Source organism: Pongo pygmaeus, chromosome 20 (assembly GCF_028885625.2).
Source record: "Pongo pygmaeus isolate AG05252 chromosome 20, NHGRI_mPonPyg2-v2.0_pri, whole genome shotgun sequence".
In the NCBI taxonomy this organism is placed as follows: Eukaryota; Metazoa; Chordata; class Mammalia; order Primates; family Hominidae; genus Pongo; species Pongo pygmaeus.
Window position 1 is genome coordinate 15,125,592 of NC_072393.2, and position 115,977 is coordinate 15,241,568.

A 115,977-nucleotide genomic window follows, 5' to 3' on the forward strand; every position below is an offset into this window, starting at 1 on the left:
AGCAATTTTTGTCTTCCTTGTTTTTACCAGGGAATATACGGGGCACTGTAGACACCAAGCAGAATAGAAGACAGGATCCTAAGGAAGAGAATAAAATTCAGGAGTAGCTATAAAACACATTAGTATATTAAAATTTCCATTGTGAGGAGGACCAGTTAAGGCAGTGATAGAGAAAGAAATAACAAATGGAAAAATGAAAATCTGTGGTCTCAGCTAGGCACCCACAGTAAAATTATATTAATGACCTTAGAGTGGCCATTCTTGGTTATTTGGGCTAACACAACTCATTACTGCATGAGACCTATAGGAATCTCCACCTTGTTTCTGACCCTAGTCTGGGAATAACTTTGCAAAAGTTGGAAAATGACAAAGGACAAAAAAACTGTTGGCTGTTTGAGAGCTGAAAGCTTTTAAAGAAAAGGCATCCATTTTACGAAGCAGTTAAGATCATACAAATCCCAAAAAATTACAGAACAAACCACTTCTATTTTCACAATCTGACTAATAAATCACAATTTTTGGGTCTGGGGCTTAGAGCTCTGGAATCACAGACCCTTCTTGAAAAACGGCTTTAGAAAATTTATTTATTTATTTATTTTGAGACAGAGTCTCACTCTGTCTCCCAGGCTGGAGTGCAGTGGCATGATCTCAGCTCACTGCAACCTTGCCTCACCGGTTCAAGCGATTCTCCTGCCTCAGCCTCCTGAGTGGCTGGGACTACAGGCGCATGCCACTTTGCCCGGCTAATTTTTATATTTTTGGTAGAGATAGGGTTTCACCATGTTGGCCAGGCTGGTCTTGAACTCCTGACCTCATGATCCGCCCACCTCTGCCTCCCAAAGTGCTGGGATTACAGGCGTGAGCCACTGTTCCCGGCTGAAAAATGGCTCTTTTATTGTTTCCCTCTGAAGAATTTTGTCAGAGCCTCCTTTATGTCTTTATTCCTCAGACTGTAAATGAAGGGGTTGAGCATGGGGGTGACCACAGTGTACATCACCGAGGCGACAGCAGTTGAGTGTGAGTTTTGAGTCATAGTAGAGCTAAGGTACACCCCTAGCCCCGTACCATAAAATATGGAGACAACTGAGAGGTGAGATGCACAGGTGGAAAATGCCTTGTACTTCCCCTGAGCTGACGAGATTGCACGTATGGAGGAAACAATCCTACAGTAAGAATAAAGGATCCCAACAAGAGGACCACCATCCAGCAGCACAGCTGCAAAATACATCACCATGTTGTTCACAAAGGTGTCAGAACAGGCAAGGTGGATCATCTCATTAAGTTCACAGAAAAAGTGAGGGATTTCCAAGTCTGTGCAGAAGGACAACTGCAATGTCATTAAACTTTGTAACATGGAGTTTAGGATGCTCATGATCCAGGACACCAGAACCAGCAGTCCACAGAGCTGAGGGTTCATGATGACTGTGTAGTGCAGGGGGTGACAGATGGCCACAAACCGGTCATAGGCCATCATGGTCAGGAGTAGGCTGTCCAACACTATAAAGAGTACAAAAAAGCACATCTGGGTGATGCAACCTGCATAGGTAATGACTTTGCTCTGTGTCTGGATGTTCACCAACATCTTTGGGACTGTGGTGGAGGCAAAACAGATATCTACGAAGGACAGGTTGGAGAGAAAGAAGTACATGGGGGTGTGGAGGCAGGAGTCTGAGATCGTGGCCAGGATGATGAGCAGGTTCCCGAGCACAGTGACCAGGTACATGGACAGGAACAGCCCAGAGAGGAAGGGCTGCAATTCTTGTTTTTCTGAAAATCCTAGAAGAAGAAATTCTGAAATTTGTGTCTCATTCCCTGCTTTCACGTGGTTGATGTTTCTACCAAAAAAAACCCAACCAAACAAACAAACAAAACAAACACACAAGAAAGAAGAGAACATGAGAAAAACATGCATTGCAAACTTGCCAGAAATGCTGTCGTACATATTCTACAGTGAAGAAGCTATGTTTTATTTTATTTTTTATTTTTTTTTTTTGAGATAGAATTTTAATCTTGATGCCCAGGCTGGGGTGCAATGGCGCGATCTTGGCTCACTGCAACCTCCGCCTCCCAGGTTCAAGCGATTCTCCTATCTCAGCCTCCTGAGTAGCTAGGATTACAAGCGCCCACCACCATGCCTGGCTAATTTTTGTATTTTCAGTCAAGACTGGGTTTCACCATGTTGGCCAGGATGGTCTCAAACTCCTGACCTTAGCTGATTCACCTGTCTCGGCATCCCAAACCGCTGGGATTACAAGCATGGGAAGAAGCAGTATCTAAGGTTATGGTTTCATATCATATAATGATATAAGGATTCCAATATTTAGGAGAAAGGTGGTCTTTAGTCAGATGATAAATAATGATTACAAAATGATGGTCAAAGGTGATGCAACTTCTAAGAAGAGATCTAATACAAAAAGCCAAAAAGCACAATAAAAAATAGGAGAGAAAACAAGTTGGAAATGCATGCAGAAAAGGCAATTTATTTGTCCAAATGATGCAGAGGAACTTTCTACATTTACGTAGCAATGAGGGGAGCACACTACGATCAATGGATTTGGCTACACAATACTTCTAAGCTTTCACACATTTCCCTCAAATACATTGAAAGTTACATAACAGTAATAAAAGACATATGCCAACATTGATGAAGAACTCCAAGCCTTATATTTTGATAAATGAAATAAAAACAGGATTAAAAATATTACAAACCCATTTTACAAACGGAACGTTCATGTACAATTTGCAATAGCTGTAAATGTCTAACAAATACACAGATATATTTAGCTTCACTAGTAAAAAAAAGTGGCAAAGTAAAGGTTGCTAGTATTTCAGTTTTTCACCTATTAAATAAGTTTTTGATTTCATTTGAATACTTAGCATGAGAGAAGATATTACAAAATGTGTACCTCATGACTGCTGTTGTCAGGTAGTATTTGAAAGGAATTCGTTGGTCTGGATCTTTCTCACCAATATGGAAAGGCAGTCAAATATGCATGACCCTTCTTAAAAACAAACAAACAAACAAAAAACAAATCCCTCTCTTCAGTGTATATCTCTCCACAGGTAATTGACAGAGTAGGAGCACCATCATCTTGGACAACCGCCACTTTAAGTTCCAGCTCCTTTTCTAACCTCATGCATCTTAAGAAAATCACTTCTCTTCTAACAACAAGCAGCCAGAAAGAGCAGACGGTAAAACACAGATAAGACAGCTCAGGCACAGAGGGAAGGGGAAAGTCTCTTGGGTAACCACCAAACCTGGCACTCACACAGTGGGCCCCAGAAAAACAGTGGGCTCTAATAAGCACATTCCTTTCCCTTTAGGTGCACTAAGATAGGGAAGCTAAAAGCAGACTTGGGGGATATGCCTGCAGCTGCAAGAAGATGTATGGGAACAGACACAAAAACTCTGTCTCCAGATAAGCAAGACAAAGAGGCACAGAAACATTCCAAGCCGGTGATAAGCTCTCCTGCTTTGAACCCTAAAAAACTCTTAGTCTGTAAGAGAGTGCCTTGGCTGGTGCAGTGGCTCACGTCTGTAATCCCAGCACTTTGGGAGGCTGAGGCAAGCAGATCATGAGGTCAGGAGTTTGAGACCAGCCTGGTCAACATAGTGAAACCCTGTCTCTACTAAAAATACAAAAAATTAGCTGGGCGTGGTGGCAGGCACCTGTAGTCCCAGCTACTTGGGAGGCGGAGGCAGGAGAATCACTTGAACCTGGGAGGCAGAGGTTGCAGTGAGCTGAGATTATGCCACTGCACTTCAGCCCAGGCAACAGTGTGAGACTCCGTCTCAAAAAAAAAAAGAGAAAGAGAGTACCTCTGACCTAACTCAGCCAGAAGCACCTCTCAGGTTTGTTCTCCAAAATAAACCTGTGTTTGACCGTTGAGCTGCTTTTCATGTTTCTTTCCTCTTTCTTTAACTATTACAGTAGTATCCTATTTTTCATCTTCACTTAATTGTAAAGATCCTTGGGCACGGATGCTACTTTTACTGGAGCCACTTTAATCCTCTCATTTCCTCTTCTAATTGGGCTTCTATTACTATGACTTCATTGTCAACAATCATCTTCCAATGCTGAATTCAATGTTCATGTCTCTTTTTAGTATCCTAAGTAAATACCTGAATCAATTAATTAGTCAGGCAAGCTAGCAAACAACCACAACAATCTCTCCACTCTAGCATTGGTTGGTTTGGCTCTCAGGTGACCTTAGGTTCACGTTCACAGCTCCCATTCTCCCTGACCCTTTCCCGCAGTACCTACTGGACTCTTGGACTTACCTTGACTGGTTTTCTGAAAGAAAAGCCTCCATGTAGAAGTGTGAATTCCTCCCTGAATGGTTGGTGGTGGAGACGGAAGCTCTGTCCCGAGACAAGACAGTAGGAGAAAGGAAAGCATCAGTGCCCAAGCCAGCAGATTTAGACTCCAAAAAACACAAGCATGTCCTATCCAGCCCAGGGTTGCATATGCTAAGTGACAACAGCCAAGGAGGTACTTACAGATTTGTATATGTGCACATTAGGTGCATTTCCTCTTGTTATTCCAACCCTGAGCAGATCATTTTCCTTTGGGATTTTACCCTGCACTGAATTGATTTTTTCCCTGCATTCTCTATTCCCAAGACACTGTATTAAGCCTGCAGTGAATCCAGTCTTTATTATTCCTTCTCCATGGACTTGCTTGCCTTCCAGAGTTCTAACTTCCTAACGCCTTACTCTATTCCTCATTCCCAATGGAAGGTTTTCTCCTAAGTCTAAACTAAGGAACTTGTCTTAACTATGTTCCTTGCATCTCCAAGGCATTCACTTGTGATGGGAACACAGCCCTTGATATCTCCAGAATTATCACTATTTTCCTCTTTAACAAAGGAGTGAACTCTGTTCTGATATAAAACCGTGAGTCCTACATTTCTTGAAATCATGATGCTTTTGCCAAACAATGAGAAATTTTGTACTTCTTAAAAAGGTTAAGAGCTGTCATTTAATTCTTCATGTATAAAACATCTGGTTCCTCTTAAGAGATATATTTGGCTCTTTTTATGCAAGTTGCCCTGAGAATAGCACCTTCTAAACATTATTTAATTTAATTTTTCAAAATTTATTTATTTATTTAAATTGACAGATAAAATTGTATTTATCACATAAAACATCACATCTTGAGGTATATATATATTACAGAATGGTTAGGTCTAGCTAATGGATGTATGTTTTACCTCACATAGTTATCATTTTTGTAGTGAAAACACTTAACGTCCACTCTCTTAGCATTTTTCAGAAACACCATGTATCAATCATTAAATATAAAATCTTCATGCTATAATATAGATCTGGTGAGCATATTTTTCCTGGCTGCAATTTTGTATCCTTTGACAAACATCTCCCCACTCCTCCTCCCGCAACAGCTGTAGCCTCTGGTAGCCACTGTTCTACTCTATAATTCTATGAGATCAACTTTTTTATATTCTGTATGATTAAGATCATGTGATATTTGTGTTTCTGTGCCTAGAATATTTCACTTAACATAATGCTCTCTAGGTTCTTTCATTTTGTTGCAAATCACAGTATTTCCTTCTTACACAGGGCTGTATAGTATTCCATTATGTACATATGCCACATTTTAATATCCATTCATCCACTAAGGTACACTTAGATTGACTTCATATCTTGGCTATTGTGACACTGCAATAAACAGGAAAGTGCAGATATCTGTTTGATACACTATTGTCATTTCCATTGGATAAATACCCAGTAGTGGGATTCCTGAGTCATATTCTATTTTTAACTTTTTGAGGAATGTACATACTGTTTTCCATAATGGCTGTACTAATTTACAGTCCATGAACAACGTATAAGATTTCCCCTTTCTCCATATCCTTGTCAGCATTTGTATTTTTCCTGTCTTTTGATAATAGCGCTGTTAGCTGGGATGACATGGTATCTCATTGTGGGTTCAATTTGCATTTCCCTGATAATTCGTGACTTTGAGCACTTTTCATGGACCCTTGTACACTTGTATGTCTTCTTTTGAAAAAAGTGTCCTCAGGTCGTTGCCTATTTATTAATCAGATTATTTTTTCCCACTATTGAGTTTTAAAATACATTCTGGATAACCACTTTTCAGATGTATAGTTTGGAAATATTGTCTCTCATTCTACAGCTTTTCTCTTGGATCTGTCAATTATCTCCTTTACTGTGCAGAAGATTTTTTAGTTTGATGTCATCCCATTCATCTATTTTTACTTTTGTAATCTATGCTTTTGAAGTTTTATTTTGAAAAGTCTTTACCTTGACTAATTTTAAGAAACATATCCCATGTATTTTCTTCTAGTAGTTTCATAGTTTTTGGTATTCCATTTAAATATGTATTTCATTTAAAGTTAATTTTTGTGTATAGCAAGAAACAGGAATCTAGTTTCCTTTTTCTGAATGTGGATATCCAGTTTTCCCAGTAGCATTCATTAAAAAGACTGTCATTTCACCAATGTGTGTTCTTGGCACTTTTGTCTAAAATCAGTTGGCTGTAAATATGTGTGTTTATTTATGGGTTTTCATCTCTACTCCTTTGGCCCATATGTATGTTTTTATGCCAGCACAAAGCTGGTTTAGGTCCTATAGCTTCATAATATAGTTTGAATCAGATAGTGTGATGTCTCCAGTTTTGTTCTTTTGGTTCAACATTGTTTTAGCCATGTGGGGTCTTAGGTGGTTCCATATGTATTATACAATTTTTTTTTTTTTGTATTTCTGTGAAGAATGTCATTGGTATTTTGACAGGGATTGCATTGTGCCTTTTGATCACTTTGGATATTATGGGAATTTTGATAATATTATTATTTAGTTATTTATTTATTTTTTGAGACAAAGTCTCACTCTGTTGCCAGACTGGAGTGCAGTGGCACGATCCCCATTCACTGCAACCTCCACCTCCCAGGTTCAAGTGATTCTTGTGCCTCAGCCTCCTGAGTAGCTGGGCCATAGGCATCCGCCACCTTGCCTGGATAGTTTTTGTATTTTTAGTAGAGATGGGGTTTTGCCATGTCAGCCAGGCTGGTCTCAAACTCCTGACCTCAGGTGATCTGCCCACCTTGCCCTCCCCAAATCCTGGGATTATAGGCATGAGCCACCGCACCTGGCCAATTTTGACAATATTAATCAGGAATACATGTTCTACCTTCAGTCCTTGGCAGAGGGCATGTATTCTAAAGTTTTAATGAGAAAATCTTTCATGCATTTGAGGAATATAAAGTGGATTTTAGCATATTCCAGGCACTGTCCAGAAAATGAATGTGTGATGTTATAAAACAAAAGAAGAAAAAGGTAAGAAGGAAAGTGTGGATGGAGTGTTATTTTTTACTGGGTGGTCAGGTAAGACCAGCAGACAAGGTGACAACTGAACAGAGACCATAATGAAGACGGGGTGGAGTCACCATGTTCCTTGCAGAAGCGTATGCAAGGCAGAAAGAACAACAATGAAAGACCCCGAGGCATGTTCTTTCAGGTGTTGAAGTCCAACAAGGAAGCCAGTGTGGCAGGCAAACGAGCAAGAGGAGAGGAATGAGAGATGGTTTCAGAGGATGTTGAGGAAGGAGGTGGCCTGGAAGCTGCTGAAACCTGAAGACACAGGAGTCCTTCTGTCCAGATGTTGCATTTGCACTCTATTAATTTGGTTGCAAAGGCGCCCCATGAATTGCAACGCACATCCTCTTTGTTTCCTGCTGTGACCTTGAGTTCTGATGTTCATATGATGAGTTATCTTTTGGAATACATAGCCCAGGTTCTCTTTGTCTGAAACTTCTCACCCTAAAGAAACATACACACACACATACACATGGAACACGTATATACATCTGACGTTCATATTTTGAGTTGTCATTTGGAATATGTAGCTCAGGATCTCTTTGTCTGAAACTTCTTCTCACTCTAAAGAATCATACACACACACACACATAAACACACACACACGTAGACACATACACACATACATACGGAACACACATACACATCTGCTGTGGCTTCCTGGGTGCGTGTTACTCCTATGCCCTTCTCAACACCAATTACAGCATTAGAAAGGAATGGATACCAGGTAAGATTTGAATAATGAAAATCTAAAACAAACTTACGAAAGAAAAGATATGAAATAAATTACTGACATGAGTCAGAAATTCAAAATTAAAGTGGCAAACATCTGCAAATAAATGTTCAACCATTGTGGAAGACAGTGTGGCAATTCCTCAAAGATCTAAAGACAGAAATATCCTCCGACCAAGCGATCCCATTCCTGGGTATATACCCATAGGAATATAAATCATTCTATTATAAAGACACATGCACACATATATTCATTGTAACACTATTCAAAATAGCAAAGACATGGAGTCAACCTAGATGCCCATGAATGATAGACTGGATAAGGAAAATGTGGTACATATATACCATGGAATACTATGCAGCCATAAAAAAGGACAAGATCATGTCCTTTGCAGCAATGTGGTTGGAGTTAGAGGCCATTATCCTTAGCAAATTAACACAGGAACAGAAAATCAAATACCAGATGTTCTCACTTACAAGTGGGAGCTAAATCATGAGAACACACGGACACAGAGGAGGGAAAAACACACACTGGGGCCAATTGGAGGGTGGAGGGTAGGAGGAGCGAGAGGATCAGGAAAAACTACTAATAGGTACTAGGTTTAATACCTGGGTGATGAAATAATCTGTACAACAAACCCCCATGACACATGTTTACCTATGTAACAAAACTGCACAGGTACCCCTGAACTTAAAAGTAAAAAAATTAAAATATGCTTCTTTTAGCAGTAGAAGAAACAGTATTTAAAGTCATAATTTCATTCCTATCTAAGTATAAATGGATCCAAATATGCTTTCGAAAAAGATCTTAAGTTGAGTGTAATTTTAGTTTGTATTCAATTGTAGGTTGTGAGTGCAAAAGAATATCTTCCACAAGATGGCAGTAGATTATTGCTTTAAAATATAGATCTGCATATTCTTATTTATACGCAGAATCTAAATAATCAAACTCATAGGGATAGAGAGGAGTAAGGCGGTGGTTACCAGGGACTGGAGTATGGGGTGGGGTAGATGGGGAAAGGGGAGACATTAGATAAAGGATATAAAGTTAGCAAGAATGGGTTCTAGTAATCTACTGCACAGCATGATGACTTTAGTTGAGAATAATGTATTATATATTTCCAAAGTGCTAATATCATAGATTTTAAATGTTCTCACCACAAAGACATGACAAGTGTATGAAGTGACCGATACATTAATTAGGTTCCTTTAATCATTCTACAATGAATACATATAAAATAACATCTTATCCTGTGTTAGTTTGCTGAGAATGATGGTTTCCAGCTTCATCCATGTCCCTGCAAAGGACATGAACTCATCCTTTTTTATGGCCGCATAGTATTCTATGGTGTATAGGTGCCACATTTTCTTTATCCAGTCTACCATTGACAGTCATTTGGGTTGGTTCCAAGTCTTTGCTATCGTGAACAGTGCTGCAATAAACATACCTGTGCTCGTGTCTTTATAGTAGAATGATTTATAATCCTTTGGGTATATACACAGTAATGGGATTGCTAGAAAACCAAACACTGCATGTTCTCACTTACAAGTGGGAGTTGAACAATGAGAACACACGGACACAAGGAGGGGAACATCACACACCGGGGCCTGTTGGTGGGTGGAGGGCTAGTGGAGGGATAGCGTTAGGAGAAATACCTAATGTAGATGACAGCTTGATGGGTGCAGCAAACCACCATGGCACATGTATACCTATGTAACAAACCTACGAGTTCTGCACATGTATCCCAGAACTTGAAGTATAATAAAAAATAAAAATAGAAATAAAAATAAAATAACATCTTATTGCACCCCACAAGAGTGCAATGATTTTTGTCAATCAAAACAGAAATTAAAACATTAAATTAAAAATAAAAATAGATCTAATTACAAAAGGAAGCAATAAGCAAAAACAGATGTGAAATAAGATGGAAAAACATATAAAGGATGATATATTTCTAGCAATGATGAAGAAGAATTTTCTAAGTCAAAAAACAATTGGAGAGGTGGGAACAAATTATGACAAACAGATTTGAGCACACAAAGCTTATAAACTTTCACACATTTTCCTGATATACACCTCTACATACATAAAAATTAAACATTATTCAGCAAAGTTGGTGAAAAAACTACAATTTCTTGTTTGAAAGAATGCAATCAAAAGAAGGAAAACATTCAGATGTCAGAACATGAAAGCAGGGAACTTGCATAATTTGCAATAGAGAAAATAAAAAGCAAACAAATCCAGCCTCACCAGAAGAAGAAAATAATTGCAAGCAAAAACTCTTTAGTATTCTCATTTTGACCTATTGTATAACATTTATTTTTCATGTGAATATCCAACATGAGAGAAGAGACTATGAAATGCATGTCTTGTGAACTGCTGTTGCAAGATGGAATTTACAAGTAATCCATTGGTGTGGATCTTTGCAGTAAATACAGAAACATGCTCAAATATGCCTCTCTTAAAATTTGTTCCAAAGTCTCTCAATTCATTCACATCATTCCACACCAAATATTCTACTTTCCTGCTTCTTTCACTGCAAAATTTCTAGTATATGTTGTAATTTACTGGAACCACTTTTTGTCTTCCATTCCTTCTTCAATCTCATCCAAATCAACTTCCTTTATTATCACTTAGTTGTCAACAATGATCCCTGCATTGCTTAGTATGACAAACACTTCTCTTTTCAACATATTAACTATATTAAATATAAATTAGTCAACCAGGCAAACAAACACACATCAATCTCTCAGCTTGAGTTAGGCTAGTTTGGCTTTCAGGTAACACTAGGTAAATATTCTTGACTTATATTGCCTCTGAACCTTTTCTGCAGTACCTACTGGGCAGACTCACCTGTATGGGGTCTCAGAGAGGAAGGTCTCCATATGGAAGTCTGAGTTCCTCCCTGGATGCTGATAATGGAGAATGAAGCTGTGTCCCCAGACAAGACAGTAAGAAGAAGTGAAACATCAGCCCCTTAGCCAGACATATGTCTACAAACCATTCTCATCACATCCAGTCCGAAGCTGTTACAGTCTTAAGGACAATAGCAGATGAAATAGATTTTTACAATTCCCTATATCTATACATCAGACAAATTTCCCTTTTTTCACTCCAATCCATGAGCACCTGATCTTTTTTCATCTGTTTACTTTTAAAAAAATTATTTCAATAGTTTTTTGGGGAACAGGTATTGTTTGGTTACATGAATAAGTTCTTTAATGGTGATTTCTTTTTTTTTTTTTTGAGACAGACTCTCACTCTATCACCTAGGCTGGAGTGCAGTGGCGCGATCTCAGCTCTCTGCAAGCTCAGCCTCCCGGGTTCACGCCATTCTTCTGCCTCAGCCTCCTTAGTAGCTGGGACTACTGGTGCCCGCCATCATGCTCGGCTAATTTTTTGTATTTTTAGTAGAGACGGGGTTTCACCGTGTTAGCCAGGATGGTCTCGATCTCCTGACCTCGTGATCTGCCCGCCTCGGCCTCCCAAAGTGCAGGGATTACAGGCATGAGCCACCGCACCCGGCCGGCCTTTAGTGGTGATTTCTGAGATTTTGGTGCACTCATCACCTGAGCAGTGTACGCTGTACCCAATGAGTAGTCTTTTATTCCCCATCCTCCTCCCACCCTTTCCTCAAGTCCCCAAAATCCATTGTATCATTCTTATGCCTTTGCATCCTCATAGCTTAGCTCCCACTCATGAGTGAGAGCCTATGATATTTGGTTTTCCATTCCTGAGTTACTTCATTTAGAATAATGGTCTTCAATTTCCATCCAGATTGCTACGAATGCCATCAATTCATCCTTTTTATGGCTGAGTAGTGTTCCATGGTGTATATATAACAATTTCTTTATCCACTCATTGTTTGGTGGGCATTTAGGTTGGTTCCATATTTTTGCAATTATGAGTTGCATGAGCACCTGATTTTTCATTGGACACAGGTCTGGAAAAGAAGAAACATTTTTGTGCTGATTCTGTTCCAAAGAGACCAGGCTAGAAATCAGGTGAATCCAGACTTCATTACTTCTTCTCTGTGAAATCTCCCACCTGACGATGGTCTAACTTAGCACTTTTGCTGAAACTTGAGTTAAAATTGTCTCCAAAGATTAAGACGAGGAACATGTCTTCACCAGGACCCTTGGAAACTCAATGCATTGACTTCTGGTAAGAACATAGTTTTCTTGACATCTCCAGAAAATTGCTATTCCCTTTCCAACAATGGAGATAATGTGTTCATTTGCTATAAAACCATTGATAGTATAATCCTTGGCTTCCTGATCCTATCGACAAAACAATTAGGAGTTTCATGCTTGTATACACAAGAAAGTGTTGTCGTTTAATCCTTAATTTATGAAACATTTGGCTATTGCAAGAGATATAATTACACATTTTATGCACCATGGACTGAAGTTGGAATCTTACATGGTTTGTCTCATTTAATGTCACATGTAATGTGTCTCATTTTTGCACATTTCCATGCTGCGAGGAGCCTCTTTCTACATTTGCAGAATTGGGGCTAAGAAGGGTTAAGTGATCTGCCCAGTGTTATGAACTGAGGGAAGGATGAGCTTTGATTGGAACTCCATCAAGATGTTTCTAGTTCTTGGTTGCAGGCGGTGGCTCATCCCAGCACTTTGGGAGGCCGAGGTGGGTGGATCACGAGGTCAGGAGCTCGAGACCAGACTGGCCAATATGGTGAAACCCCATCTCTAACAAAAGTACAAAAAATTAGCCGGGCATGGTGGCACATGCCTGTAATCCCGGCTCCTTGGGAGGCTGAGGCAGGAGAATCGCTTGAACCCAGGAGGCAGAGGTTGCAGTGAGGCAAGATCACACCACTGCACTCCAGCCTGGGTGACAGAGCGAGACTTGGTCTCAAAACAAAACAAAACAAACAAAACAAAACAAAAAAAACCTGTTTCCAGTTCTCGCAGTCTCGGTCAGTGGTTCTCAACCAGGGATGATTGCCCTTCCATGAGACACTTGGAAATGTCTGGATACATTTTTTGTTGTTGTCACCTAGGGAGGTGCTACTGAAACCTAGTGGATTAAAGCCAGGGATTGCTGTTCAACATCTCACAATGCACAGAACAGTCTACACCAGAAGTATCCATAAAAATGTTAACATTGGAGAGGTTGAGAGAATGTTTTGGAAAAGAATATACCCAAAATTGAAAGTTTTTATAATTCATTTGGGATCTTATTCAAATGCAGATTCTGATTTGGGACATTGAGTGTGGGCGCAGATGTTGTGCATTTGTGGCTGTTTCCCTGTTGATGTTGATGCTGTTCATCCTGTTCTGTGAAGCACTCTTTGAGGATCCAGTGTTAGAGTCAAAGAAAACTATTTTTAAACCTTTTTCACCAAGAATCCTACCACATACCTCATGTCTGCCTTTAGGAGGTCAAATGTTGCCCTTAGTGGCTCAGCTTCTGCAGAAACAAGTTTATACAAGCCTCTTGAGTACTTCCCTCACAGTAGGATGTAAAACTTTTAGAAATTCCACCCACCTTGTAGAGTTTATGTGAGAAGTAAGTAACAGTTTTTTAAAATTTTACTCTAAGTTCTGGGATACATGTGAAGAACATGCAGATTTGTTACACATAGGTATACATGTGCCATGGTGGTTTGCTGCACCTATCAACCCGTCATCTAGGTTTTAAGTTCCGCATGCATTAAGTATTTGTCCTAATGCTCCCCCTCCCCTTTCCTCCCCAACCCCACCAACAGTCCCCAGTGTATGATGTTCCCCTCCCTGTGTCCATGTGTTCTTATTGTTCAGCTCCTACCTATGAGTGAGAACATGTGGTGTTTGGTTTTCTGTTCCTGTGTTAGTTTGCTGAGGATGATGGTTTCCAGTTTCAGGACATAGGCATGGTCCAAGACTTCATGACTAAAACAACAAAAGCAATGGCAACAAAAGCCAAAATGGACAAATAGGATCTAATTAAACTAAAGAGCTTCTGCACAGCAAAAGAAACTATCGTCAGAATGAACAGGCAACCTACAGAACGGGAGAAAATTTTTGCAATCTATCCACCTGACAAAGGTCTAATATCCAGAGTCTACAAGGAACTTAAACAAATTTACAAGAAAAAAACAAATAACTCCATCAAAAAGTGGGTGAAGGATATGAACAGCAGTAACAGTTTAAAGCTCACTGGAAATTCCTTGGCACAGAGGAGCTGTTCAATGGAGAGCAGCTATAGTGACTAGGTTCCAACTCTCCATTTCCTAGGCTCATGGTGACACCAGAATGGTGTTTGGGGACAGGAAGTGAGTCTAGCATTGCCCTGCTCCTGGGAGACAGCAAGCTGTGATCATGAAGGAGGACTTCTACCTAGGGCCCTGTATAGGGAGAAGAGAACTTGAGAGGCCATCATTCTATACTTTGTTGAATTCAGGGACATCATCTGTGTTACTCTCATGTTGCCTCCAAATAGTCATATTAAGGAATTTTTCGACTCTTTCAAGCTGTTCTACTATCTTCTTCTCTTAGGAATATCTGTAAAGCTGATGTTTCTTGGTGCATCATATTAATCCTCTGACTCTTCTGGGAACTCTTTCAACTCTTCATAGAAATCTTATCTTACTTGTTGAAAGTCTATAGAATGTAATTCATAAACACTTAATGTCAACAGAAGTGCACAATATTTGCGTGTCTGTTTCACCCCCAGATAGATAATTTTTATTTTTTACTTATTTATTGAGTCCTCTATTGTCTTTATAACAATTGTCCTTCTCCATCCTTGGCTCTGGGTCTTGATGATACCTCATTTGGGAAGAATCTATGTCCCTGCAATGGTTGACATTGAGCTTGAACGTAAGACTGCTTTTTCTATCAGGATTTGAGCAGTCCTGAGATGTTCAGTATTAAGAAGAAATAAGAGTTATTGTGAGATCCCACCACTTCTACTCATCTTCCTCTCCATTCACCATGTCCAAAATTGAAAAAACAAACTAGATTTGGATGGTCCTATGGACTGAATATTTTTGTCTCCTCCAGTATTCATATGTATTAATCCTTATTATAAAATCTTCTTTAGTATAGCTCCCTATGTGGAAATAAAAGCATGTCATTAAACCATTTTCTATTAGTACAGCTTGTTATGCAGCAGTAGCCTACTGATACAATCAATGCAAGCAGAACAAAATAATTCAGAATAATTTAATGCCTCTTATTTTTGGACATTTGTTCTGATATTTAAAGGCAGCATTCATGTTTATTTCAGATAACTGTATAGAAAATGAGACTACCTATTAGATTTCCTTCTAGGGAGCTAGGAGATTTTGAAAGAACGTGTATGTATTTGTGAATATAAATTGTGATTCTGATTCACCAGTCTCTATTCTCAAAGCCAATGCTGGTCAGAAATTCAGGTTCCTTTGTGAGTCATCATTTGATTATAAGGGTTGAAGAGAATTTAGAGTATAAAAGAGACAAATGAACTGATGATAAGTTAAATACACACATTGTTCACTTACCTACACTTTAATGGCTAAGACACAATATTTTAAAAGGAAGATATTAAGCAGGACAATAGAAGGAGTCTTATTTGTGTGTAGCACTGGAAATTTTTAAGCAGAAACAGCAAAATGATATAATGAAATTACATAGACTGTGATTCCAAATCCTTCCCTTGGATGAACAAACTTCATTACAAATGGGCACCAAGCCTCTATAAGTAGATGTATATCATCAAATCAAATCTCCCAATGCAATTCAATGTATGACTGATTTTTTTTTTTTTTTGAGATGGAGTCTCTGTCGCCCAGGCTGGAGTGCAGTGGTGTGATCTCAGCTCACTGCAACCTCCACCTCCCAGGTTCAAGTGATTCTCTTGCCTCAGCCTCCTGAGTAGCTGGGACTACAGGTGTGTGCCACCATGCCTGGCTAATTTTTGCATTTTTAGTAGAGATGGGGTTTCACCATGTTGGCCAGGCTGGTCTTGAACTCCTGACCTCAGGTGATCCACCTGCCTCAGCCTCCCAAAGTTCTGGGATTACAGGCGTGAGTCACCACGCTGGGCTGAAAATTTTACTCCATCTTTTTTTTCTTTTATCTTTTTGTGGGTACATAGTAGGTGTATATACTTATGGAGTACGTGAGATGTTTTGATACAGGCATGCAATACATAATAATCACATCGTGGTGAATGGGGTACCCACCCCATTAAGCATTTATTCTTTCAGTTATGAATAAATTTTTTAATCCATATTCTTTCAGGTGTTTTTGTAATCTAAGTCCAAATGAAATCAATTGATTCACAGAAATTTATTTTTCTGTGCAGACTACACTTGAAGTGTGAATTTGATAGGCAATTTTTTTTTTTTTTTTTTTTTTTTTTTGAGATAGAGCTTCGCTCTTGTTGCCCAGACTGGAGGGCAATGCTGTGATCTCAGCTCACCGCAACCTCCGTCTCCCGGGTTCAAGCCATTCTCCTGCTTCAGCCTCCTGAGTAGCTGGGATTACAGGCATGCACCACCACACCCAGCTAATTTTGTATTTTTGGTAGAGACGGGATTTCTCCCTGTTGGTCAGCCTGGTCTCCAACTCCCTACCTCAGGTGATCCGCCCGCCTTGGCCTCCCAAAGTGCTGGGATTATAGGTGTGAGCCACCTTGCCTGGCCTTGATAGGAAGTTTTTACCTTCTTACTCTTTCCAGGGAATTGAGCAGGAACTGTGGACACTGAGCTGAATAGAGGACAGGACCCTAATGAGTAGGATAAAATGCCATGATGACAGCACTTTGGGGGGCCGAGGCAGGCGGATCCCCTGAGGGCAGGAGTTCGAGGCCAGCCTGGCCAACATGGTGAAACCCCTTCCCTACTAAAAATACAAAAATCAGCCGGGCATGGTGGCACATGCCTGTAATCCTGACTCCTTGGGAGGCTGAGGCAGGAGAATCGCTTGAACCCAGGAGGCAGAGGTTGCAGTGAGCTGAGATTGTGCCACTGTACTTCAGCCTGGGTGACGGAGCGAGACTCCGTCTAAAAAAATAAATGCCATGATGAGCTAAAATGCACACTGGTGTGGGGTAAAGTTTACATGACCAGGAAGAACACCTAAGGTGGTGGTGGAGAAAGGAATAACAAACTCAAAGTGAAAAACTGTCTTCTCAGATATTTATCTAAAATAAAATTATATTAATGACCTTATGGCTGCCAGGTGCAATTGATTCTGCAGGACTAATGCAACCCACAAGTGTAGGAGAAAAATAGGGATCTCCACCTTTTTTCTGACCCTAGTTTGGGAAAAACATTGGGAAAGTAGGAAAATGACAAAAAAAAAAAAAGATTGGATATCAGAGAGCAGAAAGCTTTATAAAGGAATACATTAAATTCTATGTCAGTTGAGATCAAAGAAATTGAAACTCTGGGAAAAAATAGAAGGAGCAAATTCTACTTTCACAACCTGATTTGTGGATCGCAATTTCTGACTATGAGACTTAAAGCTCTGAAATCACAGTTATTTCTTGAAAAATGGCCCTTTTATTGCTTTCCTCTGAAGGACATTTTCAGAGCCCTCTTTATGTCTTTATTCCTCAGACTGTAGATAAAGGGGTTCAGCATGGGGGTGGCCACAGTGTACATCACCGAGGCTGTTGCACTTGTGTGTGAGTTGTGGGTTGCAGCAGAAGTAAGGTACACACCTAGGCCCGTACAACAAAATAAAGAGACAACTGAGAGGTGCGATGCACAGGTGGAAAATGCCTTGTACTTCCCCTGAGCTGATGAGATTGCATGTATAGAGGAAACTATCTTAGAGTAAGAGTAAAGGATCCTCGCAAGGGGACCACCAGCCAGCAGCCCTGCTGCAAAATACATCCCCATGTCATTAAGAAAGGTGTCAGAACAGGCAAGGTGGATGACCTCATTAAGTTCACAGAAAAAGTGAGGGATTTCCAAGTCTGTGCAGAAGGACAACCACAGCACCATTAAGCTTTGTGACAAGGAATTCAGGGCAGCAATCATCCAGGATGCCAGAACCAGGAGTCCACAGAGCCGAGGGTTCATGATGACCGTGTAGTGCAGAGGATGACAGATGGCCACAAACTGGTCATAGGCCATCGCAGCCAGGAGTAAGCTGTCTAACCCTCCAAAAAGTACAAAAAAGCACATCTGGGTGATGCAGCCTGCATAGGTGATGACTCTGCTCTGTGTCTGGATGTTAATGAGCATCTTTGGGACTGTAGTGGAGATGAAACAGATGTCTGCAAAGGACAGGTTGGAGAGGAAGAAGTACATGGGGGTGTGGAGGTGGGAGTCTGAGATTGTGGCCAGGATGATCAGCAGGTTCCCGAGCACAGTGACCAGGTACACGGACAGGAACAGCCCAAAGAGGAAGGGCTGCAATTCTGGTTCCTCTGAAAGTCCCAGAAGAACAAATTCTGAAATCCCTGTGTCATTCTCTGGCTCCATCTTATTTTATTTCTTTAACATAGAGAAGCTCTCTCACTCTGTTGTCAACACTGGTCTGAAACTCCTGGGCTCATGCGATCCTCCCACCTCAGCCTCCCAAATTGCTCAGATTAGAGGCATAAGCCATTGTGCCCAGGCTTGGTTGCATCTTTTCAATGTGACTACCAAAAAGAAAGACAATATTACAATGTAATTATGCATTACAAACCTATCAGAAATTCCCTCATTTATATTCCAGAGTCAAGAACTTATTTTTCCTTTAAAAATTATTTATTTCTATGGTGACAGATAAAATGGTATGCATTTATCATGTATAACATCATATGTTGAAGTATATTTACATTGTGGATTGGCTAAATCTAGCCAATTAACATTAGTATTACCTCATATAGTCATCATTCTTGTGGCGAGAACACTTAACATCCATTTTCTTGGCATTTTCCAATAATTCAATATATCATCATTAACTATATTCACCATTCTGTAAAATACATATTTTGAAGTTATTCCTTCTATTTAATTATAATCTTGTATCCCTTGACTGACATCACCTCAAGCCTCCATACCAATTTTCCCAGCCTCTAGTGATCTCCATTCTACAATAAGTTGTTTTCTGGGTTTTGTGCATAAATCTGGGCCCTGCTGGAAGATCTCCTTGCCATCTCCCATTAGGAATTCTTAGACCACGTTCTCTCTCTCTCAGCCTTTCCCTGAGTGAATGTATTCTACAGTATCATTGATGAGAAAAATCATTCATGCATTTGTGGACTGCAAAGTGAGTGTTCTGATGTTCCGCGTACTGTGTAGTCAATGAGTCAATGGTGCTATAAAACAAAGTTCCTACAAACGAATAACGGGAAAAAATACATACACACTATATCAGATGGTGATGAGTCCTATGAATAAAAAGGAAAAAATGTGTTACTTTTAGTAGGTGTACAGACAAGATCAGCAGACAAGGTAAAAATTGAACAGAGAGCAGAATGAAGACAGGGTGAGAGTCACCATGTTCCTTGCCGGAGTCTGTGCCAGGGGAAGGAAGGACCAATGAAAGACTTGACAGAATGTGCTTCTTTCAGATGTTCAAGGTGGTCAAGGAAGCCAGTGCGGCAGGGGAATGTACAGGAAGAGAGTGATGAGAGACGGTTTCAGAGGATGTTGTGGAATGAGGTGGCCTTGAAGCTGCTGAAACTTAAAGACACAAGGAGTCCCTCTGACCAGATGCTGTTGCATTTGCATTTTATTAATTTGCCTGCAAAGGCGTCTCAGTATGTGTAATGCATCCCCTCTTTTTTTTCCCTTGTGTCTTTGACTTCTGGCTTTTATATTATGAGTTACCTTTTGGAATATAGAGCCCAAATCCCCTTTCTCTGTAACCTGCTCTTATGCTAAAGGTGCATGTGCGTGCACACACACACACACACACACACACACACACGCATTGCCTACATGCACGCAGCACACTGCAGCTCCCTGGAGACATGTTACTCTCGTGCTGTTCTCACCCTAGTTACACTATTAGAAAGAAATGAATACCAGGGAAGTTGTCAATTTCAAATTATCTTTCCCCAGGAGAATTCAGAAACGGTCTGACAGCAGGTGAGACAGCCTTCTTCTCATTTCTCTTCTTTAATTATTCATGCGACATCTCTACTTTAATTATTCAAGGTCTTTGGGATTTGAACTCTTTTTGACAATCCCATGGAATTGCACTAGTTCTGGTTCTGGTCTTCCTCTAACATGCAATGTCCTTCCTAGACCATACTATTGAATCCTGGCTGGGCACCGTGGCTCATGCCTCTAATTCCAGCACTTTGGGAGGCCGAGGTGGGTAGATCAATTGCAGTCAGGAGTTCGAGACCAGCCTGGCCAATGTGGCGAAGCCCTGTCTGTACTAAAAATACAAAAATTAGCCAACTATGGAGGCAGGTGGCTGTAATCCCAGCTACTCAGGAGGCTGAGGCAGGAGAATCGTTTGAACCCGGGAAGCGGAGGTTGCAGTGAGCTGAGATTGCGCCATTGCACTCCAGCCTGGGCGACAAGAGCGAAACTCTGTCTCAAAAAAAGAAAAAAAAAGAAAAAAATCCTGCACATCGTATGATAACTGTCTCCTTTTCCGCAGAATGAAATTCTCCATATGATTTCATCCTGAGGACATTGTGTCATAGACACATTTGTTACGTTTTACTTTGTCTTCTCTGTTATAATGCATGAGTCAAATGAGCAGGAACTTGCCTGCTTTAAGTTTGTATTTTCACAAAGGTGTATGATTATGTCTGTATTATGTTGAAAAAAATTAAAGCAATGAGACATGATAAAATAAAAAGAATATTAGGGGAATAAAGCCAGGGTAAATGTAGTGATTTCCAAACAACTATATTTTTAAAATGTTATGGTACATAAAAAGTTAACCAAGCCAAGATAAACAATAAGAATAATTTAATGATATCAAATGAATTATTTTATTGGCAAAGACCTAGACATAAAATTATATAATACACAATGTTTCTAAAATGTTCTGGCACATAGAAGATACTCTCAACTTACTGAATAAGTGAGGAAGTACGTCCTAATATATATGGATATTAAAATATGACAAGATTGTAATCCAATTTAGTTGTAAAAGCCAGATTGTTGAATAAAAGCAGAAATAAATAGCTATCTACCTGGGAGAAAATGAAGTGTGTCTTCTGACTCACATTTTACAAAGAATTAGCAGATTTAAAGGCCTCAGTGTAAAAGTCAGCAATATATGTTAGATGAACACATAGATAACTACATATAAGATCTTAGTGTAGACAAAGTATTTTAACTAACGCAAGAAACAAAACTAAGAAAACAGGCATATTTTTAGGTAAATAAAAGTTAATACTTTTTATGACCGAAAATGTTTCCTTAAATATTTCCTTAACAGTCAATGAGGAGGGCAATATAATTGGATCACAGCTGTAATCCCAGCACTTTGGGAGGCTGAGTAGGGAGGTGACCTGAAGCCAGGATTTTGAGAACAGTCAGGGCAACATAGTGAGAACCAGGCTCTAAAAGTAAACCAAAAAAAGTTAATGATCCCAAAGAAATACAAACTACCAAACTACCATCAGAGAATACTATAAACACCTCTATGCAAATAAGCTAGAAAATCTAGAAGAAATGGATAAATTCCTGGACACATAAACCCTCCCAAGACTAAACCAGGAAGAAGTCAAATCCCTAAATAGACCAATAACAAGTTCTGAAATTGAGGCAGTAATTAACAGCCTACCAACCAAAAAGAGGGCCAGCACCAGTCAGATTCACAGCTGAATTCTGCCAGAAGTACAAAGAGGAGCTGGTATCATTCCTTCTGAAAAGACTTCAAACAATGGAAAAAGAGGGACTCCTCCTTAACTCAATTTATGAGGCCAGCATCATCCTGATACCAAAAACTGGCAGATACCAAAACTGATACCAAAAATGTCAGGCCAATATCCCTGATGAACATCTATGCGAAAATCCTCAATAAAATACTGGCAAACTGAATCCAGCAGCACATCAAAAAGCTTATCCACCATGATCAAGTCGGCTTCATCCCTGGGATGCCATGCTGGTTCAACATATGCAAATCAATAAATGTAATCCATCACATAAACAGAACCAAAGACACAAACCACATGATTATCTCAATAGATGCAAAAAAGTCCTCCGATAAAATTCAACTCCCCTTCATGCTAAACACTCTCAGTAAACTAGGTATTGATGAACGTAACTCAAAATAATCAGAGCTATTTATGACAAACCCACAGCCAATATCATACTGAATGGGCAAAAGCTGGAAGCATTCCCTCTGAAAACTGGCACAAGACAAGCATGCCCTCTCTCACCACTCCTATTCAACATAGTGTTGGAAGTTCTGGCAAGGGCAATCAGGCAGGAGAAAGAAGTAAAGGGTATTCAGATACAAAGAGAGGAAGTCAAATTGTCTCTGTTTGCAGATGACATGATTGTATATTTAGGAAACACCATCGTCTCAGCCCAAAATCTCCTTAAGCTGATAAACAACTTCAGCAAAATCTCAGGATACAAAATCAATGTGCAAAAATCACAAGCATTCTTATACATCAATAACAGACAGAGAGCCAAATCATGAGTGAACTCCCATTCACAATTGCTTCAAAGAGAATAAAATACCTAGGAATCCAACTTACAAGGGATGTGAAGGACCTCTTCAAGGAGAACTACAAACCACTGCTCAAGGAAATAAAAGAGGATACAAACAAATGGAAGAACATTCCATGCTCATGGGTAGGAAGAATCAATATCGTGAAAATGGCCACACTGCCCAAAGTAATTTATAGACTCGATGCTATCTCCATCAAGTTACCACTGACTTTCTTTACAGAGTTAGAAAAAACTACTTTAAATTTCATATACAACCAAAAAAGAGCCCTTAAGCCAAGACATTTCTAAGCAAAAGGAACAAAGCTGGAGGCAATGGTTGGCTCTCAGGTGACCTCAGGTTCATATTCACAGTTCTTGTTCTTCCTGACATTTCCTACAGTACCCATTGGGCTCTGGGACTTACTCTACTAAGTTTTCTGAAAGGAAGGTCTGTATGGAGAAGTGTAAATTCCTCTCTAGCAGGTTGATGATGGAGATGGAATCTCTGTCTCAAGACAAGGCATCAGGAAAAGTTGAAGCATTATCTGTACTTGAGTCAGACTAAGGACTCCAAATGAAACCACCATGCTCTTTCCAGCCCAAGGTTGCATATGCTGAGGGGACAGCAGCAAAGGAGATATTTATGGCTTCGTACATCTGCTCATTAGATACCTTTCCTCCTGTTATTCCAACCCTAAACACATCAGTTTCCTGGGGGACGTTGCCCTGCACTGAAACAAATGTCACTGTTGTGTTTTTTTCTGTGTCCTCTATTCCCAAGACACTATATTAAAAGCGAGGTGTATCCAGGCTTTATTACTTCTTCCCCATGGACTTCCTTGACTTCCAGAGTCCCATCCTCCTAGCACCTCCTCCCAACCTTCAGCGAAAATTTTCTCCAAAGTCTAAACTGAGGAACCTGTCTTGACTAGGTCCCTTAAGTCTCCAAAGCACTGGCTTGTGATGGAAACATAGCTCTTGACATACCCAGGAAAAGGCAATTTACCTTTGCAAGAAGGAGATGAACTGTGTTCTGTTCATATAGAAACATGTCTTGGCTTCATGTTGCTTTGGCCAAAACATTAGAATTTCATACTTTTTTTTTTTTTTTTTTTTTTTTGAGAAGGAGTCCTGTTCTATCACCTGAGCTGGAGTGAAATGGTGCAGTCTGGGCTCACTGCAACCTCCGCCTCCCGGGTTGAAGTGATTCTCTTGGCTCAGCCTCCTGAGTAGCTGGGATTACAGGCGCCTGCTACCATGCCCAGCTAATTTTTTTGTACTTTTGGTAGAGATGGGGTTTCATCATGTTGGCCAGGCTGGTCTCAAACTCCTGACCTCAAGTGATCTGCATGCCTCAGCCTCCTAAAGTGCTGGGATTAGAGGTGTGAGCCACGCCTAGAATCATAAGCAAGCCAGCAATCTAGGTGAGCGCCTGGCCTAGAATTTCATACTTTTTAACACAGGTGAAGGTCTGTCATTTAATCCTTCATTTGTCAAACATTTGGCCATTGTAGGATATTTATTTAGATCTGTTTTTTTAATGTTGCCCTGAGATTAGTACCATGTAAAGCTTATCTTATTTAATTTTTCAGAATTTATTTTTGTATTTATTTAGATTGTCAGATGAAGTTGTATGTATTTATTGTGTGCAAATTTTTGAAGTATATATACTTTATGGAATGGTGAAATCTAGCTAATTAATATATGCATTATTTCACATAGTTATTATTTTTTGGTAAGAACACTTACCATCCACGTTTTCAGCATTTTTCAAGAATACAATCTAGCATTAAATATAGGTACCACGGGGCACAATAGCTCTTAACTTGCTTCTCCTAGGGAGAATTTTATATGCTCTGACAAACATCTCCCCACACCTCTTCCCTCAATGGTGGTCCCTGATAGCTACGATTCTACTCTATAATTCTATAAGATAAACTTGTTTACATTCCATATAAGTGAGATTCTGTGATATCTTTCTTTCTGTGTATAGTGTATTTCACTTAACATAATATTCTCCAGGTTCCTCCACTCCTAGGCATGTACAATAAAATAAAGAGACAACTGAGATGTGACACACGCAGGTGGAAAATGCCTTATAGTTCTTCTGAGTGGATGAGATTGTACGTATGGAAGAAACTATCTTTAAACAAGGGAAAAAGATATGAGCAAGGGGACCGCCAGTCAGTAGCACAGTTCCAAAACACATTACTATGTCATTAATAAAAATGTCAGAGGCCGGGCATGGTGGCTCACGCCTGTAATCCCAGCACTTTGGGAGGCTGAGGTGGGTGGATCACCTGAGGTCAGGAGTTTGAGACCAGCCTGACCAACATGGTGAAACCCCGGCTCCACAAAAAATAAAAAAAAATTTAGCCAGGCGTGGTGGCAAGTGCCGTGCCTGTAATCCCAGCTACACGGGAGGCTGAGAAAGGAGACTCGCTTGAACCCGGGAGGCGGAGGTTGCAGTGAGCTAAGATGGCGCCATTGCACTCCAACGTGGGTAATAAGAGCAAAACTCTGTCTGAGAAAAAAAAAAAAAAGTGTTGGAACAGGCAAGCAGGATGAACTGATTAAGTTCACAGAAAAAAATGGGTGGATTTCCAAGTTTGTGCCAAAGGACAGCTGCAACACATTCAGCTTTGCAGTGAGGAATTTGGGGGACTCATGCTGCAGGATACCAGAACCAGCAGTCCACAGATCCTGGGGTTCATGATGACCCTGTAGTGCAGGGGGTGACTGATAGTCACAAAGTGATCATAGGCCATCACAGTCTGCAGAAATACATTCATCCCTGCAAAGAGTAGGAAAAGTTTGTGATTCTGGAAAAGTTTCTTAGGAAAGGACATTGCCTTGCTTCTTGGAGACAGAAATTTGTGATCATGAAGGGAGACCTGCTTCCAGGGGTCCATATGGGGAGGAGATTGCACCAGCGTCCTTCCGCATTTGCTTTATTATACTCAGGGACATCATCTCTGTCCTCCTCTGCCTGGCTCCAAATATTCACATTAAAAATGTTTAGATTCTTTTTATTTTTAAGTTCCAGGACACATGTGCAGGCTATGCAGGTTTGTTACATAGGTAAATGTGTGCCATGGTGGTTTGCAGCACCTATCAACCCATCACCTAGGTATTAAGCCCTGCATGCATTAGCTAGTTTTCCTAATGTTCTCCCTCCCCCAACCCCACCCCCCAAACAGTCCCCAGTATGTGTTGTTCCCCTCCTTATGTCTATGTGCTCTCATTGATCAGGTCCCACTTATAAGTGAGAGCATGTGGTATTTGATTTTCTGCTTCTGCACTAGTTTGCTGAGAATAATGGCTTCCAGCTTCATCCATGTTCCTGCAAAAGACACGAACTTGTTCCTTTTTTTATGGCTGCATAGTATTCCATGGTGTATATGTACCACATTTTCTTTATCCAGTCTATCACTCATGGGCATTTGGGTGGATTCCATGTCTTTGACATGAACAGACACTTCTCAAAAGAAGACATTCCTGTGGCCAACAAACATATGAAAAAAAGCTCAATGTTGTTGATCATTACATAAATGTAAATCAAAACCACAATGAGATACCATCTCATGCCAGTCAGAATGGCGATTATTAAAAAGTCAAGAAACAACAGATACTGGTGAGGTTGCAGAGAAATAAGAATACTTTTACACTGTTGGTGGGAATGCAAATTAGTTCAACCCCTGTGGAAGACAGTGCAGTGATTCCTCAAAGATCTAGAACCAGAAATACTATTTGATCTAGCAATGCCATTACTGGGTATATATCCAAAGGAATATAAATCATTCTATTACAAAGATACATGCACTAGTATGTTCATTTTTAGACTCTCATAACCTGCTCTGCTATCTTTTAATCTTGGGAATATCTGTAATGCTGATAATTCTTGTTGCATCAATTTATTTCTCCAGCTCTTCTGGAAACTCCAACTATTAATAGAAATCTTATCTTCCTCATTGCCGGAGTATAGCATGTGGTAAAAATACAAAAATAGACATGGAGAAAACTGTAGATAAAATTAATACACATTTAATTTCAACAGAAGTATAAAAGACTTGCATGTCTGTAGGGACCAGCCCTACAGGGTCTGTGGGTTTTTCTCCTCGTGGGTGGAGATGATAGATCGTAGAAATAAAGAGACAAAGCAAAGAGAAGAAAAGACAGCTGGGCCCGGGGGAACACTACCACCAAGACGCGGAGACTGGTAGTGGTCCCGAATGCCTGGCTGCACTGTTATTTATTGGATACAAGGCAAAAGGGGCAGGGTAAGGAGTGTGAGTCGTCTCCAATGATTGATAAGGTCACATGAGTCACGTGTCCACCGGACAGGGGCCCTTCCCTGTTTGGCAGTTGAGGCAGAGAGCGAGAGAGAGCCATTATTTCTTCTATGCATTTCAAAGACTTTTAGTACTTTCACTAATTCTGTTATTACTATCTAGAAGGCAGAGCCAGGTGTACAGGGTGGAACATGAAAGTGAAACATGGGCGTGACCGCTGAAGCACAGCATCACAGGGAGACAGGCCTCCAGATGGCTGCGGGTGGGCCTGACTAATGTCAGGCCTTCCACAAGAGGTGGTGGAGCAGAGTCTTCTCTAACTCCCCCAGGGAAAGGGAGACTCCCTCTCCCGGTCTGCTAAGTAACGGGTGCCTTCCCTAGGCACTGATGCTACCACTAGACCAAGGTCAGCTAGGTAAGTGGTGCCTTTCCAGGCGCTGGCATTACCACTAGACCAGGGAGCCCTGTAGTGGCCCTATCCAGGCATAAGAGAAGGCTCACACTCTTGTCTTCTGGTCACTTCTCACTGTGCCCCTTCAGCTCCTATCTCTGTATGGCCTGGTTTTTCCTAGGTTGTAACTGTAGAGCAAAGATTATTATAATATTGGAATAAAGAGTAATGCTACAAACTAATGATTAATGATATTCATATATAATCATATCTATAATCTATTTCTAGTATAACTATTCTTATTTTATATATTTTCTTTATTATACTGGAACAGCTTGTGCCCTCGGTCTCTTGCCTTGGCACCTGGGTGGCTTGCTGCCAACACATGTCTGTTTCTCCCTCAGGTAGATCATTTTATTTTTCATTCATTTATTAACTCCCCTGTTGTCTATAAGTGGATGGTGCTTTTTTACCTTTGGCTCTGGGTCTTGACAATAACTCAGTTGGGAGGAGTGTGTATCCCTACAACGGTTGATGCACATCTTGAACATGTGGTATGGTTTGTCTAACAGACTGTGAGCAGTTATGAGATGTTTAATACCTGTGAAGAAACTGTAACAGGCACTGTAAGATTCCACCACTTCTCTTAATCTTCCTCTCTCAAATTGTCCTTGCTATCCAAAATTCAAGAACCAACTAGATTTGGGCAGTCCTATGAAACGAATATTTTTATTTCCTTAAAAAATGCATAAGTTCTAATTCCCAATGTAAAAACTTCTCCATCATAAACTCCTACAGGAAGAAAAAGCAAGATATTAAACCATTTATTATTGAGATAGTTTGTTACATAGCAGTAGCTTACTGATACATTAATCAATGCAAACAGAACTAGTGACATTTGGAATAATTTTCTGCCTCTTCTTTTCTTACAGTTGTTCTGACATTTCAAGAAAACATTCGTGATTACCTGGTTATTCATGTTTATTTCAGATAAATGTATTAAAGTGAGACAACTTTTAGATTGCCTTTGGGGTAACCAGGAGAGGTTGAAAGGATATATAGGTTTTTGCAGGGATAAATTGTGACTCTAATTCACAAGTGTCTATTGACAGAGGTAATATTGGGCAGAAATTCAATGTCTTGTGTGAGTCATCATTTGATCATGAGGACCAAAGAGAGTGTAGACTATTAAAGGAACAAAGCAAATTATGATAAATTTAATACACATATTGTTCACTTACCTATACTTTAATGCTTATGACACAGTTTTTAAAGGAGGAGATATTTTTAGAACAATGCAAGGAGTCGTATTTGTAGGGAGCAGTAGAAAATTTTAAGTGGAAACAGCAAGATGATGCAATGAAATAATATAGACCATGACACCAAATCCTTCACTCAGATGAAGAAACCTGATTACACATGGACACCAAGCCTCCACACTTCAAAGAGTAGATGTACCTCATCAAAAAGAAATATTCTGTAGTCATTCAGTGCATGACTGATCATTTCATTCCATCACATTTAATGTCATCTGTGACTAAGGAATTATGAGATCAACTGATACATGAAAATGTGCCTTTCTATGTAAACTGAACCTAAAACACGTATTTGATAAGCTATATTTTCCTACCTACTCTTTATCGGAAAATATAGGCACTATTGCCATTGAGCTGAAACAGAGCATAGGACCCCAATGAGGAGAGTAAAATGCCTTGCCTAGCTATAAAACACACTATAATTGAAAGGAGTTAGTTAGCTTGCCTTAGGTAGATAGCTAAAATAAGGATCCCTGGAGAGTCTTTGACTCATGGGCCAGTACCTCATCCCCACATAATATAAAAAAGACGGCCTGGGGAAAAATTCAAGCTGCTGGCACCAATAAGGGAACAAGCACAGGGGCTTGTGTCTGGAGACATGCCAACGGCTGCACAGATAGGAAAACCCATGGCCCATTTAGGTAAAAACTTTCACAAATCTCTGGCTCACTCAGATAAGAAACAAGGCCTGGCATAGAAATGCCTTTGTCCTTTGTAGACTCAGTGGGCTCCCAGGAAAAAGCTTTTTCTCCCTTTGTGGGCATGGACGCAGTGGGCTCTGGTGGGTTCTGGAAGGCACTCTACTTTCCTTGTTTTGGACTAGAAGTCTGGCCTCTATGAATTCAGCCCCTGGTTGATCCTGGGCAAAGGTCTTGAGCCAAGCTTTCTGAAAGGTCCCAGGCCAAGATCCTGAGCCAAGCTGAGTCAGCATTCTCCAAGACAGCCTGCAGACTAAGCACATTGCTTCCCCTTTCCAGTCCATAAAAATCTCAAAACGGGCCTCATAGGAGGCATCCCATTCAGGAACCCCTCTCTGCTGGCAGAGAGCTTTCTTCTTTTCCCTCCAACCTCAACTTTGTGTCCACGCTCTTTAATCTTCTCGAAGGTAGGACGGAGAGCTCTGGGTATTATCTCAGACAAGAGGCTGTTATATGTTGGTGCATTGCTAAGACCTCAGCAGTATGTTCATGTTGACATTTTCAGGAAGAACAGCTAAGGTTTTCATAGAAAAGAAAATGACAGACTCAGAAATAGAAAACTGTGGGCTCAGATATTCATCTACCATAAAATTATATTAATGACCTTACAGTTGCCAAGCATAGTTAATTCTTTGGGATGAATATAACTCACCCCTGTATGAGAAAACCTTCCGTTTGTTTCTGGACCTAGTTTGGATATAATTTTAGAAAAATGACAAAGGACAAAAACAGTTGCATATCAGAGCAGAAAGCTTTATTAAGAAAAAGTGTACATTTTCTAGTGTCGTCAAGGTTAAAGAAATCTAAAGTCCAGAATATAAATACTAGGAGAAAATTCTACTTTCACAGTCTGATCCATGAATCATAATTTCTGGCTCAGGGAGTTAGAGCTCTGAAATCTCAAGAACTTCTGGAAAATGGCCCTCTTATTTCTGCTCTCTGAAGAATCGATTCAGAGCTCTCTTTATGTCTTTATTCCTCAGGCTGTAGATGAAGGGGTTCAGCATGGGGGTGACCACAGTGTACATCACTGAGGCTGCAGCATTTGAGAGTGAGTTATGGGTTGCAGCAGAACTAAGGTACACACCTACGCCTGTACAATAAAATAAGGAGACAACTGAGAGGTGAAAAGTGCACAGGTGGAAAGTGCTTTATTCACCCCCTGAGCTGATGAGATTGAACATATGCAACAAAGTATCTTAAAGTAAGAGTAAAAGATTCCAGCGAGGCATCCCCCACCCAGCAGCACACTTGTAAAATTCATCATGACGTCATTAAGAAAGGTGTCGGAACAGGCAAGGTGGACGACTTGATTAAGTTCACAGAAAAAATGAGGGATTTTCAATTCTGTACAGAAGGACAGCTGCAACGCCATTATGCTTTGTAACAGAGAATATAGGACGCTCACAATCCAGGACACCAGAACCAGCAGTCCACAGAGCCAGGAGTTCATAATGACTGTGTAGTGCAGGGGGTGACAGATGGCCACAAACCGGTCATAGGCCATCACAGTCAGGAGTAAGCTGTCCAACACTACAAAGAGTACAAAAAAGCACATCTAGGTGATGCAGCCTGCATAGGTGATGACTCTGCTCTGTGTCTGGATATTCACCAGCATCTTTGGGACAGTGGTAGACACAAAACAGATGTCTGCAAAGGACAGGTTGGAGAGGAAGAAGTACGTGGGGATGTGGAGGTGGGAGTCTGAGATTGTGGCCAGGATGATGAGCAGGTTCCTGAGCACGGTGACCAGGTACATGGACAGGAACAGCCCAAAGAGGAAGGGCTGCAATTCTGGTTCCTCTGAAAGTCCCAGGAGAAGGAATTGTGAAATTTGTGTCTCATTCCCTGGATTCATCTTGTTGATGTGACTTCCAAAAGAGAGAGAAAGAGAACATGACACAAGCATGCATTACAAACATATCAGAAATATTCTCACTTGTATTATACAGTCAAGAAGTTAATATCAGCCGGGTGCAGTGGCTCACGCCTGTAATCCTAGTACTTGGGGAGGCCGAGGTGGGCGAATCACCTGAGATCAAGATTCAAGACCAGCCTAACCAACATGGCAAAACCCCGTTTCTACTAAAAATACTATATATATTAGCAGGGTGTGGTGGCATGGGCCTGTAATCCAGGCTATTTGGGAGGCTAAGGCATAAGAATTGCTTGAACCCAGGAGGTGGAGGTTGTAGTGAGCCAAGATCATGCTACTGCACTCCAGTCTGGGCAACAGAGTGAGACCCTGTCTTAAAAATAAAATAAAATAAAATAAAATATAAGTAAGTAAGTAAAAAATTCACTACAATTTAATGATGAATGAAAAACACAAGTACGTTTTTAAAATGCCATACACTATGTAGATGGTGATGCATCCTATGAAGAAGGAGGTTAGAAGGAAAGAGTGGATGGGGTATTAGATTTTCCCGGGTGTTCAGGCAGGACCAGCAGAGAAGGTGACAATTGAAGAGACACCATAATGAAGACAGGGTGGGGGTCACTGTGTTCCCTGCAGAAGTGTGTGCAACGCAGAAGAAATGACCAATGAAAGACCTTGAGCAATGTGCTTCTTTCAGATATTCAAGGACTACGAAGAAGACAGTGTGGCAGGGGAATGAGCAAGAGGCGAGAGCTGTTGGAGGATGTTGGAGAAGGAAGTGTCCTCATAGCTGCTGAAACTTGAAGACACAAGGAGTCCCTCTCTCCAGATATTGATGCATTTTCACTGTATTAATTTGGCTGCAAAGGTGTTTCATGAAATGCAATGCATGCCCATTCTGCTTACTGACACTTTCCTGAGATCTGGCCTTTATCTGATGGGTTACCTTTTGACATGTAGAGCTCAGGTGCCCTATCTCTGAAACCTGTGCTCACCCTAAAGTCGTGCACCCACACATGCGCACACACACAGAGACAACTCACCCATACATGCAGCCGTGGCTTCCTGGGGCCATGTTACTCCCTCATGCTTCTCATCCCACTCACAGTATTAGAAAGGAATGGATACCAGGCAAGTTCTTAATATCAAATTATCTTTCCCCACGAGGATACAGATATGGTACCTAGAAGTTCAGGTTTGGAAACTTCTCATGCATATGGAACCTCGAGATTCCAATTTGGGATGGCCTTTTCCTGCCTTATGTTTAAAGAATAAAAATCTGCTTAAGGTGGGCAGATCACGAGGTCATGAGATGTAGACCATCTTGGCTAACACGGTGAAACCCCGTCTCTACTAAAAATACAAAAAATTAGCCGGGTGTGTTGGCAGGCGCCTGTAGTCCCAGCTACTCAGGAGGCTGAGGCAGGAGAATGGCGTGAACCTGGGAGGTGGAGCTTGCAGTGAGCCGAGATTGTGCCACTGCACTCCAGCCTGGGCGACAGAGTGAGACTCCGTCTCAAAAAAAAAAAAAAAAAAAAAAATCTGCTTAATAAGCAGAGAAGTGGCTGGCTTGGTGGCTCACGCCTGTAATCCTAGCACTTTGGGAGGTCAAGGCAGGCAGATCACCTGACGTCAGGAGTTTGAGAACAGCCTGGCCAATACGGTGAAACCCTGTCTACTAAAAATACAAAAATTAGCTGGGCTTAGTGACACGTGCCTGTAATCCCAGCTACCTGGGAAGCTGAGGCAGTAGACTCACTGGAACCCAGGAGGCAGAGGCTGCAGTGAGCTGAGATTGTGCCACTGCACTCCAGCCTGGGTGACAGAGTGAGACTCTGTCTCAAAAAACAAACGAACAAACAAAAAAGCAAGAGGCAGAGAGAGAAGAATCAATTGGATCTGAAGGGAAAAATAATCTAATAAGCTCACATAGTCCCTGAGAGACCTTAAGGAAAAAAAAGCTTCCTTAGTTTTGAAAACTTTCTAACTTCTCTTATATCCCTGAGGCCCAGCAAAACCCAGAAAAGACAAAGGGAAATGTACCAACTATCAAACACGGTGATAACTTTTCTGTGTCAAGACACTGATATGTTGAGAACCCCTATGGAAAAAAATGAGCAAATGATATAAACCAACTATTCAAAAAGGAAATACAAAAGGAACTGCTGGGCCAGCTCGTTTATTGTGCCAGGGTCTGTCCTGTGCATTGTACGATGTTTATCAGCTTCCCTGTTCTCTACTGACCCTCTCCAGGGAGACAGCCAAACCTGTCATTGCTCAGTGTTCCCTGGGGGACAAAATTACACCTGGGTGAGAACCAGTTTTTAACATAAAAATCACAAAATATTTCCATACCAGTTATCAACTGAGAAAGGAAAGGGGAAGACGAGCTTAAAAAAACAACAACAACAACTCATAGTCAAATATAAAAAGCACATGTGTTATGCATAGCAAACTACTCAACCTTTGTGTAAACACTGTATGAATGTATATGTGTGCATTCAGAAAGAGAAGGTTTATGAGAAACTAAAATCTTATGGAGAAAAGAATATAAGTGAGGATGCTATTAGGTTAAGAACAGTTATTTCATTTTATGGCTGCATAGTATTCCATGGTGTATGTCCTTTGTAGGGACATCAGTGAAGCTGGAAACGATTATCCTCAGCAAACTAACACAGGAGCAGAAAACCAAACACCGCACTTTCTCACTTAACAGTGGGAGATGAACAATGAGAACACGTGGACACAGGAAGGGGAACAACACACTCTAGGGTTGGCTAGGGGGTGCGGTGGTGGGAGAGAGAGCATTAGGAAAAATAGCTAATGCATGCTGAGCTTGATATTTTGGTGATGGGTTGATAGGTGCAGCAAAACCATCATGGCACACATTTACCTATGTAACAAACCTGCACTTCCTGCACATGTACCCCAGAACTAAAAATAAATATAAAAAAAAAGAATAGTTATTTCAAAACAGCTGTATGAAACAACAGAGAAGGAAAGTCTGAAAAAACATTATAGAAAAATATGACAGTAATAATTTACTGACATAAAAATGCACCACTAATTCATGGTGAAATGGCCTCTTCTTGGAAATTGAAGAATATCACAGGAAAATGTTTAAAATGTGGGGAGGAAACAGTATCTAAGGTTATAATTTCAGCTTATATAAGCATATAAAGCTTCAAATGTTTAGGAGAGATAAAGGTGAGGTTTAATCGGATGCTAAGGAATGATTTTCAAATAATGACCAAAGTGATGCAACTTCTTCAATTAGATTGAATGGAAAAAGTCAAAAGACACAATAAGGAATAGCAGAGGTATGAAAAGAAGCTGGGAACATGGCCAGGCGCAGTGGCTCATGCTTGTAATCCCAACACTTTGGGAGACCAAGGTGGGAGGATTACGAGGTCAGGAGTTCAAGACTAGCCTAGTCAACATGGTGAAACCCCGTCTCTACTAAACATACAAAAAATAAATTAGCTGGGTGTGGTGGTGCGTGCCTGTAATCCCAGCTACTAGGGAGGCTGAGGCAGGAGAATTTCTTGAACCCAGGAGGTGGAGGTTGCAGTGAGCCAAGATCGCCCCATTGCACTCTAGCCTGGGCCACAGAGCAAGATCCATTTCAAAAAAAAAAAAAAAAAGAGAGTAGAAAAAAAGAAAGAAAAGATGGTGGAAACATATATGTAAAAAGAGATTTATTTAGTGAAATGATACAGAACAACTTTCTACACTTTAGAACAACGAGGGGAAAACAATACAACCAATGGATGGGTTTGGCTACATATGATTTATAAACTTTCACAAACCCCCTCAAATACATCAATACTTACATAAAAGAAGTAAATGGCAGATCCTAAAATTGATGAAAAACTCCAATTCTTATGTTTTAAAGAATGCAGTCAGGCTGGGTGTGGTGGCCCGTGCCTATAATCCCAAAAGTTTGGGAGTCAGAGATAGGCGAATCACCTGAGGTCAGGAGTTTGAGACCAGCCTAGCCAAAATGGTGAAAGCCCGTCTCTACTAAAAATACAAAAATTAGCTGGGCATGTTGCCGGGTGCCTGTAATCCCAGCGAATCAGGCTGGGCATGGTGCCGGGTGCCTGTAATCCCAGCGAATCAGGCTGGGCATGGTGCCGGGTGCCTGTAATCCCAGTGAATCAGAAGTCTGAGGCAGGAGAATTGCTTGAACCAGGAAGGCCAAGGTTGCAGTGAGCCCAGATGGCACCGCTGTACTCCAGTATGGGCAACAGAGCGAGATTCCATCTCAAAAAACAAAAACAAAAACAAACAAACAAACAAAAAAACCCACAAAAGAATGCAATCAAAAAACAGGGACAAAAACAATACAAACCCATCATATAATAGCAACAAACTTGGGTAGACAACCTGCAATAGAGTGGTAAAGGTCTAACAAACACAAATATATTCGGTGTCACGACTATGAACATAATTGCAAAGTAAAGGTCATTAGTACACACCACTTTGCACTTCTTACGTACATTTTAAAATTTCATTCAATTACCCAAACAAGAGACAATCCTACAAAATGCATGCCTCATGAACTGCTGAGGTCAGATAGTATTGGGAAGGAATTCATTGGTCTAGATCTTTCTCATCAATATGAAAACATACTCAAACATGCCTCTTTTAAAAAATAAAAAAAGAAATACCCTCACTTCAGTGTATACCCTCCACAGCTGATGTCCTGTTTCTCTTTGGTATTTAATTGCAAAGATCCTTGGCTACATGTTCTCCTTTTATTGGAACCCCGTTCAAAACCCCCACATTCTAGGCCAGGTGCGGTGGCTCTTGCCTGTAATTCCAGCACTTTGGGAGGCCGAGAAAGGCAGATCCTTTGAGGTCAGGAGTTCAAGACCAGCTTGGCCAACATGGAGAAACACCTTGTCTACTAAACATACAAAAATTAGCCAGGCGTGGTGGCATGTGCCTGGAATCTCAGCACTTTGGGAGGCTGAGACAGGCAGATCACTTGAGGTCTGCAGTTCGAGACCAGCTTGGCCAACGTGGAGAAACTCCTTGTCTACTAAAAATACAAAAATTAGCTGGGCGTAGTGGCTTGTGCCTGTAATCTCAGCTACTTGGGAGGCTGAGGCAGGAGAATCACTTGAACCCCAGAAGCAGAGGCTGCAGCGAGCCGAGATCGCGCCACAGCACTCCAGCCTGGGCAACACGGTGAGACTCTGTCTCAAAAAACAAAACAAAACAAAAACACAAAAAACACTTTCTCCTCTAATTGGACTTTATTGCCATTACTTTCTGTATTGCAACTTCCATTGCTGAGCTCAACATTCACTTATATTTTTGAAATCATAAAAAAATGGAGCAATTAATTAATCAGGCAATCAAGAAAACAGTCCCACAATCTCTCCACTCCGGATGAGGCTGGATTTCCTCTCAGGTGACTACAGGTTCATGGTCACGGCTTCCATTCTCCCTGACTATCCACCGTAGTAGGCAGTAGGCTCTTGGACTCACCTTGCTAGGTTTTCTGAAAGGAAGTTCTCCTTGTGGAAGTGAGAATTCCTCTCCTGATGGTTGGTGGTGGAGACTGAAGTTCTGTCCCTAGAGAAGAAAGCAGGAAATGGTGGAGCATCAGTATCTGAGCCAGATTTAGGACCCCACATGGAAACCATGTCCCATCTAGCCCAAAGTAGCATGTGCTGAGGGACAGCAGCAGAGGAGAAATTTACCGCTTTGTGCATCTGCTCATTAGGCAAACTTCCTCCTGTTATTCCAGCCCTGAACACATCATGTCCCTGTGAGACATTGCTCTGCACGGAACTTTTTTTTTCTTGCATTTTCTGTATCTAAGACACCAGGTTAAAAGAGAAATGAATCCAGTTTTATTACTTCTTCACTATGGACCTGCTTGCCTTCCAGAAATGTAATCCATTAACACAGTATCCCAATCCTGGGAGAAGGTTTTCTCCACAGTCTAAACTGAGGAGCCTGTCTTTGATTAGATCCCTTGGATCTGCAGAGCACTGACTGTGATGGGAACACAGACATTGATATCTCCAGAGAATGACTCTTCCCCTCTTCAACAAGGGAGTGAATTGTGTTCTCTTGATAGAAAATCATGAGTTCTATATTGCTTGGCTTCAAGATTCTTTTGCCAAAACAAGGTAATTTTACATATTCCCTCAACCATATATCTCTACATACACAAAAAATTAAATGTTATTCAGTAAAGTTAGTAAAACAAAACCAAACCAAACCCTCCAAACCATTATTTGAAAGAATGCAATCAAAATAATAACAAAAAAAATCCCCTCAGAACCCAGGATATGAAAGCATAGAATGTGCACAATTTGCAAAGGGAAAATTAAAAGCTACTAAACCCTCAGATAGAGAATACTCAGCCTCAACAGAAAGTGAGGCTTAAAACTTAGATGACAGGTTGATAGGTGCAGCAAACCACCATGGCACATGTATACCTCTGTAACAAACCTGCACGTTCAGCACATGTATCCCAGAACTTAAAGTAAAATAAATAAATAAATAAATAAGAAAGTCATGGCAAGTAAAAACTCTTTAGTGTTCCCATTTTGACCTATCAAATAACACTTATTTTACTCATGCGAATATTTAACAAGAGAGAAGATACTGTGACCTGTCTGTCTTGTGAACTACTTTTGTGAGGTAGTATTTGTAAGCAACCCATTGGTCTAGATCTTTCTAATGAATATAGAAACATGCTTCAATATACTCATCTTAATTTTAAAAATAAGCCCTCAATTCTTTGCACATCAATCCACACCTAATATTCTACATTCTCCTCTCCTACTTCGTTTGTTTTTGAGATGGAGTTTCTCTCTTGTTGCCCAGGCTAGAGTGCAATGGCACGATCTCAGCTCACTGTAGCCTCCGCCTCCTGGGTTCAAGCGATTCTCCTGCCTCAGCCTCCCAAATAGCTGGGACTACAGTTGCCCACCACCACACCTGGTCAATTTTGTATTTTTAGTAGAGATGGAGTTTCACCATGTTGGTCAGACAGGTCTCAAACTCCTGACCTCAGGTGATCCGCCTGCCTTGGCTTCCCAAATTTCTGGGATTACAGGTGTAAGCCACCGCACCCGGCTCCTTTCCTACTTCTTTAACTGCCAAACTCCCAGGTTCTGACGAACCACCTTATGTCTTCCATTTCTTCTTCAATCTCATCCAGTTGAACCTCCATATCCCTCAATTAATTGTCAACAATAATCCCTGCATTGCTGAGTCTTACAGACACATTTTAACATATTAAATAAAGTAATTATAAATTAGTCAACCAGGCAAACAAACACACATGAATCTCTCACCTGGCTTGATACTAGGTGACCTTAGGTAAACATTCTTGGCTTCCATTGTCTTTGAACATTTCCTGCAGTACTTTCTGGGGTCTCAGACTCACCTGTATGGGGTCTCAGAGATGAAGGTCTCTGTGTGGAAGTTTAAATTCCTCCCTGGGTAGTTGATGATGGAGACTGAAACCCTGTCTCCTGACAGACAGAAAGGCAGAGTTAAGCATCAGTCTCAGAGCCAGAATTAGGACTACAAAAGAATCAATCACATCCCATCCAGCCCAGGGTTGTCTAATCCCAGGGACAACAGCAGATGAAATACTTACAGCTCCTAATATCTGCTGGCTCTTCTGTGAAGAATCCTTTGATCATGAAGATTGATTCGATTTCTGAGCATAAAGAAGATATATCATAGATGATATTATTTTGGTTCAGTCATCAGTCATTTATTGATTATAACAAAGTTTAGAAAAGGTGAGATATTTCATTTAAAGCAATAAGTCATATATTTCTTCAGCACTGAAACAGGAGGATCATTCAATAATGAAACACAAAACTACCCAATTATTCTTTTTTTTTTGAGACAGAGTCTCACTCGGTCTCTCAGGCTGGAGTGCAGTGACGTGATCTTGGCTCATTGCCACCTCCGCCTCCCAGGTTCGAGTGACTTTCATGCCTCAGCCTTTCAAGTAGCTGAGAACACAGGTGTGCCCAGCCACACCCAGCTAATTTTTGTATTTTTAGTAGAGATGGGGTTTCACCATGTTGGCCAGGCTGGTATCAAACTCCTGACCTCAGGTGATCTGCCCACCTCAGCCTCCCCAAATGCTGGAATTACAGGCATGAGCCATCACACCTGGCCTACCCAATCATTCCTCACTGCAGTGAATGATATCCTTTATACATAAACAGTTTTCCATAATGCAACAAGTAATATCTATGTGTCTATAGATATTACATATATGCATACACATATATAATGAAGAAATTTTTTGCATGATAATAATTTTATTTACTTTGTAAGTGTTATTTTTTTCCATTGGGACTTAAAATAGTTTATTGTTTTATTTTATTTTTCCATAAATTATTCGAGTACAGGTGGTATTTGGTTACGTGAGTAAGTTCTTCGCTGGTGATTTGTGAGATTTTGGTGCACCCATCACCTGAGCAGTATACACTGCACCATGTTTGTAGCCTTTTATCCCTCGTCCCCCGCTCACTCTTCCCCCCAAGTCCCCAAAGTCCATTGAATCATTCTTATGCCTTTGGGTCTTCATACCTTAGCTCCCACTTATCAGTGAGAACATACAATATTTGGTTTTCCATTCCTGAGTTACTTCACTTAGAATAATAGTCTCCAGTCTCATCAAGGTCACTGCAAATGCTGTTAATTCATTCCTTTTTATGGCCGAGTAGTATTCCGTCATATATGTATATATACCACACACACACACACGTATATATATATATATATATATATTTTTTTTTTTTTTTGAGATGGAGTCTGGCTCTGTCGCCCAGGCTGGAGTGCAGTGGCGCGATCTCGGCTCACTGCAAGCTCCGCCTCCCGGGTTCATGCCATTCTCCTGCCTCAGCCTCTGGTGTAGCTGGGACTACAGGCACCTGCCACCGCGCCTGGCTAATTTTGTGTATTTTTAGTAGAGACAGGGTTTCACCGTGTTAGCCAGGATGGTCTCGATCTCCTCGCCTCATGATCCGCCGCCTCGGCCTCCCAAAGTGCTGGGATTACAGGCTTGAGCCACCGCGCCTGGCCTGTATTTTATATATATATGCACACACACCACAGTTTCTTTATCCACTCGTTGATGGATGGGCATTTGAGTTGGTTCCATGATTTTGCAGTTGTGAATTGTGCTGCTATAAACATGCTTGTTCAAGTGTCTTTTTCGAATAATGGCTTCTTTTCCTCTGGGTAGATACCCAGTAGTGGGATTGCTGGATGAAATGGTAGTTCTGCTTTTAGTTCTTTGAGGAACCTCCACACTGTTTTCCATAGTGGCTGTGCTAGTTTACATTCCCGCCAGCAGTGTAGAAGTGTTCCCTAATCACTGCATCCATGCCAACATCTACTGTTTTTTGATTTTTTTGATTGTGGCCATTTTTGCAGGAGTAAGGTGGTATAGCATTGTGGTTTTGATTTGCATTTCCCTGATCATTGGTGATGTTGAGCATTTTTTCATATGTTTGTTGGCCATTTGTACATCTTCTTCTAAGAATTATCTATTCATGTCCTTAGCCCACTTTTTCATGGGGTTGTTTGTTTTTTTCTTACTGATTTGAATTCATTGTAGATACTGGATATTAGTCCTTTGTCAGATGTATACATTGTGAAGATTTTCTCCCACTCTGTGGGTTGTCTGTTTACTCTGCTGACTATTCCTTTTGCTGTGCAAAAGCTCTTTAGTTTAATTAGGTCCCAGCTATTTATCTTTGTTTTTATGGCATTTGCTATTGGGTTCTTGGTCATGAAATCCTTGCCTAAGCCAATGTCTAGAAGGGTTTTTCCAATGTCATCTTCTAGAATTTTTATAGTTTCAGGTCTTAGGTTTAAATCCTTAACCCGTCTTGTGTTGATTTTTGTGTAAGGTGAGAGGTGAGGATCCAGTTTTATGCTCCTACATGTGGCTAGCCAATTATTCCAGCATCATTTGTTGAAAAAGGTGTCCTTTCCCCACTTTATGTTTCCATTTGCTTTGTTGAAGATCACTTGGCTGTAAGTATTTGGGTTTATTTCTGGGTTCTCTATTCTGTTCCATTGGTTTATGTGCCTATTTTTATACCAATACCATGCTGTTTCAGTGACTATGGCCTTATAGTATAGTTTGAAATCAGGTAGTGTAATGCCTCCAGCTTTGTTATTTTTGCTTACTGTGGTTTTGGCTATGCAGGCTGTTTCGGTTCCATATGAATTTTAGGATTGTTTTTTCTAACAATTCTAAATGATGAATGAAGAATGATGGTATTTTGATGGGGATTGCATTGAATTTGTAGATTGCGTTTGGCAGTATGCTCATTTTCACAATATTGATTCTACCCGTCCATGAGCATGGGATGTGTTTCCATTCGTTTGTGTCATCTATGATTTCTTTCAGCAGTGTTTGGTAGTTTTCCTTGTAGAGGTCTTTCGACTTCTTTGTTAGGTGTATTCCTAAGTATTTTTTGTTTGTTTGTTTTCGTTTTTTGCAGCTACTGTAAAAGGGGCTGGCTTCTTGATTTGATTCTCCTCTTGGTCGCTGTTGATGTATAGAAGAGCTACTGATTTGTGTACATTAATCTTGTGTCTGGAAACTTTGCTGAAATCTTTTATCAGTTCTAGGAGCCTTCTGGAGGAGTCCTTAGGGTTTTCAAGGTAAACGATCATATTGTCAGCAAACAGTGACAGTTTGACTTCCTCTTTACTGATTTGGATGCTCTTTATTTCTTCTTTTCTCTGACTGCTCTGGCTAGGACTTCCAGTCCTATGTTGAAGGGGAGTGGTGAGAGTGGGCATCCTTTTCTTGTTCCCATTCTCAGAGGGAATGCTTTCAACTTTTCCCCATTTAGTATTATGTTGGCTGTGGGTTAAATGCATAATTTTAAATTTACTTTTATTAACTTTTATCTCTGACTGTAACGCCATACTAAGACAAATCATTTTTTTCAAATTTGTCCATTTGGAGACATGTAGACAAAAATCAGGTTTTTGTTTTTTTTTTTTAAATCAGTGACTGTGTATGCACTTTGGACACTAAGCTGAATAAGAAAAAGGATTCTAAAGATGAGAATAAAACCCAGTGACAAGTAATCAAACAAGCTGATGTGTTAATCACCACGTTTTCAGGAAGAACAGTTTAGGTGGTGATGTACAAAGGTATAATGAATAGGAAATTGAAAAAGTATTTTCTTCCACTACAAAATTACACAAACGACTTCCATTGCCAAATGTAGTCTTTCCCCCCCATTGAAGAAGTACAGCATATAACATTTTCTAAAAGAACAGAAAAATTATTTAGTATATGTCATTTGAGAAGAAATTATTCTTAAGAAATCCATGTTGCTCCATGAAGGGAATTCCACATATTTTTGTTTGATTTATTTATTTATTTATTTATTTATTTTTCGAGACAGAGTCTCACTCTGTCACCCAGGCTGGAGTGCAGTGGGGCGATCTCAGCTCACTGCAACCTCCGCCTCCCAGGTTCAAGTGATTCCCCCACCTCAACCTCCCAAGTAGCTGGGATTACAGGCACCTGCCACTGTGCTTAGCTAATTTCTGTATTTTTAGTAGAGATGGAGTTTCACCATGTTGCCCAGGCTGGTATCAAATTCCTGACCTCAGGTTATCTGCCCTGCTCAGCCTTCCAAAGCTCTGGGATTACAGACATGAGCCACCATACCCAGCCCCAGATTCCATATATTTCTGACCTGTAGTTTGTATCAACAGGTGAAAATACAAAAAAGGACAAAAAGCAGAACTGTCTAGATAGTGGACAGAGCAGAAAGCTTAATGAAATGAGTCACTTACATTGTATAAGGAAAGTTAAATCAAAGTCATGGAAAATCCAGGAGGTAAGTAGAAGGAACAATTTTAATTTCCAAATTCTAATCAGATTTCAAAGCTCTGAGGCTTTGAGTCCTGCTATCATGGGCACTTCTTTAGCCCAAGGAAAATTGTTCCTTTTATAGTTTTCCTCCTGAGGAATCTTCCCAGAGCCCTCTTTATGTCTTTATTCCTCAGGCTGTAGATGAAGGGGTTGAGCATAGGGGTGACAACAGTGTACATCACCGAGGCTGCAGCACTTGATTGTGAGTTGTGGGTTGCAGCAGAACTAAGGTACACCCCTAGGAGTGTACCATAAAATAAGGAGACAACTGAGAGGTGAGATGCACAGGTGGAAAATGCCTTGTACTTCCCCTGAGCTGATGAGATTGCATGTATGGAGGAAATGATCTTAAAGTAAGAGTACAGGATCCCCACGAGGCATATCCCACCCAGCAGCGCAGATGAGAAATACATCACCATGTCGTTAAGAAAGGTGTCAGAACAGGCGAGATGGGTGACCTGATTAAGTTCACAGAAAAAGTGGGGGATTTCCAAATCTGTGCAGAAGGAAAGCCACAGCACTATTAAGCTTTGTAGCAAGGAATTCAGGGCACTCATGATCCAGGATGCCAGAACCAGCAGTGCACAGAGTCTGGGGCTCATGGTGACCATGTAGTGCAGAGGGTGACAGATGGCCACAAACCGGTCATAGGCCATCACAGTCAGGAGTAAGCTGTCTAACCCCCCAAAAAGTACAAAAACGCACATCTGGGTGATGCAGCCTGCATAGGTGATGACTCTGCTCTGTGTCCGGATGTTAATGAGCATCTTTGGGACTGTAGTGGAGACGAAACAGATGTCAGCAAAGGACAGGTTGGAGAGGAAGAAGTACATGGGGGTGTGGAGGTGGGAGTCGGAGATTGTGGCCTGGATGATGAGCAGGTTCCCGAGCACAGTAACCAGGTACATGGACAGGAACAGCCCAAAGAGGAAGGACTGCAATTCTGGTTCCTCTGAAAGTCCCAGAAGAAGAAATTCTGACATTTGGTTATTATAGCTTGGTTCCGTGTGATTGATGTGACACCAAAAAGAAAAAAAAAAGACAATAAATGATTAAAAAAAGAAGAGAGAGAGAAAGAGTACATGAGATAGGCATGCATTACAAGCCTAACAGAAATGCTACCATTTCTCTTCTATTGTCAAGAATTTAATTTCTATTTTTTAATTTTAATTTTAATTTTAAGTTCCAAAGATCTGGAGCCAGAAATACCATTTGACCCAGCAATCTCATTACTGGGTATATACACCCAAAAGAATATGAATCATTCTATTCCACAGATACGTGCACATGTATGTTCATTGTAGTTTCTGTTTTAAAACATTTATTTTTAATTGGACACACAAAGTTGTAAATATTTGTTGCATACAACATGATGTTGTGAAGTATATTTACATTGTGGAATGAAAAGTTACATTATAGAATGGCTAAATCTAGCCAATTAATATCTGCATTACATATGTTTTTTGTGTGGTGAGAACACTCTGCATCCATTCTTTTAGCATTTTCCAAGAAAAAAATACATCATCATTAACTATAGTCACCATGTTGCACAGTAGACCTCTTGAACTTAATCCTCCTGTCTAACCGTAATTTTGTGTTCATCAACAAACAGCTGTCCAATCGCCAGCCTATGAACCACCCCAAGCTCTAGGAACTTCCATTCTATAATACTAGAATTTAATTTCTATAGTTTTTGTGGAACTTGGTCCCTGCTATGGGATTCTCTTGGTATTTCTGATTAGGAATTTCTGTCCCATTCTTAGCCTTTCCCAGAGAGCATGTATTTTGCAGGATTTATGAGAAAATATTTTATGCATTGGAGGACAATAAAGTGAATTTGTCATATTCTAGGAGGCCTGGATAGTGAGTGAGTGGTGCTATATAACAAATGTCCTTACAATTTCATGAAAGAGAATGAATACAAGCAAAGCAAAGCAAAACAAAAAATTCGAATGTACTATGTCAGGTGGTGATGAATCTTTTGAAGAGGAAAGAAGAGGTAAGGAGGAAAGTGGATGGGGTGTTATTTTTTACTGGGCATTCAGGCAAGACCAACAGGCAAAGTGGCAATTGAATGGAGATCGTAATGAAGACAGGACAGGAGTCACCGTGTTCCCTGCAGAAGTGTGTGCAAGGCGGAAGGAATGATCAGCAAAAGACCCAGAGAAACGTGCTTCTTTCAGGTCTTCAAGGCCAGCAAGGAAGCCAGAGTGCAGGGGAATGAGCAAGAGGAGAGGGATGAGAGGATACTGAAGAATGAGGTGGCCTCGTAGCTGCTGAAACTTGAAGACACAAAGAGTTTGTGGTGGATCACCTGAAGTCAGGAGTTTGAGACCAGCCTGGCCAACATGGTGAAACCCCATCAACCACTAAAAATACAAAATTAGCCAGGCATGGTAGCACATGCCTGTAATCCCAGCTACTCGGGAGGCTGAGGCATGAGAATCACTTGAACCTGGGAGGCAGAGGTTGAGATGAGCTATGATTGTGCCACTGCACTGCAGCCTGGGCAACAAGAGCGAAACTCTGTCTAAAAAAAAAAAAAAAAAAAAAACAACTACCAAAAGACAAACGCAGTGATATCTTTTCTGTGTCAAAAACACTTAAAAATTGAGAACCTCAACAGGAAACATGAGCAAATTAAATAAACCAACAATTCCTAAAGGAAATATACAAGGAATCACAACATTTTGGCATTTATTTTTACATGAAACAGTGGAAGATTTGTTTTTCCTGTGCCTATTCTATGCCTATTTAAACAATTAGTTTTTATGTAATCTGATAGCAGATGAGACAGCCTTCTTTTCATTTTTCTTGTGTGGCATCTTTTTTGTTGTTGTTGTTGTTGTTATTCTTGGTCTTTGGATTTTGACCTCTTTTTGACAAGTCTAATGGGCACACTCTAGTCCTGGTTCTCGTCTTTATGTAACATGCAAAGACCTCCCCAGACCATGATCTATGAAATCCTATAGTCACCAGGATAACCATATCCTCTTGTACTGAATACAATCCTGCACATGATTTTCCCTTGAGAACATTGTATTATACACACATTTATTCCAATGTACTGTTTCTCTGCTGTTATCATGCAAGATTCAACTGAGCAGAAACTTCACTTGTTTTGTTTACCTTTGTATTTTCACAAAGGTGTATGGATATATGTGCATTATTTAGAAAAAAATTAAAGCAAGGAGAAGTTATGAAATATAAAGATTTCAGAGCAACAAAGCCAGGTTAAGTAGAGGGATTTTAAAACAACAGTAGTAAACAAAATTGATGGAACATCAAAACATTAACTTAAATGAGATACAAATAACAGTAATTTAATAATATCAAAACAGATTATTTAATTGAGAATGAGCTAGACATAAAATTGTATAATATATTATGTTCCTAAAATGTTCTAGCACATGGAAGATTCTCGTTTTTATTGAAATAATCAGGAAATAAGTTTCAACGTATATGGGCATTTAATATTTGAAAAGTTCGTATTTCACTTGGAAAAGGCTAGTTTGTGGAATCAAAGCTGGCACAAATGCCTATCTACTTAGAAGACAGTAAGGCTAGTCCCCTGCCTCACATCTTACTAACAATTAGCGGGTTTCAAGACCTCAATGTGAAAGGAAACAATACGTATTAGATGAACAGCTAGAAAACTATATATAAAATTTATATGTAGGCGAACCTTCCAAACTAAGGAAACAAACAGAAGTAAGAAGATGGACATATAGTTAGCTAAATAAAAGTTAAAAGTTAAAACTCTTTTTTTTTGTTTGTTTGTTTGTTTGAGACAGAATCTCACTTTGTCACCCAGGCTGGAGTGAGGTGGTACGATCTCGGCTCACTGCAAACTTTGCCTCTTGGGTTCAAGTGATCGTCATGCCTCAGCCTCCCGAATAGCTGGTATTACAGGTGCATGCCACCATGCTTGGCTCATTTTTTTTTTTTTTTTTGTATTTTTAGTAGAGACAGGGTTTCACCATGTTAGCCAGGCTGGTCTTGAACTCCCGACCTCAGGTGATCCACCTATCTCAGTCTCCCAAAGTGCTGGGATTACAGGCATGAGCCACCACGCCTGGCCTTTAAAACTCTTTGTGGCCAAAAATAACTCCTTAAAAATCTATGAAGAAACAATTTTCTGTAAAAATCATTTGAAATGCTGATAACTATAGAAAAATAGGAATATAGTAATAACCAAATGCAAATAGTTTTTATTACATGTATTGTTGCTCAATTCGGGGAATAGTTTAAGACAACAAGAAATCTCTTGCACATCCATCAGCCTGAGAAAAAACTTAAGCGTTGCCACATTGAGTGGGGTTGGAACTTTTAAACAGGCAGCAAAAGGGGGCTCTCTAATTTTTCTGGCAGAAATGTGAAGTGTTACAAGACTTTGGGGGAAACTCTGGATATGGTTATAAATATTAAAAATGTACATATTCAGTTAACTTGAAATTTATCAATTCCAGGGCTACTGCAATTCTGGTCCACATCATTTATTGTGTTGGGTTCTGCCCTACAGATTTTATTATGTTTATCAATGTCTTTGTTCCTGCTGATCCCACCCCAGTGTGAAACGCAAACATGTCATTCCTCAGTGTTCCCTAAGGGACAAAATTACTTCCTAGTGAGAATCACAGTTTTAACATAAAAATTTAAAACTATTTTTATGGCATTGATATATAGAAAAGAAGAGGAAGAGACATGCTTAAAAAAAAAAAAACAAAACTACACTAAATTGGCCAGGCGCAGTGGCTCACGTCTGTAATCCCAGCACTTTGGGAGACCAAGGCGGGTGAATCCCGAGGTCAGGAGTTCGAGACCAGCCTGGCCAACATGGTGAAACCCCATCTCTACTAAAAATACAAAAATTTAGCAGGGCGTGTTGGCGGGAGCCTGTAATCCCGGCTACTTGGAAGGCTGAGGCAAGAGAAACGCTTGAACCTGGGAGGTGGAGGTTGCAGTGAGCTGAGTTCACGCCTCTGCACTTCAGCCCAGGTGACAGAGTGAGACTGTCAAAAAAAAAAAACAAAAAAAAAAACACTAAATTATAAAGAGCATCTGTGATATCCAAAGGATACTATTCACATATTTGCATAGACATTGTATGAATGTATATCTGTGTGTAATAAAGAAAGGAAAGTTTTTAAAGAAACTAAGAACTCTGAGAACAAAGAAAGGCAGTGAGGATGCAAATTAGGTTAAGCATCGTCATGTCAAAGCAACTGCATTGAACAATATAGGATGAAAATCTGAAAAACTTTATATATAAAGATATAGTAATAATTTAATGACATTAAATGCATCATTACTTCAAGATTAAATAGCCCAAGACTTGGAAATTGAAGACTCTAAGAGGAAGACTTTTGGAATGTGAGGCGGAAGCCGTGTGTAAGGTTATAATTTAATCTTATATAATGATAGAAAGATTCAAATATATTTATGAGATATAAAGGTGATCTTTATGGCCGGCACGGTGGCTCATGCCTGTAATCCCAGAACTTTGGGAGTCTGAAGAGGGTGGATCATCTGAGGTCGTGAGTTTGAGATCAGCCTGACCAACATGGCGAAACTCCATCTCTACTAAAAATATAAGAATTAGCTGTGCATGGCGGTGGGTGCCTGTAATCACAGCTACATGGGAGGCTGAGGCAGAAGAATCGCTTGAACCTGGGATGCCTAGGTTGCAGTGAGCCGAGATCGCGCCAATGCACTCTAGCCTGGGCGGAGCAAGACCCCATCTCAAAAATAAAATAAAATAAAATAAAATAAAATAAAATAAAAGTGATCTTTATTCAGATGTAGAGAATGATTTTCAAAGAATGGCCAAAGGTGATGCAGGTGAGGAACAGACTGAATACAAAAAATCCAAATGATACAATAAGGAATGATAGAGGTAGGAAAACAAGTTGGAAATGTATGTATGAGAGGTGATTTATTTAGCCCAGCAATGCAGAAGAGTCTTTGTACATTTAAAACGCAAGGTGAGAAATACACTATGACTGATAGACAGATGTGGCCACACAAGATTTATAAGCTTTCACACATTCTTCTCAAATACGCTGACACTTACATAAAAGTCCTAAGTGACAAATTCCAAAATTGGTGAAAAACTTTCAATTCTTATGTTTTAAAATATGCAATCAAAAACAGGAATAAAAGAACTCCAAACCCACTATCCAAAAGCAAAGAACTTGCACAGACAACTTGCAACAGAGTGATACATGTGTAACAAACACATAAATAGATTTAGCCTCAATAATAAGAAACAGTTGCAAAGTTAATGTCAGAATATCACTTTTCACCTATGAAATAAATTTTTATTTCATTTGAATCATCAGCATGAGAGAAGATACTGCAAAATGTTTGCCTCATAAACTCCTGTTGTGAGGTGGTATTTGCAAGGAATTCATTGATCTGGATCATTCTCCTTAATATGGAAACACTCAAAAAAAAAAAAAAAAAAAAAAGAAAAACACCCCTTCATAAAAATAAACAATAAATGCCCTCACTTTAGTATATATCCCTCCACAGCTAATACCCTATTTCTGTTCTCTGCTTAATTGCAATGGTCCTTGGGTAAATGCTCTATTTTTATTGGGAACACTTTATTTTATTTTTCATTTTTATTTTTTGAGATGGAGTCTTGCTCTGTCACCCAGGCTGGAGTGCCGTGGTCCTATCTCAGCTCACTGCAGCCTCCACCTCCTGGGTTCAAGCGATTCTTGTACCTCAGCCTTCCTAGTAGCTGGGATTACAGGTACACACCAACACACCCGGCTAATTTTTGTATTTTTACTACAGTCAGCGTTTCACCATGTTGGCCATGCTGGTCTCGAACTCTTGACCTCAAGTGATCCTCCTGCCTTGGCCTCTCAAAGTACTGTGATTACAGGAGTGAGCCACCACACCTGGCCTTATTGGGACCACTTTAAGCCTCCCATATCCTCTTCTAATTGGGTTTCCATTACTATTAATCATCCACAATCACCCTCTACTCCTACATTTATTGTTTTCTTTTTAGCATTATAAATAAATTCATGAATCAATTATTTCATCAAACAAGCAATCCAACAACCACGGCAATCTCTCCGCCTAGATCTAGGCTAAATTGGCTCACGGGTGACCTCAGGTCCATGAGCATGGCTTGCATTCTCCACACACCCTTTACCACATTACCTACTGGGCTCTTAGACTCACCTTGCTGGGTTTTCTGAAAGGAAGGTCTCCAGGTGGATGTGTGAGTTTCTCCCTGGATGGTCCATGATAGAGATGGAAGCTTTGTCCCCAGACAAGATAGTGGGAAAAGTTGAAGCAAGTGTATCTGAGCCAGATTTAGGACTCCAAAAGAAACAAGCGTGTCCCAGCCAGCCCAAGGTTGCATTTGCTGAGGGCCAATGCAGAGGAGATGTTTAGAGCTTTGTATTTCTGTTCATAGGCACAGTTCTTCCTGTTATTCCAACTGTGACCACTCATGTCCCTGTGGGACATTGCTCAGCACTGTAAGATTTTTTTTTGTTCCTTCATCCTCTGTTCCCAAGACATCTGATTAAAAGCGACGTGAATGCAATTTTTATTCCCTCTCCATGGGCTTATTTGCCTTCCGGAGGCCTAACCTTCTAATACCTCATCACAGCCCTGAGGGAAAGATTTCTCCAAAGTCTAAACTGAGGAACCTGTCTTGACTAGGTGCCTTGGAATCTCCAAAACATTGACCCATGCTGGAAATACAGCCCTTCATTTCTCCAGAAAATTGCTATTTCCTTCTTCAACAAAGGCATGAACAGTATTCTCTTGATAGAAAACCATGGAAACGGCATCACTTGGCTTTATGATACTTTTTCTGAAACAGTTAGAAATTTCATACTTGTAACGAAAGTTAAGAACTGTGATTTAATCCTTCATTTATGAGAATTCGGTACTTGGAAGAGATATATTTAGATCTTCTTATGCAAGTTTCCCTGAGTGTAGCACCTTTTAAGGATTACCTTATTTAATTTTTCAACATTTATTTATTTATTTAAATTAACAGATAAAACTGTATGTATCTATTGTGTACAATGTGATGTTTTGAAGTATTAGGTTGGTGCAAAAGTAATTGTGTTTTTTCCTGCCTTTTTTTAGTGGCAAAATATATAAGATATACACATTGTGGAATGGTTAAATTTTTCTAATTAATATATGCATTATTTAACATAGTTATCATTTTTGTGATGAGAACACTTCACATCCACTCTTTTAGTGTTTTTCAAGGTTACATTCTATCATCATTAAATATAGTCACCATGCTGTACAAGAGATCACTTGAATTTATTTATTTTAACTGAAATTGTGTGTCTTTTGACAAACGTCTCCCCACTTCTCTTCCCTCAACTGCCCCAGCCTCTGATAGCCACCAGTCTACTTGATAATTCTATGAAATCAACTTTTGTAGATTTCACATGCATGAGACCATATGATATTTGTCTTTCCATTCCAAGCATATTTCACTTAACATAGTATTCTCCAGGTTCCCCCATGTCGTGGTAAATCATAGGATTTCCTTCTTAATATCCATTCAACCATTGATGGACACATGGATTGATTACCTATTCTATTTCCAGCTCTATTAAAGAGTGCCACAATAAACATGAGAGTGCACATATCTCTCTGACATGCTGTTTTCATTTCCTTTGTGATATAGTTTTGCTGGGTCCCCACCCAAATCTCATCTTGAATTGTAGCTCCCATAATTTCCACATGTTATGGGAGGGACCAAGTGGGAGGTAAATGAATCATGGGGGCAGGTCTTTCTTGTGCTGTTCTCGTGATAGTGAATAAGTCTCACGAGATTGGATGGTTTTATAAACGGGAGATCTCTGTCACACACTCTCTTGCCTGCCACCATGTAGGGTGTGACTTTGTTCCTCATTTGCCTTCTGCCGTGACTGTGAGGCCTTCCCAGCCATGTGGAACTGTGAGTCCTTTAAACCTCTTTCCTTTATAAATTACACAGTCTCAGGTATATCTTTATTAGCAGCGTGAAAACAGAGTAATACACTTTGGATAAATGCCAGCGGTGGGATTGCTGGATCATGTGGTAGTTCTAGTTTTAATTTTTGGAGGAAAATGACTGTACTGCTTTACATTACGTTCCACCAAAAATAATGACTGTACTACTTTACATTCCATCAAGAGAATGGATAAAATGTAAGAGAAAATATCAGAGGGCATCATACACAGAATAACATAAAAAGGGTGATACGGAAGGGTACATACAAAATCACTTCATGATATTATTTATTTATTTATTTATTTTTTTGAGATGGAGTCTCGCTCTGATGCCCAGGCTGGAGTGCAACGGCACAGTCTCGGCCCACTACAGCCTCTGCCTCCCAGGTTCAGCGATTCTTGTGCCTCAGCCTCCCAAGTAGCTGGGACTACAGGCGCCTGACATGACGCCCAGCTAACTTTTGTATTTTTAATAGAGATGGGGTTTCACCATGTTGGCCAGGCTGGTCTTGAACTCCTGACCTCAAGTGATCTGCCCACCTCGGCCTCCCAAAGTTCTGGGGTTATAGACCTGAGCCACTGTGCCCGGCCTCATGATATTCTTTCTTTGTCTCTGTGTGTGTGTGTGTCTGTCTGCATGTTTGTGTACGCAAATGTGCAGGCCTGCTACATCACAATATAAAAAATAATTCTTACTCTTGGAAGAGTCAAAACATTTGGAATCCACTGTAGTAAATAAAGTCAATAATACTTTTATTTCTTGCTTTCATACATTTTCTTTTATTATTTTGTTAAATTTTTATTTCAATAGCTTTTTGGGTACAAGCATTTTTTGTCACATGGATGAATTATATAGTGTGAATTCTGAGATTTTAATGCACCTGTCACATGAATAGTGTACAGTGTACCTAATGTGTAGTTTTCTTTTAATCCCTAGGCCCTCTCTTAACCTCCACCTTCTGAGTGTCGAAAGTCCATTATATCACTCTGAATGAAAAATACTTTTTTTTTTTTGAGACTCCTTCTGTTGCCCAGGCTGGAGTGCAGTGGTGCAATCTCGGCTCACTGCAACCTCCGCCTCCCGGGTTCAAGTGATTCTCCTGCCTCAGTCTCCTGAGTAGCTGGGATTATAGGCACGCGCCACCACACCCAGCTAATTGTTGAATTTTTGGTAGAGATGGGGTTTTGCCATGTTGGCCAGGCTGGTCTCAAACTCCTGACCTCAGGTGATCCACCTGCCTTGGCCTCCTGAGGTTTTGGGATTACAGGCATGAGCCACCGTGCCCAGCCATGAAGAATTCTTTAAAAAGAAGGCCAGTTCCTGCTAATGAGGAAGAAGTAGCCTGAAGGTTGTTTGGGGAGCAGGCAGCCAGGTGGAGCCAGAGTCACCTCCAGACCCAAGTGCCCACACACTGAGCAGACTTTTATTGATTGACAGGCCTCATCATGGCATCCACATCAGGGCACTCACTCACGTTTCCTTGTGGCATCTGTCCTTTGTTATTCTTGGGCTTTGGGTTTCAACCTCTTTTCTGAAAAATCCAGTGAGCACTCTCTAGTTTAGGTTCTGCTCCTGATCCTACATGCAAAGGCCTCTCCAGATCATATTTCACCTGGTTTGTTCATTTCTAGATGAACACTAAGGTGTGCATCTATCTAGAAACAAAACGTTTGTTTGCTTGCTTGTTTTAGAGATGGGCTGTCCCTTTGTTGCTCAGCCTGAAATGCAGTGTGTTGCGGGAAGTCAGGGACCCCAAACAGAGAGACCGGCTGAAACCATGGCAGAAAAACGGGGATTGTGAAGACTTTATAGACATTTATTAGTTCCCCAAATTAATACTTTTGTAATTTCTTATGCCTGTCTTTACTGCAATCTCTAAACATAAATTGTAAAGATTTCATGGACACTTATCACTTCCCCAATCAATACCCTTGTGATTTCCTATGCCTGTCTTTGCTTTAATCTCTTAATCCTGTCAGCCGAGAAGGATGTATATCGTCTCAGGACCCTGTAATAATTGCGTTAACTACACAAATTGTACAGCATGTGTGTTTGAGCAATACGAAATGTGGGCACCCTGAAAAAAGAACAGGATAACAGCAATTGTTCAGGGAATAAGAGAGATAACCTTAAACTCTGACCGCCGGTGAGCCAGGCAGAACAGAGCCATATTTCTCTTCTTTCAAAAGCAAATGGGAGAAATTTCGCTGAATTCTTCTTCTCAGCAGGTCTCTGAACTGGCCCCCCCGGGGCGTACCTGTCTCTTATGGTCGAGATTGCAGAGATTAAATAAACTCCAGTCTCCCATAGCGCTCCCAGGCTTATTAGGAAGAGGAAATTCCCACCTAATAAATTTTGGTCAGGCCGGTTGATCTCAAAACCCTGTCTCCTGATAAGATGTTATCAATGACAGTGGTGCCCGAAACTTCTTTAGCAATTTTAATTTCGTTTCGGTCCTGTGATCTCGCCCTGCCTCCAGTTGCCTTGTGATATTCTGTTACCCTGTTAAGTACTTGATGTCTGTCACCCACACCTATTCGCACACTCCCTCCCCTTTTGAAAATCCCTAATAAAAACTTGCTGGTTTTTGTGGCTTGTGGGGCATCACGGATCCTACCAACGTGTGATGTCTCCCCCGGACACCCAGCTTTAAAATTTCTCTCTTTTGTACTCTGTCCCTTTGTTTCTCAAGCCAGCTGAAGCTTAGGAAAATAGAAAAGAACCTACGTGATTATCGGGCAGGTCCCCCGATAGCAGTGGCTATTCACGGGTGGGAGTGTTGCCCACGTAGCCTGCAACTCCCGGGCTCAAATAATTCTCCCGCTTCAGCATCCTGAGGAGCTGGGATTACAGACACTCACCATCACACCCAGTTTAGAAACAAATTTTATGAAAATGAAAATTTATATTAGAATAAGAATGGCAGAAACATAAAGCCAGGGTAATGAGAGTCCATTCAAAATGACTATTAAATAAAACAGAACAAAAATTGATAACTAACTTCTGAAAGAAACGATAGGTTGGATGCAGTGGCTCACGCCTGTAATCCCAGCACTTTGGGAGGCCGAAGTGGGTGGATCACCTGAGGTCAGGAGTCCGACACCAGTCTGGCCAACATGGTGAAACCCTGTCTTTCCTAAAAATACAAAAAAAAATTAGCCTGGCCGTTGTGACGGGTGCCTGTAATTCCAGCTATTCGGGAGGCTGAGGCAGGAGAATCGCTTGAATCCGGGATGTGGAGGTTACAGTGAGCCCAGATCGCGCCATTGCACTCCAGCCTGGGCAACAAGAGTGAAACTCCATCTCAAAAAAAAAAAAAAAAGAAAACATATACAATAATAATTTATTGACATCAACCTGGATAGTAAATTCAATATTGAACTGTCAAAGACTTGCAAAGAAAAGAGCATGTTAATACACTTTTTTTTTAGAAGCCGTAAAGGAAGTATTTAAAGTTACAAGTGCATCTATTATGAACATAAATGGATTTACATGTGCTCATGAAAAAGAGCTTAGGTTCAGTGTAATCTTACGTTGCACCCAAGCTTAGGCAGAGTGCAAAAGAACATGTTCCACAGAATGGCAGAAGATAATTAATATTCTAAAAACTAAGTGTGTTCTTGCATGCACACGCAATATAAAAATTCAAACTCATAGAAGTATAGAGTAGAATGGACGTTACTAGAGGCTCGGGGTGGGGGTAGGGTGGATGGGGAAAAGGGAGATATTTGTCAAAGAGTATAAAGTTTCAGTTGGACAAGAAGAATCATTTCTAGTGATGAATTGCACAGCATGATGACTATTGTTGAGAATAATGTATTACATATTCCAAAATTATTAAAATGTTAAATTTTAAATGTTCTTCCCCTCAAACAAATTACAACTCTGTGAAGAGATGTATAGGTTAATTGGCTCCATTTAACCATTCCACAATGTGTACATATATCATAACATCACATTGTATTTCATAAATATATACAGTAGGCCAGGCGCGGTGGGTCATGCCTGTAGTCCCAGGACTTTGGGAGGCCAAGGCAGGTGGGTCACCTGAGGTCAGGAGTTTGAGACCACCCTGACCAATATGGTGAAACCCAGTCTCTATTAAAAATACAAAAATTAACCAGGCATGGTGGCATACCCCTGTAGTCCCAGCTACTCGGGAGGCTGAGACAGAATTGCTTGAACCTGGAAGGTGGAGATTGCAATGAGCCGAGATCGTGCCACTGCACTCTAGCTGCGGCAACAGAGCGAGAGTGTCTTAAAAAACAGACAAACAAACAAACAAACAAACTATATATATGTGTGTGTGTGTGTGTGTGTATGTATGTATATATATATGTACAGTTGCTATTGGTCCATCAAAATAAAATTTAAAATTCCATTCAATTAAAAAAAACTCATTGCAAAAGGCAAAAAGGTAACGATCAAAAAAAAAAAAAAAAGATGTGAAATAAGATGGCAATACACAGGAAAGGTAATTTATTTCTACTAAAGATTCAGAAGAATTTTCTAGAGAGGGTGGATACACAATATGACAAGCTGAGAAATTTGACCACAGGATCACATATCCCCTCGAGATATAATCTATACATATAGAAACAATGAACTATTATTCTGCAAAGCTGGTGAAAAATCTCTCATTCTTTATCTGAAACAATGTAATCAAAAGAATAAAAGCACTCAGACTCTCGGACATAAAAGCGAAGAACTTGTAAAATTTGCGATAAAGTAAACGGCCAACAAACCAACAAACACTGTATACTCAGCCTCAGCAGAAGGGAAATAGTTGAGATTTAAAACTCTTGATTATTCCTAATTTGACCTATCAAATGATATTTTTTATGTGATTATGAAAAATAATCCAGGGATGCTGCTCAACATCCTACAATGCCCAGGACAGCCTACAGCACAAAAATTACGCCGCAAAAATGTTAACACTGGGGAGGTCGAAAGGCTATTCTGTCCAGAGTATGTCCAACCTCAATGTGTGTGTGATTCAGTTGGGGATCTTGTTCAAATGTAGATTCTGACATGGGGCCTCTAGGACGGGTCCAGATATTCTACATGTGTAACAGTTTCCCTGTTGATGTTGATACTCCCTGACCAGTTGGGTGGTTCACTCTTTGAGGATCAGGGCTGTGGTCCAGTGTTAGAGTCAGCTATTAGTACTTTGAGGGCTTCTCCAGCAGGAATCTCACCACACACCTCATGTCTGACTTCAGGTGGTGAAATGTTGAACTTGGCAGGTCAGCTTTTGCATACATAAAGATTGCATGTGCCTCTTGTGTGCTTTTCTCATGACGGGAAGTGAAATCTTTAGAAATTCCATCTTCTTTATGGAGTTTCTGTGAGAAATAAGTAATATTTTGAAGCTCATTAGAGATTACCTCACACAAAGCAGATGCTCAGTGGAAAGCAGGTGTTCTATGTCTCCTGGTTCATCAAATTACTGCTTCAACTCCTTTTTTTTGACGGAGTTTTGCTCTTGTTTCCCAGGCTAGAGTGCAGTGATGCAATCTTGGCTCACCACAACCTCCACCTCCTGGGTTCAAGCGATTCTCCTGCCTCAGCCTCCCTAGTAGCTGAGATTACAGGCATGTGCCACCATGCCTGGCTAATTTGGTATTTTTAGTAGATACGGGGTTTCTCCATGTTGGTCAGGCTGGTCTCAAACTCCTGACCTCAAATGATCTGTCCACCTCGGCCTCCCAAAGTGCTCCTTCAACTCTTGTAGGATACTCTTATAGGACCTCCTATAACTCTTCATAGAACACTTCTCCTTGTTGAAACTTATAGCTCATTATTCATTAACAACTATTGTCAACATAAGTATAAAATGTCTGCATATCTGTTTTGCATGCCAGTAGATACATTTAATTTTCACTTATTGGTTAATTCCCCAGTTGTCTTTAGGAGAATGTACTTCCACACCTTTGGCTCTGGGTTTTGGTAATACCTCAATTGGGAAGCATGTATATCCCTACAGTGGTTGACACTGAGCTTGGACATGTGACGTGCCTTGTCTGAAAGAATGTGAGCAGCCAGGAGAGATCCAGTGTCTATGAAGATGTTGTGAGAGGCATTCTGAGAATCCACCACTTTTTTTCATCTTCCTCTGCCAAATTGTCGTTCCTGTTCAAAATTCAAAAACCTACTAGATTTGGAGAGTTGTGGGAGTGACTATATTGTCCTTTCCCAAATTTGTATGTTCTTATTCCAATGTAGAAACTTTCCCAACATAGATTCCTATGTGATAAAAAAGCATGACATTTAAGTCTCTTACCAATGGGATGGCTTGTTATGCAGCATTAGCTTACTGATACAATAAACAGTGCAAAGAGATCTAAAGACATTCAGAATATTCTGATGCCTCTTACTTTTTAACATGAATTCTGATATTTGAAGGCAGCCTTCATGATTACCTGGATATTCATGTTTATGTTGGATAACTGTATTAAAATAAGACTATTGTTAACTTTTTTTCCTAGGTAGCCAGAAGAGGCTGAAAGCACATATATTTTATTTAAATTTAACTTTTAAGTTCAGGGGTACATGTGCAGGTTTGCTATACAGGTAAACTTGTTCCATGAGGGTTTGTTGTACAGATTATTTCATCACCAAGGTATTAAGCCTATTACCCATTAGTTGTTTATTCTGAGCCTCTCCCACCTCTTAGCCTCCACCCTCCGATAGGCCCCCATGTGTGTTGTTCCCTTCTAAGTGTACATGTGTTCTCACGATTTAGCTCCCATATATGAGTGAGAACCTGTGATATTTGGTATTCTGCTTCTGTGTTAGTTTGCTAAGGATAATGGCCTCCAGGTCCATCCATGTTGCTGCAAAGGACATGATTTCATTCTTTCTTATGGATGCATAGTATTCCATGGTGTATATGTACCACATTAAAAAAAATCCAATCTATTATTCATTGGCATTTAGGTTGATTCCATGTCTTTTCAAATGTGAATATTGCTGCAATGAACATACCCATGCTTGTGTCTTTATAATAGAAGGATTTATATTCCTTTGGGTATATACCTAGTAATGGGATTGCTGGGCCAAATAGTATTTCTGTCTTTAGGTCTTTGAGGAATCACCACAGTGTCTTCCGCAATGACTGAACTAATTTACATTCCCACCAACAGTATAAAAGCGCTCATTTTTCTCCACAACCTTGCCAGCATCTGCTATTTTTTGACTTTTTAGTTATGGCCATTTTGACTGGTGTGAGATGATAATCTCATTGTGGGTTTTATTTACATTTCTCTAATCAGTGATGTTAATGTTTTTTTTCATATGATTGTTGGCTGCATGTGTTTTCTTTTGAAAAATTCTGTTCAAAAGGACATATATGGTGTTGGAGAAATGAATTGTGACCTTGATTCACACAAGTCTCTATTTCCAGGAGCAATACTGCACAGAAATTCAAGCTCTTGTGTGAGTCTTCCTTTGATCATGAGGGTTGTAGAGAGTTTATAGTATAAAAGAGATAAAGCAATGGCTGATAAATTAAACACACATATTGTTCACTTATCTGCACTTTAATGTATATGATGCATTTTTTTTAACTGGAGTCTTGCTCTGTTGCCCAGGCTGGAGTGCAGTGGGGGATCTCAGCTCACTGCAACCTGCGCCTCCCAGGTTCAAGCAATTCTACTGCCTCAGCCTCCCAAGCAGCTGGGACTACAGGCACGTGCCACCACACCCAGCTAATTTTTGTATTTTTAGTGGAGACGAGGTTTCACCATATTGTCCAGGCTGGTCTCGAACTCCTGACCTCGTGATCCAACAGCCTTGGCCTCCCAAAGTGCTGGGATTACAGGTGTGAGCCACTGTGCCTGGACTATGATGCAATTTTTTAAAGGGAAAGATATTTGTTAGTACAATGGAAAGAATTGTATTTGCAGGTAGCACAGGAAAATTTTCGGTAGAATGAAGATAATACAATAAAATTATATAGACCATGACATCAAATCATTCACTCAAATGAACTTCATTACACGTGGACACCAAGATTCCACACTCCAAATATTCCAGAGTAAGTCCATGCATGACCAAAAATTTTACTCTGTCACAGTTAAGACCATCTCTGAGTCTAAGTCCAGATGAAGTCAATTGACATATGTTAATTTGTCTGTTTAGACTACACTTCAAACATGGATTTCAGAAGCAATTTTTATCTTCTTGGTTTTTTTTTTTTTTTTTGGAGTCTTGCTCTGTTGCCAGCCTGGAATGCAATGGCACAATCTCGGCTCACTGCAACCTCTGCCTCCTGGGTTCAAGCAATTCTGCCTCAGCTTCCCGAGTAGCTGGGACTACAGGGGTGCACCACCAAGCCCAGGTAATTTTTGTATTTTTAGTAGAGACGGAGTTTAATAGAGATGGAGTTTCACCATGTTGCCCAGGATGGTCTTGATCTCTTGACCACATGATCTGCCCACCTTGGCCTCCCAAAGTGCTGGGATTACAGAGTCTTCTTTGTTTTTAATCAGAAATATAGTAGGCATTTGGACGTGGAGATGACTAGAGAACAGGATCTTAATGGAGAGGGTAAAATGCCACCACTGGCTATAAACACACTAGTATATTAAAGTGTTTTTTTTTTTTTTTTTTTTTTTTTTTGAGACAGAGTCTTGCTCTGTCATCAGGCTGGAGTGCAGTGGCGAGATCTTGGCTCACTGTAACCTCTGCCTCCCTGGTTCAAGCCATTTTCCTGACTCAGCCCCCCGAGTAGCTGGGATTACGGGCGCCCACCACCATGCCCAGCTAATTTTTGTATTTTTAGTAGAGATGGGGTTTCACCATGTTGGCCAGGATGGTCTCGATCTCCTGACCTCGTGATCTGCTCGCCTCAGCCTCCCAAAGTGCTGGAATTACAGGCGTGAGCCACCGGGCCTGGCCCCCTAATATATTAGTTTTACTTTGTGAGGAGGAGCAGTTAAGGCAGTGATAGAGAAAGAAATGAGAGATACGAATGTAGAAAAGTGTGGTCTCAGCTATTCATCCACAATAGAATTACATTAATAATTTTTATAGTTGCCATTCTTGGTTCTTTGCATGAACGCCACTCACCGCTGCTTGAGACCAACAGGAATCTCCACCTTGTTTCTGACCTTAGTCTGGGAATAACTTTGGGAAAGTAGGAAAATCACAAAGGAGAAAATGGTTGACTGAGAGCTGAAAGCTTCTTAAAGAAAATGCGTATATTTTACAAACCAGGTAAGATCACAGAATTTGAACATCCGAGAAATTAATAGAAGGAGCCATTGCTACTCCCACTATCTGATTAATAAATCACAGTTTCTGGGTCTGGGTCTTAGAGCTCTGGCATCACAGGCCCTTCTCGAAAACAGCTCGTTTATTGTTTCCCTCTGAAGAATTGTGTCAGAGCCCCCTTTATGTCTTTATTCCTCAGACTGTAGATGAAGGGGTTCAGCATGGGGGTGACCACAGTGTACATCACTGAGGCTGCAGCACTTGAGTGTGAGTTGTGGGTTGCAGAAGAACTGAGGTACACACCTAGGCTTGTACCGTAAAATAAGGAGACAACTGAGAGGTGAGATGCACAGGTGGAAAATGCCTTGTACTTCCCCTGAGCTGATGAGATTGTACGTATGGAGGAAACGATCTTAGAGTAAGAGTACAGGATCCCAGCAAGGGGACCACCGCCCAGCAGTGCTACTGAAAAATACATCACTATGTCATTAAGAAAAGTGTCAGAACAGGCAAGGTGGATGACCTGATTAAGTTCACAAAAAAAGTGGGGGATTTCCAAGTCTGCACAGAAGGAAAGCTGCAGCACTATTAAGCTTTGAAACGAGGAATTCAGGGCACCCATGATCCAGGATGCCAGAACCAGCAGTGCACAGAGTCTGGGGTTCATGGTGACCGTGTAGTGCAGGGGGTGACAGATGGCCACAAACCGGTCATAGGCCATCACAGTCAGCATGAAGATATCTAGTCCTGCAAAGAATAGGAAAAAGCACATCTGGGTGATGCAGCCTGCATAGCTGATGACTCTGCTCTGTGTCTGGATATTCACCAGCATCTTCGGGACAGTGGTAGACACAAAACAGATGTCTGCAAAGGACAGGTTGGAGAGGAAGAAGTACATGGGGGTGTGGAGGTGGGAGTCTGAGATTGTGGCCAGGATGATGAGCAGGTTCCCGAGCACAGTGACCAGGTACATGGACAGGAACAGCCCAAAGAGGAAGGGCTGCAATTCTGGTTCCTCTGAAAGTCCAAGAAGAAGGAATTGTGAAATTTGTGTCTCATTCCTTCGTTTCATCTTGTTGATGTGACTTCCAAAAAAAGAGAGAGAGAGAACATGACACAAGCATGCATTACAAACATATCAGAAATAGTCTCACTTATATTCTATAGTCAAGAAGTTAATATCAGCCAGGTGCAGTGGCTCAGGCCTGTAATTCCAGCACTCTGGGAGGCTGAGGTAGATGGATCACCTGAGTCAGGAGTTTGAGACCAGCCTGGGCAACATGGTGAAATCCCGTCTCTAGTAAAAAACATTCTAAAATTTTAACGAGAAAATCTTTCATGCATGTGCGGAATATATGGTGAAATTTGACATGTCCAAGGCACTGCCTAGACAATGAGTAAGTGGTGCTCTGAGGTCAGGAGTTGGAGACCAGCCTGGCTAACATGGCAAAACCCCGTCTCTACTAAAAATACAAGAAACAATTAGCCCGGCATGGTGGCGAGTGCCTGTAACCCCAGTTACTTGGGAGGCTGAGACATGAGAATCGCTTGAACACAGGAAATGAAGGTTTTAGTGAGCTGAGATTGCGCCACTGCACTCCAGCCTAAGTCACAGAGTGAGACCCTGTCTTAAAAAAATAATAATAAAATGGCCAGGCACAGTGGCTCACGCCTGTAACCCCAGCGCTTTGAGAGGACAAGGCTGGTGGATCATGAGGTCAGGAGTTCGAGACCAGCCTGACCAACATGGTGAAGAGCTGTCTCTACTAATACTAATACATGCCTGGCTAATACAAAAATCAGCCGGGCATGGTGATGCATACCTGCAATCCCAGTTGCTCGGGAGGCTGAGGTGGGAGAATTGCTTGAACCTGGGAGGTGAAGGTTGGAGTGAGCCAAGATCTCACGATTGCACTCCAGCCTGAGTGACAGAACGAGACTGTCTTAAATAATAATAATAATAATAAAATAAATAAAACAATAAATAAATAAATAACTCCCTAATATTTAATGATGAATGAAAAATACAACTATGTTTTTAAAATGCCATCCATGATGTCAGATGGTGATGCATCCTATGAAGAAGGAGGTTAGAAGGAAACAGTGGATGGCGTATTAGATTTTCCCGGGTGTTCAGGCAGGACCAGCAGAGAAGGTGACAACTGAAGAGAGACCATAATGAAGACAGGGTGGGGGTCACTGTGTTCCCTGCAGAAGTGTGTGCAACGCAGAAGAAATGACCAATGAAAGACCCCAAGGAATGTGCTTCTTTCAGATATTTGAGGACTACGAAGAAGACAGTGTGGCAGGGAAATGAGCAAGAGGTGAGGGCTGTCGGAGGATGTTGGGGAAGGAAGTGTCCTCATAGCTGCTGAAACTTGAAGACACAAGGGTCCCTCTGTCCAGATATTGATGCATTTTCACTGTATTAATTTGGCTGCAAAGGTGTTTCATGAATTGCAATGCATGCCCATTCTGCTTACTGATATTTTCTTGAGATTTGACTTTTATCTGATGGGTTACCTTTTGAAACATAGAGCTCAGTTTTCCTATGCCTGAAACCTCTGCTCACCCTAAAGTCGTACACACACACACACACACACACACACACACACACACACACACGGAACGCATCCACACATGCAGCCATGGCTTCCTGGGGCCATGTTACTCCCTCATGCTTCTCATCCCACTCACAGTATTAGAAAGGAATGGATACCAGGCAAGTTCTTAATATCAAGTTATCTTTCCCCAAGAGGATACAGATATGGTACCTAGAAGTTCCAGTTTGGAAACTTCCCATGCATACGGAACCTCGAGGTTCCATTTTGGGATGGCCTTTTCCTGCTTATGTTTAAAGAATAAAAATCTGCTTAATAAGCAGAGAGGTGGCTGGCTTGGTGGCTCATGCCTGTAATCCTAGCACTTTGGGAGGCCGAGATGGGCGGATCACCTGAGGTCAGGAGTTCAAGACCAACCTGGACAACATGGTGAAACCCCCGTCTATTAAAAATACAAAAATTAGCCAGGCGTGGTGGTGTGTGCCTGTAATCCCAGCTACCTGGGTGGCTGAGGCAGGAGAATCGCTGGAACCCAGGAAGCAGGGGCTGCAGTGAGCTGAGATCTTGCCACTGCACTCCAGCCTCGGTGACAAAACGAGACTCTGTCTCAAAATAAAAAATAAATAAAAAATGAAAACAAAACCAAGAGATAGAGAGAGAAAACTGATTGGAACTGAAGGGAAAAATTATCTACTAAGCTCACATAGTCCCTGAGAGACCTTAAGGAAGAAAAATCTTCCTTAGTTTTGAAAACATTCCAACTCCTCTTATATCCCTGAGACCCAGCAAAAATCAGAAAAGACAAAGGGAAATTTACCAAATATCAAACTTGGTGATATCTTTTCTGTGTCAAGATACTGATAGATTGAGAATGCCTATGGAAAAAAAAAATGAGCAAATGATAAAAATCCATTATTCAAAAAGGAAATACAAAAGGAACCTCTGGGTCAGCTTATTTATTGTGCTGGGGTCTGTCCTGTGCATTGTATGATGTTTATCAGCTTCCCTGTTCTCTACTGACCCTCCCCAGGGTGACAGCCAAACCAGTCATTGCTCAATGTCCCCTGGGAGACAAAATCACCCCTGGGTGAGAACCAATTTTTAACATAAAAATCACAAAATATTTCCATACCTTTTATCAACTGAGAAAGCACAAGGGAAGATGAACAAACAAAAAAACCTATAGTCAAATATAAAAAGCACATGTGCATAACATACTACTCAACCTTTGTATAAACCTTTGTGTAAAGAGAAGGTTTATGAAAAACTAAAATCTTATGGAAAATAGAATATAAGTGAGGATGCTATTAGGTTAAGAACAGCTATTTCATTTTATGGCTGCATAGTATTCCATGGTGTATGTCCTTTGCAGGGACATCAATAAAGCTGGAAACCATTATCCTCAGCAAACTAACATAGGAACAGAAAACCAAACACCACACATTCTCACTTATCAGCGGGAGCTGAACAATGAGAACACATGGACACAGGGAGGGGAAAAACATACACTGGGGTCGGCTGGGGGTGGGATGGTGAGAGGGAGAGCATTAGGAAAAATAGCTAATGTATGCTGAGCTTGATACCTAGGTGATGGGTTGATAGGTGCAGCAAACCACTATGGCACATATTTACTACCTAACAAACCTGCACATCCTGCACATGTACCCCAGAACTAAAAATAAAAATTAAAAAAGAATAAAATAATAGTTATTTCAAAACAGCTGTAAGAATCAACATAGAAAGAAAGTCTGAAAAAACCTTATAGAAAAACATGACGGTAATAATTTACTGACATAAAAATGCACCACGAATTCACAGTGAAATCGCCTCTTCTTGGAAATTGAAGAATATCACAGGAAAATGCTTAAAATGTGGGGAGGAAACAGTATCTAAGGTTATAATTTCATATTATATAAACATACAAAGCTTCAAATGTTTAGGAGAGATGAAAGTGAGGTTTAATCCGATGATAAGGAGCCAGATTAGGACTCCAAAAGGAAAGCATGTCCCATCAAGCCCAAGGTAGCATGTGCTGAGGGACAGCAGCAGGGGAGAAATTTACAGCTTTGTGCATCTGCTCATTAGGCAAACTTCCTCCTGTTATTCCAGCCCTAAGCACATCATGTCCCTGTGAGACATTGCTCTGCACGGAACTTTTTTTTTTTCCTTGAATTTTCTGTATCTAAGAAACCAGATTAAAAGAGAGGTGAATCCAGTTTTATTACTTCTTCATTATGGACCTGCTTGCCTTCCAGAAATGTAATCTGTTAACACTGTATTCCAATCCTGGGGGAAGGTTTCCTCCACAGTCTAAACTGAGGAGCCCGTCTTTGATTAGATCCCTTGGATCTGCAGAGCACTGACTGTGATGGGAACACAGACATTGATATCTCCAGAGAATGACTCTTCCCCTCTTCAACAAGGGAGTGAACTGTGTTCTCTTGATAGAAAACCAAGAGTTCTATATTGCTTGGCTTCATGATTCCTTTGGCAAAACAATGTAATTTTGCATACTTCCTCAACCATACATCTCTACATACACAAAAAAATTAAATGTTATTCAGTAAAGTTAGTAGAAAAAAAATCGTCCAATTCATTGTTTGAAAGAATGCAATCAAAATAATTTTTAAAAAACCCCTCAGAAACCAGAATATAAAAGCATAGAACATGTATAATTTGCAATGGAGAAAATTAAAGCTACTAAACCCTCAGATAGAGAATACTCAGCCTCAACAGAAAGCGAGGCTTAAAACTTAGATGACAGGTTGATAAGTGCAGCAAACCACCATGGCACATGTATACCTCTGTAACAAACCTGCATGTTTAGCACATATATCCCAGAACTTAAAGTAAAATAAATAAATACACAAATAAGAAAGTCATGGCAAGTAAAAACTCTTTAGTGTTCCCATTTTGACCTATCAAATAACATTTTTTTTATTCAGGTGAATATTTAACGAGAGAGAAGATACTGTGAAATGTCTGTCTTGTGAACTACTGTTGCGAGGTAGTTGTAAGCAACCCATTGGTCTAGATCTTTCTAATGGATACAGAAACATGCTCCAATACACTAATCTTAATTTTAAAAATAAGCCCTCAATTCATTGCACATCCATCCACACCTAATATTCTACATTCTCCTCTCCTACGTCTTTTTTTGTTTGTTTGTTTTTGAGACAGAGTTTCTCTGTTGTGCCCATGGCATGATCTCAGCTAACTGCAACCTCCGCCTCCTGGATTCAAGCGATTCTACTGCCTCAGCCTCCCGGGTAGCTGGGATTACAGATGTGAGCCACCACACCCGGCCAATTTTGTAATTTTAGTAGAGATGGGATTTCACCATGTTGGTCAGATTGGTCTCGAACTCCTGACTTCAGGTGATCCACCTGCCTCGGCCTCCCAAAGTGCTGGGATTACAGGTGTGAGCCACCGGGCCTGGCCCCTTTCCTACCTCTTTAACTGCAAACCTCCTAGGTTCTAACTTTACTGGAACCACCTTATGTCTTCCATTCCTTCTTCAATCTCATCCAATTGAACCTCCATATCCCTCAATTAATTGTCCACAACAACCCCTGCATTGCTGAGTCTTATAGACACATTTTAACATATAAAGTAAATAAATTATAAATTAGTCAACCAGGCAAAAAAACACACATGAATCTCTCACCTGGCTTGGTACTAGGTGACCTCAGGTAAACGTTCTTGGCTTCCATTCTCTTTGAACATTTCCTGCAGTACTTTCTGGGGGTCTCAGACTCACCTGTATGGGGTCTCAGAGATGAAGGTCTCTGTGTGGAAGTTTAAATTCCTCCCTGGGTAGTTGATGATGGAGACTGAAGCTCTGTCTCCAGATAGACAGAAGGGCAGAGTTAAGCATCAGCCCCGTGGCCAGACTTAGGACTACAAAAGAATCAACCACATCCCATCCAGCCCAGGGTTGTCTAATCCCAGGGAAAACAGCAGATGAAATATTTACAGTTCCTAATATCTGCTAGCGAGATATATTTCCCTGTTGTTACTCTAAGCCTGGAGCACCTGATTTCCCTGTGGAACACTGATGTGGAAAGAAAGAACAATTTCCTGCTGATTCTCTGTTCCCAAGAGAATCAAGTTAGAAGTCATGTGAATCCAGTCTTCATTACTCCTTCTTTTTGAATTCTGTGCCTTCCAGAGGTCTAAGTGCCATTGCACCTTTTCCCAGCCCTCAATTAAAATGTTATCCAAAGTGTAAGGCTGAGTATGTGGTCTTTACTAGATCCCTTAGATATTCAAATCATTGACTTGTGTTTGGAACGCAGTTGTTGACATCTCCAGACCATTGCTCTTTCCTCATCAAAAGGGAAAGAACTGTGTTTATTTGTCATAAAGCCACGGGTATTTACTATAGTCCTTGGCTTCCTGATGCTTTTCACAAAGTAATGAGGAGTTTCTTGCTTGTAAACACACAAGCATCAAAGTACAACTTATCATTCAGTCCTTTCTTTAAAAAAGATTTGGTAATCATAAGAGATATACTTAAAACTTTGTAGACATCATGGAATAAGTTAGAATCTTATATGGTTTGTCTCATTTAATATCACATGTAATGTGTCTCTTTTTTTATACATCTTCGTTCTATGAGGTCAAACAATTAGGCGCCTCTTTCTGCATTTTCGGGATTTTGGTTAAGGTGAGTTAGTGACCTGCCCAAAGTTATGAACCAAGTAAGGGAAGGGATTTGATCAGAATGCCATCCAGATGTTTCCAGTTGTCACATTTATGTTACTGACTTTTCTTTTCTTTCCTTTTTTCCTTTTTTTTTTTTTTTTTTTTTGAGACAGAGTTTCACTCTTGTCACCCAGGCTAGAGTGCAATGGTGTGATCTCTGCTCACCACAGTCTCTGCCTCCTGGGTTCAAGTAGTTCTCCTGCCTCAGCCTCCAGGGTAGGTAGGATTACAGGCACGTGTCACCATGCCTGGGTAATTTTTGTATTTTTAGAAGAGACAGGGTTTCACCATGTTGGGTAGAATGGTCTCCAACTCCTGACCTCAAATGATCCACCCACCTCAGCCTCCCAAAGCACTGGGATTACAGGTGTGAGCCACTGTACCGGGCCAGGTTGCTGATTTTCAGCCAGGGGTGTTTGTGCTCCAGGAATATTAGGAAATGTTTGGATACACTTTTGGTTGTCACATGTGGGGAAGGGCTACCGGCACATTGTGGATTGAAGCCAGGGAAGCTGCTCAACATCCTACAATGCACAGGACAGCCCACAGCAGAAAGAATTAATGCAAACAAATGTGGACACTGGGGAGGCTGAGACTATTCCAGTCCAGAACTTCCCTAATTTCATTGTATGTATGAATCACCAAGGGTTCTTGTTCAAATGTCGATTCTAATTTCAGACATCTAGGGCTAGTCTCAACATTCTGTTCTTGTGACTGTTTTCCTGTTGGCCTTGATGCTATTCATCCTGTTCTGCGGAACACTCTTTGGGGATCAAGGCTGTGGTCCAGTGTTAGAGTCAAATGTACACATTTTGAGGCTTTTTCTACCAAGAATCCTGCCATGCTCCTTATGTCTGATTTAGGAGGTCAAATGTTGGACTTGGTAGCTCAGCTTTTGCATAGTCGAGTTTACTTACACGTACATCTTGAATACTTATGGAATGACAGGAAATGAAATTTCTAGAAGTTCCACTTACCTTATGAAGTTTAGGTGAGAAGGAAGTAACACTTCAAAGCTCATTGGAAGTTACTTGGCACAGAGCAGGTGTTCAATGGATAGCAGATATTTGGACCATGTCCCAGTTTCCCAATTACTCTGCTCATTGTGAGACCAGAAAGGTTTCTTGCTACAGTCTAGCATTGTCCTGCTTTGAGGAGACAGCAAGTTGTGATCATGGAGACCTCCTTCCAGGACCCTGCACAGGGAGGAGAGTGCCTGAGAGTCTATCATTCTGTGCTTTGTTGACATAAAATCATTGATCATTGTCTCTGTCACCCTCATGCTGGCCCCAAATACTCACAGTAGATATGTCTGACTCTTTAACTATCTTCTACTTTTGAGAATATCTGTAAAGCTGATGTTTCCTGGTGTATCAAATTATCCACCTAATCTTCCAGGAGCTCCTCCAACTCTTCACGGAACTCTTATCTTCCTTGCTTCTAGGTGATAGCATATAATTCATATACATTTAATGTATACTGAAGTATAAAATGCTTGCATGTCTGTTTTTCTCCCAGGTAGATAAATTTTTCCACTTATTTATTAACTCTTGTATTGCCTTTAGGAGGATCAGTCTTCTCCACCTTTGGCTCTGGATTTTAATGATGCCTCAACTGGGAGAAGTGTAACACCTATGGTGATTGAGACTTGCTTTGTCTGACAGGATGTGAGTGGTCACGAGATGTTCGATCTGTGAGAAGAAGCTGTAAGAGGCATTGTGAGATGACACCACTTCTGTTGCTCTTCCTCTTTCAAATTGTCCTTGCTCTATTATTTAAAAGTCCAGTAATAACATATGCTGGCGAGGATGTGGAGAAAAGGGAATGCTTACACACTGCTTTTGGGAATGTAGATTAGTTCAGCTATTGTGGAAAGCAGTTTGGTAATTTCTCAAAGACTTTAAAATAGGATTACGGCTTCACTCAGAAATTCTATTATTGGATATATACCCAAAGGAATGTAAATCGTTCTACTATAATGACACATGCATACATATGTTAATCACAGCACTATTCACAATAGCAAAGACATGGAATCAACCTGAATGTTCATCAATAGTAGACTGAATAAAGAAGATGTGGTACATATACAACATGGAATACTATAGAGTCATCAAAAAGAATGAGACTTGCAAACTAACGTAGGAACAGAAAACCAAATACCACATATTCTCATTTACAAGTGGGTGTTAAATAATGAGAACACACAGACACAAAGAGAACAACAGATACTGGGGCCTCCTTGAGGGTGGAGGGTGGTAGGAGGGTGAGGATCAAAAAAACTCTCTATCAGGTATGCTTATTAACTGGGTGACAAAATACTCTGTACACCAAACCCTCAGAACACACAATTTGCTTATATAGCAAACCTGCACATGTACCCTTGAACCTAAAATAAAAGTTTTAAAAAAGTGTCCTTACTGCCCAACATTCAAGAACTAACTAGGTTTGGATAGTCCTATGGCTGAATATTTTTGTCCTGTCCAGGATATATATGTCCTAATCCCCAATGAGAAAACTTCCACAATGTAGACTCTGATGTGATTTTTTGAAAGTGTGATGTTAAGCCATTTATTATTGTGATGTTTTGTTACACAGCATTAGATTACTGATAGAATAATCAAAGCAACATAACTAAAGATATTCAGAATTATCTTTTTTAGGTGTCAGATCCTGTTTTTTAAGTTTTTTATTGGATTCAGTGTACTCAGAATATTGTGTTGGCTCTAATTTTTTGGTGCTTTTTCTGGTATTTGAAGGCAATGTTCATAATTATATGGATATTTATATTTACTTCACATAACTGTATCATAGGAAGACTACTTTTAGATTCCCTCTAGGTAACCAGGAGGGTTTGGCAGGAGCTGTATATTTTTGCTGAAACAAATTGCAACCTAGAATCACAAGTCTCTAATCTCACATGCAATACTGAGAAGAAATTCAAGCTCTTATGTGAGTCATCATTTGATCATGAAGACTAAAGAGAGTTTGGAGTATAAAAGAGATAAAGCAACTGATGGTACAGTAAATACACGTATCCTTCACTTACCTTCAGTTTAATGCTTGTGACACAATTTATTAAAGGGAGTGATATTTTTAGAACAATGCAAGAAGTCATATTTGTAGCACTGGAAACTTTTTATCAGAAACAGTAAGATGATGCAATCAAATAATGTAGATCATGACACCATATCCTTTACCTAAATGAACAAACCTCATTACACATGGACAACAAGCTTCCACCCTGTAATGAGTTGTATTAGTCCGTCTTCACACTGCTGATAAAGACATATCCAAGACTGGGTAATTGATAAAGAAAAAGAAGTTTAATGGACTCACAGTTCCACGTGGCTGGGGAGGCCTCACAATCACAGCAGAAGGCAAAAGGCATGTATTACATGGCGGCAGGCAAGACAGCATGTGCAGGGGAACTCCCCTTTATAAAACCATCAGATCTCATGAGACTTATTCACTACCATGTGAACAGCATGGGAAAGACCTGCATCCATAATTCAATTACCTCCCACCGGGTCCCTCCCATGACACAAGGGAATTATGGGAGCTACAATCAAGATGAGATTTGGGTGGAGACACAGACAAACCACATCATACACCATCAAAAACAAATCTTCCATGGTAATCACTGCATGACCGAAAATTTTAGTCCATCATATTTAAAGTCATCTCTGAATCTGAGGCCATATGAAATCAATTGATTCATGCAAATGTGTCTTTCTGTGTAGGCTACACTAGGAACATGTATGTTATAAGTAATATTTGCCTTCCTCCTCTTTACCAGGGAATATAGTAGGCAGTGCGGACACTGAGCTGGATAGCAGGCAGGATCCTAATGAGGAGAATAAAATGCCATGACAATTATAAATACACTAGCATGGTAAAGTTTACATAATCAGGAGGAGCAGTAAAGGTAGTAAGAAATGAAGGACTCAGAAGTAAAAAACTGGTCTCCGATATTCATCTATAATATGATTATACCGATGACCTTACATTTGCCAAGTGCAATTGATTTTTTAGGACTGATACAACTCTCCAGTGTATTAGAGAAATAGGAATCTCCAAAAGTGTTTTACCCTAGTTTGGAAATAACTTTGGGAAATTAGGAAAATGACAAACAAAAACTAAGTTGGATATCAGAGCAGAAAGCTTTCTAAAGAAATAGCATAAATCTGACCCAGCACTTGAGAACAAGGAAATTAAAACTCTAGAAATTGAATAGAAGCAGGACATTCTCTTTTCCTCCTTCCATGATCTGATTCGTGACTCACAATGTTTGAGTTTGGTTAGAGCTTTGAAACCACATGCACTTCTTGAAAGATGCTTGTTTTATTTCTTCCTTCTGAAGAATTGTTTTAGAGCCCCCTTTATGTCTTTATTCCTCAGACTGTAGATGAAGGGGTTCAGCATTGGGGTGACCATGGTGTACATCACCGGGGCTGTTGCACTTGAGAGTGAGTTGTGGGTTGCAGCAGAACTAAGGTACACCCCTAGGCCCGTACAATAAAATAAGGAGACAACTGAGAAGTGAGATGCACAGGTGGAAAATGCCTTGTACTTCCCCTGAGCTGATGAGATTGCACATATGGAGGAAACTATCTTAGAATAAGAATAAAGGATCCCAGTGAGGCATCCCCCACCCAGAAGCACAGCTGCCAAATACAACACCATGTTATTAAGAAAGGTGTCAGAACAGGCAATGCAGATTACCTGATTAAGTTCACAGAAAAAGTGGGGGATTTTGAAGTCTGTACAAAAGAGCAGTGGCAACACCATTAAGCTTTCTATCAAGGAATTCAGGGCACTCATGATCCAGGACGCCAGAACCAGCAGCCCACAGAGCCGAGGGTTCATGATGACTGTGTAGTGCAGGGGGTGACAGATGGCCACAAACCGGTCATAGGCCATCACAGTCAGCAGTAAGCTGTCCAACACTATAAAGAGTACAAAAAAGTACATCTGGGTGATGCAACCTGTATAGGTGATGACTTTGCTCTGTGTCTGGATGTTTGACAGTGTCTTTGGGACCATGGTGGAGGTAACACAGATGTCTACAAAGGACAGGTTGGAGAGGAAGAAGTACATGGGGGTGTGAAGGTGGGAATCAGAGCTGATGGCCAGGATGATGAGCAGGTTTCCAAACACAGTTGTCAGATACATGGAGAGGAAGAGTCCAAACATAACGGGCTGCAATTCTGGTTCCTCTGAAAGTCCCAGAAGAAGAAATCCTAAAATCCTTGTATCATTCTCTGGTTCCACGTGGTTGAGGTGACTACCAGTCAGAGAAACAGAACATGACAAATTTTCACTCAAAAGCACATCACTCACATTTCTGAAAGAATACCATTTATATTTTGCAGTCAAGACATTAATTTTTATATTTTGTGTATGGAACTTTTCCCAGTTTCTGTGCTCCTCAGAGCTGTCTCTGATTGAAAATTCCTGTGCTATTCTCAACCTTTCCCTAAGAGGTTGTGTATTCTTTAATGAGAAATTCTTTTATGCACTTGTTTAATATTGATTGCATGCAGACCATGTTCCAGGAACTGTCTAGGTAGTGAGTGTAGGGTGCAGAGAAACTGATGACCTTACTATGCAATGATGGAGAAAGACAATGAGCTGATAAAGACATCATCATCTGATGTGTTAGATGGTGCTTAGAAGAAAATGAAAGCACATTAAAGAGAATAGATAGGGGTTGCCATTTTTTATGAGTGTCCAGGCAAGACCAGCAGACAAGGTGACATTTGAACAGAGACCTCAAGGAAGAGGGAGTGGGAGCCCAGAGGATATTTGACGAAGTCTGTGCCTGACGGAGGGAATGACTAATGCAAAGGCCTGAGGAAAGTGCTTGTTTCAGAAAATCAAGGCTCAAATAGAAGCCAGCGTGTTGAGGGGAATGAGAAGGAGGGAGAGTGATGAGAGATGGTGTCGGGGGTGTTGAGGAACCAGGTGGTCTCCCTGCTGCTGAAACTTCAAGACACTGGCAGCCTCGTCTCCCCATGTGGTTCTGAGCCCTCTATTAATTTGGCCCCCTAAGAATGTAAACAGGGCAGCAAATTTCAGCCTAAAAGCTCCCCATGCACATGTAAACACGGGGCTCATTTTATATCATCATTTTGTTCCTGGTATTTAACAAAATATATGAGAATCTGCTGAATAAACGAAGAGATGCATGAAATAGGCATGATGTACACAGGTGGTTGATGAGAGACTGTGATGAAAAAAGCTTCCTCGTTTCTGGCAATGTTCAATCCTGGTTATAGACCCGGATGCCCAGAATAGTTAATAATTAATAAAAGTGATATCTTTATAGGGTCAAGACATCCTACAGATTGAAGACCCCAAGATAAAATGAAGAAAGGGAATAAACCCACAATTCACAAAAGGAATCACACAATGTCCAACAAAAGTGGGGGATGGTTAAAGATGCAATTGTGAAAGATCTGTGTAAATTATAGTAAATGCAAAGCAATGTATGTAAAAAACTTGGCATGACTACTTTTGTTCTTAAATGAATGGTTATCACTGGTGATGAGATGAGACTGATGTTGTTCTTCTACCTTTCATTTACCTGTTTTGTAAATGTGAAACATCTATCATCACAAAAAATGTTTGGAGTTTTGCATCTACTCTGTACCTGCTGTTGGACCTTGAAAAGCCTACAAAGTCATTCTAAATTTTTAAAAATTTTTTATAAATACATAATAGTTGCACATATTTATGGGGTACATGTGATACTTTGATACAAGCATACAATGCATAATGACCAAATATGGGTAACTGGCATACCTGCCCCCTCAAACATTTATCATTTCTTTGTATTGGAAACACTCTGTATCTTCTCTTCTAGCTATTTGGAAATATATAATAAATTATTAAGTATAGTCATCCTATTGTGCTGTGGAACAGTAGATCTTATTCCTTCCATCTAACTGTAGTTTTGTGCTCATAACCAACTGGCCTTCATCCTTTCCTCCCCACTACCCTTTCCAGCCTCTGGTAGCTGACATTCTATTCACTGCCTCCCTGAGATCTTTATTTTGGGCTCCCAGATAATTGTTTTTCTGTACCTGGCTTATTTAAATTAACATGATGACATCCATTTCCATCCATGTTACTACAAATGACACAATTTATAAATGCTGATACCTTTTCCTATAGAGTGAGATGGCATTATCCATCTCCCTGACACGGTCCACAGAGTTAATCAATATATGTACAAAGCTTCGCATGCTTTTTTCCTGTTAGTAAATGAATGGTTACCTCTGTCATGAGATGAGGCTGATTTTTCCTGTCTGCCACTCAAATGTCTCCATCCCTTTCTCACCTTTCCAGCCCCAATTCTCCGGCCTCATTTCAGTTCCTTGTCCTCTCTCCCAGGTTGGCACCCCTCTATGCCAATATTCTCATTGATTCAGAGAAATCTATCTTTCAAAGTTGGTCATTGAATGTTCCAGCTTAATCCCTCCACCCCCACCCTATGACTTCCCACCAGAGAATGAAAGCGAAATTCTGCAACGTCAAAGACAAGGCTTGACCCTCTGCGATACCTGCATACAACCCTGCCGTCTCCCACATGGATCTCCCCATAATTGAAATTGACTTTCAGCTTCACCAGAAGCAGATCTTTAATGCTCAATGATCCACTTGGCTCATGGAGAAATTCATGTCAAAGTCCCAATCTAATTTTTCTTCCTCTACCTATTCCATACTTATTTGGAATTATTTCAATGGTTCACACACTCGCCTCCCTCTTGAGTCTCACTCCTTGGTCTAGCTGTAATTCTCACCCTGTCTCTGTTTAGAAAACTCCATCTATTCTTTCAGGACTCCCCAGAGTCACCTCCCTTGTGAACCATTTTTTAAAATTCCCACAGTTAAATGGCATTTCGTTTATGCATTTAATTCATAAGTATGGATTATCAGTGTCAATTTTATTTCATGCCATATAGTTTTCCCCAGCTAGACTGTGGGCACCTGAGTGCATGATAAATGTTTGAGGGGGCAGGTATGCCAGTTACCCGGATTTGATCATTATGCATTGTATGCTGATAGTGTTATGTACAATTCCTCACCACCCTACGTTTAGTGCAGTTGGTGACAGTAGCCAAATAAATATACTTTGTATGAACAAATGAGAGAAGGTTGTGTCTCAGAATTTTCTGATGATGAGGGAAAGAAAAGAAGCCAGGAGATGCTAAAATAGGTGTGGAAGGCATAGTCGTGGAATGTTGTCCATAATCTTAGGTCAGGACCCATTCGAGGGTCAGACTGTGGTTTCTAAGAATTAAATAGAATGGAATAAATAAAGCACAAAATAAACTATCAGAGCGCACTATACATATTAAACATGCATACACAAAGATTTCATGATACTCTCTCTCCCTCTCTTTCTCTCTCTGTGTGCGTTTGTGTATGTGTGTATATTTCTGTGTAGACACATTGAGTCACAAAGTAAAAGGTATTTCTTACTCTGGGACACAGTCCAAAAAGTTTCAAATAGATAGCAGTAAAAGCAGAATAATTCAAAAAGAACGTGAGTTCCTCCTACTTTGGGAAACACAGCCTGAATGAAGAGCCCAAGAGAAGAGCCAGGCTCTTGGGCAAACAGGCAGCCGGCATGGAGCTGATACTATCTCCAGACTCAAGGGCCCCCAACTGAATAGATCTTTATTGATCCACCTGCCTCACCATGAAGCTCACATCAGGGTCTTGATCTGCTCGCATTTCTTCTACCTACTCCATATTTATTTGAACATGTGTTTTTCTGTGGCTCAGTATTGGGTGAAGATGACTCTTCTTCACTCACTCTTGTTTATGGCATCTTTTCTTTGTTACTTTGGGCTTTGGGTTTTGACCTCTTTTCTGACAAATCCAATGGGTGCACTGTAGTTCTGGTTCTGTTCCTCATCTAACATGCAGAGGCTTCATCAGCCTCCACTCTGCAAACCCCTGCACATCCCATATCAATCCATTGACTTGTGTTTTTTCTTTTTTCTTTTTTTTTTTTTTTGAGATGGAGTTTCACTCTTGTTGCCCAGGCTGGAGTGCAATGGTGCGATCTCGGCTCACTGCAACCTCCACCTCCCGGGTTCAAGCGATTCTCCTACCTCAACCTCCTGTGTAGCTGGGATTACAGGCATGTGCCACCACGCCCAGCTAATTTTGTTTTCTTTTCTTCTTTTTTTTTTTTGTATTTTTAGTAGAGATGGGGTTTCTCCATGGTGGTCAGGCTGGTCTCGAACTCCCAACCTCAGACCTCAAGTGTTCCACCCACCTCGGCCTCCCAAAGTGCTGGAATTACAGGCATTAGCCACCGCACCTGGGCGTCATTTTCATATGACTCTTCCCTTGGGTTATAATGTCAGGCACAGATTTATTTCATTGCATTCCACCATTCTAGTACAATACAAGGTCCTAATAGTAGAGAACTTCACCTGCCTTGTTGACTTCTGCAGTGTCACGAAGATGTGCATATATCTAGAAACTACATACATATAGGTTTGAGACAAGGTCTTGCTGTGTTGCCAAGGCTGGTCTCCAACTATTGCCCTCACACAATCCTCCTGCCTCAGCCCCCTTAGCAGCTGGGACTACACATGTGTATCACTGTGCCTGACTTAGAAACAAACTTCAAGAAAATTAGAAGTGATAAAATAACAAGAATGTCAGGGAAAGGAAACCAGGTGAAGTAGAGCCGATTCAAAATAACTATATTTAATGCAATTGAATTAAAATCTAAAATTAACTTCTGAAAGAAAGAACTTAAGATGGCAAAAATTAATCGACATCAAGATGGGTCACAACTTCAATATTATTTTGGCAAAACCTGCAAATAAAGGAATATAAAAATATAATTATTTAGAAGCCATGGGGGAAATAGTATCTAAAGCTATAGGTGTATCCAGTATAAACATAAGTGGATTCAAATCTGCTTATGAAAAAGATCTTAGGTTGGGTGCAATCTTAGGTTGCACTCAGTCTTAGGTTGAGTGCAGGAGAATATGTTCCACAAGACAGCACAAGATGACTGACATTTAAAAAATAGACCGGGCTTGGTGGCTCACGCCTGTAATCCCAGTACCTTAGAAGACCAAGTCGGGCGGATCACCTGAGGTCAGGAGTTTGAGACCAGCCTGATGAACATGGTGAAACCCCATCACTACTAAAAATACAAAAATTATCCGGGTGTGGTGCCATGCACCTGTAGTTCCACGTACTCAGGAGGCTGAGGCAGGAGAATCCCTTGAACCCGGGAGACAGAGGTTGTAGTGAGCCAAGATGGTGTCATTGTACTCTGGCCTGGGTGACAAGAGTGAAACTCCATCTCAAAAAATATAAAATAAAATAAAATGTATGTTTTGTGAACTGCTTTGCAGGGTGGTATTTGCTAGCAATCTATTGGTGTGTATTTTCTAGTGAACACATAAGTGTGCTCAAATACACTCATCATAAAAATTCAAAAAATAAGCCCTCAATTCATTGCACGTCTATCCACACTTAATATTCCTCTTTCTTACTTCTTTAACTGCAAAGCTCCTAGTACATGTTCTTATTTTACTGAAACCACTTTATTTCTCCCATTCCTTCTTTAGTCTTGTCCAATTGGACTTAACTTCCATCCCTTAATTGTCAATAATAATGCTTGCATTGCTGAGTCTAACAGATACATTTTAACATATTAAATAAATTAACTATAGATGAGTCAACCAGGCAAGCAAACACACATTAATCTCTCAGTTTGGGCTAGGTGAGTTTGGCTCTCAGGCGATCTCAGGTAAAGGTTCTTGGCTTCCATTCTCTTTGAACATTTCCTGCAATACCTTTCTGGTGCTCAGACTCACCTGTATGAGGACTCCAGGACTAGGGTTGCCATATGGAATCCTGAGTTCTTCTGTGGATGGTGGATGGTAGAGACTAAACCTCTGTCCCCACACGAAATGGTAGAAGGAAGTTAAGCATCACTCCCCTAGCCAGACATAGGACTTCCAAAGAATCAACCATGTCCCATTGTTCCCGAGGTTGTGCAATCTTAAGGACAACAGCAGAAGAAATATTTACCGCTCCCTGTATTTGCTACATTTCCCCATTGTATTTGGTACATTTCCTCCCTCTATTTGGTACATTTCCCCATTGTTACTGCATCCCCTGAGCACCTGATTTCCCTGTGGGATACTGGTCTGGAAGGCAAGAAAAATCTTTCTGCTGATTCTCTGTTCCCAAGAGACCAAGTTAGAGGCCAGGTGAATCCAGACTAAATTCCTTATTCTCCTTGGACTTTCCCTCCTTACAGAAGTCGAACAGCCTTAGCACCTTTGCCCAACCCTGAGTTAAAATTTTATCCAAAGCCTAGGATTGAGAAACCTGTCTTTACCGAGTCCTTTGGATCTTCAAGGCATTGACTTGTGCTGGAGACACAGCTGTTGACATCTCCAGAAAATTTCTATTCTCTCTTCAGCAATGGAGAGAGCTGTGTTTATTTTCAATAAAGCCATGGGTAGTTACTACAGTTCTTGGCTTCTTGATGCTTTGACAAAGCAATTAGAGTTCTATGCTTGTATACACAAGCAAAGAGTTTGTCTTGCCCAAAGTCATCTGCAGAGTAAAGGAAGAGCTTTGATTGGAACTCTGCCAAAATGTTTCTGGTTCTTACACTGTAGGGCAGTGGTTCTCAGCTAGAGTTGATTGTCCCTCCTGGAGACACCTTGGAAAGGTCTGGTGAAATCTTCAGTTGTCACATGGGAATGTGCTACTGGCACTTAATGGGTTGAAGCTGGGGGTGCTGTTTAACATCCTACAATGCACAGGACAGCCGTCACCACACAGAAAAAATATTATCCACAACAAACATTAACACTGGGGAGATTGAGAGATGATTTTAGTCCAAACTTCTCCACTTTCAATGTGCAGATGAATCACTTGGGGATCCTGTTAAAACATAGCTTCTAATCAGAGGCCTCTAGGATGGGTCCAGACATTCTACATTCGTGACTATTTCCCTGTTGATGTTGATGCTACCTTTCCTATTCAACGGTTTGCCCTTTGTGGATCAAGCCTGTGGTCCATTCCATAGAATCTAGTTTCAGAAAATTTTTAAAAAGGCTGTGGTTCAGTGTTAGAACCAGATAAAAAGTATTTTGAGTCTTCACATAAAATTCTTCCATGTTCTGCGTGTCTTTGACTTTAGTTGGTGAAATGTTGACTCAATCGTCCCGCTTTTGCAAAAATAAGTTTACATGTGCCTCTTAAGTACTTTCTTCATGATAGAAAATGAAACTTTTAGAAATTCCACCTGTCTTATGGAGTTTATAGGAGAAGTAAGTAATTTCTTTTTTTTTTATTAATGATAGTGATGATGATGGTGATGATGGATGTTAGCCTTCCCGCTTTTTTTGTTTTAATTTTCAGATTTATTTATTTATTTATTTTAAATTTCATTTTTCCATAAGTTATGGGGGTACAGGTGGTATTTGGTGACATGAGTAAGTTCTTCAGTGATTTGTGGGGACTCTTAATGCTCATTGGAAAGTACTGGCACAGAGCAGATGTTCGATAGGTAGCAGCTTGTGACTATGTCCCAGTTTCCCATTTACTATGCTTATGGTCAAAGCAGAAAGTTTTCTTGGGACACAAAAAGTGCCTAGTATTGAAGCAGCATCATTTGTCTGGGGAAATATCTGAGGTTGGTTGTCTCACGCTAAAGAAGTCAAAGAGGCAGACACAGGAGGAGTGGGTTTCAGAGCAAAAGTTTAGTAGGCAAAAGAAAGAAGAGAGAGCTTCCTTGTGCAGAGGAAGGGGACCTGAGTGGGTTTCCAGGTTTGGGGCAAGATAGGGCTGGTTTTATAAATGAGCTTGAGGAGGCAGGGTCTGATTTGCATAGGGCATACATAGTGGATAGATTGGACTAGACGGGACATTTGCGTAGCCCATGAAGAGGTTGGCCATCCAACCCTAATCTTTTATTATGCAAATGGGGTTTTTACCTGGCTGGCGCCATGTCACCTGCACACGTGGCGACAAAGAAAATAGAAGAGAAAAACCTCCATGTTGAATACACCTGGCTTCCGGGCATCCCTTTTCTATTGGCACAGCTGCTGGCATTTACCCATGCCAGATTCCAGCTTGCTTATCAAGGCTTGCAGCTTGATTTTTCAGGCTGCTTTTTGTTAGAAAAGATATGATTTGGGGGCTGCTTTTTATTTATTTATTTATTTTTTTTTTGAGACAGAGTCTCGCTCTGTGGCCCAGGCTGGAGTGCAGTGGCGTGATCTCAGCTCCCTGCAACCTCCACCTCCCGGTTCAAGCAATTTTCCTCTCTCCTCCTCCTGAGTAGCTGGAATTACAGGCACGCGCCACCACACCTGGCTAATTTTTGTATTTTTAATAGAGACGGGGTTTCACGATGTTGGTGAGTTTGGTCTCAAACTCCTGATCTCAGGTGATCCACCCACCTTGGCCTCCCAAAGTGCTAGGATTACAGGTGTGAGCCACCAGGCCCGGCTGGGGGCTGCTTTTTATTAAAAGGAAAACCTTACCAAGGACTGCCATACCCTCTCAACTGCCGAAATAATTTCTTTTTAACTCCTATATTAGTGTCGTGCTGCTCCTGGGAGACACAATGCTACGATTTTGAAGGCAGACCTCTTCCCAGAGCCCTGCACAGAAAGTACAGTGCTTGAGAGTCTATCAGATTATACTTTGCTATTCTTCAGGACATTGTCTCTGTCCTTTTCTTGGTGCCCTCAAATAGTCACATTAGCAATTTTAGACTCTTCTAAGCTATTCTACTGTCTTCTACTCATGGAAATATCTAAAGCTGAAGTTTCTTGGTGCATCAAATTACCCTCCCAACTCTTCCAGAAAATCCTCTGTCTCTCCATGGAACTTCTATCTTCCTTATTGTTAAGTCTACGGTGTATCACACATAAACATTTAATGTCAACAGAAGTATGAAAGGCTTGCATGTCTGTTTCTCCCCCAGGTGGATAATTATATTTTTATAATTTTGATAATTATATTTTGATATTTATTAACTCCCCTATTCTCCATAGGAGGATTACTGTTCTCCATCCAGGACTCCAGGTCTTGATGATACCTCATGAAAAGAAATGGATATCCTTACAAGGGTTGATGTTGAGTTTGAACATGTGACATGCATGTTTGACAGAACCTGTGCACTCATGAGATGTTAATGCCTAAGCTGAAACTGTATGAAGTATTGTGAGATCCCACCACTTCTTTTCATCTTCCTTTCTCAAATTCTTCTTGTCCAAATTTCAAGAACTAATTTGATTTGATTGGTCGTATGGACCAAATATTTTTGTTCTCTTCAAAATTCTTATGCCCTAATTTCCAATGTGAAAACTTCTCCAACATACACTCTTGTGTGTACAAATGCATGACATTAAACCATTTACTATTGGCATGACGTTTATGCAGCAATAGCTTACTGATCCAATAATCAATGCAAACAGAGATGAAAGCATTCAGAATAATCTGACTCTTCTTGTTCTTGGACATGCATTCTGATATTTGAAGGTAATATTCATAATTACCTTGTTATTCATACTTAGTTCAAATAACCGAACTAAAATGAGAATACTTTTGAGATTCCCTTATATGTAACCAGAAGATGTGGGACAGATATATGTGCTTTTGCAGCAGTAAACTGTGACCCTGATTCACAAGTCTCTATTCCAAGAGGCAATACGGGGTAGAAATTCAGGGTCTTGTGTGAGATATTCTTTGATTATGAAGATTTAAGTGATTTTAGAGTATAAAAGAGATAAAGCGGCCAGGTGGGGTGGCTCACACCTGTAATTCCAGCATTTTGGGAGGCTGAGGTGGGTGGATCACTTGAGGCCAGGAGTTTGAGACCAGGCTGGCCAACTTGGCAGAACCCTGTCTCTACTAAAAATACACAAAAATTAGCCGGGTGTGGTGGTGCACAACTGTAGTCCCAGCTACAGGAGGCTGAGGCACCAGAATTGCTTGAACCCAGGAGGTAAATGTTGCAGTGAGCTGAGATTGCCCCAGTGTACTCCAGCCTGGGCAACAGAGTGAGATTCTGTCAAAAAAAAAAAAGGAGAAAGAGAGAGAGAATAAGCAACTGATAATAGAGTAGAAAAACATATTGTTTATTTGCCTGCACATTAATATTTATAAAAAATTTTTAAAGAGAAAGATATTTGTTAGGACAAAGGTAGAAATCATATTTGTAGGTAGCACTGGAAAATACTAAGCACAGACAGCAATATGATACAATGAAATAATACAGATTATGGTACCAAATCCTTTACTGGGATGAACTAACCTGATTATGTATGGATAGTGAGGTTCTCCACCTCAGTGAGTAGATAAACATCATTAAAAAAATTCTTTTATAGTAATTCAATGCATGACTAAAAATTTTACACCATCTTATTTAAGGTTCATCTCTGACTCTAAGGCCATATTAAGTCAATTAATTTATGTAAATGTGTCAACTATATTACATATATATTATATATATAATATAATATATAATATATAATATATATTATATATATTATATGTGTAAACTATATTTGAAACATGTATTTGATAAGCAACATTTGCCTAAGTACTCAGTGCTAATAAATGTAGCAGGCACTGTGGACACTAAGCTGAATTGAGGACGAACCCTCATGAGTTGAATAAAATGCCACAACTCGCTAAAACCACCCTTGACTGATAAAGTTTACGTTACCAGGAAGCACAGTTAAGATAGTTAGAGAGAAAGGAATTATGGACTCAAATGGGAAAAACTGTGGTTTCAAATAGTCACCTACAATGAAACATCTTAGTGACCTCACCGTTACCAAGTATAGTTGATTCTGTAGGATGAGTATGACTCACCACTGTACCAGACAAATAAGAATCCCCAAGTCGTGTCTGATGCTAGTTTGGAAATTACTATGGGAAAGGAGTAAAATGATAAATGCAAAAAACTGTTGGATATCAGAGAGCAGAAAGCTTCATAGGGGAATAGCACACATTCTATCAAGGAGCTGAGATCAAGGAAACTCAAACTCCAGGAAATTAATAGATGGAGCATGTTCCACTTCCACAATCTGATTCTTAAATCCCAATTTCTGGTTTTGGGGCATAGAGCTCTGGAATCACATGCATTTCTTTAAAAGTGACCCTTTTAGTGTTTCCCTCTGGAGAATTGTTTCAGAGCCTTCCTTATGTCTTTATTTCTCAGACTGAAGATAAAGGGGTAGAGCATGGGGGTGACCACAGCATGCATCACTGACATAGTTGCACCTGAGTGTAAATTTTGAGTCATGGCAGAACTAAGGTACATGTGGGCGGCAAGCCACCCAGGCGCCGAGGCAAGAGACCGAGGACACGAGCTGTTCCAGTATAATAAAATACAAAACAAGAATAGTTATACCAGATATAGATCTTAGATATGATTATATATGAATATCAATAATCATTAGTTTGTAGCAATTACTCTTTATTCCAATATTATAATAATCCTCGCTCTATAATCATAACCTAGGAGAAACAAGGCCATACAGAGATAGGAGCTGAGGGGACACAGTGAGGAGTGACCAGAAGACAAGAGTGCGAGCCTTCTGTTATGCCCACACAGGGCCACCAGAAGGGCTCCTTGGTCTAGCAGTGACGCCAGCGTCTGGGAAGACGCCCGTTGCCAGGCGGACCGTGGTCTAGCGGTAGCGAAAAGTGTCAAGGAACAACACCCGCTACTTAGCAGACCAGGAAAGGGAGTCTCCCTTTCCCCGGGGGAGTTTAGAGAAGACTCTGCTCCTCCACCTCTTGTGGAGGGCCTGACATCAGTCAGGCTCGCCTGCAGTTATCCGGAGGTCTAACCGTCTCCCTGTGATGCTGTTCTTCAGTGGTCACGCTCCTAGTCTGCCTTTATGTTCCATCCTGTACGCCTGGCTCTGCCTTCTAGATAGCGGTAGTCAATTAGTGAAAGTACTAAAAGTCTCTGATATGCAGAAATAATGGTGTAAGCTGTCTTTCTCTCTGTCTCCTCTCCCTCTCTGCCTCGGCTGCCAGACAGGGAAGGGCCCCGTGTCCAGTGGACACATGACCCACGTAACCTTACCTATCGTTGGAGATGACTCACACTCTTTACCCTGCCCCTTTTGCTTTGTATCCAATAAATAACAGTGCAGCCAGACATTCGGGGCTGCTACCCTTCTCTGCGCATTGGTGGTAGTGGTCCCCCGGGCCCAGCCGCCTTTTCTCTTATCTCTTTGTCTTGTGTCTTTATTTCTACACTCTCTCGTCGCCGCACACAGGGAGAGACCCACCGACCCTGTGGGGCTGGACCCTACACCTGGCGCTTCGAAGTGGGGCTCTCCCTCACTGTGTGAAGTTGCACCCTGAGTGCGGGATTCAGCGGAGGAGTTCAAGGAGAGATTCCTGAGGATTGCGGTCAATAAGCTTGGTGGTAAGCTAGAGTACTCAGAGTGTTCCGGGGACACCATGGGACAAGCCAGTACTAAGTAATCAGACTCGGTTAGAGTCACAGGCTCCCTTGAAGCAGGGTCCCTTTCCTACAAATCAGACTCCGGTAGAGTCACAGGCTCCCTTGAAGCCTGGTTCTCTTCCTCCCAATCAGACTCCGCTAGAGTCACAGGCTCCCTTGAAGCCTGGTCCCTTTCCTGCAAATCGGACTCAGTTAGAGTCACAGGCTCCCTTGAAGCCTGGTTCCTTTCCTGCAAATCGGACTCAGTTAGAGTCACAGGCTCCCTTGAAGCCTGGATCCTTTCCTACAAATCGGACTCGGGTAGAGTCACAGGCTCCCTTGAAGCCTGGTCCCTTTCCTATAAATCGGACTTGGTTAGAGTCACAGGCTCCTTTGAAGCCTGGTTCCTTTCCTCCTACTCAGACTTGGCTAGAGTTACAGGCTCCCTTGAAGCCTGGTCTGCACTTGCCGTGGCAGCCTGGTTTTCAGGCCCATGAAAGACCTGCTCAGCAGGTAATCTGGTCTCAGCCTGGCTTTCAGTTTTCCAACTCTCCTTCTATTCAAAATTCTAGCCCTTTTTCTGCTTCTGGTCCGGTCGGGACTGCTGTTGCCAATACTACCATTGCCGCTCATAAGCAACAAATTACATACAACCCTGAAAATGACACTCCTCTTATAAGGGCTATAGCTCAGGCAAGGGAATACGGGGATCCCAAAACCTGGCAATTTCCTGTAATTTTACAACCTCCAGTACCTGCCACCCCAGCAGCACAAAATCACCCACAGCCCGTTGATCTTGCTGAGCAGGCGGCTGATCTCATGGAACCTTCACGCTCTGTATTAATATCTTGTTTTTCTGCTTTACAACAAGCAGTCACAGCAGCTGGCTTGGTTATCGCCCCAGAAAAAATTCAGACTTCTTCCCCTTATCACTATTTAGGAATGCAGCTAGAGGACAAGGTCATTAAGGCTCAAAAGGTTCAACTCAGACGCGACTCCTTAAAAACGCTAAATGATTTCCAAAAATTACTTGGAGATATTAATTGGATTCGTCCCTCCCTAGGCATTCCTACTTGTGCTGTGTCTAATCTTTTTGCAACATTACGGGGCAATCCTGATTTACACAGTAAAAGGTCCTTGACTCCTGAGGCGGATTCTGAATTGCGACTTATAGAAAAATGCATTCAACAGTCTCAGGTTACCAGAGTGAATCCACATTTACCTTTTGAAATACTAATTTTTCCCACTGAACATTCACCAACAGGACTCGTTATTCAGGGACATAATTTAATTGAACGGTGTTTTCTCCCACAAAACTCTTTACGGACACTATTTATCTAGATCAAATTTCTACCTTAATTGGTCAGGCTCGTCCTCGTCTCCTTCGTCATTCGGGAACAGAGCCCCAAAAAATCATTGTTCCCCTTACAAGTTCAACAGGCTTTTGCTACTTGCATCGCTTGGCAAGTGCATTTGGCAGGTTTCCCAGGTATAATTGATAATCGCTATCCTAATGTAAAATTATTTCAGTTCCTTAAACTCACTTCTTGGATTTTACCTAACATTACTAGAAACACCCCATTACCTGAAGCTGTCACGGTTTTCACTGATGCTTCCTCTAATGGCCGAGCAGCATATACAGGACGCAGAGAATGTGTTCTTAACACAGGAGCTATTTCAGCACAACAAGCTGAACTGCTTGCTGTTATGGCTGTCCTTGAAGATTTTCCTGAGCCAGTTAACATTGCCTCTGACTCAGCGTATGTAGTACATGTTGCTTGCAACATTGAAACTGCCTTAATCAAATTTCTGCCTGATGATAACCTATTCTTTCTTTTTCAAAAGTTTCAGTCTGTGCTCAGAGCAAGGTCTTCTCCTTTCCACATTACTCACATTCGGGCCCACACACCCCTCCCCGGACCCCTCTCGGCAGCAAATGCCAGAGCTGACACACTAGTTACTCCAGTTTTTACAGATGCAGAAAATTTTCATGCTTTAACTCATGTCAATGCTGCGGGACTCCGAAACAAGTTCCCCCTTACATGGAAACAAGCTAAAACCATTGTGCGTCACTGTCCTACTTGTCAGGTGTTAATTTTACAGCCACTGTCTTCAGGAGTTAACCCTAGAGGACTTTCATAGAATGCTCTTTGGCAAATGGACGTGACTCATTATCCTCCTTTTGGCAAGCTTTCTTTTATACGTGTAACTATTGATACCTTTTCTCATTTTATTTGGGCCACTTGTCAAACGGGAGAAAGTACAGCTCATGTTAAACGACATATGCTTTCCTGTTTCTCGGTTATGGGCTGTCCCGAGAAACTAAAAACTGATAACGGCCCCGGCTACACTAGTGCTGCTTTTAAAAAGTTTACTCAGACATGGGCAATTACTCACACAACTGGCATCCCCTATAACTCTCGAGGACAGGCCTTGGTTGAACGAGCCAATAAAACACTCAAAGATCAACTTCGAAAACAGGATACTAAATCAAAGGGAGATGCTCTTACTCCTCATGCCCAATTAAATCTGGCTCTCTTCACACTAAATTTCTTAAACTTAACAAGAAATCAACCTTTCACAGCCGCAGAACAACATTTCACTGGAAATAAATTAAATCCACAAACAGGAATGCGGATATGGTGGAAGGACGTAAAAACTAACACATGGGAATTAGACACGGTCATAACTTGGGATAGGGGTTTTGCTTGTGTTTCCCCAGGAAAAGGACTACAGCCTGTGTGGGTCCCCTCCCGACAATTAAAATTGCACCATAACTCCAAAGATGAAACGCTCCCAGAAACAAAAGGCAAAGACCCATCGGAAACAAAAGAGCAACTTTCACTGCCTGACACATAAACTTCATGACATCCACATTGAGGCAAAATCTCGATGTGTGACCTGCAACACCTCTCGTTCAACCCCACCTACTTGGGGTCAAATAAAGATTTTATCTCATCAAACAGAAAAATTCTTAACAGAAAAAAGAATCCCAAAAATGGCTGGTAATATAATTCTGGCTGCCTTTATGGTAGTCAGTGCAGCGGTAAGTATACCACCGGTCAGGGCAACCCAAAATTATACTTATTGGGCATATGTTCCTTTTCCCCGTCTAATTCGGTCTGTCTCCTGGGTGGACTCGCCAGCAGAAGTTTACACTAATAGTAGTGCATTCATGCCGATCCCTAATGATGATCGGTTTCCAGCTCAACCGGAAAAAGAAAGTATGCACTTTAATCTGTCAATTGGCTATAAATATCCACCACTATGCATTGGGAAGTCGCCTGGCTGTTTAGCTAATCCTGACCAGAATTGGATGTGGACTGTACCGTCCTTTACAAATGATTCTTATCAAGTACATAATGTGTTCAGTACTAACTCTTTTCAACTTCTCACTGTCAAAGATACCCCACATGAGGCATGGAGAATTCCTCTCACTACCAAACCTAATAAAACAAAAGGACTGCCAGACTGTCCAAAGAAACCTGCAAAAGGGCCTTTTATAGTGACTTCAGTTTTATGGGATAATTGTAATGCTCCTAAGGCCGTTGTACTCCAAACTCTAGCCATGGGTATTGTTATTGATTGGGCTCCAAAAGGACATTATTGGCAAGATTGCTCCGGCAAAAATACCTTATACTCGGAGTTTATTTATTCCTTAGATTACATAGAGCATGGATGGCAGTCTTACACACTGAGACAATGGGTGTCTCCTTACCCATTTAAATGGATGGACACAGGCATTGCTCCTCCTAGACCAAAAATGATTCATCCCTTTGTTACCCCAGAACATCCTGAACTATGGAAATTAGCTGCAGCTTTGTCAGGAATAAGGATATGGAACACTACCTATCAACTCCTTCGTACTAAAACCAAAACACCCACATTTAACATCACCCTCATTTCTGAACGGGTGATACCCATCAGGAGCTGCGTCAAACCCCCTTACATGCTGTTGGTTGGAAATATAATTATTATGCTTGATGCACAAACTATAGAATGTGATAACTGTAAGCTGTTCACTTGCATTGATGCAACTTTTAATCCCACTACAAATATTCTCTTGGTAAGGGCTAGGGAGGGGGTATGGATACCAGTTTCTTTACGTCATCCGTGGGAGTCTTCCCCCTCTATACACATAGTCAATGAAGTCCTTAAGGGTATCCTCAAAAGAACAAAGAGATTTATTTTTACTCTTACTGCAGTCCTTGTAGGACTAATTGCAGTTACTGCAGCAGCAGCAACTGCTGGAGTTGCCATCCACAATTCTCTTCAAACCGCTCAATATGTTGAAGCATGGCAGAAAAACTCCTCCAGACTTTGGAATTCTAAGGCTCAAATTGATAAAAAATTAGCTAATCAAATTAATGATCTCCGCCAAAGTGTAATCTGGCTGGGAGATAGAGTTATGAACTTGGAACACTGTATGCAATTACAGTGTGATTGGAATACTTCTGATTATTACATAACACCTTATGCTTATAATAAAGATCAACATAGCTGGGAAGAGGTTTCAAGACATTTAAAAGCCTGGGATGATAACTTAACCTTGGATATTTCACAACTTAAAGAGCAAATTTTCGAGGCTTCACAAGCCCATTTATCCACCGTTCCTGGCTCAGACATTTTTGAAGGCATAACTAAACAATTATCTGATTTTAATCCCTTCAAATGGCTCAAACCCTTCGGAGGATCATTGTTGTCACCGGCATTATTAATATTGGTATGCTTATGTTGTCTCCTTTTAGTCTGCAGATGCCTCCAAGGAGTCCGAAACCAAGTCCTAAGTCAACGACAAGCAGTGATGATGATGGTGATCCTAGTTAATAAAATTGGGGAGATGTGGGCAGCAAGCTACCCAGGCGCTGAAGCAAGAGACCGAGGACACGAGCTGTTCCAGTATAATAAAATATAAAACAAGAATAGTTATACCAGATATAGATCTTAGATATGATTATATATGAATATCAATAATCATTAGTTTGCAGCAATTACTCTTTATTCCAATATTATAATAATCCTCGCTCTATAATCATAAGCGGAGAAACCAGGCCATACAGAGACAGGAGCTGAGGGGACACAGTGAAAAGTGACCAGAAGACAAGAGTGCGAGCCTTCTGTTATGCCCACACAGGGCCACCAGAAGGGCTCCTTGGTCTAGCAGTGACGCCAGCGTCTGGGAAGACGCCCGTTGCCAGGCAGACCGTGGTCTAGCGGTAGCGAAAAGTGTCAAGGAACAACACCCGCTACTTAGCAGACCAGGAAAGGGAGTCTCCCTTTTCCCGGGGGAGTTTAGAGAAGACTCTGCTCCTCCACCTCTTGTGGAGGGCCTGACATCAGTCAGGCTCGCCCACAGTTTTCCGGAGGCCTAACCGTCTCCCTGTGATGCTGTGCTTCAGTGGTCATGCTCCTAGTCCGCCTTCATGTTCCATCCTGTACACCTGGCTCTGCCTTCTAGATAGCGGTAGTCAATTAGTGAAAGTACTAAAAGTCTCTGATATGCAGAAATAATGGCGTAAGCTGTCTTTCTCTCTGTCTCCTCTCCCTCTCTGCCTCGGCTGCCAGGCAGGGAGGGGCCCCCTGTCCAGTGGACACATGACCCACGTGACCTTACCTATCATTGGAGGTGACTCACATTCTTTACCCTGCCCCTTCTGCCTTGTATCCAATAAATAACAGTGCAGCCAGACATTCGGGGCCACTACAGGTCTCCACGCATTGGTGGTAGTTGTCCCCCGGGTCCAGCTGCCTTTTCTCTTATCTCTTTGTCTTATGTCTTTATTTCTACACTCTCTCGTCACCACACACAGGGGGAGATCCACCGACCCTGTGGGGCTGGTCCCTACAGGTACACCCCTAGGCTTGTGCAATAAAATAAGGAGACAACTGAGAGGTGAGATGCACAGGTGGAAAATGCCTTGTACTTTTCCTAAGCTGGTGAGATTGCAAGTATGGTGGAAACTGTCATGAGTAAGGGTAAAGGATCCCAGTGAGGGGACCAACATACATCACCCCTGCTGCAAAATACATCACCATGTCATTGAGAAAGGTGTCAGAATAGGCAAAGTAGACAATCTGATTAAGTTCACAAAAAAGTGGGGGATTTCCAAGTCTATACAAAATGGCAGTGGCCTCACCATTAAGCTTAGAAACAAGAAATTCAGGGCACTCGTGATCCAGGACACAAGAACCAGCAGTCCACAGAGCCTGGGGTCATGATGCAGGGGCAACAGATGGCCACAAGCCAATCATAGGCCCTTATGGTCAGAAGAATACTATCTAATCCTGTAAAGAGTAGGCAAAAGCACATCTAGGCAATGCAGCCTGCATAGGCAAAATGACTTTGTTATGTGTCTGGATATTTACCAGCATCTTTGGGATAATAGTAGAGACAAAACAGACGTCTGCAAAGGACAGGTTTGTAGAGTATGTGGAAGTGGGAGTCTGAGGTGTGGCCAGGATGATAATCAGGTTCCCAAACACGGTGATCAGACACATGGAGAGAAACAGCCCAAAGAGGAAGGGCTGCAATTCTGGTTCCTCTGAAAGTCCCAGAAGAAGAATTCTGAAATTCGTGTAACATTCCTTGGTTTCATCTTGTTGATGTGACCTCCAAAAAAAACAGAGAAAGAGAACATGCCACAAGCATGCATTACAAACCTATCAGAAACTCTATCACTTGTATTCCATGCCAAAAAGTTAATTAAAAAACCTTTTTGGATTCCCGGGTTAGAAGGCCGAATAGGAACAGCTCTGGTCTGCAGCTCCCAGGGAGACCAATGCAGAAGGTGGATGATTTCTGAATTTCCAACTGTAGTATCTGGCTTATCTCACTGGGACTGGTTAGACAGTGGGTGTAGCCCACAGAGGGTGAGCAAAAGCAGGGTAGGGTGTTGCTTCACCAGGGAAGCGCAAGGGGCTGGGGAACTCCCTCCCCTAACCAAGGGAAGCTGTGAGTGAGAGACAGTGCTATCTGGCCCACATACTAAGCAAAATAGATAGATCACTAGCCAGACTAATAAAGACGAAAGAAAAGAATCAAACAGACACAATAAAAAAAATGATAAAGGGGATATCACCACTGATCCCACAGAAGTACAAACTACCATCCAAGAATACTGTAAGTACCTCTACACAAAACATCCTCCCAAGACTAAACCAGAAAGAAGTTGAATCCCTGAATAGGCCAATAACATGTTCTCGAATTGAGGCAGTAATTAATAGCCTACCAACCAATGAAAAGCCGAGGACCAGACGGATTCACAGCTGAATTCTACCAGAGGTACAAAGAGGTGCTGGTACCATTCCTTCTAAAACCATTCCAAACAATAGAAAAAGAGGGAATCCTCCTTAACTCATTATGATGCCAGCATCATTCTGATACCAAAACCTGGCAGAGACACAACAAAAAAAGAAAATTTCAGGCCAATGTCCCTGATGAGCATTGATGCTAAAATCTTCGATAAACTACTGGCAAACTGAATCCAGCAGCACATTAAAAAGCTTACCCACCGCAATCAAGTCAGCTTCATCCCTGGGATGCAAGCCTGGTTCAACATATGCAAATCATTAAATGTAATCCATCACATAAACAGAACCAGTGACAAAAACCACATGATTATCTCAATAGATGCAGAAAAGGCCTCTGACAAAATTCAACACCGCTTCATGCTAAAAACTCTCAACAAGCTAGGTATTGCTGGAATGTATCTCAAAATAATTAGAGCTATTTATGACAGATCCACAGCCAATATCATACTGAATGGGCAAAACCTGGTAACATTCCCTTTGAAAACCGGCACAAGACAAGGAAGCCCTGTCTCACCACTCCTATTCAACATAGTATTGGAAGTTCTGGCCAGGGCAATCAGGCAAGAGAAAGAAATAAATGGTATTCAAATAGGAAGAGAGGAAGTCAAATTGTCTCTGTTTGCAGATGACATGATTGTATATTTAGAAAACACCATCGTCTCAGCCCAAAAACTCCTTAAGTTGATAAGCAATTTCAGCAAAGGCTCAGGATACAAAATCAATGTGCAAAAATCACAAGCATTCCTATACACCAATAACAGACAAACAGAGAGCCAAATCATGAGTGAACTCCCATTCACAATTGCTACAAAGAGAACAAAATACCTAGGAATCCAACTTACAAGTTCTCTTCAAGGAGAACTACAAACCATGGCTCAAGGAAATAAGAGAGGACACAAACAAATGGAAAAACATTCCATGCTCATAGATAGGAAGAATCAGTACCATGAAAATGGCCATACTGCCTATAGTAATTTATAGATTCAATGCTATCCCCATCAAGCTACCATTGACTTTCTTCACAGAATTAGAAAAATTACTTTAAATTTTATATGGAACCAGATAGAGCCCATATAGCTAAGACAATCCTAAGCAAAAAGAACAAAGCTGGAGGAATCTCACTACCTGACTTCAAACTATACCACAAGGCTACAGTAACCAAAACAGCATGGTACTGGTCCCAAAACAGATATAGAGGCCAATGGAACAGGACAGAGGCCTCAGAAATAACACCATATACCTACAACCATATGACCTTTGGCAAACCCAACAAAAACAAGCAATGGGGAAAGGATTCCCTATTTAATAAATGATATTGGGAATACTAGCTAGCCATATGCAGAAAACTGAAACTGGACCCCTCCCTTACAGCTTATACAAAAATTAACTCGATGGATTAAAGATTTAAACATAAGATCTAAAACCATGAAAACCCTAGAAGAAAACCTAGGCAATACCATTCAGGACATAGGCATGGGCAAAAACTTCATGACTAAAACACCAAAAGCAATGGCAACAAAAGCCAAAATTGACACATGGGACCTAATTAAACTAAAGAGCTTCTGCACAGCAAAAGAAACTATCATCAGAGTGAACAGGCATTTACAGAATGGGAGAAAATTTTTGCAATCTATTGATCTGACAAAGGGCTAATATCCAGAATCTAGAAAAAACTTAAACAAATTTACAAGAAAAAAACAAACAACCCCATCAAAAAGTCAGTGAAAGATATGAACACTTTTCAAAAGAAGACATTTATGTGGCCAACACACATATGAAAAAAAAAGCTCATCATCACTGGAAATGCAAACCAAAACCACAATGAGATACCGTCTCACGTCAGTTAGAATGGCAATCATTAAAAAGTCAGGAAACAACAGATGCTGGAGAGGATGTGGAGAAATAGGAATGCTTTTACAGTGTTGGTGGGAGTGTAAACTAGTTCAACCCTTGTGGAAAACAGTGTGGTGATTCCTCAAGGATCTAGAACCAGAAATACCATTTGACCCAGCAATCCCATTACTGGGTATATACCCAAAGGATTATAAATCATTCTACTATAAAGATACATGCACATGTATGTTTATTGCAGCACTATTTACAATAGCAAAGACTTGGAACCAACCCAAATACCCATCAATGATAGACTGGATAAAGAAAATGTGGCACATATATACCATGGAACACTATGCAGCCAAAAATAGGATGAGTTCACATCCTTTGCAGGGATGTGGATGAAGCTGGAAACCATCATTCTCAGCAAATTAATGCAGGAACAGACAACCAAACACTGCATGTTCTCCCTCATAAGAGGGCATAAGAGGGAGTTGAACAATAAGAACATATGAGCACAGGGAGGGAAACATCACACACCAGGGCCTGTCAGGGGGTGGGGGGCTAGGGGAGGGATAGCATTAGGAGAAATACCTAATGTAGATGTCGGGTTGATGGGTGCAACAAACCACCATGGCACATGTATTCCTATGTAACAAACCTGCACCTTCTGCACATGTATCCCAGAACTTAAAGTATAATAAATAAATAAATAATAAATAAATAAATAAAAATTAAAAAATTAAAAGAATCATTAAAACATAAAAATTAAAAAGAAAATAAAAAACATTTTTACATTGATAGATAAAATCATGTGTATTTATCATGCACAATGTGATAGTTTGAAATATACACAAAATATCATTGTGAGATGGCTACATGTGGCTAATTAATATCTGCATGACCTCACATTGTCCTCGTGTTTCTTGTGAGAATACAACATCCACTCTTAATATTTTTGGAGATTACAAAATATTACCATTTATAATAGTCACCACGCTATAAAACGTATCTCTTGAATTTACTCCTTCCCCCTAACTGTAATTTTTGTATCCTTTGACCAATATCTCCCCAACCCTCCCTCCCAACCTACTAATCTCCAGTAACCTTTATTCTATAAGTTAGTATAATTTGCCTGTCAATCTATTCCCATTAGGGTATCCCCTTTTCATCCCTGACTATCTTTAGTCGGTCTTTTCCTGGGGGCATCTGTTCTATAGGTTTAAGGTTGCAGGAAGAGGGGTGAGGAGATACTTGTCAAAGGATACACAATTGCAGTTAGGATAAATAAATTCAAGATGTTTATTGTACAACATGGTGACTGTGACGACTGATGATATTTTACTGCATTCTTGACAAATGCTAAGAGAACGGATGTTAAGTGTTCATAACACAAAAATGATAAAAATGTGAGGTAATGCGTGTATTAATTTGCTAGATTTAACCATTCCACAAGGTATGTATACTTCAAACCATCACGTTGTACACAATAAATACATACTATTGTATCTGTGAATTTAAATGAATTTTGAAAAATTTACAAGATATTCTTTCCAAGGTGCTAATCTCAGGGAAGCTAGCATAGAAACATCTAAAGACATCTAAAGATATGTCTTACAATTACCAAATGTTTGATAAACGAAGGATTAAGTGACAGCTCTTCGCCTGTGCGATAAGTATGACATTTCTAATTGTTTGCTAAAGAATCAAGAAGCCAAGGAATATTGTACCCATGGTTTTATATTAAGAGAACATAGTGCAGACCCTTGTTATAGAGAATAGTAAATTCCTGAAGATATCAAGGACTTTGCTCCCACCACAAGTCAATGCGTTTGATATCCAAGGTACATAGTTGAGACAAGTTCCTCAATTTAGACTTTGGAAACAACTTTTCCTCAGGGTTTTGATAACCTCTTAAGAGTTCAGGTCTCTAGAAGAGAAGAAAGTCCATGGAGAGAAAGTAATAAAGACTGGATTCACCTTGCATTTAATCTGGTGTCTTGGGAATAGAGGATACAAGAAAAAAAATTATTTCAGTGCAGAGCAATGTCCCACAGGGACATGGTGTGCTCAGGAGTGGAATAACAAGAGAAAATGTGCCTCATGAGCAGATATATGAAGCTGTAAATATCTCCTGTCCTGTTGGCTTTCAGTGTATGCAACCTTGGGCTGGACGGGACACGGTTCTTTCTTTTGCAGTCCTAAATCTGGCTCCGGTACTGATGCTTCACCTTTCCTGGTTTCTTGTCTTGGAATAGAGTTTCAGTCTCCATCATCACCCAGCTAGAGAGGAAGTCACGCTTTCATGTAGACATTTCCTTTCAGGAAACCCATCAAGGTGAGTCTGAGAACACAGTAAGTACTGTAGAAAAGGATCAGGAAGGCCGGACGCTGTGGCTCACCCCTGTAATCCCAGCACTTTGGGAGGCCAAAGTGGGTGGATCACGAGGTCAGGCGTTTGAGACCAGCCTGGCCAATAAGGTGAAACTCCATCTCTACTAAAAAATACAAAAATTAGCCAGGCATGGTGGTGCATGCCTCTATTCCTAGCTACTCGGGAGGCTGAGGCAGGAGAATCACTTGAACCTGGGAGGTGGAGGTTGCAGTGAGCTGAGATTGCACCACTGCCCTCCAGCCTGGGTGACAGAGTGACAGTCCATCTCAGAAAAAAAAAAAAAAAAGAAAAAAGAAAAGAAAAGAAAAAAAAGAAAAAGAAAAAAGAAAAGGATCAGAAAGAATGGAAACCTGTGAACATGGACCCGAGGTCACCTAAGAGCCAATGCAGCCTAGCCCAGAGCAGAGAGAACACTGTGGTTGTTTCCTTGATTAATTGATTCATGTAATCATTTTTAATGCTAAAAAGAGAAGTGATCAATAAATTCAGCAATGAAGGGTGATTGTTGTCAATTAAGTCACAGTAATGGGAGCCTAGTTAGAAGAGGAAATGGGAGGTTTAAAGTGGTTCCGATAAAAGTAGAACATTTGCCAAAATATCTTTGCAATTAAGTGGAGAAAAGAAAGAAATAAGGTATTAGCTGTGGAGGGATATACAATGAAGTGAGGGCATTTTTTTTTTTTTATATTTAAGAATGGGAATATCTGAGTATGTTTCCACATTGATGAGAAGTCTTCAGACCAATAAACTTCTTCCAAATACTACCTGACAACAGAAATTCATGAGGCAAACATTTTTCATTTTTCTTCTCTCATGCTTAGTATTCAAATGAAACTTTAAAAATTATTTCATAGTTAAAAAGTAGTATGCTAACATTTACTTTGTAATTATTTTCTTACTAGTGAGGCTGAATGTATTTGTGTTTGTCAAACATTTATCACTCTATTGCAAATTCTGTGCAATTTGCTTTTGTATTGTGGGTTTGTAGTGTGTTTGTTTGTTTGAAACAGAATCTTGCTCTGTCGCCCAGGCTGGAGTGCAGTGGCAAGATCTCGGCTCAATGCAACTCCGCTTCCTGGGTTCAAGAGATTCTTCTGCTTCAGTGTCCCCAGTAGCTGGGATTACAGGGGCTACCATGCCTGGCTAAGTGTTGTATTTTTAGTAGAGATGGGGTTTCGCCATGCTAGCTGGGCTGGTCTTGAACCCCTGATCTCAAGTGACCTGTCCTCCTTGGCCTCCCAAAGTGCTGGGATTACAGGCATGAGCCACTGTGCCCAGCCTTGTAGTGTTTTTTATTGCATTTTTTAAAAGATAAAAATTGAGATTTTTTATGAATTTTGACATTTGTCATTTAGTTCTTTTATGTAAATATGAATGTGTTTTCATGGAACGTGTGAAAGTTTATAAATTTTATGTTGTCTAATCTTTCCATTGGTTATGTTATGGGACCCCACCACTTACCCAAAGTTAGCCTTTGGGTCTGGGATTTCCTCACTTTAGTCCCTTTAGCTTTCACCAAAAAGATGTTACAGGAAAGGGGTCCCAATCCAGACTCCAAGAGAGGGATCCTGGATCTCGCGCAAGAAAGAATTCAGGGCGAGTCCATAGAGTAAAGTGAAAACAAGTTTATTAAGAAAGTGAAGGAATAAAAGAATGGCTACTCCATAGACAGAGCAGCCACCAGGGCTGCTGGTTACCTGTTTTTATGGTTATTTCTTGATGATATGCTAAACAAGGTGTGTATTATTCATGCCTCCCTTTTCAGACCACAGAGGGTAACTTCCTGTCGTTGCCATGGCATTTGTAAACTGTCATGGCACTGGTGGGAGTGTAGCAGTGAGGACCACCAGAGGTCACTCTCTTGCCGTCTTGGTATTGGTGGGTTTTGGCGGCTTCTTCACTGCAGGCTGTTTTATCAGCAAGCTCTTTATGACCTGTATCCTTTGCTGACCTCCTGCCTCATCCTGTGACTGAGAATACCTTAACCATGGGGAATGCAGCCCAGTAGGTCCCAGCCTCATTTTACCCAGCCCCTATTCAAGATGGAGTTGCTCTGATTCACATGCCTCTGACAGTTATATCATATCACTCTCATTTCGTTATAAAGGTAGAGAGGTCTGCATCGTTTGGCTAAGTAAACTGCCTTTATATATACATGTCCAACTTGTTTTCACACCTCTTTTCTCTTTATTATGCCTTTTGGCTTTTGGGGCTCTATCTATTTCTAAACATTGCATCACCTTTGGCCATCATTTGAAAATCATTCTTTATCATCTGATGAAAGATCACTTTTATCTCTCATAAACATATTTAAATATTTATCTTTATATAGGATCAAATTTTTACCTTAGATACTACTTCCTCTCTACATTTTATATTCTTTAATTTCTAGGGCTTGAGTGATTTAATCTTGACTTAGTGACCTATTTGGTATCATTAAATTATTACTTAGATTTTTTTTTTTTTTTTTTGAGATGGAGTCTCACCGTGTCTCACAGGCTGTAGTGCAATGGAACGATCTCAGCTCACTGCAACCTCCGCCTGCCAGGTTCAAACGATTCTCCGGCCCCAGTAGCTGGTACTACAGGCGCCTACCACCACGTCCTGCTAATTTTTGTATTTTTAGTAGAGATGGGGTTTCACCATATTGGCCAGGCTGGTCTCAAACTCCTGACCTTGTGATCCACCCACCTTGGCTTCCCAAAGTGCTGGGATTACAGATGTGAGCCACCGCACCTGGCCATATCTTATATCTTTATATAAATTTTACTTCAGATTTTTATTCTTTTTTTTTTTTTTTTTTTGAGATGGAGTCTCACACTGTCGGGCTACAGTGCAGTGGCACAATCTCTGCTCACTGCAACCTCCGCCTCCCGGATTCAAGCGATTCTCCTGCCTCAGCCTCCTGAGTAGCTGGATCTACAGGCACGCTCCACCACGCCCAGCTAATTTTTTTTTTTTTTTTTTTTGAGATGGAGTCTCACTCTGTCGGGCTGCAGTGCAGTGGAACAATCTCGGCTCACCGCACCCTCCACCTCCTGGGTTCAAGCAATTCCCCTGCCTCAGCCTCCCAAGTAGCTGGGATTACAGGTGCCTGCCACTATGCCCAGATAATTTTTGAATTTTTAGTAGAGACAAGGTTTCACCATTTGGCCAGGCTGGTCTCGAACTCCTGACCTCAGGTGATCCACCCGCCTCAGCCTCCCAAAGTGCTGGGATTACAGGCGTGACAGTTTTTTGAAATGATCATTTTTAACCTAATTGCATCTTTACTTACATTCTTTATTCCATAAGAACTTAGTTTCTTTTAAACCTTCTTTTCCTATATTATGCACACATATACGTTCATAAAGAGTTTATAAAAATGCATGAATAGTATCCTATGCATATCACAAATATTCTTTATATTTTGGTGTAGCTTTTAACTTGTTTTCTTCTTTATTTTCCTATTATACCAATGTGACAAAATCATCTGGGGATTTTTCATTTTAAAACTGTGATTCTCACTGGACATGATTTTGTCACCCAGGGGACACTGAGCAGGGACATATTTCACTCACCCTGAGGTGGGTCAATAGAGAACAGAGAAGCTGATAAACATAGCACAATGCCCAGGACAGACCCCACACAATAAATAATCCAGCCCAGAATTTCGGTAGTGCTGAGACCGAGAAACTTTAAGTTCATGAACACCTGTATTTAGTCTGATGGCTGCATCCAGGTTGTTTCCGCCATGCCTAGTAACACTCTCATTTCTACGAAATTCGAATCCCCTTTGCTACCAGTTTAAAGTTCCAACCCCACTCAATGTGGCAGCTCTTTAAGTTTTTTCCAGGGCTCATTGGTTTGAGAGAGATTTCTTGTTGCTGTCTTAAACTATTACTGGGTGTGAGCAAAGATTCATAGATATGATCGCCATTTTGATTTAGCATTATCTGTTCCTTTTTATATAGATTTCAGCATTTCCAATGACTTTTAAAGGTTATTGTTTCTTCATTGGCTTTTAAGGGAATATTTTTGGGCATAAAAGTTCTAAATTTTATTTAGCTATATATTTGTTTATCTTCCTACTTCTATTTCTTGTCTTAGGATGATTTACCTATACATAGATTCTATATGTAGTTTTGTGGATGCTCATCTAATGTATATTGTTTAATTTAAACTATGCAGCCATAAAGTGAAATAACTATCCTTAACCAAATAGCATCCTCACTTATATTCTTTTCTCCATAAGATTTTGGTGTCTCATAAACCTTCTCTTTCTGAATGCACACATACACATTCATACAGTGTTTACACAACGGTTGAGTAGTTTGCTATGCATAACACATGTGCTTTTTATATTTGACCTTGGGTTTGTTTGTTTGTTTTAAAGCTCGTCTTCCCCTTTCTCAGTTGATAACTGGTATGGAAATATTTTGTGATTTTTATGTTAAAAACTGGTTCTCACCCGGGAGTAATTTTGTCCCCAGGGAACATTGAGCAATGACAGGTTTGGCTGTCACCCTGGGGAGGGTCAGTAGAGAACAGGGAAGCTGATAAACATCACACAACGCACAGGAAAGACACTGGCACAATAAACGAGGTGGCCCAGCATTTCCTTTTGTATTTCCTTTTTGGATAGTTGGTTTATATCATTTGCTCATTTTTTTCCATAGGGGTTCTCAACATATCAGTGTCTTGACACAGAAAAGATATCACCATGTTTGATATTTGGTAAATTTCCTTTGTCTTTTCTGATTTTTGCTGGGCCTCAGGGATATAATGGGAGTTGGAAAGTTTTCAAAACTAAGGGAGCCTTTTCTTCCTTAAGGTCTCTCAGGGACTATGTGAGTTTATTAGATTATTTTTCCCTTCAGATCCAATTAATTGTTCTCTCTCTGCCTCTTGCTTTTTTGTTTGTTTGTTTGTTTGTTGTGGTGGTGGTTTTTGAGACACAGTCTCTGTCTGTTACCCTGGCTGGAGTGCAGTGGCACGATCTCAGCTCACTGCAACCTCCATCTCCTGGGTTCCAGAGATTCTCCTGCCTCAGCCTCCCAGGTAGCTGGGATTACAGGCACGCGCCACTACGCCCAGCTAATTTTTGTATTTTTAGTAGATGGGGTTTCACCATGTTGGCCAGGCTGGTCTCAACCTCCTGACCTCAGGTGATCCACCCACCTCGGCCTCCCAAAGTGCTAGGATTACAGGCATGAGCCACCAAGGCAGCCACCTCTCTGCTTATTAAGCAGATTTTTATTCTTTAAACATAGGGCAGGAAAAGGCCATCCCAAAATGGAACCTCGAGGTTACGTATGCATGGGAAGTTTCCAAACTGGAACTTCTAGGTACCATATCTGTATCCTCTTGGGGAAAGATAATTTGATATTAAGAATTTGCCACACGTAACCTCGAGGTATCCATTCCTTTCTAATACTGTGAGTGGGATGAGAAGCGTGAGGCAGTAACATGGCCCCAGGAAGCCATGGCTGCATGTGTGGATGCGTTCTCTCTGTGTGTGTACGTGTGTGGGTGCACGACTTTAGGGTGAGCACAGGTTTCAGAGATAGGGAACCCGAGCTCTATATTTCAAAAGGGAACCCATCGTATAAAAGCCAGATCTCAAGAAAATGTCAGCAAGCAGACTGGGCATGCACTGCAATTCATGAAACACCTTTGCAGTCAAATTAATACAGTGAAAAGGCATAATATCTGGACAGAGGGACTCCTTGTGTCTTCGTCTCAGCAGCTATGAGGACACTTCCTTCCCCAACATCCTCTGACAGCTCTCGCCTCTTGCTCATTCCCCTGCCACACTGTCTTCTTTGTAGTCCTCGAATATCTGAAAGAAGCACATTCCTGGGGGTCTTTCATTGATCATTTCTTCTGCGTTGCACACACTTCTGCCCGGAACATAGTGACCCCCACCCTGTCTTCATTATGGTCTCCCTTCCATTGTCACCTTCTCTGCTGGTCCTGTCTGAACATCTGGTAAAATCTAATGCCCCATCCATATTTTCCTTCTAACCTCCTTCTTCATAGGATGCATCACCATCGGACATTGTGGATGGCATTTTAAAAACTTACTTGTATTTTTCATTCATCTTTAAATTGTAGGGAGTTTTTAATTTATGTATTATTTTATTTTATTATTATTATTTTTTAAGACGGAGCCTCATTCTGTTGCCCAGGCTGGAATGCAGTGGCGTGATCTTGACTCACTCCAACCTCCACCTCCCGGGTTCAAGTAATTCTCCTGTCTCAGCCTCCTGAGTAGCTGGGATTACAGGCATGTGCCACCACGCCCGGCTAATTTTTGTATTTTTAGGAGAGATAGGGTTTCACTGTGTTGGCCAGGCTGGTCTCGAACTCCTGACCTCATGATCTGCCCGCCTCAGCCTCCCAAAGTGCTGGGATTACAGGCATGAGTCACCGCACCTGGCCATTTTATTATTTTTTTTCTAAGACAGGGTCTCACTCTGTTGCCCAGGCTGGAGTGCAGTGGCGTGATCTCGGCTCACCATAAACTCCACCTCCTGGGTTCAAGCGATTCTCATGCCTCAGCCTCCCAAGTAGCTGGGATTATAGGCACTCAACACCATGCCCAGCTAATTTTTTTTTTTTTTTTTTTTTTTTTTTTTTTGTATTTTTAGTAGAGACGGGGTTTTGCCATGTTAGCCAGGCTGGTCTCAAACTGCTGACCTCAGAGCACCACTTACTCATTGTCTAGGCAGTGCCTTGGACATGTCAAATTTCACCATATATTCCGCACATGCATGAAAAATTTTCTCGTTAAAATTTTAGAATGTTTTTTAGTAGAGACAGGGTTTCACCATGTTGGCCAGGCTTGTCTCGAACTCCTGACTCAGATTATCCGCCTACCTCGGCCTCCCAGAGTGCTGGGATTACAGATGTGAGCCACTGCACCTGGCTGATATTAACTTTTTGACTATAGAATATAAGTGAGAATATTTCTGATATGTTTGTAATGCATGCTTGTGTCATGTTCTCTTTCTCTCTCTTTTTTGGAAGTCACATCAACAAGATGAAACCAGGGAATGAGACACAAATTTCACAATTCCTTCTTCTGGGACTTTCAGAGGAACCAGAATTGCAGCCCTTCCTCTTTGGGCTGTTCCTGTCCATGTACCTGGTCACCGTGCTCGGGAACCTGCTCATCATCCTGGCCACAATCTCAGACTCCCATCTCCACACCCCCATGTACTTCTTCCTCTCCAACCTGTCCTTTGCAGACATCTGTTTTGTGTCTACCACTGTCCCAAAGATGCTGGTGAATATCCAGACACAGAGGAGAGTCATCACCTATGCAGGCTGCATCACCTAGATGTGATTTTTTATACTCTTTGTAGTGCTGGACAGCTTACTCCTGACTGTGATGGCCTATGACCGGTTTGTGGCCATCTGTCACCCCCTGCACTACACAGTCATTATGAACTCCTGGCTCTGTGGACTGCTGGTTCTGGTGTCCTGGATCGTGAGTGTCCTATATTCTCTGTTACATAGCTGAATGGCGTTGCAGCTGTCCTTCTGTATAGAATTGGAAATCCCTCATTTTTTCTGTGAACTTAATCAGGTCGTCCACCTTGCCTGTTCCGACACCTTTCTTAATGACGTCATGATGAATTTTACAAGTGTGCTGCTGGGTGGGGGATGCCTGGCTGGAATCTTTTACTCTTACTTTAAGATACTTTGTTGCATATGTTCAATCTCATCAGCTCAGGGGGTGAATAAAGCACTTTCCACCTGTGCATCTCACCTCTCAGTTGTCTCCTTATTTTATTGTACAGGCGTAGGTGTGTACCTTAGTTCTGCTGCAACCCATAACTCACTCTCAAATGCTGCAGCCTCAGTGATGTACACTGTGGTCACCCCCATGCTGAACCCCTTCATCTACAGCCTGAGGAATAAAGACATAAAGAGAGCTCTGAATCGATTCTTTGGGGAGCAGAAATAAGAGGGCCATTTTCCAGAAGTTCTTGAGATATCAGAGCTCTAAATCCCCTAGCCAGAAATTATGATTCATGGATCAGATTGTGAAAGTAGAATTTTCTCCTAGTATTTATATTCTGGACTTTAGATTTCTTTAACCTTGATGACATTAGAAAATGTACACTTTTTCTTAATAAAGCTTTCTGCTCTGATATGCAACTGTTTTTGTCCTTTGTCATTTTTCTAAAATTATATCCAAACTAGGTCCAGAAACAAATGGAAGGTTTTCTCATACAGGGGTGAGTTATATTCATCCCAAAGAATTAACTACGCTTGGCAACTGTAAGGTCATTAATATAGTTTTATGGTAGATGAATATCTGAGCCCACAGTTTTCTATTTCTGAGTCTGTCATTTCCTTTTCTATGACAACCTTAACTATTCTTCCTGAAAATGTCAACTTGAACATACTCCTGAGGTCTCAGCAATGCACCAACATGTAACAATCTCTCATCTGAGATAAAACCCAGAGTTCTTCGTCCTACATTCAAGAAGATTAAGGAGCGTGGACACAGAGGTGAGGTTGGAGGGAAAAGAAGAAAGCTCTCTGCCAGCAGAGAGGGGTTCCTGAATGGGATGCCCCCTGTGAGGCCCGTTCTGAGGTTTTTATGGACTGGAAAGGGGAAGCAATGTGCTTAGTCTGCAGGCTGTCTTGGAGAACACTGACTCAGCTTGGCTCAGGGTCTTGGCCTGGTACCTTTCAGAAAGCTTGGCCCAGGACCTTGGTCCAGGATCAATCAGGGGCTGAAGTGATGATTCATAGAGGCTGGACTCAAAGTCCAAAACAAAAAAAGTAGAGTGCCCACCGGAACCCCCACTGCTCTCACGCCCACAAAAGGAGAAACTTTCTCCTGGGAGTCCGCTGAGTATACAAAGGACAAAGGCATTTCTATGCCAGGACTTGCTTCTTATCTGAGTGAGCCAGAGGTTTGTGAAAGTTTTTATCCAAATGGGCCAGAGGTTTTTTTCCTATCTGTGCAGCTGTGGGCATGTCTCCAGGCACAGGCCCTGTGTTTGTTCCCTTATTGGTGCCGGCAGCTTGATTTTTTTCCCCAGGCTGATTTTTTTAAATCATGTGAGGATGAGGCACTGACCCATGAGTTGGGGGCTTTCTGGGGACCCTTATCTTGCTATCTACCCAAGGCAAGCTAACTAACTCCTTTCAACACTAGTGTGTTTCAACACTAGTGTGTTTACACACACTTGCCTGTGTTTCAACACTAGACAAGGCATTTTACGCTCCTCACTGGGGTCCTATGCTGTATTTCAGCTCAATGTCAACAGTGCCTGTCTTTTCTGACAAACAGCAGTAGGAAAATATATCTTGTCAAATACATGTTTTAGATGCAGTTTACATAGAAAGTCACATTTTCATGTATCAGTTGACCTCATACATCCTTAGAGTCACAGATAACCATAAATGTGATGGAATAAAATGATCAGTCATGCACTGAATGACTATGACTATGGAATATTTGTTTTTTTTGTTTGTTTGTTTGTTTTTTTTCTTTTATTATTATTATTATTATTATTATACTTTAGGTTTTATGGTACATGTGCGCAATGTGCAGGTAAGTTACATATGTATACATGTGCCATGCTGGTGCGCTGCACCCACCAACTCGTCATCTAGCATTAGGTATATCTCCCAATGCTATCCCTCCCCCCTCCCCCCACCCCACAACAGTCCCCGAAGTGTGATGTTCCCCTTCCTGTGTCCATGTGTTCTCATTGTTCAATTCCCACCTATGAGTGAGAATATGCGGTGTTTGGTTTTTTGTTCTTGCGATAGTTTACTGAGAATGATGATTTCCAATTTCATCCATGTCCCTACAAAGGACGTGAACTCGTCATTTTTTATGGCTGCATAGTATTCCATGGTGTATATGTGCCACATTTTCTTAATCCTGTCTATCATTGTTGGACATTTGGGTTGGTTCCAAGTCTTTGCTATTGTGAATAATGCCGCAATAAACATACGTGGAATATTTGTTTTTGATGAGGTACATCTACTCCTGGAAGTGTGGAGACTTGGTATCCATGCGTAATCAGGTTTCTTCATCTGAGTGAAGGATTTGGTATCATGGTCTGTACTATTTCAATGTACCATCTCGCTGTTTCTGCTTAAAAGTTTCTACTGCTCCCTACAAATATGACTCCTTGCATTGTTCTAAAAATATCTCCTCCTTTAAATACTGTCTCATAAGCATTAAAGTGTAGGTAAGTGAACAATATGTGTATTTAATACATCATAATTTGCTTTGCTCCTTTAGTAGTCTACACTCTCTTCAGTCCTCATAATGAAATGATGACTCACACAAGACATTGAATTTCTGCCCAATATTGCCTCTGTCAATAGACACTTGTGAATTAGAGTCACAGTTTATCCCTGCAAAAACCTACACGTACTTCCAACCTCTCCTGGTTACCCAGAAGGCAATTTCAAAGTTGTCTCACTTTAATATAGTTATCTGAAACAAACATGAATAACCAGGTAATCACAAATGTTTTCTTGAACTATCAGAACAACTGTGAAAAAACCAGAGGCAGAAGATAATTCTGAATGTCACTAGTTCTGTTTGCATTGACTAATGTATCAGTAAGCTACTGCTATGTAACAAGCCATTTCAATAATAAATGGTTTAATATCATGCTTTTTTATCCTGTAGGAGTTTATGTTGGAGAAGTCTTTACACGGAGAATTAGAACCTATGCATTTTTTAAGGAAATAAAAATATTCAGTTCATAGGACTGCCCAAATCTAGTTAGTTCTTGAATTTTGGATGGCAAGGACAATTTGAAAGAGGAAGATTAAGAGAAGTGGTGGAATCTCACAATGCCTCTTACAGTTTCTTCACAGGCATTAAACATGTCATGACTGCTCACAGTCTGTTAGACAAACCATGTCACATGTTCAAGATGTATGTCAACTGTTGCAGGGAATCACACTCCTCCCAAGTGAGTTATTGTCAAGACCCAGAGCCAAAGGTGGAAAAACACCATCTGCTTATAGACAATAGGGGAGTTAATAAATGAATGAAAAATAAAATGATCTACCAGAGGGAGAAACAGACATGCAAGACTTTTATACTTCTGTTGAAATTAAATGTGTATGAATTCTATCTTAGGTTTTCTCCATGTCTATTTTGTATTTTTACGAGATGCTATACTCTGGCAACCAGGAAGATAAGATTTCTATTAACAGTTGGAGTTCCTAGAAGAACTGGAGAAATAAATTGATGCAAGAAGAATCGTCTGTGTTACAGATATTCCCAAGATTAAAAGATGGTAGAGCAGGTTATAAGAGTCCAAAAATGAACATACTCATGCATGTATCTTTGAAATAGAATGATTTATATTCCTTCGGATATATACCCAGTAATGGCATTGCTGGATCAAATGGTATTTCTGGGTCTAGATCTTCGAGAATGACCACACTGTCTTCCACAGTGATTGAACTAATTTACATTCCCACTAGCAATGTAAAAGCATTTCTATTTCACTGCAACCTCACCAGTATCTGTTGTTTCTTGACTTTTTAATAATCACCATTCTGACTGGCATGAAATGGTATCTCATTGTGGTTTTGATTTGCATTTCTGTAATAATCAATGATGTTGAGCTTTTTTTCATGTTTGTTGGCTGCAGGAGTGTCTTCTTTTGAGAAGTGTCTGTTCATGTCCAAAGACACGGAATCAACCCAAATGCCCATCAATGATAGACTGGATAAAGAAAATGTGGTATATATACACCATGGAATACTATGCAGCCATAAAAAAGGAACAAGTTCACGTCCTCTGCAGGGACATGATGGAGCTGGAAGCCATTATCCTCAGCAAACTAACACAGAAACAGAAAATCAAATACCACATGCTCTCACTTATAAGTGGAAACTAAACAATGAGAACACATAGACACAAGGAGGGGAACAACACACACTAGGACCTGTTGGGGGGTGGGGAGAGTGAGAACATTAGGAAAACTAGCTAATGCATGCCGGGCTTAATACCTAGGTGATGGGTTGATAGGTGTAGTAAACCACCATGGCACACGTTTATCTATGTCACAAACCTGCATATCCTGCACATGTACCCCTGAACTTAAAATAAAAGTAAAAGGAGTCTAAGCATTTTTAATGTGAATATTTGGAGCCAGGCAGAGGAGGACAGAGATGATGTCCCTGAGTATAATAAAGCAAACGCGGAAGGACACTCGTGCAATCTCCTCCCCGTATGGACCTCTGGAAGCAGGTCTCCCTTCATGATCACAAATTTCTTTCTCCGAGAAGCAAGGCAATGTCCTTTCCCAAGAAACTTTTCCAGAATTACAAACTTTTCCTACTCTTTGCAGGGATGAATGTATTTCTGCAGACTGTGATGGCCTATGACCACTTTGTGACTATTGGTCACCCCCTGCAATACAGGGTCATCATGAACCCCAGGATCTGTGGACTGTGGGTTCTGGTGTCCTGGAGCATGAGTGTCCTGAATTCCTCACCGCAAAGCTGAATGTGTTGCAGCTATCCTTCTGCATAAACTTGGAAATCCACCCATTTTTTTCTGTGAACTTAATCAGTTCATCCTGCTTACCTGTTCTAATGCTTTTTTTTTTTTTCTGTCTTTCTTTTTTTTTTTTTTTTTTCGAGACGGAGCCTCGCTCTTGTTGCCCAGGCTGGACTGCAGTGGCATGATCTCGGCTCACTGAAACCTCTGCCTTCTGGGCTCAAGCGATTCTCCTGCCTCAGTCTTCCGAGTAGCTGGGATTACAGGCACGCACCGTCACGCCTGGCTAATTTTTGTATTTTTAGTAAACAAGTTGTTTGTCCATATTGGCCAGGCTGGTCTCAAACTCCTGACCTCAGGTGATCCACCCACCTCGGCCTCTCAAAGTGCTGGGATTACAGGCATAAGGCATCAGGCCCGGCCTCTGACATTTTTATTAATGACATAAAACTGTATTTTGGAACTGTGCTGCTGGCTGGCAGTACCCTCACTTGTATCTTTTTCCCTTACTTAAAGATAGTTTCTTCCATATATGCAATTTCATCCACTCAGAAGAAGTATAAGGCATTTCCCACCTGCGCGTGTTACCTCTCAGTTGTCTATTTTATTGTACATGTCTAGGAGTGGAGGAACCTGGAGGATATTATGTTAAGTGAAATATGCTACACACAGAAAGAAAGATATCACAGAATCTCACTTAAATGGAATGTAAACAAGTTTATCTCATAGAATTATAGAGTAGAATGGTGGCTACCAGGGACCCCCATTGAGGGAGGAGGCATGGGGAGATGTTTGTCAGAGCATATAAAATTCTCCCTAGGAGAAGCAAGTTCACAAGATCTATTGTGCCCCTTGGTACCTGTATTTAATGATAGATTGTATTCTTGAAAAATGCTGAAAACGTGGATGTTAAGTGTTCTTACCTCACAATAATAACTATGTGAAATAATACATATATTAATTAGGTAGATTTCACCATTCCATAAAGTATATATACTTCAAAATTTTGTACACAATAAATACATACAATTTTATCTGTCAATCTTAATAATGACATAAATAAATAAATTTGGAAACATTAAATACGATAACCTTTATATGGTACTAATCTCAGGGCAATGTTAAAAACAGATCTAAATAAATCTCTTGCAATGGCCAAATGTTTGATAAAGGAAGGATTAAATGACAGACCTTCACATGTGTTAAAAAGTATGAAATTCTAGGCCGGGCGCGCACCTAGATTGCTGGCTTGCTTATGATTCTAGGCGTGGCTCACACCTGTAATCCCCCCACTTCGGGAGGCTGAGGTGGGTGGATCACTTGAGGTCAGGAGTTTGAGACCAGCCTGGCCAACATGATGAAACCTCGTCTCTACTGAAAATACAAAAAAAAAAAAAAAAAAAATAGTGGGGCGTGGTGGCGGGCACCTGTAATCCCAGCTACTCAAGAGGCTGAGGCAAGAGAATCTCGAACCCAGGAGGTGGAGGTTGCAGTGAGCCAAGATCGTGCCACTGCACTCCAGCTCAGGTGATAGAACAAGACTCCATCTCAAAAAAATAAAAAATAAATAAAATAAATTTTAAAAAGTATGAAATTCTAATGTTTTGGCAAAAGCAACATGAAGCCAAGAAATGTAGTACCCACAGTTTTACATGAACAGAACACAGTTCATCTCCTTCTTGCAAAGGTAAGTTGCTATTTTCTGGGTATTGCAAGAGCTGTGTTTCCATCACAAGCCAGTGCTTTGGAAACTCCAGGGAACCAGTCAAGACAGGTTCCTCAGTTTAGACTTTGGAGGAAATTTTCGCTGAAGGTTGGGAGAAGGTGCTAGGAGGATGGGACTCTGGAAGTCAAGGAAGTCCATGGGGAAGGAGTAATAAAGCCTGGATACACCTCACTTTTAATATAGTGTCTTGTGAATAGAGGATACAGAAAACAACAAGAACATTTGTTTTAGTGCAGAGCAACATCCCCCAGGAAACTGATGTGTTTAGGGTTGGAATAACAGGAGGAAAGGTACCTAATGAGCAGATATACGAAGCCATAAATATCTCCTCTGCTGCTGTCCCTCAGCATATGCAACCTTGGGCTAGAAAGGACATGATGGTTTCATTTGGATTCCTTAGTCTGGCTCAAATACAGATGATGCTTCAACTTTTCCTGATGCCTTGTCTTGAGACAGAGCTTCCATCTCCATCATCAACCTGCTAGAACTTCTCCATGGAGACCTTCCTTTCAGAAAACTCAGTAGGGTAAGTCCCAGAGCCCAGTGGGTACTGTAGGAAACATCAGGAAGAACAAGAGGCGTGAATATGAACCTGAGGTCACCTGAGAGCCAATCATTGCCTCCAGCTTTGTTCCTTATTTTTAGGATTGTCTTGGCTTTATGGTCTCTTTTTTGGTTCCATATGAAATTTAAAGTAGTTTTTTCTAATTCTGTGAAGAAAGTCAATGGTAGCTTGATGGGGATAGCATTGAATCTATAAATTACTTTAGGCTATATAGCCATTTTCATAATATTGATTCTTCCTATCCATGAGCATGGAATGTTTTTCCATTTGTTTGTGTCCTCTTTTATTTCATTGAGCGTTGGTTTGTAGTTCTCTTTGAAGAGGTCCTTCACATCCCTTGTAAGTTATATTCCTAGGTATTTTATTCTCTTGGCAGCAATTGTGAATGTGAGTTCACTCATGATTTGGCTCTCTGTTTGTCTGTTATTGTTGTATAGGAATGCTTGTGATTTTTGCACATTGATTTTGTATCCTGAGATTTTACTGAAGTTGCTTATCGGCTTAAGGGTTTTTGGGCTGAGACGATGGTGTTTTCTAAATATAAAATCATGTCATCTTCAAAAAGAGACAATTTGACTTCCTCTCTTTGTATTTGAATACACTTTACTTCTTTCTCTTGCCTGATTGCCCTGGCCAGAACTTCCAATACCATGATGAATACGAGTGGTGAGAGAGGGCATCCTTTTCTTGTGCCAGTTTTCAAAGAGAATGCTTCCAGTTTTTGCCCATTCAGTATGATACTGGCTGTGGGTTTGTCATAAATAGCTTATTATTTTGAAATACATTCCATCAATACCTAGTTTACTGGGAGTTTTTAGCATGAAGTGGTGTTGGATTTTATCAGAGGCCTTTTCTGCATCTATTGAGATAATCATGTGGTTTTTGTCATTGGTTCTGTTTATGTGATGGATTACATTTATTGATTTGCATATGTTGAACCAGCCTTGCATCCCAGGGATGAAGCAGACTTGGTCATGGTGGATAAGCTTTTTGATGTACTGCTGGATTCATTTTGCCAGTATTTTATTGAGAATTTTCACATTGGTGTTCATCAGGGATATTGGCCTGAAATTTTCTTTTTTTGTTGTGTCTCTGCCGGGTTTTGGTATCAGGATGATGCTGGCCTCATAAAATGAGTTAGGGAGGAACCTATCTTTTTCAATTTTTTTGAATAGTTTCAGAAGGAATGGTACCAGCTCCTCTTTGCACCTCTGGTAGAATTCAACTGAGAATACGGCTGGTCCTGGGCCTCTTTTTGGTTGGTAGGCTATTGATTACTGCCTCAATTTCAGAACTTGTTATTGGTCTATTCAGGGATTCGACTTCTTTCTGGTTTAGTCTTGGGAGGGTGTATGTGTCCATGAATTTATCCATTTCTTCTAGATTTTCTAGCTTATTTGCATAGAGGTGTTTATAGTATTCTCTGATGGTAGTTTGTATTTCTGTGGGTTCATTAACTTTTTTTGGTTTACTTTTTAGATCCTGGTTCTCACTATGTTGCCCCGGCTGTTCTCAAAATCCCAGCTTCAGGGGACCTCCCCACTCAGCCTCCCAAAGCGCTGGGATTACAGCTGTGATCCAATTATATTGCCCTCCTCATTGACTTTTAAGGAAATATTGAAGGAAATGTTTTTGGTCATAAAAACTTTTAACTTTTATTTACCTAAAAATATGTCTATTTTCTTAGTTTTGTTTCTTGCCTTAGTTAAAATAGTTTGTCTACACTAAGATCTTATATGTAGTTATCTAAGTATTCCTCTAACATATATTGCTGACTTTTACACAAAGGTCCTTAAATCTGCTAATTCTTTGTAAAATGTGACTCAGGAGACACATTTCATTTTCTCACAGGTAGATAGCTATTTATTTCTGCTTTTATTCAACAATTCGGCATTTTACAACTAAACTGGAATACAATCTTTTCATATTTTAATATCCACGTATATTAGGACTTATTTCCTGACTTATTCAATAAATTGGGAGTATCTTCTATGTGCCAGAACATTTTAGAAACATTGTGTATTATATAATTTTATGTCTAGGTCTTTCCTAATAAAGTAATTCATTTCATATCATTAAATTATTGTTATTGCTTACCTTGGTTTGGTTAACTTTTTATGTACCACAACGTTTTAAAAATATAGTTGCTTGGAAATCACTACATTTACCCTGGTTTTATTCCCCTGACATTCTTTTTATTTTATCACGTGTCATTGCTTTAATTTTTTTCTACATCATCATACACCTTTGTGAAAATACAAACTTAAAGCAGGTAAGTTCTTGCTCAATTGACTCATACATTATAACAGAGAAGACAGAGTAAAATGTAACAAATGTGTCTATGATACAATGTCCTCAGGGATGAAATCATATGGAGAATTTCATTCTGTGAAAAAAGAGACAGTTATCATGGTATGTGCAGGATTTGATAATATGGTCTAGGAAGGACATTGCATATTAGAGGAAGACCAGAACCAGAACTAGTGCAATTCCTTGGAATTGTTAAAAAGAGTTCAAAGCCCAAAGACCCTGAATAATTAAAGAAGAGATGCCACATGAATAATTAAAGAAGAGAAATGAGAAGAAGGCTGTCTCACCTGCTATCAGACCATTTCTGAATTCTAGTGGGGAAAGATAATTTGAAATTGACAACTTGCCTGGTATTCATTTCTTTCTAATAGAGTATGGGAAGCTGAGGCAGGAGGATCACCTGAGGTCGGGAGTTCGAGACCAGCCCGACCAACATGGAGAAACCCCATCTCTACTAAAGATACAAAAAATTAGCTGGACATGGTGGTCCATGCCTGTAATCCCAGCTATTCGGGAGGCTGATGTAGGAGAATCACTTGAACACGGGAAGTGGAGGTTGCGGTGAGCTGAGGTCATGCCATTGCACTCTAGCCTGGGCATCAAGAGTGAAACTCCGTCTCAAAAAAAAAAAAAAAAAAAGTGTAACTAGGGTGAGAACAGCATGAGAGTAACATGTCTCCAGGAAGCTACAGTGTGCTGCGTGCATGTAGGCAGTATGCATGTGTGTGTGTGTGTGTGTGTGTGCACGCGCACCTTTAGCATAAGAGCAGGTTTCAGAGAAAGGGTATTTGGGCTCTATATTCTGAAAGGTAACACATAATAGAAAAGCCAGAAGTCAAAGACACAGCGGGAAAAAAAGAGGGGATGCATTACACATACTGAGACGCCTTTGCAGGCAAATTAATAAAATGCAAATGCAACAGCATCTGGTCAGAGGGACTCCTTGTGTCTAACTTTCAGCAGCTTCAAGGCCACCTCATCACACAACATCCTCTGAAACCGTCTCTCATCACTCTCTTCCTGTACATTCCCCTGCCGCACTGGCTTCCTTGTCCACCTTGAACATCTGAAAGAAGCACATTCTGTCAAGTCTTTCATTGGTCCTTCCTTCACCTGGCACAGACTCCGGCAAGGAACATGGTGACTCTCGCCCCGTCTTCATTCTGCTCTCTGTTCAATTTTTACCATGTCTGCTGATCTTGTCTGTACACCTACTAAAAGTAACACATTTTTTCCTTTTTATTCATAG

At 40.8% G+C, this 115,977-nt stretch overlaps 6 protein-coding genes and 2 pseudogenes across 10 annotated transcripts; 1 reads left to right on the top strand and 7 right to left on the bottom strand.

The window, feature by feature from the left end:
- Positions 1-892: 892 nt before the first annotated feature.
- On the bottom strand, positions 893-4,314 carry LOC129020372 (putative olfactory receptor 7A2). Its single transcript, XM_054464630.2, has 2 exons — positions 4,283-4,314; positions 893-1,835 (listed from the first exon to the last, which is right to left on the bottom strand). The coding sequence occupies exons 1-2, from the start codon at positions 4,312-4,314 to the stop codon at positions 893-895; spliced, it is 975 nt and encodes a 324-aa protein (XP_054320605.2).
- A 13,269-nt stretch (positions 4,315-17,583) lies between these two features.
- Positions 17,584-18,513, bottom strand: LOC129020233 (olfactory receptor 7A17). The gene has a single exon (XM_054464310.2). The coding sequence runs from the start codon at positions 18,511-18,513 to the stop codon at positions 17,584-17,586; it is 930 nt and encodes a 309-aa protein (XP_054320285.2).
- Positions 18,514-30,153: 11,640 nt separating this feature from the next.
- On the bottom strand, positions 30,154-87,800 carry LOC129020375 (olfactory receptor 7A17-like; annotated as a pseudogene).
- Positions 43,176-44,120, bottom strand: LOC129020420 (olfactory receptor 7A17-like). The gene has a single exon (XM_054464692.2). The coding sequence runs from the start codon at positions 44,118-44,120 to the stop codon at positions 43,176-43,178; it is 945 nt and encodes a 314-aa protein (XP_054320667.2).
- On the bottom strand, positions 61,315-87,811 carry LOC129020377 (olfactory receptor 7A10-like). Of its 3 annotated transcripts, XM_063658923.1 has the most exons (5): positions 87,684-87,811; positions 69,915-70,317; positions 67,574-69,809; positions 63,169-63,266; positions 61,315-62,430 (listed from the first exon to the last, which is right to left on the bottom strand). In XM_063658923.1, exon 5 carries the CDS (start codon positions 62,415-62,417, stop codon positions 61,488-61,490), a length of 930 nt encoding a protein of 309 aa, XP_063514993.1. In that variant the 5' UTR covers positions 62,418-62,430; positions 63,169-63,266; positions 67,574-69,809; positions 69,915-70,317; positions 87,684-87,811; the 3' UTR covers positions 61,315-61,487. The 3 variants fall into 3 exon arrangements, with proteins under 3 accessions (XP_063514993.1, XP_054320611.2, XP_054320612.2); XM_054464636.2 differs by lacking the exons at positions 67,574-69,809; positions 69,915-70,317 and adding an exon at positions 64,724-64,781 and having other exon boundaries at positions 87,684-87,780; XM_054464637.2 differs by lacking the exons at positions 67,574-69,809; positions 69,915-70,317 and having other exon boundaries at positions 87,684-87,720.
- On the bottom strand, positions 71,882-87,810 carry LOC129020376 (olfactory receptor 7A17-like). Of its 3 annotated transcripts, XM_054464635.2 has the most exons (4): positions 87,684-87,765; positions 83,488-83,698; positions 79,476-82,082; positions 71,882-73,900 (listed from the first exon to the last, which is right to left on the bottom strand). In XM_054464635.2, exons 3-4 carry the CDS (start codon positions 79,505-79,507, stop codon positions 72,958-72,960), a joined length of 975 nt encoding a protein of 324 aa, XP_054320610.2. In that variant the 5' UTR covers positions 79,508-82,082; positions 83,488-83,698; positions 87,684-87,765; the 3' UTR covers positions 71,882-72,957. The 3 variants fall into 3 exon arrangements, with proteins under 3 accessions (XP_054320610.2, XP_054320608.2, XP_054320609.2); XM_054464633.2 differs by lacking the exon at positions 83,488-83,698 and having other exon boundaries at positions 79,476-79,662; positions 87,684-87,810; XM_054464634.2 differs by lacking the exon at positions 87,684-87,765 and having other exon boundaries at positions 79,476-83,747.
- Positions 83,772-92,694, bottom strand: LOC129020378 (olfactory receptor 7A10-like; annotated as a pseudogene).
- Positions 92,695-104,752: 12,058 nt separating this feature from the next.
- On the top strand, positions 104,753-105,591 carry LOC129020421 (olfactory receptor 7A17-like). Its single transcript, XM_054464694.2, is given in 2 exon segments — positions 104,753-105,115; positions 105,401-105,591. Coding segments are annotated over 2 exon segments (546 nt in total). The 5' UTR covers positions 104,753-104,760.
- Positions 105,592-115,977: the final 10,386 nt, after the last annotated feature.

Bases quoted from the DNA above. Each gene is read 5' to 3' on its own strand.
- LOC129020372 (XM_054464630.2), bottom strand. From the start codon at position 4,314: ATGGAGGCTTTTCTTTCAGAAAACCAGTCAAG. The intron at 1,836-4,282 runs GTAAGTCCAAGA...TTTTTTTGGTAG, and splicing joins CTTTCAGAAAACCAGTCAAG to AAACATCAACCACGTGAAAG.
- LOC129020233 (XM_054464310.2), bottom strand. From the start codon at position 18,513: ATGGAGCCAGAGAATGACACAGGGATTTCAGAATTTGTTCTTCTGGGA.
- LOC129020420 (XM_054464692.2), bottom strand. From the start codon at position 44,120: ATGTCAGAATTTCTTCTTCTGGGACTTTCAGAGGAACCAGAATTGCAG.
- LOC129020377 (XM_063658923.1), bottom strand. From the start codon at position 62,417: ATGAAACGAAGGAATGAGACACAAATTTCACAATTCCTTCTTCTTGGA.
- LOC129020376 (XM_054464633.2), bottom strand. From the start codon at position 79,507: ATGGCAACCCTAGTCCTGGAGTCCTCATACAG. The intron at 73,901-79,475 runs GTGAGTCTGAGC...TCTGACTGGTAG, and splicing joins GTCCTGGAGTCCTCATACAG to TCACCTCAACCACGTGGAAC.